Here is a 122,725-nt window from a genome sequence, read left to right as displayed (position 1 = left end):
ATTATGTTATAGTACCTTATTAGGTCATCTGTTGCAGATTTTAAATTCTACATAAAGCCTAGAGTTTATATTATATTTATTTATAGTTACAGTGCTACTGGTTTTCAAGCTTTTTCAGAAAAATAATACCTTTTTCATTACATCATTAGTACATCGCAAGTTTAAATAAATAAATCACCATACTGAAAGGTATTACATTATCAGTGAAATGTTATTACAAAAACAGGATATTTTATTAAGTTATTGAGTTCAATTAGATTTTCGATCAGGTCAAGTGTAAAGTTTAGGAAATTATGACACTGGGTGCTACGAGGATGAATTTCATTGTGATCCATTGTCCCATGTACAGCCCTTGAGGAACGAATTGAGTGGATGAAGGCTGATTTGTTATGGTCGTCTGAAAGTAATGTGTTGAGTTGGCTCTTAAACGGAGATTTCATGGAAAACGCACGGAAGCTTCAAGTGCCGTCGGCAAAGGTCGAGGTCAAAGTAACAATCTACCGGAAAACAATAATTTTGGAATATGAAATCTACTTCTGCTAAACTAGGGGGGTTAAAGAACAACAAGACCTCACACAAACAGGCCATCTAAGGCATTTGGGCACAGTATGAGTGGTAAGTGTGAGTAGAGTGAGGAGTGACACTACCACCACCGGACAACACCGTGGCTATTTGCCAGATCTGTCACAGTGTGTTTGAATGCACCCTAAGACAGCGATCACTGTATCCAGCATAAAAAGACCTTTTTCTTATGGAAACTGAATGTTTTGACAGGTTCTCTGCTGTTTTGACTGGTTACGCTGGTATCTTGTAAGTCTATATGTTGCAGGACAAACGTACTAAAACAAATGCTCTTTAAAAAATGAGATAAATCCATAAATCAACTAATCTTTGCGGCTCTAGTTGACAGGATTACCCAACATTAAAGGGGATACTATTTCTTTAGAGATGTTCAATTTGAAAGCACCACAACTGAAATTCCATCCATCTCCATATGTATTGAGGTGGATGTGGACACTTTGAAGACAGGTGTCTTGAAACGTGGACAAATTAAAATGATCTACGCATCTAGATACCACTGTATGTAGGAATACGTTCTGTTGTTTTTGTGATTTGGCTGAACTGCTCCTTTAAGAGATCTCCGGCAACCCCAAACCTACTCCACACCACACATTTTCTTAGATATATTTCAAGAACAGGTTTTTATTGATGACGCACCCAAACATCTATACTGTAGGAATACCTTCAGTGGGCTAGATTCTCTTATTTACATTATGCTTCCACAAAGTCATACAAATACTTGGTAGGTTTCATGTCAAAGTATAGATATAATACATTAAGAACTGGGAACAGTGGATTCAAATGCTTTATGAAGCAACTTTCACAACAAATCTACAAATGAAACTGGATGATAGAAATCAGAGGAGCAATCATTAAGTTAACTACTGCAAAACAGGTCTACTTTAAATTCTGTACAGGCCGAGTTCTTACGTGTCCATGAAACAAGGAGGGAATGCAGCTCTTCTATGCTTCTGTCCTCCAGAGTTCTGATAAAGGCAGACGTCTAATGTAGCCGACAGTTATTCTGTCAAAGGCAAGGATGAGATAAACCAAGCAGTCTGTACAGCGAATCTCGTCCTTTTTGTCTGCTGCCTCAGACAAAGTAGAAGTGTGGGGTGTGAGGAAGACAGTATATCACTCCGTTTGTGGTTGGTTCTCACTTGATGTGCAACACCTTCTCATCTGTTTTTAACCGTTTGCGTCTGGGCTGTACAAAGTCATCCTCAGAGTCTTCTGTGTCTTCGTTCTCTCTTTCCTTTGTGTCCAGACACTCGCTTTCAGGCGTTTCGGGGAAGCTCTGGCCCGGGAACATCTCCTGCAACTTCTCCTCAAAGTACAGGCTCACTGCCTTGCCGGATATCGCCATCTCTGATCCCACCTGCCGGAGGAGGAGGAGGAGGAGGGACAAGAAGAGGGAGATATGGAGGAAGCAGGTGGTGAGAGTACCATTGAGCAGGAGAAAGGAATGGGTTGAAGTGTGGAGGAGGAAGATGACAATGAGGAGACAAATTAGATGGGGTTAAGACTCCTGGTGGTAGGGTGGCCCCAGCTCAACGTTGCTGTACAGAGCAGAGATATCCTGCTGCCCTCTCCCACTGTGGCTCCATGAAGCATTTCACAAGTCAGTCAAGTGTCATAACTTCAACAAGGCTGCTTTCAAATTCTTCCATACAATTTAAGGGTCAATGAATCAAAGCAGTAGGGTAAAAATAAACCAACTGCACTTTAAAAAGGTTGTTGAAAACGGGCTGTTTAATACCAGTTACTTTACTTTATGGATCAGTGGTCATAACACCAGTTAGAGCTATGTAGGGAGATTAGACTTCTGCTTTAACCCCTCCTAATGAGCAGTGGGCAGCTGAAAAGTGCCCAGCGAGAAATTAGGGGTTCAGTGTATTGCTCAAGGACACTTTAAGGAAGAGTCGAGGATCAAACCTGTAACCTTGTGACCGAAGCATAACTGCTTTACCTCCTGTGCCACAGGTGCACCCAAGTCAGCACAACACCTGACACATAAAAGCATATTCTGTAGATGTTACATGACTACAAAATGCTTGTCTTTCCGACATCCATCGACGTCCCTGGCATCTCAACAGACAGCACACCAACGAACTGTCCGGTGATATTTCCTACATTGATAGTTCAGGGGTCTAACTACAATGAGAGGACGACCTGTGGCCCCCGGGTAATTTGAACTTCAGACCCAGATTTTGTTTGTTTGGTCGGCTGTCGTAACTCTACTGGATCTAAATAACTGCACAGCCAAATTCCTGGAAATAAAATCTGACCTGAGAGTTCACTCATGACACGAAAGCGTCAAATACTGATGAGGCACCTGCAAGCCAATATTGGCTGTGTTAAGTGAAGCTGAATGTTGGATTGTTGATTTTTGGGAAGTTACAGAAATGGTCAGACACTAACCCAGAGTGTGTGAGGGGGAAATATCCTTAGCTTTCTCATCAGAATATAAATGCCCTGTAGATGGACTGGTTTCAAAGACCACCGAAGTAATGTGAATTTAACCAAATGACACATGGAGATACTGTTACACTTTTTCAACACCTTCATCGTACTGTTCTTACCACGTGCCATTAAGACTAATTGGAGAGAAATGTAATTCATTTTCAGCCGGAGGCCGGAGGCCGCCTGAATCTGCTGCTCAGGATTTCTCTCTGCTAAGATGAAGGGCACACACATTTCTTGGAGCCTCAGTGGGAGGAAACAGGACATCTGTTCTCTATTTGAAACGGCTTACCTGCGTATTAATCTGTTTCTCTTCATCATAAACCTGGATTATTCGAGACATCTAAAGAGGGGCAATAACATTACAACAAACACAGTGAAGCAGCAGGGGGGAAGAAAAGAGTTCACAGCACAGGCAGGTTAGATAATAACAGATCAGGAATCTGTTTACAGCCTGAGGTGTGCATCACTAAGGTTTCACTGCAGAAATTGAAAGCAAGTAAAGTCTGCACTCTCAGGTCCATTTAGTCACACTAACTTCAGGAAACTAAAAGGGAGTGTTTGATCGTTTGAGCGAATAAATCTATATAGTCTTAACACCATCTCTATGGTGGAACATACTACATACTTCTTTAGTGACACATTTCTTGTTTTCCCAAAGATCAGTTCTGTATGTTTTTTTCACCACGTATGTATAAATAATAATCATACATATAAATCAATCAGATTATGTAACTGTAGCTGAATAAAATAGTGTATTCTCTTTTAACACCATCAAAGGGTTCAATTAAACAGCGCTTATTGCTGCTCTCCATCTCAACTTCTGATAGACTTTAAAAAATCATTTTCATTAAGTTTTATTTTTGAAGTTTATAAATTGGTTTAGAACAGATTTCTCTGCAGAAATATCTGAAGGCACTTTCTGTTACTGAAGGAAACTGATTCTTAAATTATGCAAATAGAATTTGTTGCAATAACAGTTGTTTGACAGGATTAACAGCCTCTAGCTCTGGAAGACGTAACAATGAAAAGAGCTTTTATCTATTTTGAAACTCTTTGTTACCAGAATAAACACAAGCAATGTCACACTAATTTATGTCTTACTGATAACGTTACAGCGATGCTATCCTCTATATTAATAGGTCATGCATACTTAACTTACACAAGATGTATAGAGCATTACCAACATCCTTCTCAAGTGCAAACTGTACTTGCTGTTAACATTGGTTTAAAGATAATATCACATGTATGGTGAGTTTTCCTGCTGCTTGGAGCTTTAAAGATCAATATCAGCCCAATGAGGTGATGTCTCAGGGCAGTCTGGGTCATCATTCACTGTTCATTGTTCCCTTCTTGATAAGACAGAAGCTCCCTCATGTGGTTGGAAGTTGTAATACATGATCATATACAGTATGCTTTATAGTCAATCCCTCTAGGGGACATATTTGTGTCTTTGTTACACACAGAGGGTACACGAGACCATAAGCACTTAAACCATGCCCACACCAAAGAATAAAACAAAAATAAATACATCCAAAATACATTGAAATAAACCATTTCCCCATGGAATACAAAGAAGTCAAGTGACAACATGACGTGACCCGATAAAAAGCAAACTTGTGATGCAGACAGTGTTAGCAGGGTTTAGACGGTGTTCCTGCAGCCAGTGGGAAGAGACTCCACCATCCCAGAGCTAGAGTTAGTATGTGTACAAACTATACGCACATTGACGGCTGTAAGCACCCCTTCTCCACTTTCTCTTCCAATGTCTATACACAAGGTTAGACTCATACATTGAGTTGATATATCATACCGTATACTGATTCATCGTTTTATCCAGGGATTCTCAAAGTGGGGTCAGTGATTAGGATGTACATTTTTATATGTTTATAGAGCATGTTGTTGTCTAACAAAATGATTTTAACTACCATAATCAGAACCTGTTTTATTTAGTGTGTTTATGCACTAAGCACGAAACACACGTGTGTGTTCTGAAATGCTCTTCGCTGTTTTCTCGTGACTTGCCTTTGGAATTTTGTTTCGGCAGCATTACTCGCAGCTACTTGATGTCAGTGGCATTGTTTTATGGATATTCTGAGTTGAGATGGTGCAAATATGTGTAATACACGTCTAATATCGTTCTAATACACGTGTCTTTGGTTGTTCCTTCACATAACACAGACTATAGAAGTATAAAATATTAAAGAAATAGGCTGTGTCAAATGAGGGGATCCATCCATTAGCCCCTAATGATTAGGGGATTGCAGGTATATTCTCAATTGACTGAAAAACGATGAGAATATGAAAATGTTGATGCGTTCATTTCATAGTCACTTACATTTTTGCAAAGGAACTATTAATTCAAAGGCCTAGTGTGTTAGCCTAGTATATTTTGGGGCCAAAAACCATCAAATTATTCTTTCTAAGCTATTTAATTAGATGGTGATGATTCAAACTTCAACTCATATCAGTCTAACCCTTGTCTGCATGCACACATACACGCACACAAAAGCCATTCCCCAAAGCAGGCTCAGGACTCATGCTGCTCACCTCATTATAATTCGCACAGTTTGTGAAGACCAGGCGCATGTCGGACACAAACTCCTGAATGGCCTGGTAGAAATGGGAGCTTCGTAACTGCAGCCTCTTCTTCACCTTCTTCAGGTCCATGGGCTGCTTGATAATCTTGTAATAGTTTGGTACCTAGTGGAACAAAACTAGATCAGACAACATCCGTCTTGAACACGAGAGGTTGAAGACAACGTGGCCTTCACTTCGATAGAAACAACAGACACATGATCAACTCGAAAGACAGTGGAAGTTAGATGTGGGTTTGGGGAAATAGAATACCTTCTTGGTGCTTTTGGGGATAGTTTCTAGATACATACCCATTCATAAATGCTTATACACAACAACCAATGAGTAACTCACACAAACCACGTGTCAAAAGTATTTTAAATGTCAGTATTAAATAAACAAGAGAAAAATACAGCACACAAAAAGTTGCTTTTCAAATGTTACAGTTGGTTTCCCAACATTTCACAACACTAATAATCATCTTTAATTCCAAGTGACAACCAAGTGACTTGATACTATATAATTCACTTTTTCCCCTGAATTAATTGTGCTTTATCGTCTCGCAGGTCTCTGCTGATAGTGGTGGTGCCTGCTGCCGTGCTCCTGCATAACGCTTCCTGCTGCTATTATTACTATTAAATATATATTATAATTAGTTTTATAAATTATATTATTCATAGCCATAAAAACCTTATCAGTTGTATTTCTCATTGTATGTTGCAGCTTTTATTACTACTACTTATATCTTTGATCATACTTGCCTGCATAATTAGTATTATAATCATAATCATCATTTTTCTGCTATTTATATCACTCTGGTATATTAACTGCCATAACGTGTAAGTCATATTCACATTACTATAGATATTATTACAGATACTGTTACGTTGTTGCTTGCATCTCTGGGACTGTCTGTCTGTCTGTATCTCTCGCTTTTTATTTCTTCCCAACCGGTAAAGACAGATGGCCGTCCTCCATAAAGCTGGGTCTGTTCAACGTTCCTGCCTGTTAAAACGAAGGTTTTCATCTCCACTGTATAAATATATATATAAATATTATTATTTAAGATAGTGCGACTTGTAGCTGCTCATGGGGGAATTGTTGGGTCTCTGTATACAATGAATAAGACATACAGTGTGGTCCTTACCTTCTCTATATGTAAAGTGTCTTCAGATAACTTTTGTTATGTTTTGGAACTATAAATAAAGTTGAATTGAATAAGAAATCTGAGTCATGTGGAGCTACTTACGGAGCTAGGAACAGGTTCCCTGAAGCCCACGCTGAGCTCGTGACAGAAGATGTGCAGAAGGAGGCGTTCACATTTCTGCAGAGGAAAGATGAGAGAGCATTAGCTGCCTTATACTAATCCTGAAGAGGCTTTTGAGGGTGTGGCGGTTGTACTTACCCTTTGGTCCTCAGGACTCATGCCCTCTACTCCTTTGATTTTCTTGCTGTCATCACAGTACTCTATCTCGGGGGTGGTTACACTCCGGCAAAACGTGCAGAGAAAGTCGCCCCTGAGACACAAAAATCACACAGAGGACGTTATGTTAACATTACGTTTCATTTGTGTATCGCCACTAAAAATCGGGTATCAACTCTAAATGTCTACAACTTCCTATGGCTTCACTGTTGCATCTCAGTCAATCTGCCTCATTCTGTCTTTTTTTCTGTTCTTTGTGCTTCTTTTCATGTTTCAGTGTGAGTGTCATGCTGAGGGCAATAGCAGTGTTATAAAAATATCACCATAAAAATAAAATAAACCTATAACAATCACTTACGTTGGGAAGATCTTTATGGTGGGTACATGGCATTTCATGTGGAACACTTTGGGGCAGCGGTCACAGCACAGCAGGTCACCACCGTTGATACAAACAGCACACCAGTCTTCGTTGGGGTCGTCTTCTTTGCCACCAGAATGGCCTGTTTCCGCTGCCGCCCCGCCCACTTTGGTGCCTGTCCCCTTGTCTAAGTTTCCATTAGTGAGCGGAGCGCCGGTCATGCTCAGCCTGTTCTCGGTGGATAATGAGGTAGTGGAGGTCATAGTGGTCGTGGAAGAAGAGGAGGTGGCAAAACTGGAGCCATTTAATCCAGAGCAAGGTGTCTCAGATTGGGGTTCGGTTTTGATGTGGTCCCCTAAAGCTTTGAGAGCATCTTGGCCAGCAGATACAACTCCCAATAGAGGAAGGGGACTGTTCTCCGGACTGCTCATCTGGGGTAAAAACAGAAAACACACAAAAAACATTGACGGTTTAAAGAGGCTTATAAAACGGATGGCTTGAATCAGGCAACCTGCTTGGTTGTTAGCTGTGGTATAAATTCCGTATACGATGGCTATGAAATCCAATTCATTGTCACAATGAATATCTTAGTATATCTTATATTTTACAAAAGTTTTGTGTTTTGGCTAAGATCCTAAAAGCATTGAAATCACACTTAGTTGAATTTATACTTGTTGAAGTACTTTGATGAAGAACAGTATTCATACCATGCAGGCACTCCTCCCTCCATCTTTGCCCCGCTCCGTCTTCAGAGAAGAAGATGGACAACTGTAGCTGTCGTCTGTACCAGGCTCCTGCTTCACCCTCACCTGCTCCTGTGAAGCTCCCCCTCCTGGTCCCGCCCTTCCTGCAGAGCTACAGCTTTAACACACACACACACACACACAAAAACACGTAGAAATGATTAATGCAACTGTTTTAAACTCATTAACAACATCACACCGATTAAATACTAATTATGACTATCTACTATCGGCCCATTTAGCTCACCGAAATTTAATTTTAAAATTAATTAAAATGTTCAGAGCTTAAACAAAGTCTCTGCCATAAAAGTTTAATTTAATACAGGAGTGAAAATGTGATTTAAGATATAATAAGATATAAGTTTGCCAAACAAAAACTTAAAAATGGGATTAAAAAAGGAGATTAATTTATATTGTAAAAGGAAAGTCATGGAACAATGCTATTATAAATTTAAGAATGTGTAAAACATTCCTGTTTGTTTTTTAAAGAATGGTTTATCAAGCTTTTTTGAAATAAAATCATTTTTAATTCTGCAGGGTAGGCATATATAAGCATCTTTCTGATGGGCTCACATGGCATGATACATCATCATCTGGCTGTTACAACGTTGGCTCCTGCTGTTTCTGAGCCAGTCTGATTAATATTTGCTTACTGAGGTCATGTCACTCTGACCAATTAATGTCTAGCAGTGTAACTCACTGCCAGAATTTAAGTTGGGTTCATTTATTGAATCCGTTAACCTCTACTCTTCCGTATTAATACTGTACTGTTCTAGAAATTCTGTGCTTCTAAAATACCTTCATATCTTCTTACCTGCCTCTGCTGCCTGTGCTAGATGTGCTAGAAGGTCGCGCTGGTGTGTGGGCGTTTGAAAGTCCTGCAGACAGATATGAGACAGGAAACAAAGAAACAGGTGATGATGCAGCAGTGATCACTTCCTATTGTACACAAAAGTTGAATTTAATTGCTCTAGGGAGATAAAAATATACACAATATCTTTAGCATCCCTGTGGGGATTTTGTTATTTTTTATTATGTCGTTTTATAACATGGTAAGGGCATATTATCGGGTCATTTTACAGGAAATTACATTTAAATGGCTTATATGTTGCAATGTATTTACATATGTGTAAAAATCCCAATTGATTATTTGGCAGTATTTGACAATTCGAGTAAGTGGCGGCTCTTTGTTAGATTACCTTGCATTAAATCATTAGACCGCATTCACAACAAGGAGAGAGTCTCAATAACTACCTTTTTACTTTGTCTGTGGGCTAAAGCTCAACGACTTAGGAAATAACAACAATTCGTTTTATAACATGGTAAGGGCATATTATCGGGTCATTTTACAGGAAATTACATTTAAATGGCTTATATGTTGCAATGTATTTACATATGTGTAAAAATCCCAATTGATTATTTGGCAGTATTTGACAATTCGAGTAAGTGGCGGCTCTTTGTTAGATTACCTTGCATTAAATCATTAGACCGCATTCACAACAAGGAGAGAGTCTCAATAACTACCTTTTTACTTTGTCTGTGGGCTAAAGCTCAACGACTTAGGAAATAACAACAATTAAACAGTTGAAAAAAGAAACCTTTTAATTATGTAGTTTACTGGGTACTTAGTTGTGGTAGAAGCACAAGGAAAAATGACCAAATCTATAAAATCTGCAAGTAAAAAATAGCTGACAGGCAAAACGCTCAGCTTCTCAAACGCTCACAGTGGTATGAAGCCGTGCGGAGGACGGAACAAAACTGGGTCGCAGCCGATACGCATCGCAGCTGCGCCCCGTGGAATCAAAGGGTAAGCAGATGGTCACCCTGGGTGGAAAAATGCCCCCTTTATGTCAGCTAATCTAGGTACAGTACCATTTTGTGTGACAGCAAGAGACAATAAACAAATAGGACAGGGCTGCTAAATTTCAAATATTAAAAGATTTTTGGTTGATTGATGGTGTAGGATGAAACACCGGATTAAGTTGAAAGTCAAGCATTTTTTAGGGGGCACAGGACCCTCTTTCAGATGTGAACGTGCGGATACCTGAAGATCCAGGAGAGTGCGTGGACAGTCCAGGGGAGGGGTTCATGTCCACTGTGCCGAGGTGATGCTGCGTGCTGGCTGTGATGTAGCGGGACAGGAGGTGTCCGAGGTTGCTGGAACCTGCATCTTCCAGCTAGAAAACACCAGCATGAAATCAAGTTACTGAAGAGGTCAGTGGAAAATATAATAACAGCCATCAGACAAATACTAAAACATTCAAGCGTCTGTCATGTCCAGTCATGTCCAGTCATGCTCCAAATCAGACTTTGTAGTTGTGCTTCCCACACCCTTCCCAATATTTGCTTATATTGCTTTTCATTTTCTCCTCTGTCTATACTTAATATACTTCACAATTTCTATAAATATTGTACAGAATTGTTCTTGGTCTCAAAATGTTCAACCATTTATCATTAACTACTAGATACATTTGATATATTTTCTTAATTGAGAGACTATTTCATCTTTTCTATTAGTTTGTCCCACAAAAATCTAAAAATTACCAGTTGAATAAAAAGAAAATGTTACGAATCCTACCCAAACAACAAATACATTGTTAGAATGAGCACACCTGAATGGGCGGGATCTCAGGTAGGCATGGCAGGTTCTCAGGATTGGTGACGGAGGGGATAAGCTCGATTGGACCTATGATTGGGCTAGCAGGACCGCGGTGAGCATGGGCACCTGCCATACTGGCACTGGTGGGACTTGTTGGGTTGGCGTTATGGAGGGATGCCACCGGGAAAGGACCCGCATGCCCCGGGTTGGAATGCTGCATAGAAAAAGACGGAGGAGAGGGGTGGTAAGGACAATGACAGTAAGGAATAAAGATAAAAGGAAGGGTTGTTTAATGAAATTGAAATGTGTTGGAAAAACAACATGGTCGCATGAACATGCATTTGGGTGACCACACATGCGGCACAAGACACAAATGACGAAATAGGAAAAAGGTACCAAACCCCTGATTGTAGTAAGAAACGAAACCTTTGGTGGCTCATCTCAGATTCTATAGACATCTGGACACAAAGAAAAAGGGGCTGGATATAGTGGAGGTTTCTCTTACTGTACCTATTCTTGCATGCAGGCAGTAACTGTACATATTCATACTGTGCATGTTATTTAACTGGAGAAAATAATCAGCTCTATGTGTATAGATACATTGGTATGGCACTGTGAAGCAGGACTGAATGAGGACAAAGTACATTTGCAACCTTCTATGAAAACTCATGTAAAACAGCTTTTTAAAATTTAATTCTAACTTCAACTGTTTTAATTGGCTTGCCTGCGCCTTGGATATGGATGTTCAAGTATGCCAGTATTGAAATGAAATAATTCTAATCTAATTTAAAATCTCATTTGCATGCACAAACCACTCATTTCCACATGTGCCATTACTGCCAATATTAAAATCAAAACAAATAGTTTTTTAGTGCGCTCCCAAATATAATCCTGCCTTAATTATATTCAAACTGAATGTGAAATGCACTATGCTTTTTAATTTTTAATTCGGCAGACAATTTGCTGCTTAAAAGGTTCCCTCTGGTGTTTAAAAGCTCTAGTAGTGCTATGGAGCTGCTACAATGCGCCAGTGAAGTCCAGGAAGAAGACGACCACTGCACTCTAGTAAACATGGCTGTAAACAATACATGGGTTCCGATCTACAGTGTACATAAGCTGTACTCCCTGCTGCGGGTATGTCAGTTAAGGGAACAAAGTGATGAACCTTTGTTCAGTTCTTCCCTATGAAGTTCAGAGTACCCTTTAACCTTAGCAATGTGCGCTCCATGCTGTGTGGATCTTGATTAACATGGCTTAATGCGCTGTGCAGTCCACTTTGCAGGGAACAACTAGGTGATGGGAACTCACCCACATTGGTTTTGCCAATATTATTCATTATAATGAATGCAAATATTAATATTACTTTTTATATGTTTACAAGAAAACTCCACAGGACCCTTTATAAACGTGAGAACTGGACTTTGCATTTAAATTTGTCTGAATTCTGTGAAAAGTTTTGCACGAACAAAGACATTTGCATTTTCATTTGAATAAAAACAGTATTCTCCCAGGCTTGTTTTTGAGGAATCTGTGGGCTCACCAATCAAAACTTGGAGCGTTATTGGATATAAGATCCAATAGCCCTTTTCCACTGCAGGAACTTCAGAAAATATAGTCACATCATTTTGCAGGCTAAGATTTTAGAACTAAATTCATCCCGGTTCTTTGAGGAATGGCCAATAGTCTCTATCATCATTGATGATCAAGCAAATGTGTCATCACGTCACAACAAGTGCGACAACACAACAACCGGCATATATATATATATTTGCACTGACCTGTCTCTGCAGTTGAGGCTGCATCATGGCGGGATACTGCTGTCCGTTATGTCTCGGCTGAGCCGTCGGCATTCGGCCCTGCGGTGGACCCGGGAGACGCATATGATGGGAGGAAGGGTACATAGGAGGGCCGGGCCCACCATTCATACCCCCGGGCCCTCTCGGTAGCTGCTGCATACTGATGAGCCTTGGAGGCTGTCAAAAATCATGCACATAAACAGACAGTGTGAAAATCAGTTCATCAGAAAACACAACCCCTTCAGTATATGCAAACCACAAGCGATTTTCAGGGTCATGGATTTATAGTAACAAAGCATAAATTAGTGATGATTTGATGAGTAGATTTATTTATTGATTGGTCGATCTACTAGAAAATAAACTGAAGACCTTGATTATGAATTCATAACTTCAGACATGTATAAGTACTAAGCAAGGAATCTGTGTGTGTGTGTGTGTGTGTGTGTGTGTGTGTGTGTGTGTGTGTGTGTGTGTGTGTGTGTGTGTGTGTGTGTCTTTCACATATCTCTAGAGCCGTTCGATCGACTTCACACTTGGCAGGTCTGTTGCTGAGGACCCAAGTGTGAGGTCAATTGAATGCAGTAAGCAGCGATACCAGGGGCCAAGCAAGAAATATACAAAATATATATATATATATTTTATATATCTCTTATATATTCCTTGGGGCTAAACATTCAGCTGGGTAAGGGCACTGCACTAGACCTGAAAATACCAGATATACTCTAGTTACTAGCTTGCTTTTTCTTGCTTAAAAACACTACATCATACATTTTGAGGCATTTGACTGCTGATTGGAAAGAATGTAGTGATCTTAGATAATTTGGGGTTTCTGTCCCTTGTTATGGCCATTTTGTGTTTTTTTTTATTTGACTATACTACTCATCAATAGAGTAATTAAGAAGAAGATAAAAAAGGCAATACATTTATTTGATTTTGACATTGTAAATTTTGCTAATCTTGTATAGAAAGACGTTTATCTGGTAAAGCTCTCAGGTCTGGAGAGATGTAATGCTTTGATGAAAATAAATAAATAAAAAATTAAATAATTGTCTGGTGCACTAAGATTAAATTGTTGAAGTGAGCTACTTATATTTTGGCACGTCACTGTGGTGAGCCACTGGAGCAGGCTGTCTTTATTCACTGTAATGCGCTGTAATTCATATGTAATCCACATATTTATTACCGTAGAAATTACGTCAGGAGCAAAGAAGGAAATCAAGTGACGTGGTATAAGAGCGCTAAATTTCATGGTGGATAAGTCCCGGAAAAAAAAGGATTTTCTTTACTTCGTTGTTTTGTTGTCTAAACTTAACCGTCACCTTTTGTTAGCTAAACTTAACCGTTGCGTAATATTTCATGAGATATGAGAATTTTTGTGCACACTTTTTTTTTTAATATAACCATACAAACCCACTGAAGAGAATACGTTGATTGGAAGACGGATGGTACCTTGACTGGTTAATGTTTTCCGTACCTGCTGCGGACCCATGGGTGGAGCGGCCTGTCTAGCATGCTGCTGGGACATCTGGGAGGCGATGCGCATTTGTTGCTGGATCTGCTGCTGGTGCTGCTGCTGATGTTGCTGCTGCTGCTTCTGCTGTGCATAGGCCGCCTGCTGCATGTGCTGCAGTCGGAGCTGGGCCAGGTTGATCTGTCCTGGGTGTTTGCCGTGGTGACCTTGGCCCGGAGAAACAGGGGGTCCTCCTACCATTACACCGGGCGGTTGCACTGATTGAGGTGGCTTCTCGATTACTAAATTACCTACATAAGAAAAATAAGACCGTAAGCATGATTCGCAAAACATGCACATGCTGTAGACAGGTGTGAAATAGTATTACTTTGTTAAATCCATGCAGCAGAGCATATTCATTAATTGGTATTTTCACAATGTTTATGCTGGCTGTACAGTAAGTCAAGTGTAAGGTCAGCCAGATAATGAGTATTGTGTAAAAATGAGCACGAAAAGACAATAACATATCTAATGAAACACATTTCACTAGCAAATTGAGACTGCTCTCTTAATCTTGATTAGAATGAATCACTCAGACTGAGAAATAATATACGATAAGATAATAGTCATCTCTCACCTAGATTCACAACGTTTTTGGCCCAAAAGGTAGGGTCACAGAAAAAGCGCACAACTCCATTGGCCTGGGGCGCTGGCTCCAGTCTAGCCTTGAAAAGCTGGCGAAGCTGGAACAGGATCTACACACACACATATATACAGAGAATAATGTCCTTCCGTAACTGAGCCTGGCTTTATCGGAGCAACATGCCCTTTGGGAGCATCATTAAACCCACAATAAATTTATCTCAATTATCTGAAGTAATTTGGTGACTGTCCTGTGGTTAGCGGATAAATCTATGTGGCAGAAGCCTCCCTTGTTTAACCCACAAAAGCAACAAAATTAAAATCCCACCCACTTAATGTTTACCATGTTACAAATAAAACAACTGCTTTTGTAACTTCACCAATCTAGAAAAGGCTGTACAAGAGAAAGAAAATGTTATGATCTGAGACTGCTGCTGAAAACAAATATCCAGCACATACAGGAAAATTAACAAAATACTCACTACAACCCTACACCTGATAACTGATGTTCACACCTGATGTGATGATGAGAAAGTTATGATTGAACCAGAAACAGATTTTCCTCAAAATTGGAACTAAAATTAGAATAATTATACTCTCGAACAGAAAAGGTGTGGGGTTCAACCGAATGCAAGGCATTTTCACCAAGTGCAATGCTTTTTCTTGATAACAAACCAGTCATGTGTTGTACACACAGTCTGTTTAAGTCCCTCAAACTGCTGAACATGTGGGGCTCATGAGAAACATACCAGCCTCTTGCTGTAGAGCAGCGCTGTGCTGCTGCCGGTAGTGATGGCCCACTGGCAGAAGTTGAGCACATGGTGGATCTGTTGGGCCAGCTGGGTGGTGTCCTTATGCTGAGACACAAGCCTCAGACTGCGCTCTTTGGTCACGCTCTAGACAGAAAGTAAGATTATTCTGGTTAATGCACTACAACTGAAAGAACCTGAGCACCCTAAATAAAGGAATGTTCCAAGCTATGTAAGCATATTATGCATAGAGATGGATTAGATCATTCGATCTGATAGATTAAAACTGAATGATCCCTGTTGGATTATTACAGCTGTCGATAACAGAATACATACAACACAAGCAAATGGGAAGTAGTTTTCTCACATATAACAAACCAGATGAAATGATAGAACCATGTAAAGAAAAGTCGCACATGGAGAAGTTGGTTGGGAAAGATAAAACTTTTACACATGCTCTGCAACCCTGAAATTATCTGGATGTTACACAGAGGAGCTGTGAGTGAGAACGCAACTCCCTAGTACAAAGTCTGTGTAATGTCAGATTGAGCCTGTGTGTGAATAGAGAAGCTCATTGTCAAGAGAATTCACAGCAAGTGAGCAGGAATGTTGATGACGTTTCTATCATGTGCAAAAAAGCAAACAAACATCCAAGAAGGCTGATTTGCAAAAAGATGCCAACGAACACTTTTAACTAAAGAGACTACAGGATTCAGGAACTGTCGGTAAGCGCTGGGGTCCAAATTATCAGAAAAATTCAAGGAACGGCAAGAGACTTGTTCTGCCTTCTGCATGTTCTATCCAGGCGACACATCTCGCCTAACCCAAACTGAGTATCTCCTGTGAGTGAGAATGCGCCTGACACGGACAATCTCCTGTTTTGTGCTACGTGTGAGAAAGGGAAACTTCGGACAATGTCCGAAACTGATTCTGTTGACACTGTTCATAATAGAAAACGGCCTGTGTGCAATTCATAATGTGTGAAGACAAAATTAGTAAACCGAATGCATAAAAATTTCAAGATATATCCAATATCTATAATAAATGGGAAAGTCTTGAGTACACAAATTGAAAAATCTGATGTCTCATCTGTGTTTTGGCAGATACATTGAGGCCAGAGTCTAGAAACAAACTACACAAAAGCTTTTTTGCAAAGCATGTTTCAGTGCGGTGAGTGAGTTAAGAGGCAGGGAATGAAAATGCGTACAAAATAAAAACAGTACAGAATAGAATAAATGTAATCATCTTTTTCTGATTTTGCATCTCTTTGCCAAACTGATTTACATTCTCTTACCTCCAACTGCTGCAGCAAGGATTTTCCCTTCTTGTTGATCTCATTAATAAGAGTAAATACTGCAATTTTGATCTCGTGCTCCACCTTCTTATGTGTCTCATTCAGCTCTTTTAACCTGGATGAGAAAAAGACTTCATTTAGAAACCTTACACGGAAAACAAAAATGCTGGCTACATTTGTCAGCCCAATGCCATAGGTATTAAAATGCAATAACTATATCAATGGGCAGCACTGGAGAAAAAGCTAGTGATGAAAAGCTCACACCTGCTTTGCACCTGAGAGACAGAATAATGGACGTAGTTCTTCTTTTCCTGTAGTTTGGCCACTGTCGTCTCAATGATGCCTTTCTGGTTCTGGAAAGCCTCCTCCAGGAACTGGTACCTGAAAGGAAAAGGGGTAACATTCAATTTCAACCTTTAATGACGGTGATTTAATACGGTGGTTGTAACAGTTATGCTAGGTATTTTTCTTTTTAGGATGATACTGCGACCGCAAAACTAATTTACATTAGTGTGATAATGATAATTTCAATTATATGTAAGCATTGATTTTACACCTGCTTCAACTTTTGGCTACATAAAGGCTCCGTTTTTCAACTCAGCAGCTGTGCACACAGCTGCTTTCAGGCATTTTCCCATTTTTTGCTAGCAGACAGAATTGACAAGGAGGCCTCACACAATACAAAGTCATACAATACACAATACAAAGTCAAGAGAGCGTGGTGTGGGCGGGGCTTTCTGTCTCTGTGGCTCCGCTGCGTCATCGAGCCATAATTTCCGGCCCGGCCAAAAAAATCCTAAACCCAAAAAATGTGAAAAACTGTTCAAAGCTCTAACTCCTTAATTAAGTATTACATGAATTATGACATGTACACTGTGTTTTGAAACAAATCTCTGAATTTCCTTTACACAGATTTTAAATATAGGAAATAGGGTGAAAATATAAAGTATGTTTCAAAGGGAAAAATGTCATTGAAAGTTCACTAATAAAAAGAATGGTTCTCCCTGTCAACTGGGTATGTTCACATTTTATTCCGATGTACAGAGGAACCATGCATGATTGCAACTAATGTCTCTTGCTGTTAAGGGTTGTAAAGTTCCACCAGGAAACTTTTAACCGTGTGGTGTGAGCTAAAAGGAGGAAGAGGGATTCACCACTGATAGCGACTTAGCTATTATGCTGTTGGACTACAAGTAAGTAAGTAAATGATATCCATATGACATTACATGCTGAAATATAGGCCACTCTACCTGGGATGAAAACATTCTACTCTCTGGTACTTCTGGGCTTGGGCTTGGTCAGACTATCGCAGGGAACAGTCGAATATAAATAGGATTTGATAACAAATGTAAATTGTTATTCATTTTTTGGACTCAATATTGGGTTTAATTCCAATGTGTTGTTCAACTTCATTTATCATAATTGCCTCTGAAATGCCATGGGGGTGGGGATGTCTCTTTTTCAATTTCCTCCCTTTTTTTGTTGTACATATAAATGTGTTCCCCACATGTATATGTGTTTTGTCAGCTGGGTTGGAAATTGTTAACAATTTAGTCTTATGAAGTCTATAAAGACATGCACTGATAATGAGCTACACAAATGAATGTAGGAATCGTCGTTGTCCTTTCATTACCTCAACCAAGGAGGTGACTAATGTGACTGGTTTGTGTTTATGACCAGCACATCTTGAAACCTAGTGGTTGGATTGGCATAATATTTGATGTACATTTGGTCTCTCTGCAATTGATTTTCATTATAAACCAATGGCTTTGACAACAGTAATGTAAAGTATATGCAAATTGTAGTTAACGGCCTAAAACCTGCTGAACCGGTACACAACCAATACACAATTTTGACACGCACAAACATGAACACTGTTGCGAAACGTTGGCTGAGGAGAGAATTAGTCAAAAGGGCATTCCTGAGATATCCTGTTTACAAGCATAGGACAGATGGATGAACAAACACAAAAATACATAATACCTCTAGCCACGGCTGTCGCTGATGTTGAGGCATAATAAAACGGATGTCAGGGATGTGTTGGACGTTTAGCTACCTGTGTTCCTTGTGCTCCAGCAGCTGGCAGTCCCTACAGGTCAAAGTGTCACAGGTCTCACAGAAAAGCTTCAGTGGCTCCTGCTTGTGGATCGGACAGAAAACAGGTTTCTGTCCTGATGTACCAACAGATTCTAAAAGACACATGGGAGAAAAGACAGCTCTGATGCTTAATCAAAGAGACAGAAATCCATAGAGGCAATCAATCATAGAAACTGATGAAAGAAGGACAGAAATAGATATAAAAAACAAAAAGGCATGGCAAAGGCAGTTTAGGTTTGCAAAGAGATAGAAAAGGCCTCAGAAAACTCTGGTCAGAGCCTTAGGGCATATGGTTCCCCAGCTAGAGGTTCCATCTAAGCAATCACACGCTGCAGCACTGTTACTATGGCAACAGCCTCTCAGTACCACGACACCCAGTGTGCCTGAGCTGGGGCTAGTCTTATTTAGGCTTTAGCAGTTCTGGTTTCAAAAACCATTGATGGGCCCTTCGTGGTGTGGTGAGGGTCAGCCATCTTACCTGAGGCAGCGTCAGCATCCTCCTTTGTGTGGATCTTGTGGTCCTTGGTAATTTTGACCCTCTGGTGGGCCTCCACGCAGGTCTTACACAGCCATTCTCCGCACTCCACACAAAAGCCTATGGTCCCCGCGTTGTCCTCGCAGCTTGTGCACACCTTGAGACGATCACATCAATAAGCATATAACAGAACTGGACTCATAGTATTTGCAGAATGACTATTGGTGCTAAATAATACAGTTCAGATCATCAATTGATGTTGCCTTCATATGGGCACACAGTACTTTAATAGCACATGCTTTGGGAAAATGTAATTTTTCAGGCCGAAGGAAAATGTTAGATGTCAAACTAAATAACAGATTCTGGTATATTAAAGCCTAAACTACCTGTTTACATAAGTGTTAGGCTACACAAACTCTTATTGTAGTACCTAAACTAAATAACAATCAACGGGGTGCAGCCCACTGAGGTCTAAAATGATTGTAGCTGTGTCTTCACAGTCAACATTATGGTTTGTGAAGAGGCATTACTTGTTTGACAGTTAAGGGGACAAAAGTGGGGCCAGATTGCAACACTAAAGACATGGCCATAGGTTCTCTGAAATCAGTATTAACATATGGTCAGAGTAATGGGTCAAGAGCTGCAAATTGTTGGATTTATTGGTGGCATTTAAGGAAAGTCAGTGCAATCAAAACAAAAATAAAAGCTTATTCCTTTGTTTTGATTAGAGGTTGATACATTTTTTTCACATCTTACTTTAGCAAACATGTGGCCCACCTCCTTGAAATAGTCTTGGCAGCTATCAAGTTATCACACAGAAATGGTTGACTAAATTTAACTGTTGCAAATTTACATACAACTGCCCTGGATTGTGAACAAATAAGAAAAGCCCACATGGCAAAGCAATGATGCAGATGCTCTCATATACAAAACAACATGGCCTCAAGAGCGTCCGTTTTGGCCTACCTGTGCAGCCTTTTCATCAGACGTGCTGGTGGCCTCTGTGGTATCTTTGACAAAGTAGTTGTCAATAATGTCACTCTGTTTGTAGTCCTGGTGGCACACGGAGCACCGCATAACATTTACTAAACAGAAAAGAGACAGAAAACGATGCAGGACTTAAGTCAGATGATGAAACACATTCAATGCTTCTGTGATATTTCACTGATGGCTGATCTTTGAAGAAAAATGGACAAAAAGCCCAGTAACCAGTGACCATCAAGGAAAAGCCCATATGAAAGCTATTACCTGACTTCTGGCGCCCCCTTAACGCACAGTCATGCTTCAGACAAAAGAAGATTAAAAAGAGGCCATCAGCATACTTTCTGCTTATTTTCATAATTTCCTTTAGGTAAATGCTAAAGGCCCGTTCCTATTAAAAAATTCTTGGCACTGTGGGACACACACTGCCTATTCATGAGAACTAATTGATTTAGTGCTTGTCTCCAGAAGATCCAATCTAGTCATCCTTGGCATTTTTATTAGAATATTAAATCACACGGGCAAACAACAAGGACTGTTTCACTTAATCACTTTAGTTGGCATAGTTAATGAAATTTCTTGAATTACTGCTAAAACAATGCGCCCCAAAAAATAATTGGTTCAGCGCATTAACTTGGCCATGTATTTCCTCTAGTCTAATTTTGTACAAAATATTAAACTTCACATAAATGTTTTAAATCGAGTCAGCATAATAAATCACCCTGCCTCTACCTCATAAACCCATAACACCCCCCCTCACCAGCCAGCTGAGGTAAAAACTGGTTGAAGCCGGTTTGAGCTGGTCCACACTGGTTTGAGCAGCACACAGCCGGTTTGTGTAAGCTCCAGCTGCATGGGTTTAGTGATTGAGTGAAGCAGCTGGACTGGAAGTGTGTTGAGAAACCCCCACCCCCCACACATAAACACACAAACACACAAACCCTTATTTTAAAACCGGATTGGGGTTGCGTTCCCCTACATGCATCAAAAGTACACGAAGGGTAAACAAGATTTAATTTTATTTAACCCCAATAACCTCTTGGTTTGACCAAAATAAGTCTATTGGTTTCCTAAATATAAACCTAGTATTTCTGTAAATGCTGGGTATAATAGTACAAGTGATAGACCAAAGCAAGCTGCCACCAGTAATTTCACTGGGATGAAGATAATATCTAATCTCCCTGAAATACAGAAGAGCCAAATCTCAAGAGACATCACTTATCTTGTAGAAGTGTCAGATACCATCGCATTTCAACTGTGCTTGGTGTCAGTGTTCTCTTTCACTTCATCACAACTTAATGGACACAAAGTAAAAAGAAATAAACATGTGTTTCTTGCCTTTTTTATGTAGTATTATCTTCATGGTTAAATGCAATGATTGCAAATCGTTTTGGATAAAGGCGTCAGCTAAATGATTGTAATGTAAAGTAGATTACGCTTTGATGAACCCTGCCACAATTTATTTACATTATGATATATAATTATGTTAATTCAAACAATATATTTTCTTTAACAACAAAGTAGAGTTATTACGGTAACAGTTTCGTAAATGATTACTTATCATGTAGAAAGATTTTCTTATTACTTATTATCCCACCTTTCCTTTGACCAGGTTAACGCATGGTTTATTGCTATCAATGAGTAGCCTGGATATGTGTTGTGACTGGGGCGAGATTACCTAATTTCTAATCCTCTATGTGAAGCGTTAAATAAGTACCATAAATCTTTTAACTTTCTGCTAGGGATAAGTGACCAATTACTACTTTTCTGAGATGTTATAGCTTTTTACAAACTGAGGAACGTTGTGTAGAGAGCATGGATGTGTATTGGCAAGATGCATATCATTCCAAAAACTACCCGGGGTTAAAGTGGGCATGTCTATAAAGCTTGTGTTTACCCAAGACTAGCAGAAAGAGGTTAAGTCACCGAACAAAAAGGGCGGAACCCTCCAACAGCGCAGCCCTGGGGGTATGATGGGGTGCGTCGTACCCCCAAGGCGCTGCCATCTTTGATTGATGTCCATGCTGCCTTCCATAGCCTCGGTTTACCCATTGAATCCATTTTCATTCAGATATCCTGAGGTCAGAGGCCAAGGAGTCCCTTTGAAATGGCCATGTCAGTTCTTCCCTCAACAAAATTTAGCTTTACTTTGGAGCGTTATTTCACAAACATCTGGCAACTTTCCAAATCCTCTTGCCGATTTTTTTTTCCGTCAAAAGGACTAGAGAAAAATCTAGCAACTTTTCTCTGGTGTTATTGCAGACTTCTGTGGTGTTTTGGAGACTGCTGTGAAAGTATGTATCATTCTGCAGTTACTGTCACACCTTTTAGATCATTCTTAGCAACTTTATTTATAAAAAGCAACTAGAAACAAATTTAGCGACTTAATCAGACCATCAGGAAAATCTAATATACAGTAGGCCTAATTCATTGCCAAGCATGATGCTCAGAGTAAACCAACTCTGCGACCGCTGAGGTCTGTCTCTCCCCTATTTCCTCTACATAGCAGCACTGCACAGACAATGTTGTCGTTATGTCACGCCGCAGTTAGAGGTCAAAAGCGGGTCGAGAGGCGAGTGATGATGTGATATTTTAACACACAGGGTTCCTACACCTTTTCCAAAGTCAAATTCAAGCACATTTCAAGCATTTTAAGGTGCACTTTCATGCTTTTCCAGCACCTTAAAGATGTGGTAAACACATATTTGTAAACAGTACAATACTCAGTATTCAGTATAATTATCGCACTTGTTCATCACATAAAATTAGATGTTATTGACCTATAAACAACCAACATGATGTTTTGAGACGGATGACGAATGAAAGTAAAACTAACTCGACTAATAGATCGCCAGAAATATAATCACCAACTATTTTTGATAATCTGTTAATAGTCAAAAGTATTTTTTCCTGCAAAAATGCCGTTTTCAGTCTCTCAAATAGGGAGATCTCAGTTTCTCTGTTATATCATATATCCTATCCCATATAACATAACATAACATTTCAACCAGTTTCAAACACTTAATTCAAAAAGCACTTTTTAAAAACGTCATACCACACTAAACTTTGAGAGTTTTCAAAGTTTTACAGCACCCTTGTGAACCCCAAACAAATAATGCATGGACCTCCAAACCACACGGTTTCCGAAGATACAGTTTTCAGGCTCCGATAACACTGTGTTTGTGTCGATTGTCGGCCAAAACGATACAGAAATTGTGCACTCACAGGAAAACACGTCTTCACGTGGATGGGCCCTGAGCCAGATGCTGTGTAGTTCTCTGTTCTGTTAACTGTAGAGACCCGACCATCCAAAACTCCAGACGGTATGACTGAACATTTCAAGTGAAACCGGGAATTTGAAATTGTAGGGTTGAGTGTGATCATATTAACCACATTATTTACTAAGGGCAATTAAAAACTCCACCCAATACAGAATATATCCCAGTTTTACCCCAGAAACAATCCGTTGCGGTGACAGGCGGTTCAGACTATGTGATGCTGAATCTCTCCTGAAGCCAATACTAATGTAATTCCTGGAAACAGCATTTAGACCGTGTGATGATAAAACTCTCCACTGAGACTGGAACTAATACAATTATACAGTGGCTTGGTGGCAGGCAGGTACTGTGGGGAGGTAAACATCTACACACAAAGAAAAAACTGCAGAATAAAGGGGGTAATAAGAGCTGTCACCATGAGACACTTGTAAGTGACCCTTTGTTGAACTTGAAATACGACACTAATTATGTGTGGACTGCCTATGCTCCCATCTGTTTTACATAGATATTGAAGTTACATGTTCTGCTTCAGCACTAGGGCTGGGCAAAAATTCAAGTTACCAAGATTTTGGGATACACCATATTGTGATCTAAACTGACAATAAAAAGCACATTAACACAAAGTCCCCCCCCCCCCCCAAAAAAAAAGGATACCTGTAATACCTGAGGGAATGTAATTTTGATTTTATAATCAAAATTAACATTATTTACCACATAATTCATTGGATTAACATAAACTGGTTTAGATAATCCATGATTTCATGTAAGTAGATATTGATAGACTGAGATAAAGGCTATATTCCATCTAAACCATAGAAAAGGGTCCATCATATATATATTGCTACAACAAACAGCGACCGAACTCTGTATGGCGATATTGCATATTATGTTCATTTTGCACATAAGTTCTTTAAAAAAAATGAATACTTTATTTGTCACATATCTAATTGACACAGGTGTATACAAAAATATGCTTTACCATATGGTTATTTCATATGGACTCTTTTTTTATTTACTGAAGCATCAGAAAACATGTTATTTTGCAATATACATCCTTATTGAGTTAAGAAATGACCTACATCGGGAATAGCAATAACTTTATTTTTTGTAGATGTTCACATAAACAGAGGCCAGACATCTGCCAGTATATGATCAGTGGAGTTGCTCCACAATTTGTCGACTGAGGACAGAAGGGACTGAGGTTTAATTAGCGGAAGTCTACCTTCAAGATAAGCTTTGTGAGGACAGTGATTCATTTAACGGTACAAAATGATAGAGACAAAGAAGTGAATACAACTTTTCAACGCTGGTCTGTTTTCCTGAGGGGAAGTGAAAACCATGCAAAACCCATAGATTTGCTTTAGTCTAAGTCTGCGCTCAGAAGGAAGCTTTTGTTACACCAGCTGAACTGTTGTTGACTGACTATCGGGGCATATGCCAGGTAGAAAGACATCTATCGTTTCATATTTTACTCTTTAATTTATATTGTGGTGTCATTAACCATGCACTTTACAGACCGAAAGGTGTGTGAATTTGAAAAGGAGTCGCTCGTTATAATGCACCATCATTAGCATAGACTGTTTCTCTCTTCACTAAATCGCCAGAAAACAACTGTAACACACAAACACCAGTCTACTTACACACTCCATGTTTGACTCCGAGGGCCGCAGTGTGTCAGTGAAATTGCTAAATGATCGGCTAATTAACGCTGTGCCCTCAGCCCAACAGTCTGACATGCTGTGAAAGTGAAACCACAGTTCTAAATATACCCTCAGCTATTTAAAAAAAAGATACAAACAAAACACATTTATGTTTTATCACAGCAAATAGTTTTGATAAGATGCCCGTATCAGAAACCACATCACACAGTTACCAACTGCCGTGACAAGCACTGGACTCATGTGCACCCGCCACAGTCCTGTGTCAGGCGCTGGCCGCCCAGAATGAAAGGGTTTATTACCTGCACAGTGCAATAAAAATGATAAATAGTCCAAGAATGTACTAGGAAATGTATTTTAATGAATATTTTGCAGTCCACTTTTATTGATAGCCTATATTAAGCAATAAATATATAGAATATTATCAATTTTAAAGAGAATGTGCTATAGCTTTACATATACATATATATATATATACACACACATATACATATATATACATATATATATATATATATATATATATATACACATGTACATACATATATATACATACATATATATATATATATATATACACATATATATATATATATACACACACATATATATACGTGTATATGTGTGTGTGTGTGTGTGTGTGTGTGTGTGTGTGTGTGTGTGTGTGTGTGTGTGTGTGTGTGTGCATGTCGCACGCGGTCCTGTTTTACCAGAGGAGAAGAAGAAGCAGAAGAGATGCTAACCTAATGGTAACCAGGTATTTGAGAGCTAACTGCAGTTACCAACAACCGTTCCTTGCGAGCTACAGTTACTCGCCCGTGAAATAAATTAACCGTGGGCTATTACAGCGTGCAATCGGGCCACACAACTATAGTTAACAAAATCCCACTTTAAGCCCATCGAAATTTCAACAATTTATTTGGGATTTAACATTGAAATTAACATGCAACATCAATAAAACCTATTACCATCCTCCTGAGTGCCCGGTTTGTATTATAAACAGACTGTACAGAGGGCTAACGTGATGCTGGACTCACCCCCTTCTGTCACACATATATTTGGCGCATCTACTGACGCAACAATTTGTTAGTATAGTTTCTGAAATCTGTGTGGTCATTCCCTATATGGTGCACTATTTAGTAAACGCTATATAGGAAACAGTGAGTGAGTGAATGAGGGAACCATTTCAAACCATTTTTGAGGGTATAGTTGTGAATACAGCACAGATCACCTGGGCCAAGTGTGAGCTCGCCCTTAGGGCCCGTCCACACGGAGATGTGTTTTCCTGTAACCGCACAACTTAAGTATTGTTTTGGCCGACCATCTACACGCAGCCAGCGTTATCCAAGGCTGAAAACAGTATCCTTTGAACCCGGGTCCCAGGGTTGGAAGATTTGAAAACGCCCCGTGTCTCTGTCATCTGGACGGCAAAACCGCATACTTTGTTAAACGATACCGTCATCGCCCCAATTCCGGCCTCTAACCCCTGCGGCGTCAAAGAACAACAACAGTGTAGCTGCGTGAGAGGAGAGAGATGGACCCGTAGACTGTTTACTGAACTGTACTCTTAGCGACATGCATGGGAATGAATTAGGCCGACCATATTTCTCCCTTTTCCCTGATAGTCTGAATAAGCCGCTAGTCGCTTTATATAAATAAAGTTGCTAAGAAGGTCTGAAAAGTCGCTAAATCTAGCGAGAAAGTGGCCGCCTGTGAGTGCTTGGTATGGGGATGGGGCTCACTGCAGCACCCGCTACTTGGTGAAGACAGTAACGACAGAGTGATTTGTGCATCAGTGTCCAAAACACCACAAAAGTCTCCAATAACACCAGAAAACAGTCGACAGATTTCTCCCTAGGATGGGGGAGGATTTGGGAAGTCTCCAGATTTGGCGAGAAACTTGCCGGTGTTTGTATTCTACACAGCGTCTCCCTGTCTCTTCTTCTCCGTTGTTGGAGTATTTCTGTGGCAGTTACAGCGCCACATCCAGGCCTGGCATGTGTATTACAGCGTTTTAGCCGGTTTCACTGGTTTCGTGTGGACGCAGATATTTCTCGAGTCGAGGCCGCGTGGACGGAAAACTTTTTAAGAATGACGGAGCAAAAAAAAGGTCTTTTCGATCGTGTGGACGCACCCTTAATTTCATCCAAGCTAGAGGTATGAATCACCATCAGTTTAACAGCCCTCTTGCTGACAAAAACATTGCCCATGACCTGCCATTCACAGTCACAAGAGGAAATTGGACAATTTATGGAGCAAAAGGGGAAACCAGTGGTGGAATTACAGGATGCAGGATGGCTGCAGGAACTTGCATTTATGGTTTATATTATAGATAAGGTTGCAAAGGAGTGGACAATGTCATCGTAAACTTCATGAAACCTAAGCTGGGGAATTTTGGACTTCCATGGGAATTTATGTGAATTAACCGGAAATTGGGGGTAACTTAAACAAACAATCATATCTGAACATAAATATAAACATCTGTTTTGTCATAGACATCCATGCAGAATAATATAATAAAAAACATTACATTACAACGGATTTATTTGTAAGTAAAACTTTATCAAGTTTTAGATATTTCATTGAACAATCAAAAACACGAATGTTGAGTTAAATACTACTAAAATTACTTTAGTGAAATATTACTCAACCCTGTCCCTGCACATCTAAAAATTAAGTCAAATGATGATGAAATTTGAAATGAAAAGAGCCCCCTCTCCCTCTAAAAAAGTCCCTTTAAATGTGTAAATCAAAAAGTGCATGTGATGGAGGAAGACACGGTGCATGTAGGGGCTGTGGCCTAAATACCCCTGCAGGAAGCAGTGTGCTATGAGCATGTGATTGAGGAATAGCATAGATATTCTCCAGTATAGATTATGCTAAAATATATTTTCCCCCACCTATATTTAATACCCCTGTTTGGGCCTAGCTTATTTTTTGTAAATACCAGGTTTATCCCCATGTATTCCCATAAATGCCTGCTAACTCCCATGGAAAGTTTCCAACCTTAATTATAGAGCACTTGAACAAGCTTAACAAAATGATGCAAGGCCTCAACAAAGTTGTCATAGAATATTATGACAGCACATGTGCTTTCCAGTTGAAGCTGACTTTGTGGGAGACGTTGCCGTCGAACGTTGACCTCGCTCATATTCCCCATCTAAGAAATGTGCATGCTACTGGAATTGATGCTGACATGAATCTGTAACCAGACAAAATTACTGCAACGGGCAGCAACAGTTTCAGGTCTTGGCTGAATTTGAAACAGTGTCCAGTCACTCTTCACAGCCAAGGCTTCTGATATGCACATCCAGCTTGATTAATCGAATTGCAATGGGATTCAGATCTGAAGGACAGATTTGTTTTGGTGGGCTTTTTTCATATTTTATCAGTATCTCTTACAAGTGTAGCCTAAATTGACAGACCTGGCTGCAAAAGGTGTGTGCATGTTTGGGACCACGGCTGTGAACAAGCTTTTTCTGTAATGAGCATCACTAAAACAAAACTGCATTCCAGGATTACACACAATAACCTAAATTACTTTCTGAAATGGGCGACTGCTCCGGAGGCAGGAGACCGGTAACTTAACCTGCATCCTCAATAGCTTTCACTTTAATTGGTGTGGGGTTGTATCATGCCAAACTCACTACACAGGAGTGGAAATGCATTGAAAATTAAAAGTTGTTGGAATCATAGAGAAGTAAGACATATTATTGTTGTTGTCGCATACAGCAGTACCATACTGTGACTTATGTTTTGTACCGTTGTGATGTGTAAACTGTAATGCACATGTAATGACGGTAAGTAGACTGATGTTGTAAAACAAACAGTGTTGAAACTGCACTTATCTCCGGCTGTTCATCATCTGTTTCGTACACGAATAGTTCATTAATAGGGACCCTTTTAGAATGAACTTGCACTTATTTACATTAAAGAGGAGAAATGAAAGACAATATTTGGCAATTGTTCTCTTGTTATTTGAACCCAAATGAGTTTGACACCCCGGATCTGAGTGTATGACAGCAGAGGACGGCTCACAGGTAACAGTTAGTAGTTGCTAAGGCGCAAAGTCGTGCGAAACTCACCTATGTGCGTATCCGTTTGCCCGTGTGGTCCAGGCACCTGCACGCTTATCTGTCGTTCCGGTTGCGGTATACATTTGAGGCAAAACGAGTGCAGACAAGGCAGAAGTTTCGGTTCACAGTCTCGGCTCTGAAGACTTTGTTTACACACTGCGCACGTATCCAAAAAATTGATGGGAGCCGCTACCGGTGTGGCTGCTGGAGCCGTAGGAGGTGGGGACATTTCAGTGGTGAGTCCGCCAACAGGGGCATCCCCGACGACCACGGTTTCAACTGGCGTCGGCTCTGCAGTGGTGCCGCTGCTCGCAGCCGGGCTGACGGCGTTGCTAGCGCTACCACTGGCTTCCCCTCCCGCGCCAGCAGCCTCTCCGCTGCTAACGTCTCCACCGTCGCTGGTGGGTGTAGGTGCCTCGTTAGCGGTATCAGGGGCGTCTGTTTCGTCGCCGCTCTTTGTATTCGCCTCTATGACTATTACCGCATTTTCCTCTTTCGTCTCTGGCTGCTCGTTATCTGGCGCTGAAGGCACTGAGTTAGAATTAGCAGACGGTTCCATATCCTCCTCGCCTTTGTTATCCGCCATCTTCCTTCCTCTTTGAACCGCTGCACGTCCTGCGTAACTTCTCGATCGAGGACTACGTATAATTACGTCATGACGTCAATCAAGTCCCGTTTTGGCTTCGTTTGGTTTATTGGCTTGTTTACTAATTTTCTTCAATGCAAATATGACATCTATCTATCCATCTATCTATCTATCTATCTATCCATCTATCTATCTATCTATCTATCTATCTATCTATCTATCTATCTATCTATCTATCTATCTATCTATCTATCTATCCATCTATCTATCTATCTATCTATCTATCTATCTATCTATCTATCTATCTATCTATCTATCTATCTGTTATTTTGTTACATTACCTCTTGCACTTTATTCTTTAATAGGTCAACCGACTTGCAATAAGTACCATTACTTAAAGGTTAAATATGGCGAACGAGCAGAACACCGCCATCTAGTGTTTCAAAATCGTAGTCGCAACAACAAAAAATAAATCCACCACTCAGGTTGCCAGGTTGGTCAGACCCAGCCCAGTAGCCTACAGGAGACCGGAGTGTTTGAATCTGTTTGAACCCATCTCCTCCGACAAATCGCACCATAAAAACAAGTATTGCAGAGGAGTTTGACTGACAGTTACCGTTAGCCGTTACAGCTTAGTAAACATGAAAGTAAGCTTACCAATCAAGGGGGAAACGTAGCTGTTGAACTCCTTTATCTCAGTCCATCGAGTGAATACTTGGCCTATACTGACTCTAGTTTTTGCCCTTATCCGGTCACTCAGCTGCTGGGACAAATAAGCAGCTGCAGGATTTCACCAGTGCCAGCATACAGTAGCTGCACCCAACAACAGACAACCCTGGCAACCAGCAATGTCAAACGCTATTTGCTGGTACAATGTAAACAGAACGTGACAGAAAGTCATTGTCTACCCCTGAAAATTAAAAAAAAAATTCAGCCTAAATATATATATTTTTATGGAAACACAATACTTTCCTTCTGTACCCCACAAACTGTGTATTATTATTTTTTAAATATATCTTTTAAGAAATATTCTACAAATTCAACCTTCAATCACATACATTCTGGTAAACACTGTTTACAATGGCTTGTTGATTCTCCTGCTATTAATCACACCAGGTTGACTTGACTTGAACATGTTATTTTGTTTCCAAATCCTCTTAGATTGTTTCTTGGTTTTACCGTTTTTGGTTTATGTACCTCTTATTATGTAGAATATCTCTGTTAATCTGTACTATGTGTATCTATTTCTGTTCTTGAACTGCTGCAACAATTAACCCCCCCATGATCAATAAAGGTGTATCATATCTTATCTTACATAGGTAGCCTATATTTACAGTAAATACACAGTAAGAATGAACTGCATTCTTGTGTACAATTATGTACAATTCAAGTGTAGCAACAGCTATAAAGTAGCAACAATCTAAATGCATCTGTTTATATTAAACACCTGTATAGACTAAATTGATGCTACCATCAGTGCAAATATTCAGTGCAGATAAAAAAGAGAAGTATTTTAAAAACACAAGCAGCATCATTTTAAGTACCATGTGGAAAAGATAGATACAATAATATAATGCAAGGTGCAAAGTGGCAGTGAGGAATATATTACCACACACACAATAGCAAGGCAGTACAATGAGTGCATGAGAAGCAATGTTTATGTTACTTCACTGATAAGGTATTGTGATATTGGTATCAATGTATTAAACCTATCTTATCATATATTCTTTTTTATTTGATGTTTTTTTAGTTTTTTTTTTGTTTCATTCTACATTATGTTGTGTAATTATGTAGTTGTAAGTGTATATTGTATTACTACATGTGTTTTATACTGTACATTCGAATGTTGATACTTGTATTACTAAGCTGCAAATTTTAAATTGTATTCACAATATCGTAATAAATCACCACATTAAATACATTGCGTTCAGGACTGTTCTACAGTTAAGAGCCACATCTGCTTTTAGATTACAGCCCAATTATGCATTTAAATGTCATTTGAAATCAAAACTAATTTAGTTGAAATGTATTAAATGTGAGTAAACCGAGTATATCTTCAGATCAGCTAAAACGGCGTGTAGTTTTAAATTTGAGGCAGACTTTTATGTGAGTTGTGATTGCATTAGTAGCAGAAATAGAGTGAAAAAGTCAAGCAGCTGAACCGAGTTCAAGAGACTGCTGACAGAGAAAAAAGCATCGCAGCCAAGCAGAACAACATGATTCAGCTTAATGAAAGCTGACTTGTTGAGAAGGAGGGCTTTCAGTCTGGAGTGAATGTTGGCTCTGTAAATGGTCCCTTAGTGCTGTTGTCATTCGCTGAGTTTTTAAAGTGTTGTCAACAACGCTGCAGTACTCAAGGATGCATGGATGGAAAACTGAATCTTGTGACCCCCTTGAGACAGTGTCAAAGGGTTGTTTCCTCTTGGTTCCTCCTGACCAGTATTTGATTTTTTTTTTTTTTTAAGTACCCTTGAGAGTTGCTTTGAAAAGCGTGACTGTGTAGGGTTCAGTATTAGTGCACGTGTGCCTCTGTACGAGTGCTTGGAGAAGAGGAAGCTTGAGAGACAAGGAAATGGCCCTTATGTGGCTCAGTTCCACGTTTGTTTGTTTTATTTTGGGACCATGTTGATGTAGAGGGGGATATTTATATTACAGTCTAAATGTTTCACATTCACATTAGACGTCCAAATCATAAAGTCCTTTCAAACACAGTTGAGTGTCTTAATAATATCCATCTACTAATCAAATAAAATGGAGCTGGTCAGTCTTACAATTAATAATCTACTCTTATGTACACTCTTCTTCTTTTTGGTACAATAACTTAATCCACCACTTAAGTGCAATAATTTAAACATGCTGCTAATTTCTGCTAATGTCATTTATTCACTGTATAAAACACAATGCCATATACAGTCATATAGTTATATTTTATCTTTATTTATCCATATTTATCCTCTGTACGTTTCTCTACACCTAACTAATCTGATTTCATTTTATTTTACTTATATTCTTATCTCAACTGTATATATATTTAACTAAGAGTTTATTGTTTACAGTTTATTTTTTTACTTTCTGTATTTATTTAGTTAAAAGTTTATTGTTTATATTATAATGTATTTTTATATCTCCTTTTTTTGTGTTTTGTAAGCTGCTTCAATTTCCTTTCAAGAAAAATAAGTCTACGTCTACATGCCATGGCATTAACAGATGTATGCATAGTTAAGGTAATGTATTCTATTATACTACTCCTGTCCATCCCCAGAGCTGTTTTCAGCTCAAATAGAAAAACATGTTTAAGGTTCTGATATACCATATCTAATCTCATCTAATCTCATCTTCATCCGCTTATCAGGGGTCAGATCGCGGGGGCAGCAGCTTTAGCAGGGGACCCCAAACTTCCCTTTCCCGGGCCACATTAACAAGCTCTAACTCGGGGATCCCGAGGCGTTCCCAGGCCAGTGTGGAGATCTAATCTCCCCACCTGGTCCTGGGTCTTCCCTCAGGCCTCCTCCCAGCTGGACGTGCCTTTAACACCTCCCTAGGGAGGGGCCCAGGGAGCATCCTTACCAGATGGCCAAAACAACTCAACTGGCTCCTTTCACAGCAAAGGAGCAGCGGCTCTACTCCGAGTTCCTAATAATGAAGTGTTAATTCTTTGATTCTTTACATCTACATGTAAGAAGCATGCAAAACAATAAAAAGCCGGAGTTTACCAGAGTACCCATAGTCATAATAAACATTAATATACCTCTAAAAATGTCTTCATAGTGTCAGCCAGTCAGTCTATTATTATAGACACAATAAAGATGATTATGTCTAAAAGAGTACATGTCTATTTCTATGGGTAGCAGCAGTTACACTCCACTCCACTAGATATCACTAAAAAAAAACTCACGGCTGTGGAAATTAAGGACTTTATTTTGAAAGTCGAGACCGGAAGAACCCGTCTGTCGTTATCCGCTGGAGCGGTTTTTCTCTTTTTGGCTAAGAGAGTTACGAATCAAACAAACTCAGCAGTACTGAATAAAAATGGCCGGGACGGCTTCAGTCGCTGGTGAAGTCTTCGTCGACGCTTTGCCATATTTTGACCAAGGTTACGATGCGGCAGGTGTCCGGGAAGCGGTGAGTAAAGCGGGGCATGCTAACCGCTGCGTGTTACCTCACCATGCTAACCATGATGGACAAAGCACACAAGCATTTTAATGGGAGCAGCAAGAAACATCAGCATTTAGTCTGCCCACAGTTAACGCAAGTTAGGTAACTTCAGTGTTAACTTCCTGGTTGGAGCCAACCCTGTTTAACGTTGCAATGTGTCAATCAATAAGTTAGTTTTTCAGGGTCTTCAAAGCCTTTAAATGTTATAGCTGCTTAACTTAGTTTGTACTATATTACCACAGTACATCAATGAAACAACAATACAGTGCTGTACCAAAGTAATACTATGAGCACAGTGTAAATTCAAATTATTAAAGGGGACGTATGGTCAGTTTCATATTTTATCTGCTATAAGGTTCAAAGAATACGTTTTAGCACCTGTCTTTAAGAACCCCTCCTTAAAATGCCTACTCTGCTCTGATTGGTCAGCCTTCCAAGTCTGTCAGTCTATTTATCAAACTATCTGTATCTATACATAGTATCTGTCTGTCTATCTATCTATTTATTTATTAATTTGTATCTATATCTAACCAATCATTTTTTGTCCTCTAGGCTGCGGCGCTGGTGGAGGAGGAGACCAGAAGATACCGACCCACCAAGAACTACCTGAGTTACCTGCCCACACCTGACTTCACCACTTTTGAGGTGACAAACTCCTCAGAACTCTAAAACTTTATTCACAGTATCAACCAGCATGACAGAAATAACCTCTTTTTTTTTTTTTTTAAATGTCTTCTCACCCCAGACAGAAATTATGAGGAACGAATTTGACCGGCTGGGGGCTCGGCAGCCCATGGACCTCCTGAGCATGAAGAGGTAAACCGCACACACTGCAGGGGCCGCTTCATATATGTATATGTCTCACACAGGGTCCAGCAGCCATGAGCATTATGAGAAAAATAAAAGCACCTTTTGAAGATTAAAGCATGTAAACATGTTCTAATAGAAACAAAAGAGTAGCTACATGTATGAACCTGAAAAAGAGTTTAATAGGTCCCCTTTAATGCAAGCAGGCCATGATGAACAGACCATGCCGCTGGATATTTGTGCAGCCATGAGGCAAACCGCTGTGGCAACTTATTCCAAGGACAATCCCATAACATCATATGAATCAAAGGAAAATAAAGCTGCAACTGATGACAACTGTCTTTTTTTCCCGTGAAGATATGAGCTGCCAGCGCCCTCGTCGGGACAGAAGAACGACATCACAGCGTGGCAGGAGTGTGTGAACAACTCGATGGCCCAGCTAGAGCACCAGGCCGTCCGCATTGAGAACCTGGAGCTCATGTTGCAGTATGGAACGAACGCATGGAAAGTCTACAACAAGTATGTGATGGCAGCCATTTCTCCCAAACATGAACTCAGTGCACAATTAGTGTAAAGACTGCTGACACGTTATTTTCCTCCTTCAGTAACTTGGCCTTCATGATCGAGATGGCTCAAAAGGAGCTTCAGAAATTCAGGTGAGGGATCACTGGAGCCTTTGTGCTGTAGAAGAGTGCCATTAATCAAGTTTGCACGTGTTTATGAATTATGTTTTTTTTGCGACACAGGAAGCAAATTCAAGATTTGAACTGGCAGCGTAAGAATGATCAGTTGGCAGGAGGAGGCAAACTGCGAGAGCTGGAGTCAAAGTATGTTGTTTAAAGAGTTTCTAATCACCCTATGCAGGTACGCTTTTCCTCGGTCCTAACATCTGTTTCTGTCCCTCAACAGCTGGGTGTCTCTGGTCAGTAAGAACTTTGAGATCGAGCGGGCAATCGTCCAGCTGGAGAACGAAGTAACTCTGCTCAGACAACAGCAGGGGGAAGAGAACAAGGAGAACATCCGACAGGACTTCTAGAGCAGCAGCAGCTTTCACTGAACTACAAATGTAATAATCCCTCAGTTTGAAAGATGTCATCTTGTTTCGTTAGCTGACTGCACTACGAAGCAACGCCAGGAAGGAAAGTTATCTGTATGGTGGAGATTAAATGCGAGACGGCATCATCAAATATCTTTGACATTCAGGAGTTTTACAGAAACATTGGTGAAAACACACATTTGACAATGATTTGATAATGTGGTTTAATGCAGCTTCTGGACGCTACCTTTTTAACCCCCAAGGGTCACAGATGTTTAAAGCGAAACTATGTATGTATGTATGGTTTGCAATAGGATAGGACATTCAATTTCTAACAAATGAAAAGTTAAATTCATTTGCAATGAATCAGATCTTTGCTCGAGCAGTAGCTTTTGGTGGCTAATGTAAGCAAATTATGTCCCTGGTGTTCCTGAGTTGTTTTTCTGGCTTTAGGATTCTTTTGTTCTTGTTCTACCATCATACTAGCATAATCTCGCTTTAAAGTGTCATTTATACCAGCATGGAGGTTTCAGTCTTGGAGGCTTTCTACCAACACAGGTGTGTGTAGAATTAGATGTACATAAGTTGTTTTTAAGTGTGTCGAAGACAAAAAAAACACCTTGACTTCCTTTCATGTAAATTTTTCACGCTGTTTTAATAAAATTCACAGTTTTTGTATTTACTAGTGTGTGGATTGGACTTTTTCCCCCCCAGATATCTCAATTCTATTCATCTCTGTCCAGTGTTATTTTGTTATTCAAGCTCAGGAGCTCAGTCTACTGTGGAGTTCATTTCCACCCGTAGGCCTGTGAACGTTCTCATTTGTCCAGGTCATCGTTAACTGGACTTGGTTATTTGTCCAGGAAGACGTTTCACCTCTCATCCAAGAGGCTTCATCAGTTCATGTACGCATCTGACCAGGCTGGGACTGGACAAATAACCGAGTCCAGTTGCTTTTGACTGAAATTGCTTTGGGGAGTTCCACCTGTAGTATTGGCAGGAGCACTACATCACATTCAACCAAGGCTCTAGTTTGTCAGAAATCATGGGTTTCCTCTCTTGAGGATTATGAAAACCAAATTATAAACATGCCATAAACAGCATGTTAGAAAAATGCTACTATTAAATACTTTGTGCTAAAGCATCAGCATTATTTATCGTTCATCTAGCCTGGTTTAATAATCACCCAACTGCAACCAGCTATTTGACCAGTGAAATATATCTCATTAGAATGACAGCCAGTCAAATATTTGATCATGTTAACTAACTTAATTTGACATGGTAACACCCAAAGTAATCACTTTGACAGGGGTAACACCCTAAGTAATCATTTTGACAGGGGTAACACCCTAAGTAATCATTTTGACAGGGGTAGCCATGTTCCTATGTCTGTAGTGAAACCTCAGCCTCTTGCTAAAATGTGCCTCATGTCTGTAAACGTCCCGTTATTTTCTCCAACACTAAAGGAAACAAACCACTTCACTAACATCTTTAAACATGTCACATGATGAAAATGTCAGGTGACCAATGTACATCTAATTTTTTAAAAAGACCCTGGGTTATAGCTAATATATTATCTTGTGCACAAAATGAGTTCATTTTCATTTATCATTTATTGCCACATTCCTACAGTGTGCAAAACAATCATTAATCTGTCGCTCACATCGAACTGTCAGAACGACCTGATTCAACTCAATGGGCGGCAAAACAAAAAACCCAGCTGAACGAGATTATCCGCATGGTTGTCATGAAAAGCCAGATGTCCAGCATAGAAAGTGGCAGAGTAGCGTGGTAGGTAGACCAGATCTGAGGAGTTTGTGTACACCAACACCACCCAGGGATTCAAAACCCAACAAAAACACACGTCATTGTCTTTCACTCTCTGTCTTACAACATTCACACGTCTTACACACACACGTCTGCAGGCCCCATTTGCAAAGAAACTATAGGGTTTTGTTTTTTTAGGCAAAGTCATCCGCTGTGACTGAATCAAATTTGACTATGTGCAAAACAGCGTCAGCCACCGGCGGCTAGAGTAGCAGTAGGTAATTTTGGCCATGCTCCAGTCTATATACTGAGAGTGTTGAGAGCTGGTACTAAAGTAACAGCCTCTGGCAGGTTCTGGTTCTGGTCCGGACTTCCTTTAGTCTGGAGAAACTTCTGCCGATGCCTCTCCTCCTGACGCTTCTTCTTCTCCTGCCGCTGCTGCTCTTTCCTCTGCTTGTTAGAAACCTGAGAGTGAGGGAACAAAAAAAAGAGAATGTTTTTAACTTAGTAACATTTTACGTTTCCCTGCAATGTCATTCACATCTGTTTAAGAGTAAAAATGCTGAGGATTAGTGAGAAAAAACAGTTCCAGTAAAATCGAAAATAAAAAATGGACTTTGACTGCCGTTCATGTGGCTAGACAGGCTGTGTCATAAGTAGGGTTGCAAAGGAGCAGAACATTTCCAGAAACTTTCCATGTAAACTTAAGCTTTGAAATTGGGGGTAATTTAAACTGTATCATTAGAACTTGATCCAAGTTTTAATTATTTGATTGAACAATCAATGATAGGACAATATATATAGGATAGACAGGAAATGAGGTGAGAGAGAGGGGGGGAAACATCCAGCAAAGGGCTGCAGGTCGGAGTTAAACCTGCAGCCGCTGCCTTGAGGACCTTCAGCCTCTTTACATTGGGCGACTGTTCTAACCACTCAGCCACTGGCTGCCCTGTGTAACAACTATTAACGGAGAAATCCGGGAGAGTTGCTAACAGCCGGACGTGGCTAACACTGATTAGGTCAGGGCAGTACAGTGAAGGCAATAAAACACCGTTTTTAACCACTAATATTGCTCAAAATAACACCAAACCTCTGCAGTAGCATGATAAGAGTCATTACACATAAAGCGAAGCACCAACAACTTAGTTAGCGGACCTGGAGTTTATTAAAAGACTGTTTTGAAAGACTTACCTAGTGGCCCCGGTACCAGCACCTCTCGTAGTAAAGTCCATTCAAGTCGATTACCAAATGTAATCCAAAATAAAGAGCCAATTGGTGGTTTGTTTTACGTGTAGGGACTCTTATGCTACTGCAGAGGTTATCTTGAGCAGTATTAGTGGTTAAAAAAGCCGTTTTAATGCCTTTACTGTACTGCCCCGAGCTAATCACTGTTAGCCACGTCCGGTTGTTAGCGACCCTCCAGGATTTCTCTGTTAATAGTTGTTAAATGAAAAAACAAACTGTCTCAATGGCTTATTTTATGTATGCAAGTGCCAAAAAAGACCATGGGATGATTTTGCGCTGGAATTACACTTTACGTAAAATGATATCTCCCCCCCTCCAGTTCAAAAATAAAAGAGTCCCTCTCCCTCGAAAAAAAGTCTCATTCATGTAAATCAAAAAGTGCATGTGATAGATTCTCAATTGTACTTGCATGAAATGTGGTTGTTTTAGTCAAGATTATGCTTAAATATATTTTCCCCAACTATAATTAAAATCCCTGTTAGGGGCCAAAACGTATTTTTTGTAAATTCCAGGCATATTCCCGTTTATTGCTCTTAATTCCCTTGGAAATTGTCTAACTTTGAAAATTCATGGAACTTTGCAACCATAGTCATAAGTGAGTCTACCTTTGGTTTTTGTAGGTTGCCTCCCTCTCCTGGCTGTTTGTGCTCACTGTAAACTGTGGCTGCAGCTCTGCAGGCTGAGCAGGATTCTGAGGCACACTGTCCCTGGCAGGACTGGCCCAGCACGGAGCCAACAAGCCACTCAGCATTAATGGTTGCTGCACTGAGCTGGAGCAGGTTCTCTTCATCACCTGAGGCAGAAAACACGCATGAACATACGAACAGAACCAGTCAGTGTGAATTGACTGTTCATGTCAAGCCAACAGTCTACTTAAAGCTACAGGCGGCAAGTCTGGCAGATTGAGTTGACTCAGTCAAATTTCTCACGCCCCTCCCCCACTACCACCGAGCCTGTCTTCTCTCATCAATAAACATCATTGAGTACACGCTACATGGAGGTAGGCTGGCTAACTTACTCATAGATAGCAACTGCTAACGTCATTTAGCACATGCCTAGCTTGAGGCGTGTGCACGTTTAATGACAGGTTGGAAACTCAGCTGAACAGACTAGCCTGAATATATGATGGTTAGGAAATCTGTAATAAAGTTGATTCCCAGTTGTTCTCTTTTTCCCTGACTAATTCTTATTCTTCCGGCAGCTAATGAATCAAGTGTAGCTTCTGACCCTGGATTGCTCGGTTCTTGATGGAGCTCAGGATCACGTTGTCCTCCTCGGAGGTTGAGGGAGAAGCGTTTTTCCGTCTGTCCCTCTGGCCGTCCCCAAACTCACGCTGCTGGCCTTGTGAATTCTGCAGATTCTGGGAACAGCAATAGCGAGACAACATCAGAGACAACGGTAAAGAATGCCTCAACAACAAGGTGTAAACATGACCTGATATCTCAAGAGGTGGACTTGGAATTTACTAAATTGGGGACAATTTCCTAAATGCTGGACCATTGATTGCCCATTGTATATTCTATACCTCTATGCGGAGCTGAGCAGGACTCTCAGAGTTGTCTCCAGTTCGCCTCACACTGTCGTAATGATCTCCATAGCGGTAGGCGATGTGCAACTCTCTGCACACTTGCTTCTCTGCACCATTTATCTGCAATTAGAACAGAATACATAAACTATGCGGTGTCCCCAAAAAAAGGGGGGTTAGATTTCATCATTAGATTATGTGTTATCATCTGGAAGTTTTCGCCTCTGCCCCTACCTCCCACAGTGGTGTATTCAGCTGATGAATGACCACTTTCACCTGTTGACTGCGAGCAAAAGCCACGATAGCATCATTGCCAGCAAACGTACCGGGCTGAGCGAGGTTGGACACTAGGTGGAGAGAAACAAAGACAATTACTCACAAGATAATCTGTGATCATCCAACATTTCTTCCTTTAAAAACTTTCTATGGTGTCGGCAGAGCAGATATACAGTATATCTCATGTCATTTCACAGTTCTTCATATTCCTTAATTGATTATATAAAAGTTGGATATATATTTCATTGTATTGAAATGAAACACTAAACTCATCGTCAATTTTGTCAAACTAGCATGTTTTTTTTTTTTAAATAACCAAGGCACTTTGACAAAAACTTTTATTTTGTGGAAAAAAACCGTGAGCAAAATTAGAGAACAGTACCATTGTGTCAGGAGAGAAGATTTAAACGATGTTTTCTTTGGGCTGTAGGATTCAAAAATGAATAGAAAGTGTAGAGGCCCTTGCTTTGAATGACTTCAGCACATCTGCACCCACAGGACATCACTAGTTTCTCACACTGCTCTGGTTTGATCTTGGTCCATTTTTCTTGCGGTCTCTTCAACAGTTTGGTAACTGTAGTGGGTTTCTTAGACATTACTTTGTTGCCAAGGATTTTCCAGATATTCTCTATGGGGTTTAGAGCTGGACTCTGGGCTGGCCATTTCATTGTTTCAATATTCTTAGCTTCAAGGAACTGCTTTACCTGCAGTGTGACAGTGTCTTGCATGAAATTGTCTTTCCCCAGTCCTACACCGAACATACTGTTTCCTATCAGACACAACTCAATTGAACATACTCTCAAAATCTTAAACGACGAGACACTGTGTGCCGCCTTGCCCTGTTTAGCACTGAACTGGCGAGCAACTCCAGCTGCAGTGTTGAACCGATTCCCCATTGAGAGTCTTCACATTATCCTGTCCTTCATTAAATAAAGTTTTTTGTTGAAGTGCCTTGGTTATTTAAAAAAAAAACAAGCTGGTACAGCTGTGTATATCCATAACAGATATTCTATCAAATTCTGGACATTAAAAAATAACAATATTTCAGAATAAATCAAGTGCTTATACTTTGTTCTCTAATTTTGAACACCTGTGTATATATACAGTATTAATAATCCACTGCATACAGAACTAATGGCCACCAGGGGTCACTGTATTGTTGCTGGTCAACTGTGTCTCACAATGGAAATCAATGGACTTCAAATGTATGACAGAATAGTTAAGTGTGAATAAGGCATTGTATCTGATCACAGCATATTATAACTAATTCATTTACTTTGTTGATTTACTCAGTGTGCCCAACTGGGTTATTTTCTTACAGTGCTGTGCAAAGGGAACGTCGTCCTCAACGAAGGGTTCAAAGTCTTGTCGATGAGACATCATATACTGGACAGTCTCCTGCCGAAGCCGCAGGTGACCTCGAGAGTGACCCTCTAACTGGTCGCCTAGAGCTCTGAACAGGCAGTTCCTGCAAGAAACAAAGACAGCGGTTGGTATCTCCACACATGCCTGCCCGTAGTTAAATGTGCCGAGGTTCTTGACCAGTAAGGTTATGCTATGGTTAAATCAAAGGCTTATATTCCACTGGTGCATCACTAGAGTTGGCAATAGCTGGCAAGTCTCTGGGCTTTTGCCAACAATAAACTGAACTCCTGCAAATCACAAGGCTCCCAGGCCTTCTGGGTATGTCTGGTAGATGCAACACTGTATAGTGAATCGATTAAATTGTCATCTTTATTTTCCATTAAGCTAGAGACCTAATGACATTTGCCTTGTTGTTTTCCTATCGTAAATATTGTAATATTGCCGTTATTGTCAGATGGGAAGGACAAATCCTTGTTCAACAAAGATGGGGATTGTCAAATTATGGCTCTACTGACATTTGCCTCTACAATGCAGCTACAAATACTTTTCTGATTAATTTACTGTACATCGTTGTTGACTGAGTGCTGGGGAGATGTAGGCACAGAGGTTGAAGAGATTGTGTTCCTGTACCAAGGCATCCTGGTTACTCATGATGAGACAGCTGTCTCCAGCCTGAAGCTTTCTGTATTCAATAAAATTTAAGAGACATGTGTTGCAGTGTCAGTGATGGTAAGGACAGCAGAGAGGGAGATAAAGCACAGCTAGACCCCACAATCTCTGTCTGGCTCTTACCCATCTCCGGGGACTTCTCTCAGCTTGAGCCCCAGGGCCTGGAGCTGATTTGAGAAACTGACAAACTCTGCTCCCTCATCGCCATCCTGAGGCCGGTTTTTGCGGTCCTTTACGATAGCCCTACGTGCTGCCCGCTCATCCCTCTTGCGTTCTAGTTCACTCTTCTTGTTGCTCCGTACAGGTTTTGGCGTCTGCTTCCTTGACATGTTGGCTATAGTAGTTTCTGCAGGTCTACAACACCAAAGTATGTCTTCTTATAGGAATGAGCTGGCACTTGCATCAACCACTGCCAAACATCTGGAAACAGTATAAAAAGACACAGAAACAGAGGTTGTGGATGAAGTTTCTAGGGTATATATAAAGAAATGTATTGTTTTGTTTCTTAGAACTTCATAATATACCAAGATTGTCCTTTCAGCCAGTTAGTCTTCTGAGAAGTTGTAATTTGAAAGAGATAAACATCCTGTCATGATCTGCCCCAGATGTAGAAAGCATTGTGCCAGACTCCAGTATCTTTTATACTGTGGAGGTACTTGTACTTGAGTATTATAGTACTTTATACTTCTACTCCACTGCATCTCAGGGGTAAGCATTGTACTTTTTAGTGCACTACATTTGTCAATCAGCTTTAGTTACTTTTCAGATGACAGTACAGCCACCCCCCCCCCCCCCCCGTACCAGTGAAAACCATGTACCTTCAGATGGTATGACGTGATAAAGGGTGGCTTGTGATGAACTTAAGGATGAAGTGCTCATTTAAGTGCTTCTTACGCTAAATAAACTATTTGAAAAGCCTTTTGTATGAGCTGAAAAATCCATTGTCACAAAGCTGAAAACAGGGCTGTTTTTTTCTGACACAAGGGATTTGGGTCTCACAGGACAGCCCCATATGATGATCTTATACAATATGATGCATTGATGTGGATTAAACTACCCTACAGTATATATAGTGTTAAAATGGGCACAAATGTGAAACACCTGCAGCAATAAAATGATAAATACACAATAATGCAGCAGTAATATTAATTCAGAAACATCAGGTGTAATAGGAAACATTTAAGTAAGACTTCTATAATAGTAGTATTCATTAAAAATATACATAATATTATTATATCATTGATTTAAATAATAAAATAATAAATTATAAATAATGATAAATAATATAATATTATTGATTTAAAATAAAAAATAATATTATCTAATTTAATTAAAATATAAATAATATAACATTATTGATTTAAAATAAACAACACTATTATTATAGTACTGATTTAAAATATGAATAATATAATGCATTATTGATTTAAAATAAATAATACTATTATTATATTACTGATCTAAAATATAAATAATATATTAATATTATTGATTTAAAATAAATAACACTATTATATTGTTGATTTAAAATATAAATAATATAATAATAGTATTGATATAAAATAAATAACCCCATTATTTTTATTATATTATTGATTTAAAATAAATATATAATAATATTATTGATTTAGAAAAAAAATACTACTAATATCTTATTTAATTTAAATATAATATAAACATTATTGATTTAATGGCTTGCTTAACACTAACTGCTGAAACAATATTAGCGTAAACTGTGTTTTATGTTTAATTACTATTTATGTACTACTTTAACTTTTTCCGGTTAAATAACAATTAGAAGGGGTTTATTGTACAGCTATAGTTCGTTACCATGGACGAACTAGCACAAAGTGACTTTACTTGTTAGTCATGTTAGCTAACATGAAGTTCGGCAGCTAACGTTAACAGCTAAACGGCTGGATATTACATAACAAAGACATCCTCTCGCTTGTAACACTCACCGTAGAGTAAACAACTGGAGAAGTTAATAGTTAATAGACTGATGCTTACCTTTAACACGCTGCGCTCCACAAAATATCACTATGTTTCGTTTTTTTCCGTCTCAGAAAAGGAAACTAGGCTGTATTGTCCGTTTTTTGTTTACAACTGAGGTTCCGCATACGTAGGTAAGTGTACGTCAAAACGTACGGAAGGGGGAATGGGCCAAACTGCAGAGGCGACTGAAGCCTGTAATACAGTTCCTAGTTCCCCCATATTTAGCTTAATAGATGTCTCACTTTTATGGAAAATATCAACAATCACATATCTTCTATGTTTTATATAGTAATTATAATTGGAAAGCTTAATATCCATGCGTGGAAAAACAGCTTAAATGTTGAATATGTAGAATCTTTATTAAAAGATATATTTAAATAATAATAATAAAAATAATAATAACACACGAGGGGTGTTTTGAGGGGTATAGTATAAAAGTATTGCTTTTCCATTAAAAAAAATTTAGTCTGAATTAATATTTACATTTTTTTTGACGGGTTTGACAATGGCTTTCTGTCATGTTCTGTTTACATTGTACCAGCCAATAGCAGCCGGCATTGGGGGTTGCCAGGGTTGTCTGTTGTTGGGTGCAGCTACTGTAGTCTGGCACTGGGTGAAATGGAGTTTGCCAATCCTGTCGCTGCGTTATTTGTCCCAGCATCTGAGTGACTGGAGACGGGCAAATACTAGAGTCAATATAGGCCAAGCATTCACTCCATGGACTGAGATAAAGGAGTTCAACGACATTAAAACACATGCCCAAATGGCTTCGTTTCTCCTTGGTCGGTAAGCCAACTTTCATGTTTACTTAGCTGTAACGGCTAACAGTCAAACTCCTCTGCAATACTTGTTTTTATGGTGCAATTTGCCGGAGGGGATGGGTTCAAACAGGCTCAAAAAGACTCTGGTACTGGGCCGGGTCTTTCTCCAAACCTGGCAACCCGACTTGTGAAATTATTTTTTGTTGTTGTTTTAAAAAGCACAGGAGACAAATGTGAAGTTTTAAATAAGGCTTAGTGCGAAATATGTGATGTGGATCCATTACATTTTATTTTATTTGTATTTTTGTCTTCTTCTTTTTGTATTAATCCTGTTTTATTTGCACTTCCGCCTTTGATTTTTGTCTCTTGAGCTGCTGTAACAAGTGAATATCCTCGATCTAATCATTATAGTTTTGTACATGTAGTTATTAAGTCACTTGTAATGTATTAATTAACTGTGTTAATGTATTAATTGTTGATGTTTAACTAATGTTAATTTTTCATGTTTTATCGATTTTATTAAATCCACACTTTCATAATGATAAACCGCAACATATAAGAGGCTAAACATTAGTGTAGGTGAGCATTTTAAAAGAGACATTGTCATTTATTGTCTTATTTTTAGACGATGCTAGTTTTTGCAAAATGCCAAATCTATCCATCCATCCATCTGATAGTTATCACAAGTCAGAAAGCTCTGATTCATGGTTTATTGCAGACTGTGACTCAGGAGGAAGTAGGAGGTTGAGTTACGATTTTTAAAGAAATGCTGCTTATGAAAATCCCTCCACCCTCAGCCCTACTAAACTCTTAGAAAATCTACTCATCCACCAACTCCTCCTAATGCACACACACACACACACACACACACACACACACACACACACACACACACACACACACACACACAGTTGGTGAAGATAATGTGGGGGAGGAGTGGGCTGATGGACAATAAACACGATATTTGCAATGTAAAAAGACCATGCAGACACACTGACACCAAAAATGTGCCTTAAGACATGAAACTGCATCAAAAAACAGAAGGAGGCAGTATTCTTTTTCCTAAAACGAAAAATATAAATGTACACCAAAACCAGCTGGTGTGACATACACACACAACAGACATACATACTGTATATACTGCAGATGTCAGTTGGTGTGTGGCTTATAATAGACCTCGGTGAGTTATGGCGTGTGTTACAGTAACCGATGAAATGGCCTGAAGGATAGCCATGTATTTGTGCATGTGCAGCAATCAGCGTCAGTCACCTGAGTCGAAGAGAGGAGCAGTCAGCCAAGCATGGACAACATATCATTTATACTGTACATGCACTGTGTGTGTGTGTGTGTGTGTGTGTGTGTGTGTGTGTGTGTGTGTGTGCGCGCGTGTGTGTGTGTGTGTGTGTGTGTGTGTGTGTGTGTGTGTGTGTGTGTGTGTGTGTGTGTGTGTGCAGGAAGTATCTTCTTGAACTTGATATTTGGATACAAATTCTCATCAAAGCCCCGCCCGCCTTCAACCCAAGCAGAGGTCAGCCAGAATAACTGAAAACACCTGTGTGGGGGTTCAGGGGCTTTAAACAGTCCTCAATAAAATAATACTAGAAGCAAGCATCAGCATCCTCGTCTCCGACACCTCCACCAACAACTCCGGTTCAAATCTCAGGACAGAACCAGCCTTCCTGATGAGCTTATTGACTCTGTAAGCATCATCTGCCTTCAGCCAGCTGCCCCAGCACGCTACAGCATAGAATATGATGCTGGACAACATCGAGTGATAGAACATCTGCAGAATGGTTCTGCAGACGTTGAAACATCAGTTTCCTGAGAGACTAAGAACGAGAGACTACCCAAATGTATGTAAATAATGCCATTTTTTGGTAATTGTGTGACTGTAATGCAGGGGTGATCCACAGGAGTTATAAAAAATGACTGTAGGTAGGCTCAATAAAAACGAAGCTTCATCGGCAATCTTTCCAGAAACAAGGTCGGATATGTTCGGGGAAGGCAACTCTCATCAACAACCTCTCCATCACCACTGAGAACTCTGTGATGACATTAGCTCAGACTGCAAGGAACCTGGGTGTGACACTTGGTGACCAGCTGTCCTTCACTGCCAACATTGCAGGACAACCCGCTCCTGCAGATTCATGCTCCACATCAGGAGGATACATCTGTTCCTCACTGAGAAGACGACACAGGTTTTGGTGCAGGCTCTTGTCATCTCACATCTGGACCACTGCTACTCCCTCCTATCTGCTCTGCCAGCATGTGACATCCGACCTTTGCAGCTCATCCAGAATGCAGCGGTCTGGTTTTAAACCCACCTAAGTTCTCCAACACTTCACCACTCCTCGCACCCTGCACTGGCTCCCAGTGGTGATTCAAGCCACTGGTACTTGCCTATCAAATGGCTCAGACCCTTTCTGAACATGATCAAACCATTCACCTGTTCATCCACTACGCTCTGCTCCTGCCAAAATGCTTGATACTCCATCACTGCGAGGGGTGGCAACCACCATTCAACAAAATCACGTCTGTTTGCTATCCTGGCTCCACAATGGTGAAACAAGCTCTCATGGACATCAGGAAAGCAGAAAACCTACAAATCCTCTGTCGTAGACTGAAAACTCACCTGATCAGACAGCATCTTGGTGCATGAATCATTTAAACACATAAAAAAAAATGTAATAATAATTTTTAGGTATGTGATCCGTGCACTTTGGTAATACCTTCATGGTTGAATCCACTTATTGTAAGTCCCTTTGGATAAAAGTGAATGAAAGTAATGAAATATTCATAATTTATCTGTTTTTAATGTGTGCATGTTTGGTCTGATTTCATCTTGTATTTAAAATCAGTGAAGCTGCAGCACTCTCTTATATAACTTGGTACAGAGCTCCAAAAGTGTGTTGTTCTGATAGAGAAGACTGTCTGTGCTGTATCACAGTCCCCTCTGCGATACGAACTCTCTTAATTTTTGCCCGGTGCCTTGAGAATTTGTTTGTAGTGTTTGCAGCGGAGCATGTTTTTCAAGCGTGTAACCGTGTCGTGATTGTTAACAAGAATTTCCAGATATTTAAAATGTTAAACAGCCTGAATCAATTCAGCCAACAATTATGTCTGGTTGACTTCCCTTTTTCCTCATATACTCATGTTAAGTGTCAGGCAAGGCCCTGAGAGCCAATCGTACTTGTGATCGTTGTGGTTTCTAGTCAGTTTACTATTAAATGTTTACATTACGCCCATTCTACCCCCTGTAGATTTCAATTAGAGTGTGCTGCACTGGTGCCCAGCTCAGCTGTGTGTTTTCACTGGGGGAGGTCGAAGTGAAGTCACGCTGCAGTGTGCCTGTGGGTGTTGACAGCAGATGTTTTTTTAAGTCTGTACCAGCAAAGGGTACATTATAAAGAATACCAGTTTATTGATTATTTTGTCACAATATCTATTTTAGTAGTTAGTAAAATATGCAACATGCATACAACAATTCAGAAAATGTATTCCACTAGAGCATCTGATAAATGCAGGCTGCTGTAGTCGCTGTCTACGGGGCAAAGTTCTACCTGACACACGTCCACATTTGATGTTGTCCTTTTTACACAGTATTGCTTTCAGTACTGATACCTTTAGTTAGATAGCTCAGTGAGCTTTATTTCATAGTTGTCACTTGATTACAAAATATTCTGATTGGATCCCATGCGAGGCGATACAGTACTGTATCTGTGGTTTGACACGATAGGATAGGATACAGTACGGTACAGTACTATGTGATACGATAAGAGGAGATGTGATGCGATGTGATGCAATGTGATGTGATGTGATGCGATGAGATGAGATGCGATACGATACGATACGATACAATGGGATACGGTATGATACGATGCGAAACGATGCGATACAATACGATACGATATTATACGATGTGATGGGATACGATGGGATACGATACGATACGATACGGTATGATATGATACAATGGGATACGATACGATACGATGTGATACGGTGTGATACGATGTGATACGATACGGTCCAATGGGATACGATACGATACGATGCGAAACGATACAATACGATACAATACAATACAATACGATACAATACAATAAGATACGATACGATACGATACGATACGATATGAAACGATACGATACGATGCAATGCGATGGGATATGATACGATGCGAAATGATACGATGATATATGATACGATAAGATATGATACGATATGATACGATGCGATGCGTTGCGATATAATAAGATATGATACGATACAGTACAAAATGATACGGTACAGTACGATATGATATGATACGATACGTTAAGCTACATTACGATAGGGTATGGTATGATACCATACGATCTGATGTGGTACAATGCGATGTGATACGATGCGGTACAATGCGATGCAGTATTATACGATACAGTATGATACGGTAAGATACAATACGATACGGTAAAGTACGATACGATACGGTAAAGTATGATATGATACAGTATGATACGATACGATACGGTACGACACGATACGATACGATACGGTACGATACGATACAGTACAATGTGACTCCGAAGGGAAATTTGTCTCAAATGATGCACACATTTAGCTGCTAGAAAATCATAAAGCTATTGCACGACCACTGCAGCCTCAAGCACAAATAGACACAAATGAGTTAAGTTTATACTTGCAGTCATTGTTTCACTTTGACGAGAGAAGGTTTTATTCTGTTTTATAAGGTCTGCAAGTTTTTGGAGGAAAACTATGTTGGATTAGACAATTTGGGATTTTTTAAACGTTCACCTCTGTCACTGCTGTGAACCCTGTTTTCAACAAACAGGTTTAGAGCGTAGAATTTGTATGATTTTTTATCAAAGACTCACATTAAACATGCAGGATAGTAGGAGAAGAAACAGTGGGAATGGCGCCGAATCAGAAAATGAAGAGCTGCAACGTCTGGAAGAGAAATAGAAAGCAAGGACCTGTTTGTGTATGTGTGTGTGTGTGTGTGTGTGTGTGTGTGTGTGTGTGTGTGTGTGTGTGTGTGTGTGTGTGTGTGTGTGTGTGTGTGTGTGTGTGCGTGTGTGTGCATGTGTGTGCGTGTGTGTGTGTGTGTGTGTGTGTTTGTGTGTGTGTGTGTGTGTGTGTGTGTGTGTGTGTGTGTGTGTGCGTGTGTGTGTGTTTGTGCATGTGTGTGCGTGTGTGTGGTTGTGTGTGTGTGTGTGTGTGTGCAGTGGCAGTATTGGGGGGATGAAAGGGTTAAGCCTCTGGAGAAAAAAGGTTAAATCATCATGAAGAGTGCCATTCTCCAGTGCATCTGCAGGTATCCACTATAAATAATGAGCCTATAGGCCGATGCCACAAAGGCAGTTTGCAGTTCTCCCCTCTCACACCGCCCACTATACACTCTCTCTCTCTCCCTCTCAAACACACACACACACGCGCGCGCACAGACACACGCACACGCACTAGAGGTGGGAGTGGATGCTCGTGTAGCTGCTGGAAGCCAGGATGGGATAATCATGCGTGTCTGGCTCCGGGCGTTGATGCAGCTGCCGTTGCTGGATCCGGACTGGACTCGGGGTGCAGGGTGGGTCTAGTTCCCGACTGGAGCTATCTGGACCTCATGTCGATGATATCAAGCATTCCGCGAAAGACGAGGGCGATGGCCGTGAGTGGAGTTGGTGCAGCTCTTTGAAACGTCCAGGCAAGAGAAATCGACCGTTTTCGCCGATGGAGGACAGAATTGGCCGGTATTAAAGCGCAGCTCCGGTTTGGAATAACTTGAAAGGGAGGGAGAGGATACCGAGGCACCCTTAGAGGATATCGAGGGAGCCCATCACTTATTTTCTTTATGTTCTTTTCTAACTGGGATAGAGATAGAAACGCACCTGGAAGAACGGCTCACTTTTGCATCTGTAATTAGGAGAAAACCGCCTCCTTGGAGCGAGCGGCAGCCGCATCCGACCCACCGGGGGGGATACTTGGATGGAGAGGGCGCAGTGAGGGCTAAGAGAGCGGCTTGCCGTGTGTAGGAGGAGACGGAGGGAGACCGGGCAGTTTGAAGGGACGGGGAGCCAGGAGAGGCGCGGCGGCTCCATGCGCGGCTCCTGCCGGGACAGAGCGCCCAGAGCCCAGCCGGAGCGTCTCCACCGCCGCGGGTAGAACCCCGGGCTACAGGACGGCGGCCAGTTTGGAAGTTTTGATGCATATGATCACAACCACCATGATTTTTATGATTCTTGGTGCTTCAGTTGTAATGGTAAGACATCTCCACCTCCCTCAGCCCCAAAAAGCTTTTCTAATTTACTCACCGAGGATAATATTTGAAGATCATTACAAATGTGCCATCACATTATGTGAGAACCCCCCTTACGGCAGGCCTATCTATGACATGTGGAAGTAGGTTAGCCTACCTATAATTACCTACTGTCATAAATAAATAATCTAAGTCCGTTTTGAGGCAAGAGTCCCCCCTCTTAGAAGCGGGAGGATCTGCCGTGGCTATTTTCTCCCTTTTCTTTATGATCCGTATTATTTATATTTATCTTGATAATGATGGAGAGAAGAATTCGCTGTCTGTAGTAATAGCCTAGCCTATTGCTTGACATGTCCCAGCTGACTTGCATGGTTCTTTGCAGGCGATAGCCTGTTTAATGGACATGAACGCACTACTGGATCGCTTTCACAACTACATCTTACCGCATCTACGAGGGGAGGACCGCGTCTGTCACTGCAACTGTGGAAGGTAAATGCCATCATCCTTCTTCAATACCTTGGGTAAACATGGTGGTGTGTGCTTTTTTTTTTTACCCGTCAATTCTTAATTGCTGAAGAGGCCTCGAAGATTTCTGTCGGTGAAGCCCCGCAAAGCGCAGCTGATATCAGCCCGTCTGCGCGCTTACATGTCTTCATAGACGGTTTATTCTAACAACAGAGAGCCCGGTGACACGTTTGGTCGCGGTGGTTTTTTCCAAACGTATATCAGCTGCGAGGATTTGGGCTTTGCTGCATACGCGAAGGTGTGTGTCGAAGCCATAAATAGGTAATGAACTATGAGCAATAAAAGGCCGTTCAAAAACAATCTGAGCATCAAGTGCGCACGGGCCTACGCGGAGTCGGCGACAATATAAACCTGCTGGGCCAATTATGAACATATGAGTGCTGAAGTGAAGTGGTTATGGCTTAAGAAGTGTTATGGGGCTGCTCATCAGCCTACCTGCTGTTTGCTGTCTCGGTGAGAGCAGGTTTGAAGTGGGGGGAAAACAGCAGCAAGACACTCATTAATAAATGAATCCGGATTAAATCAGCAGTATTATGCATTTTTCATCAACAGTAAGCATGTACAGCAGACTGTAGGCTGTGTGCATGAGCAGAGACACAAGTGGGCCTGTTTTTTTTCTGGGCTTAAGTCTACAGTTCCCGAGGGTATGGCAACAGTGTTGGAGCAAGATTTAAAGTAAGAGTGTTATTTTATCCAATAGATCCACACCTATGTGTCCTCAGATATTAGATCCAGATTGACCGCAGTCCTGCAGGCAACGAAGCTACAGCCACGAGGACACATCAGTGTTTCAGGGAGGAAAATGTCTCCATTCATGTTGGTGCAAGCTGAACAGATGCACATTAAAACAAAACAGCAGTGTATACTGTGCATACTGCAGTGAGGGGGTTGATGTAGCAGTTCATTAGCAGCATTAAGAGGACGGTTCCTGGGCTTTTTTAGCCTGTATATCCAGAAATGGGTCATCAGCAGGTGCTATTACATTATACCTGTCAGAGAGAGATAATCAGAGACAAAGTTTGTTAAAGCCTCTCACACACTAATGGGTGTGATGCAATGATGTATGGCTGTTTTTTTTTGTTTTTGTCTTTTAAATATTCTGACAATCATGTCATCGTTGCTACTGCCAAAAGGGGCATGGTTATGAATATGAGCAGCATTAAGCAGTGATGATATATTCATAATGCCAAACATTATGTATTTGTCAGCAATACAAGTATTTAACAATGCACAGGTGATAAGATAGTAACCAACTGGACAGGATGCACAACCCTTCCTGTTTGGTTACCGTACCCACACAGTGTCTTCCAGTGACCTGGAAACGCTCGTGAATGAGAGTCAGTCATCTGTTTTCACATCGACAGCAGAAAGAGTAGGATATGAACAGAGCAGACCCGCAGCTTGGGTTTCATTCGCCTGCCCTCCAATCCGATAGACGTGGAGGTGTCGTGACTCCCACAGCGCTCACCTTATCAGGCTTGAGGACACGGCCGGTGTCATTTTATTTGGCAGCCTCTGTGCTCTGATTTGGATGTAGTTGTAGCTTCTCTGGCTGCCTCTGTGGCAGGGGGAGAGATCCAGGGGTGGACTGTGTGTTTGCTGGGTGTACGCTGCTGATTGGTGTCATGCTGTTTTTAAAAAGGCTGCAGGATAATTATCCTAAGATGATCTAAATGCTCTCACTGGGGCATTTTCCTAAAATCTTACAGAAAAACTGAATCGTTTTTCATACCAGAAAAGAAGACACATACACAGTGATTTGCAGCGTGCAGGTGAACAGAGCTTAAGTCAGTTTAAAGGCACAGGCAGCATAAAATAATCCTTTATTTTATTTACAGGCATTTGGGCGGAAAACCTTCTTCAGGGAAAAAAGAGAAACCTGGAGGAAGATTGTCACTTATCTTTATACATAGCTTTTGATGTTAAGTGTTAATGGACCTCAGTGGCTGAATAGCTCAAGTCAGTGAGGTCCAACAGGGGGTTGATCCCCCATGAGGCCCCACCACTTCTTCAGTGAGATACTTAAGATCTGTTTTTTTCCTACATCTTCAGTACTAAGTGCTATGGTGTTTCTGCAGTGCACTTCCCACGGATCACCACGGCATTGGCTGATTTCTGTTTATGAAGTTGCATTCCTGCAGGTGGAGATTGAAAGTAAAACTTCCAGTGCATCAGGATTTTGCCAGTAAAGACCTACTAAGCACTGGGTGTTGAGCATATAGCAGCTTTCATTAACACGGTGTGATGTCAGTCAGGGATAGAGTTGAGCAAAGCAAACATTTATGTAGATTTGTAGAAAACCTGGGGCATTAACCAGGCAGGAGCATCTAACGAAAACTATCGTGTTGCATTACAGGAAATGTAGAATCCAGTGTTTTTGGGAGCGTGACCCATAATAGAGGCTAAAGGCCCAGACACACCAACCTGACGTCAAAGAACTAATGACGACAAAGGCTGACTGTTGTGTCACCTTACATTGCCTGTGACCCAGCCAAAAAGCCACATCAACACTTAAACACATCACAAAGACTACAACCAATGGCCACCTTGCTCGTATATTCTGAGCCTGCGATAGACAAAATAAAGCTTTATGCCAGCAGGCGGCAGTAGTTTGTTTTCATCGTTCAAAAAGGGAAACCGGAAGACCGACAGGATGAATTCAAGATGCTAGCAAATTTAAAAAACACACAAAAAAAACACAACCGGATGTTGAAAGAACAATAACACAAACCATTAGGAACCATTTCCGCCAATCAGCTTGATGAAAAAAAAAGAGTCATCTATAAAAGAAGCAATCTTACCTGATGTAACAAGTTTGTTTTTCACCTCACAGCCTCTTGATTTTAGTCGTTTGTTTATAGTGTCCTCTCGTTTTGTTTATAGTGTCCTCTGCTGCCGATTTAACATGTCGTATTGACCAAAAAGATGTTCAAAGGTCAAAGTTCCCATATCATGCTCATCTACTAGAAAATGTTCTAGTCACTCTATGTAATCATAAAAATAAAATGGATAGCGAGAGCATTGCCATTCAAATCAACATAACAGGATGGTCAGAGCAATGGCAATTTTATGTGTCTTTTGCATATAAACTTGTAAACCGATGTGCACTAATGCACAAGGCATAGACAGCCAGTCACTAAATGAGTCATATTTAAAGACTTAATGCTTCATCCACAAGCGTAGGAAAGCACATTGTTTTCGCCAGATGGGTGACAACTTTGCTGCATTGCTTATAGAAACTGAGCCGAACAGCTGGCTGGATCTGCTAACCCCCTGCTACTGGGTCTAACGGCCCCTCTTCCTCACTCCAGAGAATGTCTCCTGAGCTGTGTCAATCCGCTGTCCTCCCTGTGAGATGCGACACACTTAACGGCCCCACTGATGTGTATTGTCTTGTGGACTACTTGTCAAATGACCACAGCAAATAGCTCAATGACCTTTCTACCCAATTCAATTTCTATGGCTTTACTGTTAAAAAGCATACTCATACTCTGTGTCTCTATATACCTGTATTAACCCTCTGTCTGAAACACTCTGTTTTAGCGGCTGTCTCTTTAAATACCCCCTTCCAAAAAGGTCCAGTCTGCTCTAATGGGTCAGTGTTTCCAGGTCTCAGTGTCTCTGCACCATCATTGCAGCTGGGGATTGACTGTAACGGCACTGTAGCAGCACTTTCTACATATATATTGTATAGATGTGTGTTCAGTCTGTACTTAAGTACTGACAACTCGTTTAAAGACACAGTTTCTGAAAACGGACTGTGTGCATTTCTCTATGGATTGAACATTTTGATGCAGCTTAACCTGCTTTAAAATAATAATAATAAAAAAGGGACGTGTAAATCTTACTTTTTACAATATAGAACCTTAAAATCTGTCTTTTGTATGTAAAAAAGTGTAATATATCAAATGGCCAGGATGCTCTTTTATTGTAAAAAGCCTTAATGGCATTATAAATCTATATCAGTCCAAACCTGTTATCGATGTAATGTCCCAAAGTGTGTGCGCAGAGGTGTGTAGCAGTTAAATCTCTCAGCTCCACTGTGTTCCTGACAGTGTTTGTCAGACAACTGCCTGTGTCGTTAGATTGGAAAAGGCCTTCATCCTTTCTCAGGAGGGCGGGTATACCAGTATAGGACACAATTGTATATCTGTTCTCCAATGGAGCAGAGTCAATGCCGGACAACCTGAATGGGAGGGACTGGATGATTGCTGATCAGCAGCTGCTGCTGTTGATGTGCAGAGATATATCAGGAGTTATCATTCATGTTAGCTGCAGTGCAACAGAGAAATGTATTCACTGTTTTTCACCACTTTCCTCTCTTGTGAGATGTGAACACCTGGTTAGTAGCAATCACACATCCTGTGGATTTGTGGAAAAACAATTAAAACATGATTCATATTGAGTCCTTACATGTCTCTCCTTCTTGGAACCAATTTAAAGAGACATTTTCTACTTAGAACCCAATTGGACCGAGCATACATAATTGCTAATTATGAGATACTGTATCTGAAGAACTATATTTGCACACTTAGGTGATTTATTTGTCTTGGAAAATCGTTCCAGAAATGATTTTACTGAGCAGGTATGGCCTTAACCTGTTGGGAGTAAATGTATTTCTAAAAAGCACCTTAACTGAAGCAGTGTTGCTTATACTTATTTCAGACCGTGAGCACAAGTCGGTCTCCTTAAACTTTTCCAAGTGCAAGCTGGGGACTCCCAAGAGTCCTCGAGAGGGCTTCTGAGGGTTTCCAGCAAAGTGTGAATTTGTGCAATTTGATTAAAATTCAGATAGAAATCTCTAGATATCATCCAAGTTAGAATAGGTATAAAAACATATACTGTAAAGGGTAAACAGTTATCATAACAGAATTAATTTACAGGGACCCAACAAGTTCTTGGTGACAGTGGCGAGGAAAAACTTCCTTTTAATAGGTAGGAACCTCAAACAGAACCGGGCTCTGAGTGGGCGGCCATCTGCCTCGAACAGTTGGGTTAAGAGAGATAGAGAGAGAGAGAGAGTGAGAGAGAGAGAGGGAGAGAGAGAGAGAGAGAGAGAGAGAGAGAGAGAGAGAGAGAGAGAGAGAGAGAGAGAGAGAGAGAGAGAGAGAGAGAGAGAGAGAGAAAGCTGAGTGGAAACACCTGAATAAATGAGCAATGAGGAAACACAACAAATGCAGATGCTCCCATATAGGATATGAGGGCTCACTGAACGGATCGCTGAGTCCAGAAATGATGTGACTCATATATTATGGCCTTCACAGTCACCAGATCTCAACTGATCTCTGTTGCCATCATCATCATTCTCACGAAATGATGGAATATGTACTGTTTTGTTTGACTGCTGTCACTGGCTGAATGCCGTTGTGTATCACACTGAGCTTTTTAGATGCTGATTTCAACAGTAGGTGAAAGTTGAGTGGGAAAAGTCAATGCTGCACAATACTGTCGCCTACAATACTGTAGTACACAGGAAAGAGAATGAGAGAAAAAATGTAATGTTGTATAGTCAGTTGATTGTGATTTCATTACCGTCACCTGGCAGAAGATTTGCCAGTTTAGCAGACATCACAAACATCCCATGTCATACATATTTATGGAATATACATGTGTACCTTAATTTCTGAAGAGTTTGTCAATTTCACAGAGAATCATTATCACTTATCAGTTTTAATTAGCGAGCCATGTGTAAGTGGTTATTCTGTAGACAATTTTAGTACTTAAAAAAAGGAGCCAAAATATCTCTTAAATGCAGAATCTCAGTTGGGTTGTGCTCTTCTTTTTCGTCCTCTCATGTCGGCCGACTGAATGCTAGTGACTCTCTCAAGGTACAAGTGGTATTACAAGACAGGATGGGTCAGGGCTAGCTCGGAGCGTGCTAATTTCAGTAGATATTATGTCTACACTGTTACTTTTTCACATTCTGTTGATGATTTTAAGTCATTTTTTAACATATATCTGTCCATATCTTACACATTGTACCTTTAACTTTATGTTGTTTTTTCCTTTTATGTATCTTAGATTCATAAATTTATATGTTGCTCATATTTTAACACTGTCCGTCCTCCCCCCAGGCATCATGTCCACTATGTTATCCCATATGATGGGGACCATTCCTTGGTGGACTCATCAGAAAACTACTTTGTGAGTGACAGTGTGACCAAGCAGGAGATGGACTTGATGCTGGGGCTGCTGCTGGGCTTCTGCATCAGCTGGCTGCTGCTGTGGTTGGACGGAGTCCTACACTGTGCCGTCAGGGCCTGGAGGGCGAGTCGCTACTACGGTAAGATTGACATTTTTTGCTGCAGATACATATGAACAAAACTCAAACAAGAGCTCGGCAACCCTTAAGGTATCTTACAAATCTTTTTCTTTTTATTCTGGTAGTGTGAATGCACAGCTGATACGTGACAGGAAGTGACATATCACAACAGGAATCATAATCTTAATTTGACAAGAGAAATAACAAAGGATCTGTGATTCAAAGCAGCATTTGTGGTAGAAAAATGCACGCTTGCAAAAATATATATGTATTTGTATCTATCCGCCATATATCTGCATGTGCGAGCGTTTGCCAGATTAACACAGCAGCAGGAGGAGCTCCGCTAAGTGACCTTCCTCCCATTGCTTGGCCCTTTTTTGGCTCTCCTCACTGGGTTTTTTTTTTTTCTCAGTTCACTGCGACCTCTTGCAAAATCACAGCCACCGAGCACACCTTCCAACTGATGAGTCAGACAAAGGCCATCAGTTGAGCTTGAGCAGTCTTTTTTTTTTTTTGGACAGACAAAATACCTCAAACCCTATTTCACTAACAATCCCCCTGAGTCAAAGGTTAACGTAAGAGCACCACTATAAGGTGTAATTATCTTGTGAATTTATGAAACTTATTTACTTACTTTAGTGAGAGAATTATAAGACAACATAAAATCATATCGTAATGAGAACTGTGATGATAGACTTTCAGCACTTTTAAAAAGATGTCTTAGTGAAGCCAACAAAATGACAGTTTTATGCTTTTCTTGTTGCTTTTCTCACAAACTGCTGATTTGCATTACATTCCCTGCAGATATTTACTTCAATACATCATTCTTAAATTAATGTCGATAGCATATAGGAGTGTAATCACTGCACTTATGTATAGGTAAATTGCTATGCACTGGCAAGTCTTGCCGTATTAGCCTGTTTGCTAAAATGTTGTGTTAGCATTTAACCACAAAGAAAAGTCGATGTCCTTGTGGCAGCTGATGTCAAACAAAATCACTTTGGGAGAAAATACATATCAAAAATTTAGTGTTTCAACCTCTGCTTACCAAAGCTTCTAGGAGTTACCTCCATGTTCCCAGGTTCCTATGTGTCTTGATATAAACTGACATCGTAAGAGATTTGCAAAAGAGCAAAGATATATGAACACTTCAAATGCAGTTTGAATGGTAAAAATATGTTCAGTGGAGACACAATGTGTAAAGACAAGAAAATGGTCTGTCTGCAGATTTGAGTGTAAGCGCTAGATGATTTCTACATACGGATTCAGGGAAACATACACTGAACATTTGACCAAAAGAAAATGATTGCAGGGAACATAAAACCCATTGGAAGGCTTCCTTAATGAGTCATATTAAGAGGATATTGAGCTGGGGAACATAGGACCTTGGGAACATCATGTACTCTCCCCACCACTATTGTATCATGTAGTTAAACCTTTAATGATCTCATTGGGGACACTGCAAGAGCAAAATAGCAAAGAAGTACAGTCGAGTTAAATAGAATATTAATAGGTGTTGAAATAATGATGATGATGCAACCCCAAATTAACATTTGGTTGAGTTAAACCTCAATGGGAAGATAGAAAAAGATAGCAAACGGGCAAAATGACAATTCCCTCGATTTATTTTTGTGATTATAGCATTCGTGGCTAGAAAAATTCCTTTTTTTTATTGGTTGTGGACTGGTATTGTTTGAAATTTGGAAGTTTAGCTAAGCATGAGTGAATGTCAATAATAAAAAAAATAAACTTTTATAACAGCACTACAAAAAACAGTACAGATAAAAAGTAAAGGTAACACTATATAGGATGGAAATGTATTGAAATGCCGAAATTCTGATATAAATTTATAAATAAAGAAAGGTGAACAAGTGAGGATTTAAAAGAGGACACTAGACTGCCACAGCTGACGGCCCGGACAGCAAACATACTGTATGTCATGGCGATGAGGAGAGACTTCACTAGAAGGGCCCTGAAAGAGGATCTCAAGCAGCAGTCAGACTCACAAATCAAACAAACAAGCTTACTTAAAACCTTAAAATAGAGTTACAATCAACGCTACCATTTACAGGCAATCTGTGAGGTAGTCCAGGAATCAGGTAATGTGCTCACTTCTCTTGGAGAGCACAATTAGCCCAGATGCAGCGTTCTGAACTAACAACAATCTGCCTGAAGGAGACGCATGCATGAATGACTTTCTGCACAGCTGCAAATGAAAGAGAAAATCATCTCATTAAGTGATGTGCGCTGGTTAAATAACAGACACTTACACCATGAGCATCTAAAGATACTGTATGTTTGTTGACAGGCTGACCAGATAAGACATAAGATAATGAATATCACTAGTACAGGGACCAGGAGGGGTGATTGTTAGGATATCTGACTTTGAGCCTTTTTCCCTTTTAAAAAATAAAAAAGAATGTTTAGTTATAAAGCACATGTTATGAGATAAACGACTAAATGCAGGATACAGCTATAATACACGGCTTTGTTGGACTTTAAAACAGCTATGATATATCCCAATTAGAGCATATTAAAAGAGAAAAATCAGGGACCCAAGATAGACCCCTGACGGATGCCAAAAGAGAGTGGAGCCGATCAAACTCAATAGAAGAAAAACATTTTCTGTTTGAGAATTGATTCAGAAATGAGACGGGTAGCTCAAATCAAGCATTCTCATTTATAATCACTATAATAATAATAACCACATGTCTAATTCATTTACACAATTCAGTAAAGCTCTGCGTCACAGAATAATTGTTATCCCGCCGTCAGACAGCCCTTTCTGACGGTAAGACTGAAGCTGTTATCTATGCTCTCTTCAAAGCCTTTGCAAAAATAGTAATTTCACCCTGCAGAACTTGGGAGTTGCTGGTCTGCCGCTGCCTTGATCGGTTAGTTTGTTTGTGTTTATGTGTGACTTTCGTGAATGCTAGCTGCTAGTGTAGGCTATTTTCTGTAGCAACTGCCTCGGGATTTGCAGGCAGTCAACCCAGGGGGACCTAGTGTTTTAAATTTGTGATACTGTACTCTTATTGTATTTTATATTTTGTATTTCTGATTGTATTGTACAGCTGCTACGATGACCTAATTTCCCCTCGAGGATAAATAAAGTTATCTATCTATCTATCTATCTATCTATCTATCTATCTATCTATCTATCTATCTATCTATCTATCTATCTATCTATCTATTTTATTGTGAACGTTATTATTTATTTATATAAGTCTATATAATATGGAATGTGTTTATACCTTTCATATTGCCATAATTGATAACCGTTTTATAAAAGCGATAACCGCATGTCGGCTTGTGATTATATGACAGCTGGCCAGATGCAGCTGAGCTAAGGTCAAGGAGAATTAAAGCGATTCTTTTGGGCGTAGTGACTTGTAGTGACTAATGAGATACAGCATGTTAATTAAACAAAACTTTAAAGGTGCTGGTTGGCGTATTTTTTACTTTAGACAGAGCCATGGCAGCTGCTCCCCTAAAACTATCCACTGGCTGCCTCTAGCTCCATAATTAATGCATAGACATGAAAGTGATGCATATCTATATTCTTGTGTAACTTTCATTCAAAAAGCAAACAAATAAGTATATTTCCCCAAATTACACTGAGGCTGAGCAGGGCAAACCTGCATTGAAGATTGGGAGCCAGGATGGCCTGTTTATCCATTCATGCTGACAGAAAACATGGATTTTGGGCCTTTGCTTCAGTCAGAAAGCGGAAGTGTGTCATAGAGGGAAAGGTGGGGAAACCTGCTTAAATGGAGAGAAGGTTACGAGGCAGCAGGTATGATACATTTCATTTTAACAGCTTGTAGGTGTTGGCAGAGGCAGTACAGCACCTTTTCCACTTGAATTCAGCCAAGACAAGCCATGTGAAATTATTTACGAGGCTGTTGGTACACATAGTATTTGATTTCTTGAAGCACAGAATTGTACATTCAAGACAGCATATGCCATTTGCAAGCCTAATTGAACCTTTACCACACGCTACCAGAACAAACCAGCGAGTGCTGATCAGGTTTTGTAGTGCAGTGATTCCCAACCATGGGGCTAGGCTACTTATACCCCAGGGGTACTTCTGCTGTTGCCAGGGGGTACTTGAAAACATTATGGAGCATCTCAACTAATTAAAAAAAAAGAGAAATTATGATTAGATTAAAAGAATAGGTCAGCTATAACATCTGAACACTCCATGTTGCAGTTATGTGGATAAAAACTACTTAGCAAGCGGGCACAGATGTTTAAACTAACTAACTAGACTAAATGGTATAAATTAATAAATATATAATGGATAAAAAGTTGAAATAGTTCAAACAAATGCATAAAAGGTTGAATTGTTTCGCTAAAAGTAGACTGAACAGTTCAAATAACTTAACTAGCTATGTTAATGCTAATGGGGAAAAGGTTAAAATAGTTAGCTAACTCAGAAGTAGACTATAGGTGAAACGGTTGAAATAGCTAGCTATAACTAATTAGCTTCAGTTAATGATAAATGTTTTAAATATTTAGAAAAAGTAATGGATAAACAGTTGAAATAGTGAGCTAAAAGTAGCAAACGGATGAATGGTAGCATGATTGGGGAGCATACCTATGTTTCCCGGTTCCTTTGTGTTCCGCTTTGTATTGTAAGGTGTTACACAGATAGGGTCCTATGTACCCCGGTCTGTTATTTTTTCCACAATCAGTGCCGAATTCAACGGTAAATAGGTAAATGTAGACCCTAACACTACCCCCTAACCCTAACAAAATGCTGAATTAAATCAGAGAAGACAGGCTTATGCGACCAGGGAACATAGGTACATTCCCCATGATTTCTGGCCAAACTAGCCTAAATATTTAGAGTTTAACATAAACGATAAGATCGGAAGTCCGTGAAAAAGATAAGATCCACTTTTATATAATGAATGGTGCATTCATTACATAATTTGGAACATACTTTAAAAATTGATTAAGGGGTACATCAGGGTAGCTCAGACCAAAAGGGTTGGGAACCACTGTTGTAGTGCACCCAGTGATAAAGTGTATTTCTCCCACCCCAAAAAAGCCAACAGCAATCAAGTACAGTCTGTAAAATCCTGAAGAGGCCTAATCTGCCCTAAAATCACATGCGCAGGACCTTTTACTCAACTATTGATAATACGTTTGCTTCAGGAGTAGCTGTATGTGCCAGCAATGTCAGATATCATGAATTAATATGCTGAAAGTGTGTTGGCCAAGCTTTTATCTCTTTTAAACATGCATTGCATTTGTGTGATAACCAATACATTTATTTTATTTGTATTGTTCAAACCAGGCTCGAGAAAATGTCGGCTGTGCCGTAGTGAACATAGCATGTGTTTAAAACCAACCGAGTCCGATAGTTGCTCCTTAATTTCCTGTCTCCTGTCAGCGCGCTTTCAGAAATATCTGTTTTATTTCTTGCACCGTCTCCTCCTGACAGATGAAGGATGCACGTTACTTAGTAAAAGAGGAATGCGGCAGATTTAATGAGACAGAACGTTTGGTGTATAGTTCACCAACATCTGGCCCGAATGGTTGTGCAGAAAGAAACAAAAGGCTTTCAGTGACGTTCAAGCTAAGCAGCTATTAGACACGTGTGTGAAATCATGACATGGCAGCATGAATACCTCATAGTCTGGCGCTCTACTGAAGAGACAACTCAGGGTTGGATTCATCTCTGTGCACTGAAAATCTATGTATTAGCATCCTGGATTACAGTGTTGTAGTTCCTCACGGTCATGGCTGCTTCACAGGTTTTTCTACCCATTCAGGATCAAACTAGAAGGGAAACACTTAGAAAGATTTTTGCGTTCTTTTGGCAATAATAAGCACCATTTACAGTAAAGATACTTAATATCGCAACTGGGACTTTAAAAAACAGGGTTTGGAGGTTGAATATTCTGTGTGCGCTCAATGTATCGTGGAGGTGGCCTGGATACACACTTTTAAGGATAAAGTAGGTGATATGTGACCTGGATACTGCCATGGAAAAGCTCCTCAGGCAGAATGGGGAAGTATCAAGCAAAGTTAACATGTTAGTTATTACTGATATGTTTTTTTTATTATATAAAATATCAAGTTTAATTTGGATTTTCAGCGTTTTTCGAGCTGCCAAGGGGCATGAATTGTACAAGCTTCGTTGATTGCAGGTAGGGCTCGGTGATTCAATATGATTATTTATCTTCTCTCAATGGAATCAATATCATCAAAAAATCATAATGAGATTTTGTGAACGCAAACATCTCATAAAAAGTGATCTGAAATACCTGAACAAGTATCATTTGAAAATTGCAGTTTTGAAATGTTACATTGCCTCACAGTTCAAAGTGAGAAGACAATATGGAAGAAGGAAGATATATCGTATATATATTATTTCTATATCATATCCATATCTATCACAGTGATGAAAAACCAACAGCTGAACTGCATTAAGGCATTATTTACATCATTTGGACGACACTTTACGTTCTGATCCTTGTACGTTTTTCATTAAATGAGAAAAAAATAGAGAATTTAGAATATAGAGGAATAACAGATTTCAGATATATCGCCCGGTCCTATGTTGCAGGCGGCTGCTTTGCTCAGAGGTGTGGAAGGTTTTGCAGCAGCGAGTGAGACAATGCTGTTTTCTCCAGTGCATGAGTACAACAGTGTGAAATACATCATCATAAAAAAAACACCCAGAGAGGAGGGAGCATCCATATTCATCAGCAGCAGTTATAGAGTGGGGGGGGTATAGGCTTCTTCTTTTGTACTGGGAGGGAATGCCCCTTTCTTTTGTGTTTTTGTGTGTGTGTGTGTGTGTGTGTGTGTGTGTGTGTGTGTGTGTGTGTGTGTCAACTGTGACGTTGATGCTAGGTCAAACTCGTTTAGCCTCCCCAGGATGAGGAGTGAAGGTGAGGCTGACAGAGCGGGGAAGGGTGTGTGTGTGTGTGTGTGTGTGTTGGGGGTGCAGGATGGAGATGCTGTCACATCCCCACCCCCACTTACACACACTCTCCTCCAGAGCTATATATAGAATGAGATAGAGCAGCTGGAATGGCAAGTGAGAAACACACACACACACACACACACACACACACACACACACACACACACACACACACACACACACACACACACACACACACACACACATTGATTTCCATTGCTTCCCCCCCCCCCATCCTAATTCTATCTCTTGCCCCTCCCTCTCTTCTTATTGAATCTCCTCCTGGTCATTTCCTTTACAATGCTTCCTGCTGCAACTACTTTTTTTCTCATCACTGTTGCGCTGTGAATATCTGATACCAGAGTACCTTTTGCAAAGACACCGGTGAATGAGAAACAATCTAAAAAATGCATAAAATGATGACTTGGCATGCAGCATTAACCCCCCCTCTCCTCTAAAAGAGCAGAACCATTGTGCCTCCCATTCTCTGCCTTGCATTACCATTTCTCCTGACTCCATCCCCATCCTTTTATTCAAATGAGAGAAACCTCCCTTCGTTGCCCCTTTTCCTTTGGATACCCTTCAGAGCAGTCCTTGTGGACAGCATACCCATTCACAGCTATAAATAACTCACTCTGTCTCTCTCTCTCCCCCTCCACCCAACACTTCATCCCCTCATCCCCTCCTTCACCACCCCTCCTCTTGCTCATCCTCTAGCAGGGCCATTTGCCTCTGGGTTTGCTGTCTGGGACTCTCCCCTTCTTCTTTCACTCACTCGCTGATGCTGTCTCTGTGGACCTCACTCTGCCTCGCCACCTCCACTTTATAGCCCGGAAAGCACGGACATCTGCTCCACGATCACGTTATACACCTCACATTCATGAAATGCCTCTTTGTCTCCAGACAGTCACTGGTTTTATGGCAGGCCTGTGTATTCTGTATGGACAGCACGGTGGCTGCTAATTGGTCAGAGACAGATAGATACAGTTGACACTTCCACCTTAAAGGGATAGTTCTGATTTTTCGAAGTGTGGCTGTGTGAGGTACTTATCCATATTCAGTGAATGAATCATAATCAATGTGATTAATTGTAATCATTGTGGATGTAGATAAATAATGCCCGGATACAGTCACATCACAACAGACCAAAATGTGAAAAAATCAAGGGCAACACCACGGTGCACTTGAAGAGATTGATGCCTTTTACTGTTTTCATCCCATTATTCAGTGTTCCAATCTTTTGTCCCGTCTCTGTCACTCTGCCCTTACTGTAAAAAGCTCACCCCCACTTCCCAGAATTAAAAGTTACAGCTATGACGACGCTGGTGGATAAAAAAAAAATAATAGCATCAGCTTTTCCAGTCTGTGTTGAGCTCATAACTCACTTTAAAACATTAGATGCTGGGTCATTTTCTAGATTCATGTTGTATGGAAGATATTTGGGGGATTTAGTGTAAAATTTGACCATTAAAAGACATATTCAATATTTGACAATGAAAAAAGGCATTATATCAGAGATGGACAAAATGACAAGCCAGCAAAGCCGATATCAGTGTAGCTCTAAATTCATACATACTTAATATTACAGGGGACACATTCACTTCCACACGGAAAAGGACAGAGATCAGTCCCCTGTGTTGGTGGCTGTTGATGTCTTGTCTGCCTGTAACTGGATTTAGAGCCTGACAACCAGGCTAAGAAGGATTTCATACCATTGTGTGTGTTGATCTCATGAGTGTGTCCCCTAGCGGAGTTGTCCTTGAAAGCCTTCGCTCACTTGTCTTTGCATGTCTGCACAACTACAAAACCAAATTTGCGTAATTTAACCACATGAAGTGCAGTCACACTTGTGAGGAGTAAAGTTTGGGATCAGAGAAGCAAGTAGCCGATATTGTGGCATGTTGTAAATATAACAAAATTACTTGATGTTGCAGAACTTTCTGTTGCAGTACTGAAGCAGTGATGTTTCCTTGTCTTGTACTCTGTCTTGTACTCTGTCAGCTCAGTCGAATTGTCACTGAAATATGGGCATTGACATGTTTTTTTGTGTTGAAAATGTGCGCACTCTGGGTGTCGCAATGACCTAGATAAACTGTGGTGTAACTGTAACTTCCCCTGTTGAATTCTGGGTGGGCCCTTTGTTGCATGTCACCCACTTCACTATCCATGTTTTCTGTCCGTCTCTGTCACCTGTCAAATAGAGACCAAAGTTTAAAAGGTGCTCGGACTCACTTTGGTGCACATTGTTCAGGGCCGTATGCAGAATGCTAAATCCTTCTACAGAATATGGCCTTATACAGTATCATCAATCTCTTTTGTGTGATGTGGTAAAAGGCTGCTGCCCTAACTGCCATAATTACAGGTACCTGCTTCAATGCATGCATTTTTGTTTTTTGGAAAAACAATATTACTCTCCAAGCTGCATGCAGGACTCACAACATCTATATTTCTAAAACCATAACAACTATTTATAGTCTAATTTATAGTCTAATGTCTAATAGTCTAATAGTCTATTTATAGTCTAAGTCAAATAAATAAACTACAGGCTTCATTCCTGCTTTGTTATGAGTATATTGTCCCCTTTAGGCTCATAGATGCTGTATTTCTTGCCATATAATGGCATATGATACATCACATTGGCCAATTGTGTGTTATTTTTAAAGTGCTTCATAAATAAAGCAGGACTGGACTGGACTGGACTGGACTGGACTGGATTGATAGTATGCAGTTGTGATGCTCTATTTTGAGGAATCAAAACGTTGCATTAGAAAAACAACAAATTGAAGGGGCACATCCATCATGTTTTATTTTGTTGTTGCATCTATCAGAGGTGGATGCAGACCGGCAAATATCTAGTATTTAAAGGAATACTACACCCTCAATATGATCACAAAAAATAAAGAGAAAAAGCGAAAATTCTTTGTTCACTGTGGAAGCACGCAAGAAAAACATTTTCTCTCTTCAAGAATTCAAGGTAACACAGGGTGAGCGATTGCTGTGTAATTGATTATTTTGAGGTATCCCTTTAAAATAAACCCAAACTAACGCCTGTCTCGTCTTTGCCTCTCATCTGCTTCCCTTCAGATACCCCCTCCTGGTCATGGCTGCCCCAGTTCTGCAACCTTCGAGACCTCCGTCGCCGAGCTCAGCTCAGACAGCTGGAAGACTCCAGCGGAAACATGGTCCACATCAAGCAGAAGCTCTACCACAACGGTCACCCTAGTCCCCGCCACCTCTGATTCTAAAAAAACAAAATAACAAAAAAATAACCTAGACTCTCCCTTAAAACCACTTCTCCTCTCCACCCCCCAAAAACTGCCCTTGGCCAACTGTTGCCTCAGAGACCCTTAAAAAACTGCCCTCCCACTATTCATAAGACAGCCCCTTAAAACCCCATTACAGGACTTTCTTATGACTAAACCGGCCCCCGTCAGCACTCAAAAAAAATCCCAAAATGGAGCAAGATGACGATTATTTGTTGCCACTGAAATCTTGTCTTATGTCCATGTCCGCCATTGTGGGAGGAGGAAGAAGAAAAAAAAACATTTTTATGGGTGTTTTTTCTGTATAGAGACATTTTCTGTGTTCATTGTTAAACTTGGCATGCTCTTTTAGAACAGGGTAAGATGTGGGCAGTGTATGGAACGGGACGGCGAGATGGGCGTCAGGATTTCTTTTTTTTTCTCTATTGGGTGGGAGCGGGAATTTGTTGGTGTGGTGACGGGCAAATGAGACTGGTGGGTGGGCGGGGTTTTGTGATGGTTAGACTGCTACTTCTGTAAATAGTTATAAATATGGGCAAGAGGGATTTAACAGTCTTTAAAAAGGGGGTGCGTGGGGGGATTTTTGTGTGAGTCGTTTATCAATAGAAAACCTAACGATGGACCGTGTGGTTACAGATTATAGGAATGGAACAGGATGTGAAAACTGGATGTGAAACCATGTGATTTCTGCTAAAACAGATTAATTAGCTTTGTTACTTAGTGAATTAACTGAATGTATTCATTTTCCCTGTAAATATGTGAGGGGGAGGGGAGCGTGTGCGGTTGTGTTCGGGGGTTCTCTTTGCTATATTATCATTCTTTAGTAGACACGGGAGGAAAAATCAAAATGCCAGCCAAGATGAGTTCAATACACACATACACACACACACACACTCGCATGCCTCCATCTTCCCTGCACTGAGCTCAACAGCGCCATTCAATTTTCTTTATCCAATTCCCTCTCACTTATCAGGAGCAACCAGCCTATCAGCAGAGGGAACCCTCGCCCCAGCCATCCCCCCTCCCCCCCTCGTCCTCTCTGTCCAGACATTGCTGTTGTGAGGATGAAATGTCTGTTTTATTAAAAGTGCCATTGAAGCACAACAGTGACCTCTGATGTTTGATTGTGTCGCTCCAATCATGAGAACACATTCTCATAGCGAGGGGTTATTTCCGAGCAGCAACAACAGACGGATTATACAGAGAGGTCCTACTGACAACTTCGGTTCAGTTTGTTTAGCATTCTAATAAACACTGACTAACAACACTTCTGACATGACTAACAATGCCAATGACATGCTGATGCAACTGAGAAAAGCCCTCCACTATCATACCACAACAGGTTCCATAGAGAGGCATTTAAATGCACACTGTACACCTCTTCTATCTGCATGGACAGTCCCAAATATTACCTGCCACAAGTGTCCGTTATTCTGTGAAAATATATAACACAGCTGAAACTTAGGTTTTCATCACTGACTCATCTCTGAGGTATCTTTTAAAGTTATTGTCTGATCTATAAAAAGTAATGTTCGAGAGACATCTTTAAACGGTTTGTAATGTCTGACCAGCAGTCTCAGTTTAAGATGTTAAAATTAAAGTGACGTAAAAAATTCTCCCATTTGAGAAGCTGGAACCAATGAATGATCTATTTATTTTCTCCTCATGCTATTGATAAGTTGACTTTAGAACGAATTTAAACTGCGTCAATGGTGCTTTTTTAAATTTATTCTGCACGAGAAAGGTCACACGGCTGCCTGTATCTAAAGCACCGTGTTTGTAAAAGATCTGTATGACGGCTGATGTAAACTGTGGCTACTGTGGACCTAGTGTCAGTCAGACCTACCTTTGAGTACTTCCAATCTACATTTAAATTAGGGCGTGGCAGGAGTGGGGATGGGAATTAATTGCCATTATTTATTCTGCTCATTGTTACAGTTAATAGTTTAATAAATCCCCTTATTGATTTCTATTGATCCATTTTCTGTGTGGAAATAAAGAAGGCCTACACAGGTTTTCAGCATCAACACAGCTGTTTCATTTGCCCAGTGTTGGAGATATCGGTCGTAGAGATGTCTGCCTTCTATACAATATAATTTTAAAAATGGCACTCGGCTTGTAATGCTCAAATCAGCATAGAAAAACAACTTTTGAAAAACATTTACAGCTACAGTTACAGCTCAGCCAAGGAGGACGAGCCTCTTGTCCATGAGTTTGCTTCCTTCTTGTCTTTTAGAGACTTGAGCACCACAAGTTGAATGTAGATGGCATCCTTGTGGACATTATATTGGGGAGATGGCAGACATCTCTACTGTCGCCATCTCCAACAATGGGAAACTCACTCATTTAACAAAAATATCTTGATTGATTTATAGTACTACAGGTAAAAGGGAAAACTATTCATTTTTAATTTTGGGGTGAACTGCCCCTTTAAGTTATGTTGAGCAAGAATAGTAGGAATTTCAGTATAATGCCAGTGTTCCTTAACCTGACTCTGCCAGATGGAATGATTTGCATGATTCACATTTACTCAGCATATCCATCTGGCAACTCACACTTGGGGATCTTTTGGGGGGGCAAAAATACTGGTTGCTGATTGGATAAACCAACTGTCTTTAGGGCCAAATCAGATCAACAAAGCGTATGGCGTAAGAACAGAGCGTCAGGGCAAAGCCCAGAAAGTAAACAGCATGTTGGTAAAGGATATTTGCTGTTTGTGTAACGAAAATTTACGGATAAAAGACAATATTAGGTGCCCGGTCCATATTCCAACAGAACGATCCAAGAGAATAAAGCCTTAGCGAGTGGCAAACAGAATTAGGGCTACCGCTGTCTGAAAATGTGTCTAGATCAGGTCGGATTTGCTGATTGGACGATCACTTGACTAACGGCCACAAATTTTCTCTGTCACGTCACCTGACTGATCAGTGATTAAAATACAATGGAGCTTGTGAGATCAGGATGGTCTCACGAAGCTAAGTGTTTCTACATTTACATCAAATTATCATTTTAAACAGTACAAGCTGCACAAAATGAAACCAATAATTATTGAACTTGTCAGAACCGCTCAGCAAACATGCAAAAAAGTCACACAGCCGCAGACTTACAAAATATCACAACGACCAGAAGAGAGAAAGGGAATAACACAGAATGCAATAGTTGGACAATCATAGCAGCCCATGAATGCTTTTACTCACTCAATGCAAACTTACAGACCATGATCAAACTTTTATCTAAATGCTGGCATTGAAAGTTACAAACATGTTTATAGAAGAGAAGACAGACTTCAAGGTAAATATTTCACACTTGAGGGTCTATGTAACAATTACAACAACACCTCATTCAAAATAGCATTTCATCAGTTTGAAGTCATCATTTCATTGGAGGCTTGTCATCTTTACTCTGTTTGTTTGAAAGAGACTTCTCAGTTTGACTGGGTTCAGCTTCGTCAGTGCTCGCTGTCTGAGAGGCAGCCGACATCTCTGTGGTTGGACTTTCAAGTTTCTCAGAGTGTTCCAACACAACTGTCTCTGTATTAACCTTGGTTTCCATGCTGGGAACTGCTGAGTCCGTCTCAGCTGTGACTTCAGTTACTATAGCCTCTACCTCCTCTGCAGCCTCCTTGTTTTTTAGGACTTCGGCTTCCTTGGAAACCTCTGCAGGTGAGACTTCGGCTTCCTTGGAAACCTCTGCAGGTGAGACTTCGGCTTCCTTGGAAACCTCTGCAGGTGAGACTTCGGCTTCCTTGGAAACCTCTGCAGGTGAGACTTCAGCTTCCATGGAAACCTCTGCAGGTGAGACTTCGGCTTCCTTGGAAACCTCTGCAGGTGAGACTTCGGCTTCCATGGAAACCTCTGCAGGTGAGACTTCGGCTTCCTTGGAAACCTCTGCAGGTGAGACTTCGGCTTCCTTGGAAACCTCTGCAGGTGAGACTTCGGCTTCCTTGGAAACCTCTGCAGGTGAGACTTCGGCTTCCATGGAAACCTCTGCAGGTGAGACTTCGGCTTCCTTGGAAACCTCTGCAGGTGAGACTTCGGCTTCCTTGGAAACCTCTGCAGGTGAGACTTCGGCTTCCTTGGAAACCTCTGCAGGGGAGACTTCCGCTACCTTGGCAGCAATCTCTGTAGCCAAAGTCTGACCCTCTGCGACAAACTCAGTGGCAGTAGTCTGAGGCTCCTTGGCTTCAGTTTCAATGGCAGATTCTGCAGAAATGACTTCAGCTTCCTTGGCAACAGTCTCAGTCATCGCAGGTTGGACCTCCTTAACAACCTCTGTAGCGATACTCTCAGACTCCTTGACCACGTCTGTCACTAGCACCTCAACCTCTTTAATAACCTCTGATGTTTCAGATGCAGCTTCCACTACTGCTTCATTTGGGTCTTTGACAGTATCACTTTCTATCACTTCAACCTCTTTGGAGACTACTGCATCCATCTCCTCAGTGATGGTTGCTGCAACATCAGTCGCCTTGGCAACATCAATTGCTATTGCTTCAGCCTCTTTAATGTTTGCCAGGGACTCTGCTATTTCCTCTCCAGCCTTTGCAGCATCAGTTGGTACACCCTCAACAGCTGACTCTGTTTCTTGGACAACAGTCTCATGGGAAAGTGCAACTACTGTAGCCTCTGGCTCCTGCACTACATTAGAGACAACAGCATCCAATTCATTTTCCTGAGCAACAGCAGAGACTGTTGTTTCAGAGTGTGCTACAATGTCCTTTTCCTCCTTAACTACTTCTATGGCCTCATCAGCAGTTGGCTCTTCCTTACTCACAGCAGCCATTTCTTGGATGGTGGAAGATGATATAACCTCAGCCTCTTTAACCTCAGTGACTATATCCTTCACCTCAGGAACAACACTGTCTGTAGCTACAGCAGTGCCTAAAACATCCTCAGTCAGATCCTTGATGGCCTCAGCCTCCTGCACCAATGGGACAGCAGTAGCTGTCTCAACAATGGTCTCAGCTGTTTCATTCAAGACTGGAGTTCCTACAGTTGTTGCAGCAACCGCCTCACTTTCTTTAACCAAAGTGGTTGCCTCTTTGAGGATAGCATCTGCCTCCACTTCTGATGCTACAGCAATTGCTTCTGCCTGGGCAGCATTGCTCACAACCTCAAGGAGTGGAAGGACTTGTTGTACAGTTGGGATTGCGTCTTCGGTTTGTGCAGGTGAAGCAGTTTCCTGGGCTGTGACTCCTGCAGCCATTTCCTTAGGGAGGAGTACACCGACCTTGCCAACCCCCACACCCGCCTCCATTAGCAGCCAGTCCATTTTTTGTGCATGCTGCTTGACGGCATCATCAACTCTAGAGTCAATCATCACTTCAGTCAAAACTCCATCTTCAGAAGAGTATGCAGCAGCCTTCCAAGAAAACAAACGTTATTAAAGGTTGGATTTGGATTTGTTTCAAGGTGGATTCATCTTTTTTGTCAATGGGCTTGTCCACTCACCTGCCAAGCCACACCCAGTTTGGAGATTTCACGACCAGACATGCCTTCTGCTTGCTTTGCGATGTCTGAACACTTGTGGCCATAGTCGAACTGAGCCAACTTCAATCTCCTGTTGATTAAAAGCACAAGAGGTTTGTACAGAAATTAAAATTGATCATCTGTACATTTACTGGTTTCAACTGGTATTCGCACTCTGCACCGGCCTCTGTGCTACATGTCCTCAAAGACCTAAACACCATTTCATTAAAGTGATAAGTAAAGACTCAGTCATGACTTTGGTTTCAGGACTGGATACATTATATACACCATTATGCAACTTGAGCTAGCAAGACCACCACTAGGGCAGTGGCGGTTGGAAAAACAATAGGTGTACTCACTGTCTCCCTGTAGTGGCAGGACCCAGCACAAATTTATCGAAATACAGGCGCACCAATCTTTCCCTCTCATCCAGACCAGGTAACGCAAAGTTGACAATCTCGTCAATGCGGTCATTAATGGCCCAGTCAAACTGTTCTGGCTGGTTACTTGCAAGCACCAGCATGAACCTGAAGAGAGAGAATGACACTACTTAGAGCCACCCAGTGGCCTTTTCAGTCATGGCGATGACATTTTCATGCCTAGCCATGCACACTGAATAACATAAGATACCAACTTGTTGCTCTGTTCCCCAGTGCGGTAGAGGAATGCATTGAGAGTGGCTCTGAGGTCCTCACTGATTTTCTCCTGCAATGCAAAAATCATGACTCATGAATATATGATTAAAACACAGGGCATCATCACCATGCACATGGCACTGCAGCTGAACTCACGGTGGCTCGCTTTCGCAGGAATGCATCAGCTTCATCTACGAACAGCAGGAGGCTGCAGAGAATCAGAAAACATCAAAGAGAATGTGCTTAAAAGCCGTCATTTTTTATGTTAAGGCCTTTAATGTAACTAGCCGGTAGAATAAAGGCACCTCTGTATGTAGTATGACATACAGGGTCAATATTTAACACTTCATACACGTACAAATTCACTGAGTGTTAATGGAGCAAATTACAGTGCCCTACCCTCGCCTGCTGGTGCTGGCCCAGTCAAACACCTTGTGCATGGCAGTGACTCCATCGCGCCCCATAGGTGCCACATCCCCACCTGTCATGATGGCAAAGTCCATCCCTGAATGGAGAGCCAGTTTCTGGAATGCAATAGAGAGAAGCAAAAAAAAAAAAAAAAAACAATAGAAATGCACAGCCTTAAAAAAACTGTTCAAATAAATATTGTATATAGAGAATATACTGCTTTATAAATAATCCCAATATTTGCATCAACAAATAATGTAAATAGTGATGTAACAGTATGAAAAATTCACATCCCTATTATAGTGACCAAAATGATCCCAGTTATCAGTATTATTGGGAAAAGAAAGTGCAGATGCAACCACTACCATCAAGTTTTATATTAAAAACCTAAACTAAACAAAAGAGCAGCACATTTTGTTTGCAAAACCATTAAAAAATAAAGGTACTATGACTTTCTTTCTGCAGACCGGATGATCATCTTCGATCAAGTTTCCCTTTAAGTGCTTTTAAAAACCAAAACACACACTTCAGACTTAGACTCTCTCACAAGGCTGAACAATCTCATGAGTGCTATCAATGCCTTCTGCAATGTTTCCATAACGCTGCCCCTGCATCTGGGAGACTGTTGCTTACTTCGGTTGATGCTGGACAGTAAGTAATCAAACACAGTTTTAACAATAATTAAAATTTGAAACGATAACACTAATCATTGGGATTTTTACTGCAGTCTATTACTAAAATAATAACTGTTTCATCTCTAGTTGTAAATACTCTCAAGGACAATGTCAAAGAACATGACAAGAGAGAGCAAATCAAAAGGTGTCTGACACAGCCCTACCTTGGCGAAGAGTGTTTTTCCAGTTCCGGGGGGTCCGTACATCAGGATGTTCCTGTACAAGCCTCTGTTCTGCCTGGTGTTACGAGTGGCGATGGCAATGTCCCTAACACGTTCCTCCAAAGATGCCTGTGTGATCCAGTTTTGCATTACATCAGCATTGTTCGCAAAGTCATAAAAACAGTACATGAATGTTGAAGAGGAGAAAGTCTCTCACGCTGAGCACCACGCCTTCCAAGGCGTCCTGCGGTCTGCTCCTCAGACGCTTGGTTGTCTAAAAATGAGGGAAACGGAGGGGATTACATGGGGATTTGTTTTATCACAAATCATTTAACAGTTAAAAAGTAGTCACATGAATTAAAAGGTTATCTACGTGCTTATAACATGATTCATGTTGCCTAAATATACTGAAAATCAACATAATTTTAACACTTTATTGCCAATGAGTGACTCGTCTGCGCTGCTACAAACAAATTCAAATGTTCAGTTCATTACTACTTGAAATATTCAGCACACATCCATCCCCTTGTTATCTTGGTGAATGAACTCATTCATTTTACACACTTCATTGGTATAACTGAAGTTTTTCTCCCACATTCAGTCCATTTGGCAGGATTAGCTGAATATACTGCAGACGACACTTGAATAAACAAATCCATTTAACTTATTTTCTCGTCAGAAAATACATTTGACGCATTACCAGCTGTAGCAGGCTGAAATCTCAATTAGAACGAGACTCCAGACATTTCACTGTAATTTATGAACAGTGGTTTTCAAAAACAACAAAATAATGCATCTATTTACATCTTCACACACACGCAAGCACACACACACCATGGTTTGAACGTAACCTCTAACTTAGGCTGGAGTTGGATGTTCCAACGTAGAAATCTTTCACCTAGCCCATTGCAGGTGTAAAATAGCAATTGTTATGGCGCATCATTTTGACAGGTGGGATGGCTTGGAGGCTGAGGAGGAGCACCCGGCCTATTACACCCTTTGGATATCGATGCTGATTTTGATTTATACTCACGCTTTCCATAAGCAGCGAGGATTAGCGACCAGCTGGGAGCAGACTTGTGACATGACACGGGCAGAATTGGGGCCAATCTTTAGTGGTGTGTTCGACACTAAGATAACACCTTGTCTTTGTTAGACTTTCATTATGTTTGTTATAACCACAGGAAGTGATAGCGTCATTTTGCGACAATATTATGGTTAGTGTGGACTTTACACCAGAGTACCTAAGATGAACCTTACATCACCCTGGGGCAATCAAACATCGACACAACTTTAGTATCAAACTAACTACTTCCAATGTGTCGTTTAGTGTGGACCTGAACTTGAGAGAGAACTTACGTGAAGCTGGTGCCACAGGATGCTGGGTGGTAATTAAATTAACCTATGTTCATGGGAGCATTATGTAGTGTGCAGATTATATTTCTCAGTCTTTTACACGTTATAATAATAATAATAGAATTAGGCTGTACCTTGATTGGGTGTTTGATGGCCTCTGCAACAGTTATCCTGGAGGTCTCTCGGACCAGTGAGGGTTTGCCCAGACGAGCCTCGATGTAGCGCCCGGCCACCGCCGTGGCATTCCTGGCAGAATACACTCCTGCTGCCAAGAGGGTCAACCCAGCAACCTGTAGGGGATAAAAGGGCAAACACAAATCTTCAGATATTCTGTACAGCATATCAAACGCTGCTTCCCATAATCCTCTGCATTCCTCCTGTGGTAAAAAGCGTGACAAGGTGTGACTGGTTTGACGTGGATTTACCGTGGCTGTGAGTTTGTCCCAGTCAGAGACGAAGGCCCTGAATCCCTCCCCAAACACTGCTCCGGCCGTCCTGCCAGGAACAAAACACAATTATCACACTGACTGCCTCCGCTGTGGCAGCCACAGTCTCTGCCGCCTTCTGGGATTTTACTTACAGCTGAGAGAGATACTAGGAGACAACGTGCCAGTTACTCTGAGGATTAAGGAAAGTAATTTTGCCCTCACTTTATAGATTCAAGGACAGTTTGTCTGTGTTCAGCAGCTTTCAGGCGGATCTGTTCCCTGATCAGGTCTGCATTCTCCCTCTCCACCTGGGCACGGGCTTTGGCCTCCGCTTCAACGCGGAGCAGGTCATTCTTGTGTCTCAACTCCATTTCATGTTCAACGGTAGCTGGGAGGACAAAGGGACAGACATTAATAACTGCATGCTTGTGACAGGGCTGATCATTAAACCTTCTTAAATCAGTGTGGTTTAACTTAACACTGTGCCAACACTAGACTAAACTGACTCTAAAAGATACAGTTCCTTTGCACTTATTGGCCCTAATTTATCAAACGAACATACGGCAGAAAACGTGCGTACGACCATTTCCTGGCAAACTTAGGCATTTATCAATTTGGACGTGAGCGGGAGCTAAAATTAAATCTCACGTCAGGTCTGAGATCGTGTACGCAAATTTGAGCGTGTGTATTTGCGGTGCAGCAAAACCTGGCTGAAAATAATGAACAAACCTCAGCTGTCATTAAGCAGAAGCAGTCACATATTAAGAACAGAGCAAAAAGGATTCTTAAAACGAAAAAAAAAAAAAAAATTATGGTTGGAGCAATTGATTGTACTCATGTGCGTCTGAAGGCACCATCTATGAATGATCACGCATTTGTGATCCCAAGCTATCACTTTTAAATGTGGTGGCCAGGTGGCCAGGAAGGGACACACGATTCTTTTATATTTCACAACAGCTCGGCTCCAGCCCCCCGCGACCCCGACAGAGACAAGCGTTTGAAGATGATTCCACTCTTATGACTGCCAAAAAGCACATGTTTGACCTCAGTGGGCGAGGCCTCCGAACCAGGAATATTTAAGGGCGTAACATGTTAATGACGATCGAATTCAGCCGCCGCATTTATCAAGGCCCGCTCATTTGTACACTGAGATTGGTCAGATAGGAATGTTTCATAAATCACACGTGTGTCCTGTCGTACGACCAATTCTGCGCTCAGATCTGCATCCGTTTTCACGCAAGATTGATAAATGAGGCCCATTGACTCTAATATGGAAACCCAATCCAAAGTGGCTGTGTATTAGTATATGCTTTCCTCAGCCTTAGAGAGACTTGTATCAGACATAAACATTTGACAGATAATGGCATTTTCTAACTTGTGATATAACATCTGTACAAATCTAATGAATTGTTGGTCATTTTTATGTAAGCATGTTCTGAGTTTTATTGTCTCCTGTTCCATTAATGTCTGTCTGTTCCTGTTGTTTTAATTCTGAGCAGAGCCGTGTAAAAGAGCGTCTCTGCAATAGGCGTGTATGGTCAGTCAACCTACCATTGCATATATTAACAAATAAAGCCAAATTAATCTAATTTTCTCGCTACTTTTTGGAGTTTAAAAAAATGGAGGAATACTAGAATAATAATGACTTGAAACTCCCCTGGGTTCGCTTTCTTCAGACACACAGTACGGTCTCAGGGGAGACTTTGGAGAGCCACAAATCTCACAGTGAGTCATGTGATCTCTGAGTCATCGGTACTGATCAACCACCTTATTGACCCCTAAAGATATACCGTGGTCATTCTTTGCTTTGGAGCAGCACAAATCCTACCTACTGAATCTTTAATCATAATAAATAAAGAAGTGCATACACGGCATCATGAGTGGATGAACAATGGTTTGTTCCATCTTCTACCTTTTCTCATGGCCTCTTGCTTCAGAACTGATTCCTCTTGCTTACGAAGGTTCTCCTCGTTGAGGAATTGCTGTGGGAAAAAAACAGAAAAAACACGATTAATGCTCCAGTCAGGTGTTCAGTTCATTTCAAGAGTCCTTTTAAAAAGGTTTACCTGTTGCCTGAGCTGATCGTCATACCTCTGTCTGGCAAGTTTGTCTTGATATTGCGCCCTCTGGGGGCGAAACAGAAAACAATTAATTACATTGACATGAAATAAAAAATATCTTGCACGTGGAACTCGGGTTTTGCTGCATGAGCGTGGTGTGTTAACTCCATACCGCCTGGTTTTGCTTCGTCTCCTCTGCCAGTGTTTTGCGTCTCTCCTCACCCTGCAGGTGGATCTGCTCGCCTTTCAGCTGCTCCACCGCTGCCTCGTATTCCTGTTGGGGTTGTTTGGTTTTGTTATGTGACATCAGGTTTATTTCTCCGCAGCACAGTATCAGTGGATCACACAATCACATGAGAATCCTCTTCTCCAACACCTACTTTTACTTTACTCTGATGCTCCAGCTGTACAGTCTGCTCCTGCATACGAGCCAGTCCCAGCGCTTCTTTGGCATGTCCTGTTGAAATAAAACTAATTCATCAAGCAGTGAATCATAGAATAGAATAGAATTACTTCAATGATCCCAGACTGGGAAATTATTTTGTAACAGCAGTAGTGGGTCAGCAAATAAAAACTGACCCACTACTGACCCACCATGCTGCGTTATTCATTATTTTAACCACCAGGACAATTGTAATTACACCTATGGGTGTAACATGCTACAAACTGCCATCACACAATCACGTGTTGAGTACGAGTATGAGTGTGAGTGTTGGAGTATGAGACAATGGCCCCTGGGCACATACTGTATGTACTGCAAGTATGCAATGTATGTTTGCTTTGGAACAACTACTTTTAGTCATTTTGCATCTACTTCTAGACGTGTTGTATCTTTTTGTGGTGGTTTAGCATCTACTTTTTAGTTCTTTGCATCTTTTTGTGAGTTTTTTATGTAATTTTGCATCACATGGTGGTCGTTTTGGTTATATTTTGAGTCATTTGACAATTTCTGTGGTCGTTTTACATCTATTTTGGTCGTTTTGCACCTCCTTGTGGTCATTGTGCGGTCACTTTGCATCTCTATGGTTGGTTTGCATCTTTCTGTGTCATTTGTAGTCGTTTTGTCTGTTTTCTGTCTACTTTTGAGGGGGTTCAGATACATTTTGTGAGTCACGGCCATCATTAATCCACGCACAAGATGATGCACACCTGAGCCTGTTTGTAGAGAGCATAGTAGACGTTTCAAAAGTTGAATGAAGCAAACATGTGCTGTGCTTGACACGCACTGGTTAAAGGCGCACAGCAGTAAGCATGTTCATGTGCACATACTGACATGAAGGGTGTGACATGTGAGACAGGTGAAGGGCTGAGAGGGGACACTTTGTTCCATCTGTACTCCCTGACACGCCCACCAAACCGTGGAGGTCATACATGCTCACACACACACACACACGAAGCAAATGTGCAGTTTAACCACTTTTAAAAGTTGCCATGTTATACTGAGCTGCTAACTGTGATAGGTGTAAGCAGAATTAAAGAAGTGCAGTAGTGCTCACACAACAGGATATTCAAAGTGTGCACATCTGCCAGGTCAAACTTAACCTTCACAGGATTGTTTTTCTTTGTGTGTGGAGTTCAGCACGAGGGACTCTCATCTCATCCGAAAAGAACAGAGTGTACCCACATGGGAAGTTTATCCAGTAAAGTTAGAGGAAAATGACAGAAAGATAAATAAATGGTAAATGTTGGAGAAATAAACGAGTACGAACGTGATTTGTCGAGGTCTCGTGCAGCTTTTGCAGCTCTCTCGAGCCCAGTCGGGTCAAAGTTGCTCCACTTGTCCCCGGGTTTGTTCCCCCCTGAACCTCCCGAAGCTCCCCCGGCCCCTTCAGCAGGAGCAGCCGCTCCCTGCTCGTCCACCGGCGGCGGTGAACCGGAGCCCTTCCCCCAGCCGAAGAGCCACGACATGCTGCCTCAAAAGTGACCGAGCAACAGGCTGCACTCTGGGTGTGGAGCCTCGGTGGTCTAACAGCCCAATGAGCCCATGCTGGTTGGACCACAGTCAAGGGAACAGGTGAGAGGGACTTCCGGCTCAACCTTTCAAAATAAAACAACTATATGATATGTATCCCCTTTCATACCCATGAGCAGCCTTCTTTAAACTTTTTAAACAACGTGAAAAGGAAAAGGGGAATTTATGGTGGATTAAGGTTTACATCCCTATGTCCTTTGCATATGTTATAAAGGCTATAGACAAAAGTATGCTATTACATTTCCGGGTATTATTGTAGCCTATTATAATCAAATGTATCATAAATACAACTCAAACAACTATATTGATGCTATTATGGATATTTGTTTTGTAGATAGCATTGAGATAGTTGTTTCAGTTATATAATTATGCATTTAACTGTTTGATTTATGGAGAAAATAAAATATTAGGCCTATTTGTTATGTGTGTGTGTGTGTGTGTGTGTGTGTGTGTGTGTGTGTGTGTGTGTGTGTGTGTGTGTGTGTGTGTGTGTGTGTGTGCGCGCGTGTGTGTATGTGTGCGTGCGTGTGTGTGTGTGTGTGTTTATATGTATATATTTATATATATATATATATATATATATAGACTGTATACATACATATATACACAACAATTTAAAAACAAAATACTACAAGGATGAATAGAATAGTAAACATATAGGCCTAATATTTTTTGCCCTATATGGCCAACCCTTTCTCCATAACTCAGACATTAATATCATATTCATATGACTGAAACCTCTACCCCAATGCTATCTGCAAGCCAAATATCCATAATTGCATTAAAATAGTTGTTTGAGTTGTACATATGATAAATATTTGTCTATGTTTTATTCGTTTTACTCAGAGGTAATTTACCTTTTTAAGGGTCAATACAGTCAAGATAATCACCCTTACATGAACACACACACATTCATACACTTCCTTACATATTACGCACTCACAGTTTTGTTTTTTGTTCTTTCTTGTTGTTGCCACCAAACTTATTTAAGTTTTCTTCTATTATTTTCTGCATTGTCTTTATTTTGAAACCTCAATAACTTTGTGAATAGTTTTTGGGTAGAGGATTCAAAATAAGCCCTCTGGGGTTTTTCCCTCTTCCTGCACAGTCTATTATTTGTCATCTGTTTTGTCATTTTTATGAATGTTATTAAATTGTGCAAACAATAAAATAAAATAAATAAAAAAGAAATATGATTATAATAGGCTATAATATTACACGGAAATGTTTCAGCCTATGTTTTGTTGAATGGAGTGTGTCCAATAATTAATCCCTTTAGTGCTATTTTAAAATATGCGTTTGTTCTGAAAATATGACAACATTAAATCACTGTAGGATGCATCTGATAATGCCCAATACATCCATTTTTGGTTTTTACTAATAAATAGTATTATCACTGTGAGGTCCACAGGGCCTGTATTATTTTAATAACATGAACTGTATATGTTTATTTGTATGATTGATTAAATAGTTTAACAATTCAGAATGAAATAAGTAACATCAGACAACAATTCATCTGATGGGAAAACATATTTTTGGCACTAAAATGTGAATGTTGAATGTTCAATGTTACTGACCACGTGGACAAAGACCATTGGGTAACTGGAAATCTGCGTGAGTACATGAGTTTTTTCCTCGACCTTCAAAACCATTATCATCTGAAAAGCTTATTGTGTACATCTTTGTCCCAGTGATGCCATGCATATTGGACAAGTACAGACTGGCAGTCATTACATTACGATACCACACACATAAAATCCACATACTGTAATCACACAGAGTGGCCTCTATCTCTTTTACTGGCTTTTATTAAGGCAACGCAGAGTAAGGAGTCTATCAACAGTGACTGCTGCTGTTATTCAAGACTAAACTGAAGTGATGCTTTAGTTTACAATACAGAAAATGGAGCGGTCAAGGACACACTGAGAAGAGATATGTGTGCTGCAGTGTGCCTTGGTGTTTGGTGCATACTATAAACGTGTTAAGTAGAAAATGAAAAATAAAGCAAGCAATAATAAATACTGCAGCAGTCAAGAACGTGAATATAGACCAGAATAAATATCATAATAATGACCTTTATTAATATAAAACCTTTCATAACATAAAAGCCAGTTCAAGGTGTTTTGCAAAGAAGCGTATCAATCTATAACACAGGTATTCAAAACAGAAAACACAAACAACAACAACAATAAGCAAATAATGATTAAACTAATTCTGCAAGCCATCAAGCAATTATGTTTATATTATTAAATATATAAAATGTATATCAAATAACAACAATGCTGTTCAAAAAATAAGTGGAATTATCCTATTTAAAATTTAATTTCGTTAAACCAGGGTTTGAACTGTTTCTTAAAACTATAAAAGTCCTCTGTTATTTTGTTTTTTTGGAACAAATTTTCATATTTTTATGGTCATTTTTCTATTTTCTATTCAAACATAAATATATAATTCATTAAATATAAATCACTATGAGTATGAGGATCTAATTTCACTAACACTGATGTTTTCAGCTTTCCAGTCATGATACATAACTGACCCTCGTGAGGTGTTGTGAAAGAGGCTCGTACGCGTGGTGCCTTCAGGGGCGGTCGGATATATAGAATACCATGGATGAGGTGTACATTTATGATCTAATTATATGAAGCAAGGACTTTTTTAAACTGGAAACATGACGTCCAGAAAAAGCACAAAATGCCAGTGCCAGTTTGTGACCTGACCAGATGATTTCATATTGGCTGATAAAGACACATTTTCAAGGGCAAATTCTTACAAGTAGAAACATGAACAAAACATGTACAAAAGAGGAAACATAGTATAGAAAAGTATCATATAAAATCTTACTGTTAGAGACTTCATTGCTTTTTGGGTGTTGAATTGAATTAATTCATTGTTTGAACACCTTGGAATTTAGCAAGTGTAATAATTAGTGATAGACCCGCCGATATTTGTCTTTTATAGGTGTTTTGGTATCAGCCGATGCGGACGTCTGCGTTCGGCGATAGACAGGCGTCCACAGGCAGCACCGTGTTGCTGGAGACGCCTTTTTTAAGTTCAACAAATGCTCCTTTTTTTAAAAAATTGAGACTAGTATCATTTGTCATCATCATTATCATTATCAATTTTTCTATGATGTAAATTGAGGGAGCAAAAGTAGTATCGGCTCAAAAAATTCAGCAATCCATATCGGTCATCGGCTAAGGCTGATGAAAAAAAAATCGGCCCCTAAAAATCCATATCGGTCGATCCCTAATAATAATAAGATTTAAATATACTGTTCCTGCGTCGCCTATTGTTTTCCAGGATACCAAACAACACATTCCTCCAAAGAAAGACAAAACTCTCATCATCAATAAAAGCACATAGGTTTTGCCAGTAAATCCTCACAATTTGGCAATGCTAAAATATATAATAATCTAATAATAATGTATTTGTATATATAATAAACACACGCCAGTTTCTGAAGTTACAATCCTCATGAATGTCTCTGTTAAGTCTTTTCTTTGGGGGAGGCCGTGAAGGCAACAATCAGGGCGTGCTTACGTCACGGGGCTGCACGTAAAGGGCGGGGCTTCAGGTTACATACTGGGGTCGATGAGATAAAGAAGTGAGCTGTACTCGGTCAGGTCTTCACAGGAGTTACTAGCGTATCAAACAAAGTCCGAAACAAACATGTCGCTGGTCAGTGGCGCCTTGAGTCGAAATGTTCTGGCTATCAGGAACTCTGGCATGATGGTGGTGAGTACAACGTGTTTTATTCAAGTGTGTGTAACAGCACACCCTGCTACCTGGGAATGTGACAATGTGACAGAATACTGAGGAAGTAGCCTACTGTGTGCTTTAAAGTGTGACTTAAAGTATTTACATTTGGAAAAACGGTCCATCTTTCGTTATCAATATACATATATTATAAAAACTATAAAAGCCAATCAGTGTGAATGAGCTGAGCCTCCTCTAACATTATTAAAGGCTTATTTAAGGGATTTAAAGGTTGTTTTAAGCAGTTATGGTACTCAAAGATATGTTGACTTCTCCAAACTATACAAAAACACTCAAGTTATTGTGCTGCAGTCCATCTTTCTTTGTCCTGTAGGAGTCAGTTAGGTAACTAAAGACTGGAGTGATGTAACACTCTCATGTCAGTTCACCCAAGCTGCCATCAGGGGGAGACTCTGTACCATCTTATGCAAAAAGGAGAAAACACTTTGTTTTATTATGTTACTTTGTCTCTTAATTCTACCTTCAACCGTAAAGCAATCCCTGCTAATTCTTTTAAAGGTTTGTGAACTAAATGTACATTCAGTAGTTGTTAGTATGAGTTGTATCCTCCGGTGTGACAGGATAGAATTACAAAGGGCTTCCTATTTTAGCCTCGGTTGACATAAACAGCAGCAAGGTCACATTAGACCACATTTTGCCCTTCTTATGTGCATAAATCTTTCTTTTACAGCTCTTTGTTTCAGGCTTACCTGTAGGACTTGTAACAACAATACATCAATCTGGATATTCAGTGATCAATAACCCATTATCATTGATTCAGAGTGAAAACATAGATGCATACCATCATTTTTAAATTCCTATGTCAACAATTAAAAGGTCATCCTAAAGTTAACTTATAACTTGTATGTTGAGAAATGTGGCACTTTATAGTGAACAACAGGAGGTCTATTTCTAATAAAAATAAACGTTTGTTTTTAATTTGAATGTCTTCAAGAGCTCTGTAATAAAAGTGTCAAACCATATTTTAGTGTCTCTGCGTGAGTTGATATAAATTCCGCTGATTGTGTTAAATGTACAGATGATATTGACTCATACGATCAGAGGTCCCTGAATTGAATCAAATTGAAATCGTATCGTGACAGACTTTGTGATATCTGCAAATATTGTATTTTGTGCAAAGAATCAATATGTATGTATGTGATGATTGATATGAAACTTGTGATTTAAACCCCTATTTACCTGAAAGAAATTGCTTAAGTAGAAGGGATGAAAGAGGAAAATACCTGAAGGAATTAAACATGAATTGCACCAACTGTAGAATCTCCCTTTGATACATTTCTGCGAATCATATACGCTGCATCTTTTGTTTATTATCTGTGACGCAGATGGCACGGCACGCTCAGACGGCTGCCGCCCCGGCTCCTGAACCCAGGATCAAGAAGTTCCAGATCTACCGTTGGGACCCAGACAGCGCTGGAGACAAACCACGAATGCAGACATATGAAATAGATCTCAACACGTAAGTGAATAATGGGGCTCCATGAACAGAACATTGTTGAGTTGTAGTTTTTCTTTCTCACATGAATCTATTGACCTGTTCCCGTTGATACAGCTGTGGTCCGATGGTTCTGGACGCCCTCATCAAGATCAAGAACGAGGTTGACCCCACACTCACATTCAGACGCTCCTGTCGTGAGGGTAAGAAACGCATTCTTGTTCAGATTGCACAAATGTCTTTAAAACATTTCCACTCAAAGGAAAAAAAGTGATCAAAACAAATTAACAGGTCTGTTGAAATGAACTTCAATGCCAGATGTCAGTGAACCATTGATCGTATGTCCCTTCAGGTATCTGCGGCTCATGTGCCATGAACATAAACGGAGGCAACACGCTGGCGTGCCTCAACAAAATCGACGTCAACACGAGCAAACCGACCAAAATTTACCCGCTCCCACACATGTATGTGGTCAAAGATCTGGTGCCTGTAAGTACTGCAAGTGTAGAAGGTTTATTTCCATGGCCATATTTGATAAACGTGCTACACGAAATGTTCGTTAACACTGTGTGCATTTAAAAAGGGGCTAACAGAGTCTGATATGGTGCGTTCTTTATTGGTTGTTTGACTGAGTTCTCCCTTATTTGATTTACTTCAGGATATGAGCAACTTCTATGCACAGTACAAATCCATCGAGCCCTTCCTGAAAAAGAAGGATGAAGCTCAAGAAGGGAAGGAGCAGTATTTCCAGTCGGTGGAGGACAGGCAAAAACTGGTAAATGCACCAACGTCTTACCGTTATGGACCACACACACTGGCACATGCACATCCCCCTATAGTGCTGTGTCAGCTGTATTGGAGGTCTTTATATCTTGGCCACAGTGGTCATCTCATCACTAGGATTGTTGTCAGCCAACCTGTCTTCTGTCAGATGTAATTCTAAAAAAATATGAATCTGAATTGAAAGCGTCATGATTTGCCTGTGGAGTCATCGTCTACCTTACCCAACAGGACGGCCTGTATGAGTGCATCCTCTGTGCTTGCTGCAGCACCAGCTGTCCCAGCTACTGGTGGAATGGAGACAAATACTTGGGACCTGCTGTCCTAATGCAGGTGGGTAATCATATAAAGTTATGAGAGAATTTAAATAGTAGATATGATGAAGGGCGTAAAAGTCGAGGGGCTCATTACAAACCAGAGGGAGACAACTTCAGGAGATTCTCTCCACCTGAGAAGTTCAGCCTGAGGGTGGTGCCAGAGCAAAGGCCATGTAGTTAATATTTAATGAGATTATCCTCTGGTCACTGGCCCTCACACTCAGATGTACTTTGTCAGGCTCAGCTGTACTTAGAGACTGCATTGTTGACAGGTGAGCCTAACTACTCCATGTTAACATGAGACCCTTTCACACGTGCACTGCAAACCTGAAATGATCTAGACATTACCCAGAGGAGCTGTATGTGAGAACGCAAATGTCCAAATCTTGGACTTGACATTAAACAGACTTTATGCTGCCAGCTCCCTAATACATGTTTGTGTAATGTTGGATTGAGCCCTTGTGTGAATAGAGCAGCTCATTGTGCAGAGAATTCACAGTGAGCGAGTGGATGTGTCGAGGACGTTTCTATCATGTGGACAACTTGCAAAACTGGATGAAATGAAACATCCGAGGGTGAAGACGGGTTATTTATACAAAGACGCCAAGGCAGAGAGATTCAGGAACCTCTGTCAAATTCAAACAACAGAGACTTGGTTGTTTATGGCCAAGTTTTATATGTGGTTATGTGGTGTAATCACGTCATGTCCTACCTCCTGCACGTTCTAACCAGGCACCACTTAAACCAGACAGACTATTTGGACAAACTCCTGTTGTGTGCTTCGTGTGTGAAAGGGAAACTGCAGACAAGGAGGCAAACTGAGGCTGTACTTTGACATATCATATCAATTCCTGTCATATTGTAAATTCAGTCACAAGTTTAAGAAGTTTCATACAAAAGAAAATTCAGCACTGATGGCTATGCCGTTGTTATAGTTTTGACCTGGTTTCATACAATGACAACTGTCATACAACTGTCATACATTTGGAGGAAATGCAGGCTAAAAGTGTAACAACACAAAGGCCATATGGTCAAATTTAAATAATGCATTTAAGAAGGTGAATCACCTATCCTGCTCTGATAACTGAAATTGGAAGCTCATTTCAATTGATTTTTTTACTTAGAACCGAAACTGTGACACCCCTAATGAACCATGACATAGTTGTCAAGATATTAAATACCCAAAAAATATTTCTGATGGAGCAAACAACACATGACAACTGTGTTATTACCCCACAGGCATACCGGTGGATGATTGACTCCCGTGATGAATTCACCGAGGAACGTCTGTCGAAACTTCAGGACCCCTTCTCCCTTTACCGCTGCCACACCATCATGAACTGCACTAAGACGTGTCCTAAGGTACTTAAAGACATTTTCTCACAAGCACTCTCTCTTGCAGAGTTGATGGAGTTTAAGTTTCTCACTGTCTGTTTGATTCGCTGCTCGCAGGGACTCAACCCAGGAAAGGCTATCGCAGAGATCAAGAAAATGATGGCCACCTACAAAGAGAAGAAGGCAGCGGCTACATGAACATTTGGAAATCCAGCTGGCTGAAGAGCCCCAAATATACCTTGAACTAAGTTAAGAAGAAGCGAAGAGTGACCTTCGCCTACACGAGCACCTTTTTGTGATTGTCATGAGTGTGTGAGATGTGTGTGTGTGAGTGTGTGTGTGTGTGAGTGGGATTAAGTAAAGCAGTTGAGAGAAAAAGGTGCTGGAACTGTTTAGTAAAACAGTTTGAAAGATTCAAAACGCTGGACCACATTTCTGCCATTTGCCTGCAAAGTTAAAATATTACATTATAATGTAACTCTGTATTTAATCCTTGGGAAAAGCTAATAAAAAAAGTACTGTAAATATTTAAACGTGTTAATTAAACATGTGCTTGGCTCATTGTGGAAACTGAATATATGATTTTGATCAGGAAAGAACAAATTCACTTATTGTTGATGCCTATAACTTGCATTGCAATAAACAATATTAAAGTATGCAATAAGAATTTTTTGTTGTAAAAAAAAAAGCCCATTTCACAGCAGGTAATGTGGAATTAGTTGAATGAATGATGGCTGCCATTGATGATAATGTTTATACCTGTACTTCTCCTGCTTCAACATTTCTCCCATCTATTGGGACTTGGTCACTAATTGTATTTTTGATTGACCAGCTGGCTGTATAAACAGGCTCAACCGTATCCAGGTTCATATTACAGCTCATGTAAATCATTTCTCTGCTTTAAAATAGCAGTGCAATGTAAAGGGGGAATGATCAACACCAGCCAAAGGGATCCGCAAACTGAAAGCCGAAAGTTGTCCTTGTAAAAAAGATAAGATAAGCCTTTATTGAGGAGAAATTCAGGTGCTTCAGCAGCAGAAAAGACAGAAATAATATTTATATTGTCTGTGTAAGGCAAAAATAGAAATATACTGTAGGATATACGGAGGTAAGACGGTATAACATATTAACATAGTATTGTATCATTTATAACAGTATAGGGAAGAATAAACTGTACAATATGGTACTAGTAATGTAATGTTTTCTCTTTGTTTCTATTAGTATTATATAATATTCTAAGTATCATCATGAAATTTATTGTCTGTATAAGGCAAAAATAGAAATATAATGTAGGATATACGGAGGTAAAACAGTATAACATTAACATAGTATTGTATAATTTATAACAGTATAGGGAAGAATAAACGGAGCAGTATGGTACTAGTAATGTAATGTTTTCTCTTTGTTTCTATTATAAGTATTATATAATATAGGTATTATCATGTAATATATTGGCTGATTCTATTACTGCTTTTATGAGGGTTTTATTGTTTGATTTTGTAAGATCCATAAGTAAAATGAGTGATTATTATATTATAAAAAATATATAATACAAATGATACAATATAATATAGTGTGTAGAATAGTACAGCAGTATAACTTTCAGATTGTTTGGTATTGTGTTGTACAGTATAGTAAAGTATGGCTTATAATAAAGCTACAAAATAGCACAGTTATGGAAATGTATGGGATATAATTGGCCCAGCATTCAAATAAAGAAATAGATAATATAATAATACATAAAGAATCATAATTATGGTCATTTATAATGGTGAAATCCATGGTTATATAGAGGAAATATACTACTACTATATTGTAATATATACTGCTATAATGTAGTTGTGTTGTTATGTGTGTATGTGAAGGCGTTTTCTCACGAGGGTCAGCTTCTCGTGACTGTTTTGGACAACGCGACTTGCCGTAGCAGGCAGCCGCGCTAGCTGAGTGTTGTGTTTTTTATAGTCTATGGTTGTGACAGCAGCTTTTCTCTGCGGTTAGGAGACAGTCTGTCATTTCGTTACGATGCTGTGAGCTGAGGTAGTGTTAATGTGGAGGCTGTCATCATCGTGACCGGAGGATGGAGAGGCGGGGTGAGTGTGTTAAAGGCTGTTTTTAAAGAGAGCAGAGGGAAGCTACACAGATGAGTTGCTAACCGTTATCTTAATTCAGACTGCAGGTTATGGTGACTACTACTGACTGGAGTTAAAATGTACCCGTTTCTCTTCGGTTTGTTCAGTAAATCACACTCAACAATCACCAGACAGCCATGTGCTATTGCTATACTAACTTCTGTAACGTTAGAGTTAGAGTTGACCTGATATTGTGACTTTACCTTAATTTAAAGGGGAATTACACCCATGTTAAAAAATTCATACAAGTGATTCATACAGTCTAAGATGATGCAAAAATATAAGTAAACATGAACAACTCTCTAACCTGATTCTGCCAGATGGATTGATTCGCATAATTCGCATTGGATCAGCATATTCATTTGGGAAATCTAGTTTCGAGATCTTTTGGGAAGGGGCGAAAATACTGGCTGCTGATTGGATAAACCATCTGTCTATCACCAAGATATGGACCAAATCAACCAATCAAATCAACAGCGTTGAGGCAAAGCTTGGAAAGTAAACAACATGTCGGTAAAGAATATTTGCCGTATGTGTAACGTGAGTTTGCAGATAAAACGCACAATTTCAGGAGCCCGGTCCGTATTCCAACAGAAGGATCCAAGAGAAAAAAGCGTTAGGGAGCGGCTTGCTCGATAGCTTTGCTCATCTAAACTTTGGAAGACGCCATGTTGTTTACATTGAACGGGCGAAGTTGCGTCACACTTAGTGGTTCAGTCGCTTGGCTAACATCTCCAAATTTTCACATTACCGGACTGATCTGTGGGTAAAATACAAGGGAGCTCACAGGATCAGGATGGTCTCATGAGGCTAACAACTCTCTCCCAAATCCAAAACTAGGGTGCTAAAACTCACATTTGTGATGTTATATATGGAGTTTGGGGGCAACTAAGTCATTCTGGGTAGTTTCCGATATGTTGCTTTGTTATTTTATTCATTTTTATTTCATCAAACACAAATCAACAGAGAAAAACCTGTAGTGAAACATTATCTATGTAGTGAAGCGGCTCTGGTTTTCAGTTAGCACGCTGACGGCATGTTGTCAAGATTGTCATACTGTTGGCTGGTTAGCCTCCATGCTAACAGCATTAATAACTATACTAAAAGGTGCTGTTACTACTTGTTTAGTGGTTCATTAACAAACTGCTTCTTGCAGACTGGCACGTTAATTAGAAGTTAATATATGAAGTTAATATTGGAAGTTAAAGATGACTCTGGGGCCGAGCGGTTTTAACATCTAAAGTGAAATTCCAGCGTAAAATCATCCCAGGGTCTTTTTCGGGGAATAGTCTCATCAAATAAGCCATTCAGACATTTTTTTCCGTGTAACAACTATTAATAGAGAAGTCCCGGACAGTCGCTTACAGTAATTAATGTAATGTAATGTAATGCGGTGAACACTGATTAGCTCGGGGCAGTACGATTAGGCATTAAAGCAGCTCTTTTTTAACCGCTAATACTGATCAAAAAGACACCAAACCTCTGCAGTAGCATGATAAGAGTCCCTACACATTAAACAAAGCACCAACAACGTAGTTGGTGGACCCGGAGTTTATTAAAAGAGTGTTTTAAAAGACTTACTTACTGGCCCAGGTAGCAGCTCCTCTCATGGTTAAGTCCATTCAAGTTGATCACCAAATGCAGTCCAAAAGGATTGAGCCCATTGATGCTTTAGTTATTGTGTAGGGACTCTTATCATGCTACTGCACTGTGTCTTTATGAGCAGTATTTGTTGTATTGTGTTTTATTGTGTTCACCCTGCTGCCCCGAGCTAATCAATGTTAGCCGCATTCGGCTGTTAGCGACTCTACTGGACATCTCCGTTAATAGTTGTTAGACGAAAAAATGTCTCGATGGCTTATTTGATGAGTGTCTTTGCCAAAAAAGATGAGAATGAGATGGGATGATTTTATGCTGGCATTTCACTTTAATTGAACCCCCCCCCCCCACCTATGTGTAATTACATTTTAGATATCCACAATTACATTTTAGATCTGTATGTTTTATTTCATTTGGGATATCTGAAATTAAAATCATGACTAGTAATAATTGGACTGTAGATATCTGAAATGGGAGTTTTTCCTACTACGCATCAAATAATTATTATGCTGCTACTAAAGTAGAATATGTTATTGTGCAAAATCAGTACCTCAGTTAGAGCCTTTATTTAGCTTTAATTAGCTTCAGGATTGGTTTATAAAGGCCGATAAGTTACTATGTAGGTGTCAAGCTCGCTGTTGGCCTCGCCTGTAGAAGAAACCGCTGCGTAACTATTAAGGTTAAGCATTTTTTTTGCATCCTCAGCGCAGATGACTGTCTTGTGTCTGTTAAGTCGTACTTGCTTCCCTTTTTTTTGACATCGCAGAAAGTTTGCTCAGTGTAATAGTGTGGTTGAAGGTGAAACTGAAAGCCTGGAGGTTCTCAGAGTCATCACACAGCTCATTGGACAGAGCAGGATTTATAAAATCATATTTGCAGGGATAAAATGTCCACTGAAGCCTCTCTCGTCCATATCTCCCTTTGAGTTTTTGATTGATGCTTCGGACAAAGGTCATTTAAAAGGACCTTTATTCATGACTTAAGGTTAGAGGCCTGGAATTCCTGTGTGTGTTGAGACAGTGTTTAGACATAACCATTAAGGACACACTGGTCGCAGTGTTGCTTTATATTCAAAGAGACATTATCTTATTTAGATATTGTTTAAAGAGATAACTCCAAACACTTTATCACACAGCAACCCATGATGAATTACTTGAAACTCAAAAGCCACAGGGATTTGATTGCAGACCTGAGGCGACTTTTGATAAGATTGGCCTAGTTAGAGAACAAAGCAAGCATGTGATCTGGCCAAAATATCTCATTCGCCTTGATATTATGACAAAAACACATGAATCACTGCATCATATTATGGATGAATGCCCGGGGCAGAGCAACAAGTGTGAACTGTGAACATTCGGCCTTCACAACAAACAGGTTGTCAAAAGTGACGATACTTACTTACTTCAATAAAAAGTGTTTTCAAAACCATACCCACATTCAATAGTATCATCCCATCATCTCATCTCATCTTCAGCCTCTTATCCGGGGTCGGGTCGCGAGGGCAGCAGCTTTAGCAGGGAACCCCAAACTTCCCTTTCCCGGGCCACATTAACCAGCTCTAACTGGGGGATCCCGAGGCGTTCCCAGGCCAGTGTGGAGATATAATCTCTCCACCTGGTCCTGGGTCTTCCCCGAGGCCTCCTCCCAGCTGGACGTGCCTGGAACATCTCCCTAGGGAGGCGCCCAGGGTTCATCCTTACTAGATGCCCGAACCACCTCAACTGGCTCCTTTCAACGCAAAGGAGCAGCGGCTCTACTCTGAGTTCCTCACGGATGGCTGAACTTCTCACCCTCTCTCTAAGGGAGACTCCAGCCCCCCTCCTGAGAAAACCCATTTCGGCCGCTTGTACCCGCGACCTCGTTCTTTCGGTCATGACCCAGCTTTCATGACCAAAGGTGAGGGTAGGAACCAAGATTGACCGGTAGATCGAGAGCTTTGCCTTCCGGCTCAGCTCTCTTTTCGCCACAACGGTGCGGTAGAGCGACTGCAACACCGCCCCCAGCTGCTCCGATTCTCTGGCCAAATTCACGCTCCATCGTCCCCTCACTCATGAACATGATCCTGAGGTACTTGAACTCCTTCACTTGGGGTAAGGACTCATTCCCTACCTTGAGTAAGCAATCCACCGGTTTTCCTGCTGATCAACAGTATCGAAGCTATCAAAAAAAAAAAAACAGATCTACAATCAGATGTTCATCCCAAGGCTGCACAGATGGAAATACGGGGAAGAAAATAAACTGTGTGCTGGTTTGTCAGAGACTTTTTCTGTACCAGCATCAGACTCCTGCAGGGAAGAAGAATTACTGAAGAATTACTTTATTAATCCCGCAAGGGAAAATTCAATTTTTTCAGTCTCTTATTATACATGTTACACACACACGCAGGACACAAACAGGACCTATATACATGCAAACAATTGAGAGTTGTAAGAGCGAGGGGGCTGCCCGTGGACCTTTTCCCCGAGCAGTTGGGGGTTCTCCAGCCACCAGTCCACGCTCCATTTATGGTCCACACAGGGACTCGAACCGGTGACCCTCCGGTTCCCAGCTTCCCCAGTTGAGAAATTGGGGAAATAAGGAGGTATAAAAAAAAAAATACAGTATAAGATAAACAATAAACTCTTAGCTAAATACATATAGAAAGTAAAACAATAAACAGTAAACAATAGACTCTTAGTTAAATATGGAAGTTAAACAATAGACGGTAAACAAGAACTGTGCAGGATGTTAATTTTATGTTAGATACACATCTTGGTGATGTATATATGTACATGTGTATGGATGTGTAGGTGCTTTTACCTGTTCTCTTGCTGCCAACGCACGTTGTAAACGTTTGTTTTTAAAGGTGCTCTATAAATAAAGTTATTATTATTGCAAAAAAGAAAAAGGATTATCCTCCTTAATGTACCAAGGATTTTTTTTTCCAGTCGGTTTTTGTTTTTATAGTATTTTCCCAGTCCAACATTCAGACATGGGAGCAGACAAGAACTGTGCAGGATGTTAATTGATTTATTTTCAATACACATTGAAGTTTATGGATTCCTATGTGCTTTTGCCTTTGCTCTCGCTGTCAAAGCACGTTGTAAACTTTAAAGGTGCTCTATAAATAAAGTTATTATTGCAAAAAAGAAAATGGATTATCATCCTTTAATGTACCAAGGACTTTTTTTTTTCAAAGATTCGGGTATTGAAAGAGGTCGAGTCGGTTATTGTTTGTATAGTATTTTCAAGTCTAACATTCAGATACAACCTTACAACACACTCATTATGAAACATTAGGATAACTTGGTGTTTATTTATTTTAATGTGACTTCTATGAGAGTAAAACGTTGCTGCAGGAGGCTGGTAAAGCTCTGAACGTTGAGCGTTTTGTTTCCGCATTTCTTTGTTGACACTCGGTCGCAGGTGGGATCTCGGAGGCTCGTGTATCACGTTTGCTCTTGCAGCCGGTCGGACAGGTAATCGGGGATCACACGCTCCCGACACCGCGGCGGATGAGAAGGGGAGCCGGGAATGACAGCGGCTCTCTCTCTCCCCTCTCTATCTTTATCATTTCGGGACAGTATTAAGTTCAGACAGACGGTCTAGCGTTGACGGTAAGCTCAGCTGTGTTCTGATATGAAAGAAGTCGGGTTTTTTCTTTCTTTCTTTCATTTTCCCGGATCTTCGTAAAGCGGAAACGACTGGTTAAACACTCCGCTTTATGATATCTCCTCGGTTATTGTGTATGGACTTAACTATAGGTTTATAGCATATACGTATACATGTGTAACGTTACCTACTTTATGGGATAGTTTATTCTCCTCTGTGGCCCTTAAAGTTAATGTTTTAATGTTGTTTCCGTCGCTCTCAGGTGTGTTTGTAACCTAAGCCTCACTCTCAAACCTCTCAGATGTTTTTCAACTTTCGCTGCGTTTCTATTGTTTCCTCCCTCAGAAGCACTGTGGGGATTTTTGCACAAGGATCAATTTAATTGCACGTTTTAAACACCATCTTGTGACGCATCGAATAGGTCCAGGGGTGTAGAGTAGGGTGTGTGTGTGTGTGGGGGGGGGGGGGAGCAGAGCCCCCTTCCCTACTTCCTACCAAAGATGCATAAAAAGAGCTGGATACAGTAATCGAGGCGGCGCCACGCTCATTCGTAAATCACTCAGTGGTGCATGAAGCCAAAAAAGTTCAACTGCTGCGTATAACAACGCGTGGGTGATCGGCACTACTTCGGCACTGTGTGGCCCGTAGGAGGTTTCTGCAAACTTGAATGGGGGATTAAATCATTTAATCGTGCGGCTCTTCTTGACGTTTCAAATGTTATCGGACCGAACGGATCCCGTTCTGATAGTGACATGAGTCGCCATGTAAGTCAGTGGGGAAAAGTCTTTAAGGGCCCAGTGGCATCATGTGAAGGACCGGGTAGTTACATTTCCACTGTCAGGCCGCTATGTCAAATTTGCTGAGGGGCCTGACACATTTCCCAGAGGCCTGAAAAACTGCTGTTGCTGCTGTATCAATACATGTCAGCAGGGAGTACATCACGATATATTGCCGTATCAGACCTAATCTGTATTTGTTCCTGAGTCTGCAGGATTTACAAATTGTTGTCCGGGACATCTCTGCAGCACCCCCATACGTCATGCAGAATGGGGATTTTGACACACATTTCACCTTTAACAAATACTGCGCCTCAAATGATTTGGATATTACACTAGTCGTCCATATTGCAGTTTTGATACCAATTTTTGTTTCACTTCTAATCTTGCATGGCTCTAATGTTATCACGGTGACAACATCTGCCCAAGGACAGGAAAATAAACAACGAGCAAATGACTAAAAACTAGGCCTACCTCTGTGGTAGGTCCCGCCACAGTGTTGCTTTTGCGGCTGGTAAAAAAAGAAAAAAAAGAGTTGACAAACAGTTTCATAAGTTGGCCATGAAGCATGCCACCGAGTACATACAAAAGATGGGATTTCAAACAAGCCACCAAAATATCACATGGACTGGACAAGAGCTTTGCAGTGTGGATTTTGTGTTGACTTAGAGGGTGTGTGTGTGTGTGTGTGTGTGTGTGTTTGTTGTGCATGCTCAGTTCATGTACATGTAAAATAGGTGAGCTGTGTTGACGGTGTGTGACCTGTTCTGTAGGTAGTGTGGTGGAGCCGCAGAGCGGACTCCCTTCACCCAGCCCGCAGGATCCCCTGCTCATTCCTGACTCACACATGGTAAGAAGCTCAGTATTCCTGTTAAACGAGACAACTACGTTCAGCCCCAAGTGTTCTCCTTAAAGAGTAACCATGGACATGAAAAGCAAGGAGGACAAAAATAGTTTAGAGATGGACGGGTGTAGCGGTAGCGTGCTTTCTTTGCTTAAAGTGGTATGCAAACTACTAATGAGACCTGTAGATGTAGCTGCTATATTTACAAATACAGGAATCTGTTGTTTTGAATATTGTCCGTCACATTTGGTTCAGGTATCACTGTTGAAAGCCGCAGTCACTGTCATTTTTATCATGTAATGATGTGGGTGCTGATAAGCTTACCAGCTGTATGGAAATGAACCTTTGCTTGAATCTGAATGGACTGTCTGACCTCTTTGCCCTACCAGGATGTACAGGGGTATAAGTGGGTGCGCTGGCGATTGTGGTTGTGTCGCCTGGCTGCCGTGCTGTCCTTGGGTCTCCTCCTGATTGTGTTTCACTGGCGCCCGCGGCTCGCTGTCCTTGCCCGCTGCCGTTCCTGCCCTCTGGCTTTGGCAGATATTCTGCTAATAAGAGTGAGAAAACAAATTGATTTTTTAACACCTGACATTATTACTGAAACTGGATTTTTCTTCTTTTGGCCTACGTGTCACCTTGCCCCGCTTCCAGTGATGGAGTCTTTTCCATACTGATGCTAATTCTGAAGAAAACACTGGATACTTTTAGTTTTTCACAAGTACACATTCATACAAAAATCTTAGCAATAACTGTTAACCATTATCTGTCAGGTTGTTGTACACACCATTTTCCGACCTGTATTCATGGCCCAAGCTGCCAACCATCTGTGTGGTTCACACCTACTCACTGGGTGTAATGATGGAATAGGATATTCCTCTTTACATATTGCCATATTTGCAAACATCCAACTCTAAAGCTAGGAGCACGTCTGTCCACGGCAGTATTCTATACTGCGTAATACCTATGTTGGTGGAGTTTCCAGTAATAACGGATGTATCTGTGTCGTTTTTTCATTCAGGACCGTTTTGGCCAGCAGCACGTGGTGGAGGTCCATACAGAGGAGATGGAGGATGGCAGGTCAGCTATATGTCTTCATGTATCACAGCCTAACCTTAGCTTTTCAACACTTTGCACATATATATATATAGGAAAACACAAGAAGGAAAGCTGTATGTAGCCTTTACTGACTTGGTGCGTCCCTTTCAGTTTGGAGTTGTTGGGAGAACTGGAGGACAGTGAATGGAGGGATACAGTTCAACTGCACAAGGAGGAGGTAAAGAAGAAGAAGCGGATGTTTGGCTGAATGATGAGCTGAGGGATCTTCTTTCACAAACTGAAAGCGACCATAACTGTGTTACAGAAAACGTTGCTGCACTACTACGTGTTTGAAGGTCTGCGCTACATCTGGCTGGACAGGAAAGGAGCTTTCTGTCCCGTCAGGTACTGAAACAGGACAACCAGGAATATTTGGATTGAAACTGTTTTAAGCAATGCTTCTTTCCACACATACTCAATTAAGGTTTCAATATATAGCTAGAAAGTAAACTATTATAATACCCTTTTTATTTACAATGTTAAAACCTTCTATCTTTGTCTGTAGTGTCCTCAATGAGGACTGGACGTGCAAGGACCTGTACGGCTTTCAAAAGGGCCTGAGTCACCTGGAGCAGAGCTTGAGGTAGGAAGAGATGCACGGGTGGATAAATCCAATGTTTCTTCAATCTCAGAGGGCACTGCCGAGTGATTCATGACATATTTTTTAGGAGACTCATGTATGGGCCCAACCTTATTGATGTGCCTGTGAAGCCTTACAGTAGACTACTGTTTGAGGAGGTGAGGCAGACAATCTATCTATTGTACGCCACTTTTATGATGAATGTTTGAAGTGATGTTTTATTTAAAATCCTGGTGCAAGCATCACATTTAACTCTTCCCTTTATCTGCTTTTTTAGGTCCTCAACCCATTTTACGTGTTCCAAATTTTCAGCGTCACCCTGTGGACGATCGATAGATATTATTTTTATGCCCTGTGTATATTTATTATCTCCATTTTCTCCATCACTATCTCACTTTATGAGATCCGCAAGGTGAGTCTGTAGTGGTATACTTACCCTGATTACAATCTGTTTTGTTGTTCAGCTCTGGATACGGATGCAAATAGTATGAAACTTACTCCACAGCAAAGCATCACCCTTCGCAACATGGCGCGGCTTGTCACAAAGGTCACAATACGGAGAAACTCGGGAGGTGAGCTTTGTACATACGTATTCTTCTCCCAATGTGAATTTCTCGTCTTTTCAGAAAGTGATCTACGTGGATTTGTTATTTCATTGATATTTATGGTCTTTTTCACTTGGCTTTAACACAAGTCCTGCAATAATGTGCTTCATCTGAAGGCAGAACAGTGACAGAAAGATATATATCGTTTAAAAAACTTTCGGCACAGAGAGAGCGCCTGCTAAAGGAATGAAGGCAGAATCAAATCATTACCAACACCTTTTGGACCACCTTGGTTTCCTGATGGGTTGAGGAGTTGGTGAAGAGGTTACGGTCTCTCGTATGATAAATTACCATCATTTAAAGGGAGTCAGAAAGAGTGAAAGACGGTTTTGATTTGTACCCAGGTGTTGTTTGAGATGGTTCACAATAATAGTTGCCATGTGTTCTCATTTCCCTTTTCTCACAACGGAAAAACAAAAGTAGTCAAAGTCTTTAATAGAACTTTAAGCAGACCTTACACCAAACAACTTTTCAAGCAGTTTCACTGTAGCAGACAAATCCGCCTAGAAAAAAATCACAAGAGTTTTGCTCGCTGCCATGATCTCGATTGTATGGTGTAAGATTGTTATAAATCCCAATTCGAATCGTCTCAAGTCCGTCTTTTCCTCTTCATTATTGTTAGTTTTTAGTTTTGGCTCACACAAATAGTGAAGTTCAGTTACATGAGCTTTGTCAACAACCAATATGTGCTCTTTCTCCAGCACAAGCAACAAACCAGGTAGACAGTAAACATGGAGGGAGTCTGGGGAGTCATGCCTAAGGGTTACTGCCTGACAGGGTGTCCAATTATCAGGTGTAAATAGACACTGCAGAGGCGAAAACTGTCCGACAGTCCATTTACCCTTAGGTGAAGTCTCAGTTTTCTTTGACTGTGGGAAAGGAGGGGAAGTTGGTGGAGTTTTGGAGTGTACGAGACAGTGGTCAGTTAGTCTGTTTAATATGGTGTGTATCTTATCCCCTGGCCCACACTTGTTTTTGATGAGAAATCTTAACTTTTGAAACGATTCATCTCTCATTCACACGGTCTCTACCCATTAGAATAGCGCAGTTAACTGGTGGACGCTGGGAGCGAGCTGAGGCGTCAAAATTCAAAATCTAAAGTTTGAAAGCTAATGTGCATATGAATTATGTTGATGCAGGATTCAAATATTTGAAACAACTGGCTTTGCAAATGTTATTTGAGAAAGGAATTAGATTTAAGTGTATTGTCCCAGAGGGATATTTGTTTTCCCAGCCAGATATAGACAGCACACAAACTCTTTATGAATGCATTCATCATCTCAGCTCACAACCGTGTCAGGTTCAGGGCTGCTGTTGCAGAAAGGAGAAAACTCCTTTCCTCTCCATTTAAGAGTCCTGAGTCCTTTAAGTGTCCTAAGAGTGTTGATTTCAGGGGGGATGAGTAGCATCTGCTATTGTAAGGACTCAGCAGTGTGATGGCTCTGAAATGGAGAATAATCAGTTTCGTCTGTGGTATCCATGTTATGATGAGTGAACAATATCTATATCTATTTAAAATCCAGAAATGTTTTGGTGCACCGATGATAACAAAATGAAATGGTTGTTTCATTTTAATGCCTATAAGTTGGAAGCTTGGGAGAAAAATGTGAGAGTGGAGAACGTGAAAAAAATTGTCAAATCAGCTCACTGCCTCAGCGTTTGTGCAATGACGCACAGTAACAATGTCTTTATGGTAGGTTGTAGGGAAAAACTAATAAACATTTGTTGTAAAAAGGAAAGGAAATGTGTTGCTTTTGTGTTTGAATGAGTGTAAACAAGGACATTCATTCCTAGCTGTGTGTGTTCTCAGTGGAGGAGTGTGTGAGCTCGGAGGAGCTGGTCCCCGGAGACTCTCTCGTCATCCCTCAGGAAGGTCTGCTGCTGCCCTGCGACGCTGCCCTGCTGGCTGGGGAGTGTCTAGTCAACGAGAGCATGCTCACAGGTGATCAACAGACCGCAACAACACCACCAGGCAGAGCAGAGCAGAGCTGTTTTCCTCATTTCATTAGTGTGATTAGCACAGGGTTGTGCGGTGGTGTGGGAGTATCCCTTAAATGTTCCCTTCTGCTCTACATTATGTTATGTCCAATCGCCAGTAGTTGCGTGATTGGCCGCCGCAGCCTGACGTCAGGTTGCGTTTCTCTAAAAGTTGGTTCTGTTTCAACTTTTCGCCGATAATTTTTTCCACTGTGGCTCCTACTGCTGCAGCCTAAAGGCACTACCCACATACAAATGAATGGGAGGATTGGCGCTTTCACAGCAACACCTGATGATGGTGATTGGCTTGAATGCAATGTAACTGTAACGGTGTATTGATATATCTATGGTCCCCTTCTTCTGTCGGTTTCATCTGCAATCTATAATTTTGGCTCTAGTGGATCTCAAACTTTTCTCAATAATGAACCCCCTTTGAAATATTTTTTCAGTACCCCCTGCCTGCACAAAACATTTTTGTTAGAGAAGAAAGGTGAATAACGTGACTCCTCACAGGAGTCACATTAGTCCCCTTCACCTGTTGTCATCATTTCTGTGTGCAGGTGAGAGTGTCCCGGTGCTGAAAACTCCTCTGCCAGCTGCTGAGAGGAAGTACAGCTCAGAGACCGAGCGCAGGCATACCCTGTTCTGTGGTACCCAGCTCATTCAGGCCAAAGGGGGAGGACCGGGAGGGAGCGGTGCTGTTGCTGTGGTCACAAGCACCGGTGAGTAGAGATTCACTGATGATCTGAGTCTGTAACTCTTTGATAAGATGTCTGTTCACAATTATACAGGTATGATACCTTGTGGTGTTCTTAACCTCTAGTCATGCTATGGAGCAGATGCACATTTTGTTGGACACGTGTCACACTGTTCCACTGATCTACAGGTGACAGTAACACAGCAAGACATACAGCAATGATGAAAAGAAAAGAAGACCGCGTGCTAGTTTACATGAATCTAAATGTGAACACATTTGTTTATAAGGAAACTCGACTGGGCAACTTTCAGAGACAGTTCTCCTGTTTATATCCTGTCCTCAGGGTTTTTCACAGCCAAAGGAAACCTGGTCAGCTCCATTTTGTATCCTCAGCCAACTGACTTCCGCTTCTACCAAGACTGTGCCAAGTTCCTGCTCATCCTGGGTTTTGTTGGTAAGAGCTTTAAATGCAAGTGTATGAAGAAACTCATGTTATCTGTATCTACAGCTGAGTTACTCAGCCCGTAATTTAACAATAATTGACCATTAATTAACTCTTTCCAATGTTTTCCTTCTTGTTTCAGCTCTTTTTGGCACCATATACAGCTTTGTGGTCCTCTTCAAATCCAATGTAAGTGCAAGCCACAATGAAAGTTCATGTTTATTTGACATGCCGACATAATATCACTGACTGTGTGTTAATTTGTGTCCAGGCGACCTGGCTGGAGTTGGTGATTAGGAGTCTGGATGTTGTGACCATTGCAGTGCCTCCTGCCCTGCCTGCTGCCATCACTACAGGCACTATCTACGCCCAGCGCAGGCTGAAGAGCCTCGGCATCTTCTGCATCAGTCCACCACGCATCAACATTAGCGGCAAGGTCTCACTCTTCTGCTTTGACAAGGTGAGGGGAAATCATTAACTGAAGTTTTCTGTGTATATGGAGAGCAGTCATGGCCACTTAGGTAAAACTTTGTTTCTCCAGACAGGAACTCTTACGGAGGAGGGTCTGGATGTGTGGGGGGTAATCGAGGGGGGACCTGCAGGTTTCTCAGAGCTGGTCCCAGATCCCAGACTCCTGCGACCCGGGCCCATGCTGTCAGGCCTGGCCTGCAGTCACACTGTCACACTTTTGAAAGGACAGCCCCTCGGAGACCCTCTGGAGCTCAAGATGATCGAGTCCACTGGTTGGGTATGACATAATATTATTTATTTGCATTTTTTATCAGGAGATGCAACAACATTTTCACTGAGTGTGCTACAGATAGGGTTGTTTCAGCACAGCAGCACCAGGTGTTGTCCGTGCACCAGGCTCTGTGGTTTTGATGTGTTCTATCACTCTCTGTGCTTCTGTACTTCCTGCTTTACAAATGAAGCACTGTACCACAACAGTATTGAGGTTGGAAACCAAGCCTCATGCCTGCCTCACAGTTAGACTTAGAATAAATAAATATAAATGTGAATATATGTAAATATTAACAGTTTATTTGAAATACTGTGTTGGTATTGATGTGAACAGATAAAATCCTCTTGTTCACACTTCTGAAACATTGCAAGACCCAATTTTTATTTTTGCGTGCTTCATAACATCATTCATCCTACTGTGAACTCCGGTTATAACATGTTAATAAGTATCTTCAAATTGTATCTTATCTTCCAGACACTCCAGGAGCCAGAAGGAAATGGAAATGTGCTGGATGCAGAGTTTGGAGGTCACAGAGTTTTGGCTGTTTTGAGACCTCCTACTTCAGGAACTGTGAGTGTCCTCCCAGCTCTCTCTCATATTGAGTGATCAGTTATGAACCTCAGTTCCTCTTAACCACTGTAAAACTGTTGTATAGGTAGTGACCTTTCCCTTTCTTAACCTTAGTGCTAGCTTTTCACATCATGGTTAAATATAAGTAATTACAAGGCAATTTTAATGTAGATGGAGGAAAGTTGGTGCATCAGAATCAGAATACTTTATTGATCCCCGGGGGGAAATTCTTTCGTTCCAATGCTCCGTGCACAGTAGAAACAAGCCATAAAGATGAATAAAGTAGAAATAAAATAAAGTAAAGACTCAAATAAAATACAATTAAAATAAATCTAAGTAGCTAATAAATAGCCAATAAAATACAGTACAAATAAATAATAAACAATCAAGTAAACAATCTGAAGTGGGTGTGAAAATACAATCTGAGATATATACACTGTACAATTAGGTTGTTATGGCAAATGAAATGAAATGAGAACAGATATTTATATTTTGTTTTGTTTTGTTTTTAAGTAGTCAAGAGTCTGATAATTAAAGAGATGAGTTGTACAGTTTAATGGCCACAGGTAAGAATGACCTCCTGTGGCGCTCAGTGGTGCATTTAGGAGCAATCAGTCTCTGGCTGAAGGTGCTCCTCTGTTCAGCCAGAGTGTTGTGGAGAGGGTGAGAGCCATGCTGCAGTATCGCCCGCACCTTCGACAGCATCCTCCTGTCTGACACTGCAGCCAAGGTGTCCAGCTCCACCCCCACAATGTCACTGGCCTTTCTGATCAGTTTATTGAGTCTGTTGGCATCGGCAACCTTCAGTCTGCTGCCCCAGCACACTACAGCAAACATAAAAGCACTAGCCACCACAGACTCATAAAACATCCTCAGCATGGTCCGACAGATGTTGAAGGAGCGGAGCCTCCTCAGAAAATAGAGGCGGCTCTGTCCCTTCTTGTAAAGGACTTCAGTGTTCTTAGTCCAGTCCAGTTTATTGTCAATGAACACCCCCAGATATTTGTAGTGTTCTACAATGTCCACGTTATGCCCCCGGATGGAAACTGGGGTCACTGGTGTCTTTGGTGTCAGCATTGAGTATTGTAACCTCTGCTTTTTTTAATTTACTTTGTCAATATCTGTCCAGAGTTTCCAGTTATGCATAACTGATATTCTTCTCTTTCATTTCGGTGTCAGTCCACAGGTGAGGCGGTAGCAATCGTCCAGAGGTTTCCCTTCTCCTCGGCCCTACAGAGGATGAGCGTGGTGACGGTGGCCCATGGCGGACACTCTGCTCTCGCTTTCATCAAAGGATCTCCAGAGATGGTGGCGAGCCTCTGCCGAGCAGAAACTGGTCTGTTCCTCAATTATAAGAATAATAACCCTTTAATGTATAAATACATACATACATAGGTAAAAATACAACTGCAGTGCAGCATTTTTAGTTATTTGGAATGAAATTAATTTTACATTGTGTCTACACTTTCCATTTTATTTATACTAAACTGGATGCTTTATGTTGACAGTGCCGGCGCAGTTCTCCACCAAACTGCGCAGCTTCTCCAGTGAAGGCCTCAGAGTTCTTGCACTCGGGTGTAAACCAGTAGACAGGAACACCGACTTTAAGACCATTGAACGGTGGGGACTAAGTGTGTGTTTCCTTCATTTGAAGCGTGTTGTAAATCCAGTCATACTTAAAGTGTAATTCCGGCGCAATATCATCCCATGGTGCCTGGGATGGTCCCTCGCCTCGTGTGGATGTGAATGACTGCTGTATGTTTGAGGAGGTGATTGGAGGGGCCGTAGGCGCTGATTAGCAGCCACACTTCTGTCAGTCTGCCCCAGAGCAGCTGTGACTATTATTGTAGTTTACCACCACCATGTATGTCTGTGTGAATGAGTGGAACCTTGAGTACTGAGAAAGGCACTATATAAATCCAATCCATTCATCATTAAATACATCCAATAAGCCATCGAGACAGTTTTTTTTGTGTAACAACTTTTAACAGAGAAATCCGGGGAGAGTCGCTAACAGCTGGAAGTGGCTAACCCTGATTAGCTCGGGGCAGTACGCTGAGGGCATTAAAACAACTTTTTTAACCACTAATACTGCTCAAAATAACACCATAAGTATCCCTACATATAGGGAATATGTTACACATATTTGTTAGTGAAGCCAAGACCGGCTGAAACATACATGAAAAAAACTGTCTCGATGGCTTGTTTGATGTATGTAAGTGCAGAAAAAGATCATTGGATGATTTTGCGACGGGATTACACTTTAAATGGAGTTCTTTGTCTCTTTGCAGAGGGGAGGTGGAGAAAGACATGCAATTCCTGGGTTTGCTGATGATGAAGAATCTGGTGAAGCCGGAGAGTGCCACCGTTATTAACATCCTGAAACTGGCTCAACTTCGCAGCGTCATGGTCACTGGTGAGAGAACCTTTACTCTTTTTTATTAATTTATTATTAAGGCATTAACTAGCATCAACGGCTTGTCAAATCTGATATGGTCCTTCTTCACATAGGAGACAACATTTTAACAGCAGTCAATGTAGCAAAAAGCTGTGGGATGGTACGATTTGATGAGAAGGTGATATTCGTCAATGCAACCCCCCACACTGCCCAGTCCATGCCCACCCTGAAGTTCAACATGGAAGATGGAGCGGCTGCTCAAAGGCCTGTGGAGGTGGTCACTCAGGTTGGTGCTGCTCGTCTGTTTAAGTCTACGCTCAACCATTGTCAAAATATCTCTTACTCATCTTGTAAGTCATGGTTCTGTTGTATGAGGATTGTTTAACCACAACTTTCCAAGACGTCATGCTCTGGGTCAACACTGACTACGTTCACATGCATGAAATATTATGGCTTTTGCTGTTATTCTGAGAAAAGACAATATTCCGACTAAGCTGTTTACATGGCTAATGAAAATGAATACTACACTAATATTCCAGTTTACATGCTTTCATTTCATTTGAGGGCGGCAGTAGCTCAGTCCATAGGTGACTTGGCTGGGAACCATAGGGTCGCTGGTTCAAGTCCCCGTGAGGACCATGTATGGAGCGTGGACTGGTGGCTGGAGAGGTGCCAGTTCATCTCCTGGGCACTGCCGAGGTGCTGTTGAGCAAGGCACCGAACCCCCAACTGCTCGGGGCGCTGGTCACTGGCAGCCCCCTCGCTCTAACATCTCTCCTTAATTGCATGTATAGGCCCTGTTTGTGCATGTGTGTATTTCGGGCCTGTGTGTGTATGTATGTATAATAATAAGAGTGAAAATAATTCAATATCCCCGTGCGGGATAAATAAAGTAATTCTTCTTCTTCTTCTTCATCCTTCTTGAAAAGTTCAGTGTTGTGATGTTTGCACATATCCAAAAACCTGTTGATATCCAAGTCTTTCATAATGTTCGAAAGTATAGTAGTAAAGTAGGTATGTTTCCTTTTGAGCATACGTCTATACCCCATCCTTGCAGACTGTTGGCTGGTTGGCTTATGTTCAGTCTCACATAGCCAACTGTGTCAGTGCTGTGGTCTGTTTACACCGCTTATCATTCTGATATAACAGGAAAAACGCTCTGGCTGGTTTGCATATCTTTAAATGAATGAATCATCTTGGGTGGCAGTACTCTCCAGATTCAGTAACGTTGATCTTGCAAAGCAGATATGATAATAACATCAGCATATCCCATATGTCTTAATCAGAAAATGCTACATGTGAGAGAAAAAGGCCTCATTTTGAATACTCAGAAAGAATATGGTGTTTACATGACCTGTATCCAATTTTAAATATTGTCATATTCAGAGTTTGATTGGAAATTCAACCTAAATATTTGTCTTTTGGTTCCATTTGCTCTCATACGACTTGTTTTAAGAAGCATTTGAATCCATTTTTAAACATTGATATAAGCAAGATTTTACTAACTGCTCATGTCACGCATATTTAATGATTAAGTAGTTGTCACAAATAACAGGGACAATCATGGCCTGCATTTTTAAACTGTGAGTTTATTTATTTAGAATTTTGGCTGCTGTTATTAATGCGTTTCTCTTCTCCTCTCAGGGCCTGTACCAGGGTGGGTTTGACTATCACTTGGCTATTAATGGAAAGTCCTTTGCTGCCCTCTGTGATCACTTCCCTGAGTATTTGCCAAAGGTACAATATTTAATTATACTTGTAATTTGGTTCAAACTGAGCCATTAGACGGTATTTCAGGCACATCGTTTCTTTAAATAACAACTATTTCCTTGACATGCTGCCATTGCAGGTTTTGTTGCGAGCCACAGTATTTGCACGCATGGCTCCTGACCAAAAAACCCAGCTGGTGAAGGAACTGCAGAAACTGAAGTGAGTTCACACACAGAAGGGGAAAGGATGGGAAACACACAATGATAACAGACAGAGTATAAAAGCAGTCCTGACACCTACTTGAGATATAGATGGATGGATTGATAGATAAACTGTCATATGCTATAGTCTTAGATATATTTCTCTTCCAGTCATGAGTCAAAACACTGGCTAAGAAAACCCACACAAATCCACTACTACAAGTTAAATACACAAGAACATGTAGAAAGTGAACATATCTGGTATACGGGTAATGACTGTAGTGTAAAAATACAAATTGAAATGTGAATATCGTTGTGTTTACAAAGGCAACAAAAAATGACGTATAAAATTGTATTTCCTGAAAAAAGTGGAGAGTTTTCTGAGCTGTTTCTCTATATATTTTTTTTTAATTGGAATCTAGTGGCCATTGGAGAAACTGCATCTTGGAGCAGGTCCATATTGACTTCAACACAACAACTATTGTGTTTGCTCTACGTGTTTAAATCAAGACTTTGCAATCAACAATATTGTTAAACTCTATGTCTAGAAGTCTATGTCTATGTAATCCTGTGGAATACTAGTGTTTCATCTGTTTGTGGACTGCTACACCAGAAGTTACGGGATAAATGTATAATCACAAATGTAGTATTTGTAATTTTAATAATTTTTATATAATCAAACACTGGCTACTACCTGACTTTAAATAAAACCCTTTTATTACTGCAGCTACCGCGTAGGCATGTGTGGGGACGGGGCCAATGACTGCGGGGCCCTGAGAGCTGCTGACGTTGGCATTTCCCTCTCTGAAGCTGAGGCCTCAGTCGCGTCGCCTTTCACTTCTAAGACTGAAAACATCAGCTGCGTGCCGCTGCTTATCAGGTGAGAAAGAAGGGTAAATATGCAGGGTGCCTTTTAAAAAAACGATCTGCACAGGAAGAAATAATAACTTGTGTTTCTCCTTGTCTGTGCAGAGAGGGCCGGTGTTCTCTCGTCACATCCTTCAGTCTCTTTAGATACATGGCCCTGTACAGCCTCATCCAGTTCTGCTCCGTCCTCATCCTCTACACAGTGAGTAGCAGCGGAGCACAGCACCCCCTCATTTTCATTTGTATTTCTGTCCAGTGCGTTTTTATACAAAAAAATATGTAAATTAACCAACAATAGATGAAGTGATTGAAGAAATGTATTAAAACCCAGCTCATCGTGAAACGTTATTTAACTGTTTCCTTTCACATGCTCAGAATTTAACTTGAAATTGGTTTGTGGGGCTAGAAAAGAGGTTGCCACAATGTCATGTTAGCTTAAAGGGGTAGTTCTAAAAAATATTGGAGTTTGGTCGTATAAGGTACTTATCCATAATATAATAATATATAATACACTCGGCTCCAGCCCCCCCCCCCCCGATCGCTTGTCCCCACGACCCCGACAGGGACAAGCGATTGAGGATGAATGAATGAATAATACACTCACTACACAAAGTTAGCTCTAAAGGTAGCACCCCACCCCCACACAAGTCACATTAGCATAGTAAATAAAAAAGAAACGTTAGCTGTTTGACTGCTGCGGTGTATAGAGACAAAGCATTACTTAAATCAAAATGTGATAATAACATAGGATTGAATTATTTATCAACCACACAGGATTATGAAATGATGACTCTGAACACCTGTTTGATTTTCTGTCTTTCTGTCTTGCTTCAATTTGGTGTATTTGAATCCAGAGCTATTCGTTTGTACCTATCAGCTGCCAATGAGTCACACTGATCACCAAAGCATTGCTTACAGAACGTCCAATAAAACGTGGCTTCTTGACGTGTGTGTGTGTCCAGGTGAGAACAAATGTGGCTGACCTGCAGTTCCTGTTCTGTGACTTTTTTGTGGTGACTCCACTGGCCATCGTGATGGGGAAAGGAGGCCCCGATAAGACGCTGCACGCCTCCAGACCCTCAGCCAGCCTGCTGGCCTTGCCCGTCCTGGGCAGCCTCTTCATCCACACCTGCATGATTATTCTGGGCCAGCTGGCTGCTCTCTTCATCACCACCTCGCAGGATTGGTCAGTAAAAAGACATGCAGCTGTAAAGAGCTCTTATTTCACTTAACAATATCCAAGAAGGTGTGGCTGCAGAGCTCCAGGCTTCGGCCCATCTCCTCTGTTGGAGCCTTTCTGATCCTGAGCCCGGAGAAGGAAGTGATTGACGTCTGAGATTGGGTACACCAGAGACAACACGATAGTGTGCATTATAGCTCATTAGTTTGAGTCATGGTTTGGAGTTAGAATTAGGTCATATATCCAGTGCACAAAACAATGACTCACGAGTGATGTTAGTATATAGCATACTTTTCTCCATTATAATGAGCCATAGAAGGTCTAGCCTATATTAAAAGGCTGTATAATTTAAATGTAGTAGGGCAGGAATCCTTATAGCCCAGAATGTCCTGGAAAAGAAAAACGTACTGTAGCTATCGAGCCGTATCATGCAGCTACAGCCTACTTGAAAATGTATGGATAGCGAAAATAAAAAAATGTTCTATTGACAGCATTACTGTTCGTTGTCTCTCCTCTTGCCAAAAGTATCCTTTATGTCAAACCCCCAACCTGGCAACCTCAGGCTCCCTGAGAGCTGTCAATCAAAGTGCCGTTGCTTCGCCCCCCAATGTCAGAAACCTTCCCTGCGAGCGAGCGTAGAAAGCAGTCCACAAGCGAGCAGAAGCTGCCTCTCGCGCTCGTGTATCATGCCCACCACGAGCGCAGAAATAACCCTCCAGCAGCGAGCGAGAGCAGATCCTCTTGAGCTCAAGGGATTCAAATATGCGTGCTATGATTAATATCTGTGTATTCACAGGCCAATATCTGTGTATGTTAAATCACAAACATCGCTCATGAGTCATTGATTTGTGAGCTGGATATATGACCCAATTCTAACTCCTTACATGGCATGGACGTTATACAATGTATTAAATATACACTCAATAGGATACTTAATTTATTAACAATAAGCACTATATAACTATACATCGGGCAATGTAATACAATAGCTATTAAATGTTATTTATTGACAAGAAAGCACCATAAACGCACAGGATTTCCTACGCGTGATAATGTGACTTTCCACCATGGGCCCTGGCCATGGAGACGGGCCCTGAGCCTGGAGCTTTGTAGCGGACCCTATTGGAATATTCCAAAGAAAGATTTAATGTTTGTTTTTACATTCACTTTTTTAGGTACATTCCACTCAATTCAACAGTGTACGGCACAGCCAACCTGCCCAACATGGAGGACAGCAGTGTGTTTGCCCTGTCAGGTTTCCAGTACATCATCATGGCTGTGGTGGTCACCAAGGGCTACCCTCACAAGAGACCTCTCTACTACAACTGTGAGTCGTCCGAATGTGTCCGAGGATGATCATTAAACACCCAGACCCATGCTGACAAATTGGTCTGCTATTCATCATCGTCAGCTCCATTATTATTGTCACAAGTGGAACTGATTGAAGATTTCGGACCCTGACCTCAGAAGTGCTTTCTTCTTCTTATCGTCCCAGGGATGTTCCTCTGTCTGCTGTTGGTCCTCTTTGCCGTGATGACTTGGTTGGTGTTGTATCCTGGGCCTGTCATTGGTCGAGTACTTGAGCTGTACGACTTCTCTGATATAGATTACAAAATGCTTCTCGTCGCCTTGGCCGCTCTCAACTTCCTCATTTGTTTTGTTGTGGAGGTGAGTGATGATGGGAAATCCCCTGTTAGGATAATTGTTCATTTACATTTACATGAAAGATTGGTGGCTCAATCATGAGCTCCGATCCTCCTACAAGAGCCGGAAAGATGTCTATAAAGATATATACCAAGTCATGAAGAAGAAAGTGCCTCTGGTCATCTTGAGTTCTTGACGCAATACATACAAATGAATTGAATTATTATTGTAAAAGCCCTTGTTAACTGTCCAGTTGTTGTTGTTTTTTCCCCAGGTGTTGATAGACCTGGGTATCCTGAACTGTCTCCGGTTGCTGCGTGGGAGGCGCCAGTCAAAGAAACAGTACAAACGCCTGAACCTCCTTCTGTCTGAATCCCCGTCATGGCCGCCCCTTAATCAAACACTGTCGCCTACAGATCACACAGTCATCCAGTTTAGCTAGCATCCACTCACCCCTCTGTTGAACACTGTCAAAGCCAAAAACACTATGGATGTCTGAGCTACATCCAGACTTAACCAACAATGAGACGTCATGTTTACCGTGATTAATAAAAACTATTTTTATGTAAACTAAAGTGTGTGTGTGTGTTGACGTTTGAGATTTAATATTGTGGTGTTAAAGAACCATATTGCAATGATGGGTTTGCATATTTGAATCAAATTATAAGAGCATTTTCTCTCCATTTGGATAAATTTTTTGAGATTTCCGCCTCCGCCCCAGTACATAAGAGGTAAATGGCATTTAGTTAGCGTCACTCAAAGCTTTGATCGATTTGTTTTACAATAGTTGGTACTCTGGATAATCTACAGCTCTCACTGTGATTGGTATTCACCGGAAGTATCCTCAACCAAATAATCTTGTGATCTTTTAAATTAAATAAACTCTCCACTACATCTCAGTTCTCATCAGTTATGTTAATTTTGATCAATGGCATCCAATAATGAGAAAGTAGGCCTGTTACTGCACCCTAGGCAGACTCTCACAACAGCATATTTACAGCTGCTGCAAGACGTTTGCAGATCTACCCTGAGGGGGGAACAGAGATGCTGCTAAATAGGACAGATGCTCACTTCCTGCAGAAGTACCTCTACTTGAAAACTATTTTAGTTTTTTTAAACGTGGATTAGCAGGGTATTTACCTGCTAATTAGGATCAACTGGAACATTTGTTTTGACAATAGGATTCATCATAACAAAGATGTGAACCATTCACATTGTGAAAATGATGTAAACTCTTGTTTTAGAAAATACTTCGGGGGATATTAGTGAATGAGACTCAATGTTCCTATTGAGCTCACGTGCACTTATCAGCCCCTTTGGACAAAAGCATCTGCCAATTTAATAAAAAGTAATGAACATTCATCAGACATTTTTTGCAAATCAATTTATTAAATCAGTATTTACAGGCAGTTTGTTAAACCCATCAGTCTCCTGCTCTGCTGCTTTATATCCTGAACTAAATTCTGTCCGGTATATCCTTGAACTACAGTAACAACCAGGAAGTAAAGATGTGATACAGGAGGCACAAGCTGAATTCAACCATTACGAGAATGTTTTGTTTTTAATTGATGACGTGCACCACTGAATATGGCTTTATCGAGATCTTTCCTCTGTTTGGACAAATAAAAAATGTCTTTAGGGCACAATTGTCCTGGTCGTGCTCACATACAGCTGTCTCTCCGGGAGGACCACGAGTTACTGAGCAATCGCACGGGGTGACATTTCACATTCCTGACATGACTACGATACCAACAATCTGACAAACACAAAACCTGGCATTCATTCATCGTGGGACGTGAACGAAGTTTCACCAACACAAGCTTTAATACGGACATTTGCTGTTTGACTCATCAAACCCACTGGAAAAATACAATCTTGGTTCATTTCATTCATTCAGTCTCGTTCACTTGCACCTGAGTTCCTACGTACTGTACGTCAGTGAAGGACATGAAGAAACGAGCACGCCGCTGACTAGGTGGAGATATGACGGAGGGGCTCGTGGAGCACAGCAGTGAATTCATTCCCCCGTCGGACCCTTCCTTGAGTTGCTGCCGACACCGCCTTCAAATAATGAATTAACTGATATACTGTATATATACACAGGTCGATTTTACAATGGGATTTTGGTTCATTTTGATTAAAATACTGCTCCGACATGGCTACCATCTCATACAAAAGGCAGAAAGCTACTTAAAAACAGACTTAAATCCACAATCTCCTTTTCGCTTGGTTTTTTTTTATGCTTTTACTTTTAAATAGAAATAATGATGTGACAGTCCAGGGAAGTCATCTGAAAAGCTTAATTAAAAAACAAAGACAAACCGTAAACAGAACTTGTCAGATACACAACTTGAAACACAAAACCCTAACCCTCAGTTTTTTTTAAAGAAACAAATTGCAATTTACATATTAGGGGTGCACTGATAATGCTAACAGTTACCGATTCAGTACTCAGCTTTAGTGGTGAGCTTACTGTGCGAGATCTGACACCACAAGGTGTCTGTGTTTGTTACGTTTTTGTCATTATTTTACCACCAAACAAAAGGTGCGAAAATGTAAATGCTTCCCATTTCATAAATACTGCTGATAATGTTAATTTAAAAAAAAATCTCAACATTAAATACCATTTTAATGAACAGATTATTGGCGGTGTATGTATAATGTGTTTATCTGTAGATATCAGAGCATCCCTAGTATAGACAATTAAAGACAAGCAAGAAAAACAAGATAAAAATTTAGTGAGCCGACAACTGAAAATTAAAAACATATATGTAAAAAGGTGTAGAAGTGATGTCTGGTATTATTGCTGGGGAGAAGATGCTGCCCGTGTACCGGCTCATCTCGTGTTGCTATGGCCCGTCACTTCTCCTCCTCTCTCTACCGTCCTATCTTTAAGTCTTTGCTTCTGCCACGCAGGCGTCCTGAGACGGAGCTGCTGGGCACTGACGGAGGAGAGAGATGGAGGCGTGGGGTGTCTCTTAAAGGGATCATCACAGTGAGTCCAGAAGAAGTCCATAATCACAGTGTCAAAAAGACTGGAGTGGGGAGAGAAGAGAGCACATTTCCATTTGACTTCCTGCTGGAGATCCTGTCACACAACTGCAGTGGCTGCTCTCACAGCCTGGCCCGTATAGAGGAACTGAAGGAAGGAAGTACAATGCTGTCTTTGCTCTCAGGTGGCCCTTGATCTCCTCCCCAATGGCTGTGGGGCCCCAGGGCCCACTTATCTATGCTGTCGGAACCCCTGGGTGCCGTCTGGGCCGGCCGGCTGCCGGACAGTGTGATTGTTTGATCGGGTGTCTTCTGAAGGCAGTGTCGAGTTATTGCGCCCTGCCCTGGCAGAAAGAGAGGAAACAGGGATAAATTGGCGACAGCAGCCTTTTACACGTGCCACTTGTTGGATATAAACAGTTCACTACACGTTTCCAGTTGGAAAGTTTCTTGTTTTCTCCTCATCTATCCTAATTACAGCATCCCTGTAGTCACACGACAGACTGATCTCGGCACATGATTTTAGTTATAGTGCTCACTCTTGGTTTTAGGGAAAGTTGGCTTCAAAACTATTTTTTAGGGCTGTATCGAATAGTTTGAAGCTTCATTCATTGCATTCACATTCAATTACTAAATCAAATGCTACCCATCTTTTTGATTCAAAAACCTTAAAAGAAGATTTGAATAAAATATATAAATATAGTTTAGTTAGTTATAGTTAGGCTCCACCTCCTATCCATCAAAGCTCGGTCAAGCAAAAAGAAGACCAAACATCGAGCAGGAGTCTATAAAATGAAACCAGGAGGGGAGGTCCTGCTGACATGCGGACTCTGACATCTGAGGTACAGCTGGATGGAGTCTTGTTTTTTAGTTAGACAGTTATGTTACTGTTTTGATTGTTAACTTGTGTTTGTAATTGTCTCTTGAAAGATTGTGTCTCTGTGCAGCTAATTCAATCGGAAATGTACTTAGGGTTTGTTCACGGTGTGTTGTGAAATGTTTATGATTTTCAAAATAAAATGAAATGTTTTGCAATCCTTTTTAACCTTTCTTAATTTGAATACACTACAAACACAAGATATTTCATTTTATTGTTTTTTGCAAATAGTCACTCATTTAGAATCTGAAGCCTGCAACACGTTCCAAAAAGGCTGGGACAGGGGCATGTTCACCGCTGTGTTACATCATTACCTTTTAACAACACTCTATAAGCTTTTGGGAACTGAGGACACTAATTGTTGAAGCGGTGAAGGAGAAATTATTTTCCATTATTGCTTGATCTACGACTTCAGTTGCTCAACAGTTCTGGGTCTTAGTTGTCGCATTTTGAGCTCCATAATGCGCCATACATACTAAACGGGAGACAGGTCTGGACTGCAGCAGGCCAGTCTAGTCCCCGCACTCTTTTACAACAAAGCCAAATTTATTGTATTGTTCTGGTTAATCTTACATTTTTAAATCTCCCTGTGTGTTATATTGTTCATATTCATATATTTCTATTTGTTTTTTTTTACAATATATTGTTTCTTATTGATGTTTCCTCTATGTGTGCTATCCACTTTGCTGCTGTGAATAAGAATTTTCCCCTCTGTGGGACTAATAAAGGAATATCTTATCTTAAGTTACCCATGATGCCATGGGCGCTTACACACCCCCATACCATCACAGATGCTGGCTTCTGAACTTTGCGCTGATAACAATCTGGATGGTCATTTTCCCGGCGGACAGGACGTCCATGATTTCCAAAAATAATTTGAAATGTGGACTCGTCAGACGACAGCACACTTTTCCACCTTGCTTCAGTCCATCTCAGATGAGCTTGGGCCCAGAGAAGTCGGCGGCGTGCATAGTAGAGTTTTAACCTGCACTTAAAGATGTAGAGACGAACTTTGTTAACTGACAATAGTTTTCTGAAGTGTTCCTGAGCCCATGTGGTAATATCACAGGGCGATTTTGTTTTTTAAAGCTGGGCAACCTGAGGGGTCGAAGGTCAAGGGCATTCAATGTTGGTTTTCAGCCTTGACGCTTACCTGTAGAGACTTTTCCAGATTCTTTGAATCTTTTGATGATATTATGGAACTCTAGATGATGAAATCCCTAAATTCCTTGCAAATGTAGGTTGAGAAATGTTGTTCTTAAACTGTCGGATTATTTTCTCACGCAGTTGTTCACAACGTGTTGAACAGCGCCCCGCCCTTGCTTGTGAACGACTGAGCCTTTTGTTAATGCTTCCTTTTTACCCAGTCATGACACTCACCTGTTTCCAATTAACCTGTTCACCTGTGGAATGTTCCAAACAGGTGTTTTTTGAGCATTTCTCAATTTTCCCTGTCTTTTGTTGCCCTGTCACAACTTTTTTGGAACGAGCTGCAGGCATCAAATGTCAAAATGAGTGAATATTTGCATTAAACAATAAAGTTGATCAGTTTAACATTAAATATCTCGCCTCTGTAGTGTATTGAATTGAATATAGATTGAAAAGGATTTACAAATCATTGTATTCTGTTGTTATTTACTTTTTACACAAACCTACACAGAGTCACAACTTCATTGGAATTTAATTTTTTTTAAAACTTTCTACAGCACACCGTGGAATAATACACCAATGGCAAGTGCCGCTCAGCAAGGCCTCATTAGGCTGTGAGTAAAACGTCTAAACTGTCAATATTTGTGGATTATTACCTGTCAGTGTTGGGTTTGTCCTGAGGCGTCTCCTCGGGGCAGGCGCTGCCCAGTATTCTCTTCCTGGCCTCTGCGTACTCTGCCTCGCGCTGGGCCAGAGACTTGACCTGTGGTGTTGGCCTGTTCTGATTCAAAGGGGATCCTAGTGAACCGTTACTGGTAGGCCGCTTCAAAATGCGTATCTGAGGTGGGGGTGCTGCTGGAAGAGAGTCGTCCTGTATAACCATGGTTGTCTTCAATGGAGATCGTGAAGAATTATTACTGGACTCCCTAGAAGTAGACCAACAGGACACAGTCCATCCAAAATTAGTTATAAGACAGACAGGAAGAGGCCATGAAGTGAGCTGATAATAGCTGAAATGATAAATCCTTGAACAGAATACTATTACCGATACTGGTTTTCCCTGCTTGTCCGCTATGTTACAAACTAATTTCTGCCCCCTGTTTGAAGGAGCGGACAGAAGTACGGATGCTACTCAATTTAATGACGGGGAAGCAGCTAAATATGTTTTAGAAAGCTAAAAAAAGTTTAAAAAAAAAAAATATTTTAAACCGGCTTAAATGTACGCTGTATTTGACAAAAAAAAAAGATAGTCCTGTTTAAGTGTATGCACGGGGAACTATAGCCATTCCGTGCTCTAGTCAAAGCCGCCAGACGATTGACAAAAAACTTAATTTTACCTTGCAGAACACAGGGATTGATGATCTAGCACTCGATCAGTTAGTTAGTTAGTTCTGTTAGTTTCTAACTCTTTAAAACATCAAAGTCACACAGTAACACAACCTAACACCTGAGGAGACCAAGAACCGCCGGCTTGTGCTCCCCGACTAGTTAAGACATTCACATGTATAGCGCTTGTCCTGTGATCCAGCCATAAATCAGAACTATCCCTTTAAATAATGAATTACTTAAATTAAGTGGATCGAATGTGTGCATCCCTAGAAAGTAGATCACCTGTATGGTGGGCTGGAAAATAGCTCTTCGTAATTAGTAAAAAAAAAAAAAAAGCCTTAGGTTATGTCCAAGTGTGTACTGTTACAGATAAGTGAGACATGTAGCAAAAAATGCCTAGTCTTGAATGTAAATTACATTAGATTTAGCTGACACTTTTATCCAAAGCGACTTCCAATACGTGCAATAAGGGTACAAACCCAGAACAGCAAGAATCAAGTACGTGTGTTAGCTTCAAATAAGCCAAACTACAGAGTGCTACATATAAGAGCAGGATGTACTGTAACTGATCCAATCATGATTGAAAGCTATAAATTAAGGCCATGTTTCTGCTCACCTTTCTTTCTGGGTGATCCTTAGTTTCTCTTCTAACCGTTTTTCCATTTCCTGTAGGGGGAAAACATGTATTCATGTAAACAAACAACACCAGGTTAAAGGATTTGGGACAAAAATAAAAAGGTGCTGCAGGTATTAAGCAAGTAGGCGAGTGGAAGGAAAGCAGGGTTTGGTTACAAGCTATTTATACATGTGTAGGAGAGTTGCCAAGTCACAACAGAAAGTGCTCTGCTTGCTAACATTAGCAGGCTGATGTTGCCAGAGAAAATGGTTTATTTAAGGTTCGATGGGGATTATTTTTATACCGACTAACGACATGAAGACGTGTTAAAATATCTGCAACTTCAACTTGACGAGCAAGCTGTTGGTGTTCACACCAACTTCTTAGAGCCGCGAGTTTGCGACCGTGCTAATTTTAGCTAAATGATACCAAGTTGCCAGTTTGGCGACATGACGTTAACTAGCTCGTTCCCTGCCAGCGGTTGATGACAACATGGCCGAAAACTGTTGTCCCAAAACAACTAACTTACAGGAAATCACCAACGTTAGGCAAGCTGACATTTGAGTGTCATTCAGAATTTAAGACACAATCCATGAAAACTAATGTAATCGATAATGTACTCAATAAAATAATCAACTTAACAATGGATCTTGCAAAGTTACTTATCACTATGACAGTAAAATGTCGACCTACTAAATTGATTCACAGCGACGCGAACACCAATTATTGCAAGGACGGCGTTATTAAACGTTAAAGTTATGTCGAATTAACTAAAACGAGGGTGGGCCTTTAACGGAAGGGTGTTAAGGCTTGTTCGAGGTGTGTAACGTGACATTTACCATTACAAAAAACATTAAATTAACACATTCTCATGTTAACCGACGACTAGCTTAGCATTAGCTCACGTCAACCGTTCCAACAGGAACTCACGTTAATCTCGTGGGTTTAGCTCGCGACGTGCAACTATATTCGTTAGCTAATACATGAGTATATTGACGTTATTTCATACGAAATTGGTTAGAAACAGCAGGAGTCACTTGGCTAGTTAGCTGGCTAAGTCCGTGTTCAGCTACTTGACGTTAGCTCGCTAAGTTTCTTGAAGCTAACGCTAGCTGTAGCCACATTGTTGGCCCGTGGGAGTAGTGAACACAGACCAGCGTGATGAGAACTTCTAAAAGCAGCCGAGTGGTGAATATACACACGCTACCAACATTACAGTCGCCTTTAGCCGAAGGTTTATTGAGCCTTTGGTTATTTACCCCACTATCAGCAGCTTCCTCCCAACTTTCAGCGACCTCCTCATCCATGTTTCATTTTGCTCAGACACGCTGTGGAGCTGGACGTCCTGCTGCGCTCCGTAGCTCCGCCCCTCTGCCCGGGCTGTGGCGTCACACTGACGGAGTTTCCCACCGCGTCACACGCTGAGACTTGAAAGAAGTGTCATTAAAAGTTATTCATCGATGTTACCCGGTTAAATCCTTCTTTATCAAATAAAATTATGTTAAAATAGATCTGAAGTGTGTCTTTTGTGACTCCCATACTGAGACTGTTATTCATCTGTTTTGGAAATGGGAACATACCATAGACTATGAAACTGTGGTAAGATGTTTGTAGATTCATTTAAGATCATATCTGCTGTGATTTTGTGCTGCTCTTGCAAAAATGTCCCTTTTGGTTTTGTAAAAAGTGACGCTCCCGCTGAAAAAGAATACTTTTTAATCAAAGTTGCAAAGTTTTACATCCACAAGTGTAAAATTTGACGAAGTAAAACCCATTTTTTGTGTTTTCATGATAGAACTGGAGGTGTATTTCAAGTCAATACCCTCTGCTAACAACGAGAAAGCTATCAAAACTATATATCTTACTTTTTCCTTTTTTTTAATTATCATTATATTTTTTTAACTCTATTTATGTATGTATTTATTTTGTCGTTTATTTGTGATCCAATTGTTATTAATTTGATGCTCAACATATGGTTTGATGCACTGTAAGTGTATTTTGTAAATCAATAATAAAAGTTGAGGGGAAAAGAATCTCAAAGTTGAGAAACAAATGGGCCAGAAGTGGCTGTTACCTTTAAGTAACTGAGCAAAGAACACAAAAAAAAAATGTTGTATGGTGACTGAGAAATGTCTCTCGGGCATGCATAAGCCACAATGCAAAAAAGAAAAAGTGGCTCTATTGCATTGTTGTGGCTTTATTCTTGCATTTGCATTGTCACGTTTTTTTTTTTCCTATACATTGTCGCACTTTTTGCATTTGCGTTGTGGATTTTTTTGTATTTGAGTTTGGGCTGTATTTTTGCATTTATATTGTCGCATTTTTGCGTTGCGGCTTTTTGCATCTGCACTGTTTTGTTTTACTTGTATTTGCATTGTGTCTTTTTTTCTGCATCTGTGCTGGGTTTTTATTTTTTGCATTTCCATTGTGGCCTTTTTTTTTTACAATTATATGTCTTTTTTTAACAATTGCCTTGTGGCTTTTTTAAACATTTGTTGCAAATGCAAAATTTAGGTTGCGTTAGCCAGCATTTGGAAACATTCCCTCAGGTTTCACTCCTGTTGAGATGTCCCTGTTTGAACACATGAGGGCGGTGTGGGTTTGTTGGGCCACTGCTGGTGCAAAAGTCCAATTTTGTTCAAACACCACAGTGTG

The 122,725-nt window shown here is 40.7% G+C and overlaps 8 protein-coding genes across 13 annotated transcripts; 4 read left to right on the top strand and 4 right to left on the bottom strand.

The window, feature by feature from the left end:
• Positions 1 to 1,194: 1,194 nt before the first annotated feature.
• Positions 1,195 to 29,845, bottom strand: trim33 (tripartite motif containing 33; the record flags this gene model as incomplete). Of its 2 annotated transcripts, XM_083920626.1 has the most annotated exons (20): positions 1,195 to 1,939; positions 3,317 to 3,367; positions 5,575 to 5,727; positions 6,851 to 6,925; positions 7,007 to 7,118; positions 7,383 to 7,813; positions 8,090 to 8,243; positions 8,940 to 9,003; positions 10,170 to 10,302; positions 10,738 to 10,938; positions 12,503 to 12,697; positions 13,995 to 14,281; positions 14,608 to 14,725; positions 15,362 to 15,508; positions 16,656 to 16,770; positions 16,920 to 17,036; positions 18,712 to 18,844; positions 19,231 to 19,384; positions 20,194 to 20,312; positions 29,230 to 29,845. In XM_083920626.1, 20 exons carry the CDS (start codon positions 29,804 to 29,806, stop codon positions 1,718 to 1,720), a joined length of 3,558 nt encoding a protein of 1,185 aa, XP_083776752.1. In that variant the 3' UTR covers positions 1,195 to 1,717. The 2 variants fall into 2 exon arrangements, with proteins under 2 accessions (XP_083776752.1, XP_083776751.1); XM_083920625.1 differs by lacking the exon at positions 3,317 to 3,367 and having other exon boundaries at positions 29,230 to 29,806.
• Positions 29,846 to 33,778: 3,933 nt separating this feature from the next.
• On the top strand, positions 33,779 to 36,487 carry bcas2 (BCAS2 pre-mRNA processing factor). The gene is made up of 7 exons (XM_083919607.1): positions 33,779 to 33,928; positions 34,514 to 34,606; positions 34,707 to 34,777; positions 35,126 to 35,287; positions 35,374 to 35,424; positions 35,515 to 35,595; positions 35,678 to 36,487. The coding sequence occupies exons 1-7, from the start codon at positions 33,836 to 33,838 to the stop codon at positions 35,802 to 35,804; spliced, it is 678 nt and encodes a 225-aa protein (XP_083775733.1). The 5' UTR covers positions 33,779 to 33,835; the 3' UTR covers positions 35,805 to 36,487.
• Positions 36,488 to 37,398: 911 nt separating this feature from the next.
• On the bottom strand, positions 37,399 to 44,771 carry otud3 (OTU deubiquitinase 3). 3 transcript variants are annotated; one of them, XM_083919940.1, is made up of 8 exons: positions 44,662 to 44,771; positions 42,775 to 43,071; positions 41,937 to 42,085; positions 40,576 to 40,688; positions 40,342 to 40,464; positions 40,044 to 40,176; positions 39,422 to 39,609; positions 37,399 to 38,036 (listed from the first exon to the last, which is right to left on the bottom strand). In XM_083919940.1, the coding sequence occupies exons 2-8, from the start codon at positions 42,978 to 42,980 to the stop codon at positions 37,872 to 37,874; spliced, it is 1,077 nt and encodes a 358-aa protein (XP_083776066.1). In that variant the 5' UTR covers positions 42,981 to 43,071; positions 44,662 to 44,771; the 3' UTR covers positions 37,399 to 37,871. The 3 variants fall into 3 exon arrangements, with proteins under 3 accessions (XP_083776066.1, XP_083776068.1, XP_083776067.1); XM_083919942.1 differs by lacking the exon at positions 44,662 to 44,771 and adding an exon at positions 42,549 to 42,664 and having other exon boundaries at positions 42,775 to 42,910; XM_083919941.1 differs by lacking the exons at positions 42,775 to 43,071; positions 44,662 to 44,771 and adding an exon at positions 42,549 to 42,745.
• A 6,695-nt stretch (positions 44,772 to 51,466) lies between these two features.
• Positions 51,467 to 68,629, top strand: tmem240a (transmembrane protein 240a; the record flags this gene model as incomplete). Its single annotated transcript, XM_083919954.1, has 4 exons — positions 51,467 to 51,663; positions 52,043 to 52,149; positions 58,260 to 58,468; positions 68,475 to 68,629. Exons 1-4 carry the CDS (start codon positions 51,607 to 51,609, stop codon positions 68,627 to 68,629), a joined length of 528 nt encoding a protein of 175 aa, XP_083776080.1. The 5' UTR covers positions 51,467 to 51,606.
• A 3,244-nt stretch (positions 68,630 to 71,873) lies between these two features.
• LOC310952242 (uncharacterized protein) lies at positions 71,874 to 81,825 on the bottom strand. Its single transcript, XM_083920801.1, has 16 exons — positions 81,553 to 81,825; positions 80,224 to 80,300; positions 80,016 to 80,117; positions 79,850 to 79,909; positions 79,696 to 79,765; positions 78,006 to 78,171; positions 77,781 to 77,850; positions 77,490 to 77,645; positions 76,217 to 76,273; positions 76,003 to 76,128; positions 75,156 to 75,280; positions 74,913 to 74,964; positions 74,756 to 74,826; positions 74,481 to 74,648; positions 74,104 to 74,212; positions 71,874 to 74,014 (listed from the first exon to the last, which is right to left on the bottom strand). Exons 1-16 carry the CDS (start codon positions 81,749 to 81,751, stop codon positions 72,026 to 72,028), a joined length of 3,597 nt encoding a protein of 1,198 aa, XP_083776927.1. The 5' UTR covers positions 81,752 to 81,825; the 3' UTR covers positions 71,874 to 72,025.
• A 3,584-nt stretch (positions 81,826 to 85,409) lies between these two features.
• Positions 85,410 to 90,050, top strand: LOC310951585 (succinate dehydrogenase [ubiquinone] iron-sulfur subunit, mitochondrial-like). Its single transcript, XM_083919884.1, has 8 exons — positions 85,410 to 85,553; positions 86,921 to 87,054; positions 87,148 to 87,233; positions 87,383 to 87,519; positions 87,689 to 87,805; positions 88,042 to 88,143; positions 89,367 to 89,489; positions 89,580 to 90,050. The coding sequence occupies exons 1-8, from the start codon at positions 85,488 to 85,490 to the stop codon at positions 89,658 to 89,660; spliced, it is 846 nt and encodes a 281-aa protein (XP_083776010.1). The 5' UTR covers positions 85,410 to 85,487; the 3' UTR covers positions 89,661 to 90,050.
• Positions 90,051 to 91,509: 1,459 nt separating this feature from the next.
• atp13a2 (ATPase cation transporting 13A2) lies at positions 91,510 to 113,623 on the top strand. Of its 3 annotated transcripts, none has more exons than XM_083920387.1 (29): positions 91,510 to 91,552; positions 98,331 to 98,407; positions 98,791 to 98,958; positions 99,420 to 99,478; positions 99,608 to 99,674; positions 99,762 to 99,841; positions 100,002 to 100,079; positions 100,165 to 100,234; positions 100,354 to 100,488; positions 100,582 to 100,648; positions 102,492 to 102,623; positions 103,219 to 103,380; positions 103,699 to 103,809; positions 103,940 to 103,986; positions 104,069 to 104,257; positions 104,339 to 104,545; positions 105,014 to 105,109; positions 106,289 to 106,445; positions 106,618 to 106,729; positions 107,401 to 107,525; positions 107,621 to 107,793; positions 109,152 to 109,244; positions 109,357 to 109,436; positions 110,145 to 110,297; positions 110,390 to 110,486; positions 111,247 to 111,470; positions 112,640 to 112,791; positions 112,960 to 113,132; positions 113,383 to 113,623. In XM_083920387.1, the coding sequence occupies exons 1-29, from the start codon at positions 91,540 to 91,542 to the stop codon at positions 113,548 to 113,550; spliced, it is 3,465 nt and encodes a 1,154-aa protein (XP_083776513.1). In that variant the 5' UTR covers positions 91,510 to 91,539; the 3' UTR covers positions 113,551 to 113,623. The 3 variants fall into 3 exon arrangements, with proteins under 3 accessions (XP_083776513.1, XP_083776515.1, XP_083776514.1); XM_083920388.1 differs by lacking the exon at positions 91,510 to 91,552 and adding an exon at positions 96,660 to 96,786; XM_083920389.1 differs by lacking the exons at positions 112,960 to 113,132; positions 113,383 to 113,623 and having other exon boundaries at positions 111,329 to 111,470; positions 112,640 to 112,780.
• An 889-nt stretch (positions 113,624 to 114,512) lies between these two features.
• szrd1 (SUZ RNA binding domain containing 1) lies at positions 114,513 to 121,434 on the bottom strand. The gene is made up of 4 exons (XM_083920736.1): positions 121,330 to 121,434; positions 120,071 to 120,120; positions 118,782 to 119,051; positions 114,513 to 116,443 (listed from the first exon to the last, which is right to left on the bottom strand). Exons 1-4 carry the CDS (start codon positions 121,375 to 121,377, stop codon positions 116,332 to 116,334), a joined length of 480 nt encoding a protein of 159 aa, XP_083776862.1. The 5' UTR covers positions 121,378 to 121,434; the 3' UTR covers positions 114,513 to 116,331.
• Between the last annotated feature and the right edge of the window lie 1,291 nt (positions 121,435 to 122,725).

This window comes from Echiichthys vipera, assembly GCF_963691815.1.
Source record: "Echiichthys vipera genome assembly, chromosome: 9".
In the NCBI taxonomy this organism is placed as follows: domain Eukaryota; kingdom Metazoa; phylum Chordata; class Actinopteri; order Perciformes; family Trachinidae; genus Echiichthys; species Echiichthys vipera.
This window is presented reverse-complemented; position numbering and strand designations above follow the sequence as displayed.

Excerpts from the sequence above, each read along its gene's own strand:
- bcas2 (XM_083919607.1), top strand. The coding sequence starts at position 33,836 with ATGGCCGGGACGGCTTCAGTCGCTGGTGAAGTCTTCGTCGACGCTTTG. Across the intron at positions 34,778-35,125 it reads GACCTCCTGAGCATGAAGAG|ATATGAGCTGCCAGCGCCCT; the intron begins GTAAACCGCACA and ends TTTCCCGTGAAG. Across the intron at positions 35,596-35,677 it reads CTGCGAGAGCTGGAGTCAAA|CTGGGTGTCTCTGGTCAGTA; the intron begins GTATGTTGTTTA and ends GTCCCTCAACAG.
- otud3 (XM_083919940.1), bottom strand. The coding sequence starts at position 42,980 with ATGTCAAGGAAGCAGACGCCAAAACCTGTACGGAGCAACAAGAAGAGT. Across the intron at positions 42,086-42,774 it reads AGAGAAGTCCCCGGAGATGG|GAACTGCCTGTTCAGAGCTC; the intron begins GTAAGAGCCAGA and ends TGTTTCTTGCAG. Across the intron at positions 40,689-41,936 it reads CGTTCCCTTTGCACAGCACT|TGTCCAACCTCGCTCAGCCC; the intron begins GTAAGAAAATAA and ends CTCTCCACCTAG.
- LOC310952242 (XM_083920801.1), bottom strand. The coding sequence starts at position 81,751 with ATGTCGTGGCTCTTCGGCTGGGGGAAGGGCTCCGGTTCACCGCCGCCG. Across the intron at positions 75,281-76,002 it reads GAAAAACACTCTTCGCCAAG|AAACTGGCTCTCCATTCAGG; the intron begins GTAGGGCTGTGT and ends ATTGCATTCCAG. Across the intron at positions 74,965-75,155 it reads GCCAGCACCAGCAGGCGAGG|CCTCCTGCTGTTCGTAGATG; the intron begins GTAGGGCACTGT and ends GATTCTCTGCAG.
- LOC310951585 (XM_083919884.1), top strand. The coding sequence starts at position 85,488 with ATGTCGCTGGTCAGTGGCGCCTTGAGTCGAAATGTTCTGGCTATCAGG. Across the intron at positions 87,234-87,382 it reads CAGACGCTCCTGTCGTGAGG|GTATCTGCGGCTCATGTGCC; the intron begins GTAAGAAACGCA and ends ATGTCCCTTCAG. Across the intron at positions 87,806-88,041 it reads TGGAGGACAGGCAAAAACTG|GACGGCCTGTATGAGTGCAT; the intron begins GTAAATGCACCA and ends CTTACCCAACAG.
- atp13a2 (XM_083920387.1), top strand. Across the intron at positions 106,730-107,400 it reads GACTTTAAGACCATTGAACG|AGGGGAGGTGGAGAAAGACA; the intron begins GTGGGGACTAAG and ends GTCTCTTTGCAG. Across the intron at positions 111,471-112,639 it reads ATCACCACCTCGCAGGATTG|GTACATTCCACTCAATTCAA; the intron begins GTCAGTAAAAAG and ends TCACTTTTTTAG.
- szrd1 (XM_083920736.1), bottom strand. The coding sequence starts at position 121,377 with ATGGATGAGGAGGTCGCTGAAAGTTGGGAGGAAGCTGCTGATAGTGGG. Across the intron at positions 119,052-120,070 it reads AGGATCACCCAGAAAGAAAG|GGAGTCCAGTAATAATTCTT; the intron begins GTGAGCAGAAAC and ends GTCTACTTCTAG. Across the intron at positions 116,444-118,781 it reads GACAAACCCAACACTGACAG|GGCAGGGCGCAATAACTCGA; the intron begins GTAATAATCCAC and ends TCTTTCTGCCAG.